The sequence below is a fragment of the Bubalus bubalis genome, chromosome 16, assembly GCF_019923935.1.
Source record: "Bubalus bubalis isolate 160015118507 breed Murrah chromosome 16, NDDB_SH_1, whole genome shotgun sequence".
Taxonomy (NCBI): domain Eukaryota; kingdom Metazoa; phylum Chordata; class Mammalia; order Artiodactyla; family Bovidae; genus Bubalus; species Bubalus bubalis.
This window is the reverse complement of record NC_059172.1, coordinates 79,416,211-79,560,389: the sequence shown is the minus strand read 5'-3', so window position 1 is coordinate 79,560,389 and position 144,179 is coordinate 79,416,211. Positions and strand designations below refer to the sequence as shown.

The following is a 144,179-nucleotide window of genomic DNA, read 5'->3' as shown; positions in this document are numbered from 1 at the left end:
AAGCCTCTTGATGAAAGTGAAAGAAGAGAGTAAAAAAGTTGGCATAAAACTCAAAATTCAGAAAACTAAGATCATGGCATCTGGTCCCATCACTTCATGGCAAATAGATGGGGAAACAGTGGAAACAATGTCAGACTTTATTTTGGGGGGCTCCAAAATCACTGCAGATGGTGACTGTAGCCATAAAATTAAAAGACGCTTACTGCTTGGAAGGAAAGTTATGACCAACCTAGATAGCATATTGAAAAGCAGAGACATTACTTTGCCAACAAAGGTCCGTCTAGTCAAGGCTATGGTTTTTCCAGTGGTCATGTATGGATGTGAGAGCTGGACTGTGAAGAAAACTGAGCACCAAAGAATTGATGCTTTTGAACTTTGGTGTTGGAGAAGACTCTTGAGAGTCCCTTGGACTGCAAGGAGGTCCAACCAGTCCATCCTAAAGGAGATCAGCCCTGGGTGTTCATTGGAAGGACTGATGTTAAAGCTGAAACTCCAATACTTTGGCCACCTTATGCGAAGAGTTGACTCATTGGAAAAGACTCTGATGCTGGGAGGGATTGGGGGCAGGAGGAAAAGGGGATGCCAGAGGATGAGATGGCTGGATGACATCACCAACTCGATGGACATGAGTTTGAGTAAACTCCAGGAGTTGGTGATGGACAGGGAGGCCTGGCGTGCTGTGATTCATGGGGTCACAAAGAGTTGGACACGACTGAGTGACTGAACTGAACTGAACTGATATATATGTGTGTATGTGCACATATACACAAGGTTGAGTTTCCCAGAAAATCACTGTGGCCCTGCTTTTAGTAAATTGTTAGAAATAATCAATATGAATAAAGGACCAATTAAATAAATTACTATACATCGTTACAACTGAATACAATGCAACCACTAAAAAGACTAAAATATAACATACCATTGATATTAAAAGATATCTAAGGACTTTATCAAAATTAAAAACCTTTGCCCTATGAAAGGCTCTCTGAAGATGACAAAGAAACAAGCCACATTCAGAATACCCTGGACCCCACAGCCAGCCATATAAAGAACTAGCCCCTATCCACCATCAGGCACAAAATCAGGGCCCTGCAGCCAGAGACCTCAAGAAATGGCTCGAGCCACCAGCTTGGTGGCACCAGATTTCAGACAACTTGCACCCCTCAGCAAACCACCCCAGGATCCAGCTGTACTTGCCAGTGGGCCAATACCAGCTTTGGAACACCCTAAAGCCCACAGCCAGCAATGTCAGGAACCAGCCCCACCTACCAGCAGGCCAACACTAGAACTGAGATACCTGACCCTGCAACCACCCACCCCAAAACCCAGCCCTACCCACCAGCGGGCCATCACCAGCCTGAGACCCCAGGTTTCTACAGTCAGCTGCCTCATGGTGAGGCCCCACCCACCACCAGCCAGCAGCCTCCTCAGGCCAAGGGCCAATGGTGCCTACCAGACTTAACATAGTAGTCAGCCCTCTACAACAGAAAGATTCAGAGTTCACATAGGGGGCACCCTTAGAACATACAGTTCTGGTGACCAGAGAGGAGTGCATTTCTGGGATGCATAGGATGTCTCATACCAAAGGCCACTTCTCCAAGACTGAGAAATCTAACCAATCTACCAAATACACAGAAATAAGATTAGCAAATCAGGCAAAATGAAGCAACAGAGGAACATGTTCCAAATGGAAGAACAAGATAAAATCCCAGGAGAAGAACTAAATGAAGTGGAGATAAGTGACCTATCCAATAAAGAGATCAAAGTAATGACCATAGAGATGACCAAAGAACTTGAGAGAAGAATAAATGAACAGAACAGAGAAGTTAGAAGAAGAACCAGAGATGCAGAATACAATAAATGAGATAAAAATTATACTAGACAGAATAAATAGATTAGATTATACAGAATAATGAGCTAGAATCACTGAGTACAGCTAGAATCACTAGAATACAGAATCACTGAGCTAGAAGACAGAGTAATGGAAATCACTGATATTAAACAGAAAAGTGAAAAAATAAGAGAAATGAGGACCATTTAAAAGACCTCTGAGACAATAAAGAGTAACTTTTTAAATACTAGAATTTGCATTATAGGGGTCCCAGAAGGAAAGAGTGAGAAAGAGGCATAGAATATTTGAAGACATAGTTTAAGACATTGAAGACAAGGTACACTATATTTTAAATGCCAAAAATTAAAGAGAAATTATTAAAAGCAGCAAGGGAAAAGCAATAAGTTATGAAAAAGGAAACTTTCATAAGGCTAAGAGCTGACTTTTCTGAAGAAATCCTGAGGCCAGAAAAAAGTGGCACAATATATTTAATGTGATGAAAGAAAAAACCTACAACCAGGAGTATTCTATTCAGCAAGGATTTCATTCAGATTTGATGGAAGAGATCAAAGATTTACAGACAAGCAACAGCTTAAAGGGTTCCACTCCACCAAACTAGCTTGACAAGAAATGTTAAACAAACTTATCTAAGTGAAAAAGAAAAGGCCACTACTAGAAACATTAAAATTACAAAATAAAAAGCTCATTGATATAGGCAACTATATAGTAAAAATGGTAAATCAGCCATGTACAAAGTTAGTCGGAATGTTAAAGACAAAAGTAGTAAAATTAGCTACATCCACGATAAATAGCTAAAAGATATACACAAAAAACCATGTAAACTATGATGTCAATAAAGTAATTGGGGTGAAGGGAGGCAAAAATGTCAAAATGTGTTCGAAACTAAAGATCAGGAACTTAAAATAATCATTCATAACCAAAATCTATAATAGGTACACATATACACACACAAAAAGGAATCTAAACACAACACTAAAGATAGTCATCAAATAACAAAGGAAGAAAACAAAAACAGAATGACCAAAAAGAACTAGAAAACAACTGCCAATTAACAAAATGGAAATAAGAATATACATCTTAATAATTACTTTAAATTTAAATGGAAAAGCACTCCATAACAAACATAGCATGGTTGGATGGATATAAAAAAAAGACTCATACATATGATGCCTACAGTAGACTCACTTCAGACCTAAAGATTCACACAGATTAAAAGAGGATGGGTTAAGATATCTTTTGCAAATTGAAATAAAAAGAAAGCTAGGGTAGCAAGACATATCCAACAAAATACACTTTAAAATAAAAACTGCAATAAGAGACAAAGAAAAACACTACAAATTGATCAAAGGATTAATCTAAGAAGAAGCTATAACAATTTAAAATATATATGCACCAAACAAAGGAGTTCCAAAATACATAAAGTAAATATTATCAGACACAAAAGGAGAAATCGACAGTAACACAATAGTAGTCGAAGACTAACACCCCACTTACATCATTGGAAAGTTCATCCAGACAGAAAATCAATAAGGAATCACTGGCCTGAGGGACACATTAGACCAAATGAACTTAACAGATACATAAAGGACATTCCATCCAAGAACAGCAGAATACATATTCTTTTCAAGTGCACCTGGAATATTCTCCAGGATAATCAGATGCTAGGCCACTCAACAAGTCTGAATAAATTTTAAAAACCTGAAGTCATATTAAGGATCTTTTCCAATCACAATGCTATGAGACTAGAAACCAACTACTTGGGGGTGGGGGGGGGGGGGTGGGGGGAAACCTGCAAAATACAGAAGCACTTGGAGACTAAACTTATGGTTCACTGCTGAAATCAAAGAACAAATTTTAAAAATACCTGAAGGCAATTGAAAAAAAAAAGCACAACTTTACAAACTCTATGGGATAGAGAAAAAGAAGTTCTAAGAGGGAAGTTTATAGCAATACAAGCCTACCTCATGAAACAAGAAAAATCTCAAATAAACAAAAATCTAAACATAATCTTGTGCCTAAAGCAACTAGAGAAGAACAAACAAAACCCAAAGTTAGTAGAAGGAAAGAAATCATAAAGCCCAGAGCAGAAATAAATGAAATAGTGACTAAGCTATAATAGAAAAGACCAATGAAACTAAGACCTGGTTTTCAAATAAAAGAAAGATAAAAATTGGTAACATTTATCCAGACACAAGAAATGAAGACAAGATCCTCTTGGAATCAAAATTAGCAATGAAAAGGAAGAAATTACAACCAACACCACAGAAATAAGAAGAATCACAAACAATTACTAAGAATAACTATATGCCAATAAAATGGACAAACTAGAAGAAATGGACAAATTCCTAGCGATGTATAATATCCCAAGATTGAACCAGGAAGAAATGGAAAATATAAACAGACCAGTTGCTGCTGCTAAGTCGCTTCAGTCATGTCCGACTCTGTGCGACCCCATAGGTGGCAGCCCACCAGGCTCCCCCGTCCCTGGGATTCTCCAGGCAAGAACACTGGAGTGGGTTGCCATTTCCTTCTCCAATGCATGAAAGTGAAGGGTGAAAGTGAAGTCGCTCAGTCGTGTCCGACTTTTAGCGACCCCATGGACTGCAGCCTACCAGGCTCCTGCATCCATGGGATTTTCCAGGCAAGAGTACTGGAGTGGGGTGCCATTGCCTGCTCCAGGAGATCTTCCCGACCCAAGGATTGAAGCCGGGTCTCCCATACTGTAGGCAGACACTTTGCTGTCTGAGCCACCAGGGAAGTCTTGGTTCTTGGTAGGACACAAAGGGGAATATATACCCAATGCAAGAAAATTTATTGAAGATAAGGAAAGAAAGAACAGAAAGAACACCTCAGGATAGAGGTTGGTCAGGCCAAGTGATGCAGTAGCCCAGGAGGGCTGGGGTACAGAGTTTTTAAGGCAAAGTCATTTGCATAATCCAGGGGTTGTTGACTGGCAGTCTTCATTGACAGTTGCAGGTTATATAAGAAGGTGCTCTACCATGCATATCCTTCCCATAATTCAGTCTGTTATAATTAGATGCATGTATTCATGGAATATTTATAAACAGTTAATGAGCCCAATGGGCTTCCCTTGTGCCTCAGCTGGTAAAGAATCCACCTGCACTGTGGGAGACCTGGGTTTGATCCCTGAGTTGGGAAGATCCCCTGGAGAAGGGAAAAGCTATCCACTCCAGTATTCTGGCCTGGAGTATTTAAAAGAAGAGAGATTACTTTGCCAACAAAGGTCCGTCTAATCAAAGCCATGGTTTTTTGAGTAGTTATGTATGGATGTGAGAGTTGGACCATAAAGAAAGCTGAGCGCCGAAGAACTGATGCTTTTGAACTGTGGTGTTGGAGAAGAGTCCCTTGGACTACAAGGAGATCAAACCAGTCCATCCTAAAGGAGATCAGTCCTGAATATTCATTGGAAGGACTGATGCTGAAGCTGAAATTCCAATGCTTTGGCCACCTGATGCAAAGAACTGACTCATTGGAAAAGACCCTGATGCTGGGAAAGATTGAGAGCAGGAGAAGAGGGCGACAGAGGATGAGATGGTTAGATGGCATCATTGACTCAATGGGCATGAGTTTGAGCAAGCTCCGGGAGTTGGTGATGGACAGGGAGGCTGCAGTCCATGGGATCTCAGAGTCGACACGACTGAGCAACTGAACTGAACTGAATGTGTCCGGTGGCACCAAAGGTTATCTGAGTGCCTGATGGTGTGAGATGTGTGCATGTGCTAGAGCAGGGAAGTCCCACCAGTGGGCCAATGGGGAAGGTTTCTAGCCCCCTGACTATTTTGGAGTACTGAGGGGCATATTTGGAGTGGGCCTGGTGAATTGTTTGGTGGGATTAGGCAACCATTGGATGTTTAGCTGAAGGGGCTGCCTCTCATTGCTTTTGGCTGCCTTCCTGTCTAACAAAACCACAGTGATACATCACTGCATCTATTAGGACAGCTAAAATGAAAAACAGTGACAATACCAAATGTTGGCAATATGGAGAAAATGACCTCTTATATATTGCTAGTGGGAATGAAAAATGCACACTTGGGAAATTAATATGGCAGTATTTTTAAACAGAACGTATATTTATACAATGCAGCCATTTCACTTCCAAGCATTTGTATCAGAGAATGAAACCTAGATTCACAAGAAACCAATAAACAATTGTTATAGCAGTTTTAAGTATTTTTTAATTGAAGTATAACTGACATAGTTTCAGGCATATAATATAATGATTTGGTATTTGCATATACTGCAAAATGATCACCACACTAAGTCTGATAAAAACCTGTCACCATAGATGGTTACAATTTTCTTATTGTGATGAGAACTTTTAAGATTTACTCTCTTAGCAACTCTAAAATATGTACTACTATAGTATTATTACCTATAGTTACCATCTGCGCATTATACCCCTAGGACTTACTTATTTTACAACTGCGAGTTTGTACATTTTGACCCTCTTCATTCATTTCATTCACTCCCTACTCCCTTGAGTCTGGTAACTATCCAACTGTTCTCTGTTAGTCAGCTGTATCTATGAGCTCAGTTTTTTTATTGTTGTTTTAGATTCTACATGAGTACTACAGCAGCTTTATTTGTAATAGGCAGAAACAGAAACAAACAAAATGTATCCTCAATAGGTGAATGGCTAAACAAACTGTAGTACACCGATGTTAGGGGAAGCATACCAACTGAAACCGCCCACCCTAGCCAGGCACCATAGTAACCATTTGCATGAGTTGTTTTATGACAGGGGGTCCTCGTAAGGAACACGGAACTAATAAGCCAACACCAACAGGGAGAGTTCAGGAAAGTTCAAAAAGTGACACCACGTGTCCAACCACCTCCCAGAATCCTTCTCGCCGGCAGCCATCTTGTCTGAACAAGGCGTGCACCACCAGGAAGGACTCTGAGTCAGAATGATAGGCTAAAAGCAACCCGGAAACTAATCCCATCACCATAAAACCAGACTTCCAGAGCAGTTCTCCTGGGTTCCCTTAGCCTACTGCTCTCCACCTGGGTGCCGCTTCCCAATAAAATCTCTTGCTTTGCCAGCACCTGTGTCTTCTCGAACAATTCATTTCCAAGTGTTAGACAAGAGCCCACTTTCAGGCCCTGGAAGGGGTCCCCCTTCCTGCAGTACGTATATTGTGAAAATAAAAAGAATTCATTAACTCAGCAATTGGAATGAACTACTACTACACACAAGAATTTGGATAGATTCAGAAAGACTTTATGCTAACTGAATTCTTCCTTTCATATGTACCTCCGCTATATTGGGACAATTCTGTTTCCTTGTTTACTTTGCTTCTTGCATTCCCCCAGCTCCTCAGCAATCACTGTGGCAAGTGGCAGCGTCCTATGGATCGAAGTTTTGGGAGCCCTCATTCACATCTGGAGAACGAAAACCGCTGATGGCTGTGACATTTCTTACTAGTATGGCAGGACATATTTTCATTTCACATTTTAAAATGCTTTTAAGCCCATCAAATATACGATAGCACATCTCTAAATTACTCAGTGATCAACAACCCAGATGCTTGATGCGCCAGGCAGGTAAGATGTTTATTAGGCCATGCGTGGTATTTAGGAAACGGCTGAGACTGTGACAAACTGGAAAGAACTCCAAGACAAAGCGCTCAAATGCAAATATTTATATAACTCAGCCTGGGCCAGACAAAAAACAGCAACGTCCTACCAGCAGTCACAAGCAACCCATCCTCGTCTGTCTGCTGTGGCATCCTGTTTCACTGCAGACGAGTCTGATTACTAGAAACGTCTTTATGCTGAGCTGATATTTATCTGTGGCGATTTCTCCCTGTGAGCTCTAGTTCTGAGCATTTCCTTCACATGAGAAGTGTGGACCTGATTTCAGAGTACATTAACTGGACTTGTTGGCATGCAGTTAAGAACTAGTTCCTTTATTAAGTGCCCAGAGCTGCCTACATGTAGGCAGTGTTTGTCCTTACACTGCTGCTGCTGCTGCTGCTGCTGAGTCACTTCAGTCGTGTCCGACTCTGTGCGACCCCATAGATGGCAGCCCACCAGGCTCCCCCGTCCCTGGGATTCTCCAGGCAAGAACACTGGAGTGGGTTGCCATTTCCTTCTCCAATGCATGAAAGTGAAAAGTGCAAGTGAAGTTGCTCAGTCGTGTCCGACCCTCAGCAACCCCATGGACTGCAGCCTACCAGGCTCCTCTGTCCATGGGATTTCCCAGGCAAGAGTACTGGAGTGGGGTGCCATTGCCTTCTCCGTGTCCTCACACAAACCAGGGTAAATGCAAACTCTGTCATTTAACAGATCTAAGACATTGAAAATGTGATTCAATCTTTAGATATCTTCCTATTCAAAATGAGAATAATAATAATAATAATGGCCAATTTGCAGAGTTACTGTGAGAATCAAAGACGGAAACATTAAAATGCCAAGTAGATGTCAAGGAAAATGCTTCTGTCAGAAAATGATTGTGACAGAGGACACGCTGGGGCTTATTGTTCAACTTTCTTGGATTTTGTGAGTGGAAAATATGCAAATTTTCAGAATAATTTCATAGCAAAGGATCCAAGGTTGAGCTTCCTCTGTTCCCAATCTACCAGGCTCGTTTCCTCATTTTGCCACTAGATGGCAACTCCTCCCCAGAGCATTTGAGCTCCAAGGACGTAAAATCTCCAGTTTCTCAGAGGCTTTCTTTGATGTTACAAATCAGGCCTAGAGCTGCACCAAGTAACAGGGAGGCCTTGTGAAGAGAATTTGTTTTACTCAATAATTAAGAAATCCAGGGCCCTTTCCTGAAATTGAACCGGGGAAGCGGTGATGGTCCAGAAGAGCAACGTGTGACTCCCTCACTCCCTCAGCCAGCCTGGGTTTGCTCCTGCCGCACACAAGGCCTTTGCACTTGCTGGCCCACCCTCCTGGACCCTCTCCCTGCTGCATTTGGACAGGATGCTCCTTTATGCCTTTACTTACTAGCTCACAGGCCCCTTACCATAAGTCCCAGGAGTGCTGGGGCTGTGTCCTGTTCCCTAGACCATCCCCAACCTCAATAACTGTGCCTACTACATAATAATAAACATTCGCTCAATAAATATTTGTCAAACGAGAGTTAAAGAGTACCCAAGTTCTCAAACGTTGCTTTTCCACTAGCTGAAACAACACTCTTTCTCTTTTCCTTACGAAAGCAAATCCAGGTGCCAGAAAATGAGAGAGACACTCCAAACAGCCCGGAACTGGGTGTGGCAATGGTCCCCACCCCCCACCGATGGAAATCACATCTCATCTCCGACCTATACCTTGAGTCTCCAGTGACGACAGTAAGGCTAATAACCTAACCTGAGATACTGGGGAAAAGTCAGGAATGATGCTTTTCTTTCCTTATCAGTAAACATGGCTTCTAATATAATAGTCATTTGGAGAAAAAGCTGTTGCCAAAATCCCAGATTCCTTTGTTTGGTACGTGCCTCAAACTCAAACTAATTCATCCTCTCCTTCCACAGCCTGTCCCTGATGATGGCGTCAGAGCTGCAGGACTTCGGTCATTTCTCTCCTTGGAACCCACAGGTGGTCGTCACCCTCTAATGATCCTGCCTAAACCTAGGCAAAATGGCTGTCTGGGGAGGCCTTACAAATAGCTGTGAAAAGAAGAGAAGCGAAAAGCAAAGGAGAAAAGGAAAGATATAAACATCTGAATGCAGAGTTCCAAAGAATAGCAAGAAGAGATAAGAAAGCCTTCCTCAGAGATCAATGCAAAGAAATAGAGGAAAACAACAGAATGGAAAAGACTAGGGATCTTTTCAAGAAAATCAGAGATACCAAAGGAACATTTCATGCAAAGATGGGCTCGATAAAGGACAGAAATGGTATGGACCTAACAGAAGCAGAAGATATTAAGAAGAGATGGCAAAAAATACACAGAAGAACTGTACAAAAAAGATCTTCACGACCCAGATAATCATGATGGTGTGATCACTGACCTGGAGCCAGACATCCTGGAATGTGAAGTCAAGTGGGCCTTAGAAAGCATCACTACGAACAAAGCTAGTGGAGGTGATTGATAGAACGCCAGTTGAGCTATTCCAAATCCTGAAAGATGATGCTGTGAAAGTGCTGCACTCAATATGCCAGCAAAGTTGGAAAACTCAGCAGTGGCCACAGGACTGGAAAAGGTCAGTTTTCACTCCAATCCCAAAGAAAGGCAATGCCAAAGAATGCTCAAACTACTGCACAATTGCACTCATCTCACATGCTAGTAAAGTAATGCTCAAAATTCTCCAAGCCAGGCTTCAGCAATATGTGAACTGTGAACTCCCTGATGTTCAAGCTGGTTTTAGAAAAGGCAGAGGAACCAGAGATCAAATTGCCAACATCCGCTGGATCATGGAAAAAGCAAGAGAGTTCCAGAAAAGCATCTATTTCTACTTTCTTGACTATGCCAAAGCCTTTGACTGTGTGGATCACAATCAACTGTGGAAAATTCTGAAAGAGATGGGAATACCAGACCACCTGATCTGCCTCTTGAGAAATCTGTATGCAGGTCAGGAAGCAACAGTTAGAACTGGACATGGAACAACAGACTGGTTCCAAATTGGAAAAGGAGTTCGTCAAGGCTGTATATTGTCACCCTGTTTATTTAACTTATATGCAGAGTACATCATGAGAAACGCTGGACTGGAACAAACACAAGCTGGAATCAAGATTGCCAGGAGAAATATCAATAACCTCAGATATGCAGATGATACCACTCTTATGGCAGAAAGTGAAGAGGAACTAAAAAGTCTCTTGATGAAAGTGAAAGTGGAGAGTGAAAAAGTTGGCTTAAAGCTCAACATTTAGAAAACGAAGATCATGGCATCCAGTCCCATCACTTCATGGGAAATAGATGCAGAAACAGTAGAAACAGTGTCAGACTTTATTTTTCTGGGCTCCAAAATCACTGCAGATGGTGACTGCAGCCATGAAATTAAAAGATGCTTACTCCTTGGAAGGAAAGTTATGACCAACCTAGATAGCACATTCAAAAGCACAGACATTACTTTGCCAACACAGGTTCATCTAGTCAAGGCTATGGTTTTTCCTGTGGTCACGTATGAATGTGAGAGTTGGACTGTGAGGAAGGCTGAGCGCCGAAGATTTGATGCTTTTGAACTGTGGTGTTGGAGAAGACTCTTGAGAGTCCCTTGGACTGCAAGCAGATCCAACCAGTCCATTCTGAAGGAGATCAGCCCTGGGATTTCTTTGGAAGGAATGATGCTAAAGCTGAAACTCCACTACTTTGGCCACCTCATGCGAAGAGTTGACTCATTGGAAAAGACTCTGATGCTGGGAGGGATTGGGGGCAGGAGGAGAAGGGGACGACAGAGGATGAGATGGCTGGATGGCATCACTGACTCGATGGAACTGAGTGAACTCCGGGAGTTGGTGATGGACAGGGAGGCCTGGCGTGCTGCGATTCATGGGGTCACAAAGAGTCGGACACAACTGAGCGACTGATCTGATCTGAAACCTAGCCTCGATGTCCCCTTCTCCATCCTTCCCTGGGCTGTCACAAAAGACTATTTGATAAAATGCATAGCATGGACTATGACCCGCTCAAAACCCTCGATGGACGCTTTTCGTTTCATCTCGTTTGTGAAACCTTTTCTCTCCCTGCCTCTCTGAGTAGAAATGAACCTCTGTTCCATGAGTCTCCACTAGTCTCATGTAGATTTCTCTCAAAGCATCTATCCCTCTTTATTGCAGTGAATTTTTATCTGCTGCTTTTCACTAGAATAACATAAAGGCTGGACCATAATTTACTCTTTTTTTGCTGTTTTTTATGCCCAGCACCTAAAAGTATATCTGGAGCATTTTGATGCCCACAATTGTTCCCCATTACCTACCAAATAAATTCCAACCTCATGTCCTATATCATTCAAGGCGAACAGCACGTCCCTTGGTGACTTCCCCACATGTCCCAGCCACTCCCAGGCAGGCTGAACACCTGTGTCCATGCTAGCACCTATCAGTGCCCCAGAGAGAGGCCTCTGAATGATAAACTTGAGTGTATGATGGTAGATCTTAACATCTGGTGGGATCTAGAGCCCAGAATGTGTGCTAAGTCGCTTAAGTCATGTCCAACTCTTTGTGACCCTGTGGACCATAGCCCACCAGGCAACTCTGTCCTTGGGATCTCCAGGCAAGAATACTGGAGTGGGCTGCCATGCCATCCTCCAGGGGACCTTCCCAACCCAGACTGCTTTGGTTCAAATCTCCCTTTCACAATTTACTGACTATGTGACTTGTAAAAGTATTCCATTACCTCTGTGGGCCTCTCTTCATTGGCAAAAAGGTGCTAATGTTAGTATGTTTCCCATAAGGCTTTTTTTTTTTTTTTTTTGAAGTGGGGTTTTTTGAGGATTTGATTAATATATGTGTGGAGAAGGGATAGGCTACCCACTCCAGTATTCTTGGGCTTCCTTTGTGGGGGATCCACCTGCAATGCAGGGGTTGCAGAGTCAGACACTACTGAGTGGCTTTCACTCTCAGTTTAATATATGTGAAGCTCTGGAACAATCTTGATACATAGTAAGCATACAATTCAGAGAAGGCAATGGCACCCCACTCCAGTACTCTTGCCTGGAAAATCCCATGGACGGAGGAGCCTGGTAGGCTGCAGTCCATGGGGTCGCTAAGAGTTGGACACAACTGAGCGACTTCACTTTCACTTTTCACTTTCATGCATTGGAGAAGGAAATGGCAACCCACTCCAGTGTCTTGCCCGGAGAATCCCAGGGATGGGGAAGCCTGGTGGGCTGCCGTCTATGGGGTCACACAGAGTTGGACACGACTGAAGTGACTTAGCAGCAGTAGCAGCAAACATACAATTAATTCTAATTATTATTAAGTGCCTGCTATATGTACACCATGGGCTTCCCTGATGACTCAGTGGCAAAGACTGCCTGCAATTCAGGAGTCGCATGAGATGTGGGTTAGATCCCTGGGTCAGGAAGACCTCCTAGAGGAGGGCCCAGCAACCCACTGCGATATCCTTGCCTGGTGAATCCTGTGGACAGAGGACCTTGGAGGGCTACAGTCCACAGGGTCGCAGAGTAGGACACAATTGAGCAATTGAGCATGCATGCGTATATAAACTATGGTGCTAGAAACTTGACCTATATTACATCCAAACCTTACAACACCAGAAGGAGGCAAATTTTCCTCCTTCAACTGGTAAGAGGTCTACGGCCCATAGAGGTTAAATATCTTTGTCAATTCACATGGTCAGGAAGTGCTGGGACAAGGATTTGAACCCAAAATTGTCTCTTTCCTCTAAGAGGAGAGTGAAAAAGTTGGCTTAAAGCTCAACATTTAGAAAATGAAGATCATGGCATCCAGTCCCATCACTTCATGGGAAGTAGATGGGGAAACAGTGGAAACAGTGTCAGACTTTATTTTGGGGGGCTCCAAAATCACTGCAGATGGTGACTACAGCCATGAAATTAAAAGACACTTACTCCTTGGAAGGAAAGTTATGACCAACCTAGATAGCATATTCAAAAGCAGAGACATTACTTTGCCAACACAGGTTCATCTAGTCAAGGCTATGGTTTTTCCTGTGGTCATGTATGGATGTGAGAGTTGGACTGTGAAGAAAACTGGGGGCCAAAGAATTCATGCTTTTGAATTGTGGTGTTGGAGAAGACTCTTGAGAGTCCCTTGGACTGCAAGGAGATCCAACCGGTCCATTCTGAAGGAGATCAGCCCTGGGATTTCTTTGGAAGGAATGATGCTAAAGCTGAAACTCCAGTACTTTGGCCACCTCATGCGAAGAGTTGACTCATTGGAAAAGACTCTGATGCTGGGAGGGTTTGGGGGCAGAAGGAGAAGGGGACGACAGAGGATGAGATGGCTGGATGGCATCACTGACTCGATGGATGTGAGTCTGAGTGAACTCTGGGAAGTTGGTGATGGACAGGGAGGTCTGGTGTGCTGCGATTCATGGGGTCGCAAAGAGTCGGACATGACTGAGCGACTGAACTGAACTGAACTGAACTGTTTCTAAACCCTTTCAGTCAGCTGCATACCACTTATGAGACTTTTGGCATATGTGAACTATTGTTTGCTATGTATTCTTTAATTTGGCTCTTTTTCCTATGAATAGAGTGTAAATGTAAACTTCATTTCACTTTCACACATAAGATTGATGTGTTCACCAATCATCCTAATTCACATTAAAATAAATACTAAATTATTAAATGTTTATCCATCTTTCACTGAAAAATATAAAATATTTCACACTCCTTGGCCAACACAGTACTGGGCCATGCTGCTTAACCTGTTTGATCTATATGCCTTTTAGTGTTTGCTTTGGCAGCACATATACTAAAACTGGAACAATATTTGAGTTTTACAAGAATGAAGTAGTTGATCTTCTGTATTACAATGTGCATATATTTAACAATACTGCACTCTACACTTAAAAGTTTAAGAAGGCAGATTTCATGTTGCGAGTTTTTTGCCACAAGTGAGAGTGAGAAAGCAAAAAAAAAAAAAAAAAAAAAAATTATGAATAAAAATAAGAGAGAGAGAGCCAGAAATGCATAGTTAAAGTAATACAGGACCTCAATTTTAGACTTCATTCTACTGCTTGATTAGCTTTGATATGTTCGGCAATTCAGTCAATAGTTACTTTCTCTTATCTCTTACATACGGATAATGCCACATACTACAGATCTTTAAGATACTATAGGAAAAATTAAATTAGCAACTTTTGGGGTAATATTGTGAGAAATGTACCCCATAAATCAATATTTTAATTATTCCTTTTGCATAATAATAATAACTTGTATTCACACCAGAATCAAATTATAATAAGACAGGACCATAATGATATGCTCTTGTCAATAATCCAGTAGAAATTGTTATTAGATTTCAAACCAATCAACCCTTTCAAGGGAAACTGTGCTTCTCATAAAAATAGAATTTCCTTGACTAAGTTTCTCCAGGAGGCAAAGTTTTCTCTTTATTTGGGGCATATAAATACAGTGAAGATGCAGTTCAAAATTTTTTATTCTGGCAACAAAAGATTGAAAATAACTTGTGTTCAGACCAGAGAAACTGAAAAGTTCAGCATCCACTTGCCAATTACAAAGTCCTATATGCTGAAAATTTTGAACGTGTTCTCAAGTCTCATCTTGGTCCTGCGCACAAGATGAGACACAAATTAACCTGGATTTTACACACAATCAATGCACTTTCTATACACAAATACAAACAGCTCAATACTGCAGGTGATATTTTCCCATAAATTCAAGTATTTATTTGCATCCATGGAGTCCCTTAGCTAGAGGAAGTTCTGGTGCCATTTTTACTTTACTGCATGTTGCTTTTCACTTTGCTTAAACATAATCAGGGAAGTTCATAATACACTTAACACACAAATACTGTTGGTTTTACAATTTCTGTCAACATAGGTGAAAAGCACATCAGAATTTTATTTTATTAAAAAAGAATTACTTAACTTCTAAATAAAAAAGATCTTGAGGCTATTTATTCTTGGTAGGAGTAAACTTGAATTTATATGCCAATTTTGAGGAACTGGCAATGGCTATCTGGAATGCTGTGTTGTACACAAAGAGAAAACACGCCATAACACTCTCTAACTGCCAAGGGCCCAGGTGGCAGGGGTGAGGCGACTGGTCACCTACTTGCCATTTTTCATCCAGTTCAATCTTAAACTGTCCAGACATTATTCCCCATCAGTTCTCTTTCTCCCACCACCATTCCCTTATTGAATAAGCAGTAGAGCCAAGTTTTCCCAGAGACAGTAGTAAGTAAGGGAAGAAGGAAAAGTCTGGCAACTTTCCTGACCCCAGAGTGATGATGATGCCTTAGGGGACCCAGAGCCACCAGGAAGGAGCTGAAAGGCTGAGAGATGATGTGCTAGATGGGGCGTTTCAGCAAGGAAGGCAAAGAAAGAAACTCAAGGCACGGAACCAGCCAGACACAAGAGGATCCTGGCAGGTAAACACTGTTTGACGTGATGACTGTGTATTAAACCTGAAATCAGCATGTAGCCCCTGTCAGCGAGCCAGCAGGATGCCTCTAAGTGCTTACTCGGGCTCTTGCATGTGTATATTTTCCTGCTGTAACACATACTTAAGGCAGATGCTGGGTTGTGGTGAGGGATCTCATTTATGGTTATTTACTTGAGCCAAGCTGTGATGCTCGTGTGGACAAGTCTCTACTTATTTTGTCCCTTTTGAAGGATTAAAAAAAAAAAAAATCCTCCTACTGATTCTCCTACTATAATTCTTCCTGTTTGTTTGTTGTTTTTTTTTCTGGTTCTTAGGAAAGAAGGAAAGTTTGCAGAGGGGTGATGCTTACTCCAAAACCCTCAAAAGAAGAGCCAGAGGTCCTTCCTTTGCTAGCAAGACTAGAACTCTTTTTCAGAAAATGTTAAAGGACCACTGTGCCTTAGAATTAATTAGCAGGCCTGAGGTGCTATCCTCAGAAAGCTGTGCTTGCAAGGTTGGCCTTTGGATGGCTTTCAGAAACATGATTTGGAAGGGTTCCCACCATTAACAGATTGAGTGGCTTACTGTGCCTAAACTGCTTGTGCAAACAATGTGGTTTATGCGGAACACCTGCTTTCCTTGTGGAAGTCTGGAATTTGGATTCATGCCTGGCAGAGGCTAGAAGAGGGGCCATGTCAACTGCACCCAATAAAAGCCCTGGGCAGTGAGTCTCTAGTGAGCTTCCCTCGTTGAAACAATTCACACATCTCATCACAACTCATTGCTAGGAGATTTAAGAATGTCCTATGTGATTCCATGGGGAAAGAACACTTGCAAACTTGCACCTGGCTTCCCCTAGACTTAGTCCTTCAGCTTTTGCCTTTGCTGACTTTTCTCTGTACCCCTTCACTACAGTAAATCATAGCCACGAATATGACTGTATCCTGAGTCCTGTCCATTCTCCTACAAACTATGCCACAGATTTTATTTTCTTGGGCTCCAAAATCACTTCAGATGGTGACTGCAGTCCTGAAATTAAAAGGCGCTTTCTCCTTGAGAGAAAAGGTATGACAAACCTAGACAGTATATTAAAAAGCAGAGACATCCCTTTGCCAACAAAGGTCTGTCTAGTCAAAGCTATGGTTTTTCCAGTAGTCATGTATGGATGTGAGAGTTGGACTACAAAGAAGGCTGAGCACTGAAGAATTGACGCTTTTGAACTGTGGTATTGGAGAAGACTCTTGAGAGTCCCTTGAACAGCAAGGAGATCGAGCCAGTTGATCCTAAAGGAAATCAACCCTGAATATTCATTGGAAGGACAGATGCTGAAGATGAAGCTCCAGTACTTTGACCACCTGATGGGCAGAGCTGATTCATTGGAAAAGATCTTTATGGTGGAAAAGATTGAAGGTGGGAGGAGAAGGGGACGACAGAGGATGAGATGGTTGGATAGCATCACCAACTCAATGGACATGAGTTTTGAGCAAACTCTAGGAAACAGAAGGACAAGGAAACGTGGTGTGCTGCAGTCCATGGGGTCACGAGGAGTCAGACATTACTTAGCCACTGAACAACAAGGATGAACGTGGGGAATTCTTCAATACAACCACTTTTGCTTTACCATACTCTAGGGATATAAGAAGTGGGATCTGAAACTTAAATATAAGGTGTGAACTCCATAATCATCAACTAGAGAATCAATCTATGTCTTGGACATGTGGGGAAACATGATGAACTTTCTGTGGCAATTGCAGAAGGGATATTTTTCCCTTGAAAAGTATCATTTAATTTGTAACCTGATCCTGTATGGAAGAAAAGAAAGTTGCTGTGTAAGTAAAAGCTAGTTAACAGGAATGATCTTCCTTGCAGTAGATCTCAAAACTAGAAATCTAAGATTCCTCCTTAATTTTTTTAGGCCCTGCCCACTTTTTTAGAGGTATTTAGGAGTTGGTGATAGACAGGGGGGCCTGGCGCACTGCAGTCCATGGGGTCGCAGAGTCGGACACGACTGAGCGACTAAACTGAACTGAACTGAGAAGACCTTAAATGTAAGGACCTCAGAGCTCATCACCCCTTCTTCTACGAGAACAGAAATCCTCTTTAGAACATTCCTCTCAGTTACTGCTTGAGCATTTCCCTTACACTTAATGGCTTCTCTAGTCTTTCCTCCAAAGTGCCCTAAGGAAATTCTTTTTGGCAAAGAAGTAGTTACAGATGTAGTGCAAATCAGATTCACATATATACATATCTCTAAGCATGCTTGTTTTCATTTAAAACATCATCTGAATTTTGCTTTCTATTTCATTGTGTGCCTGTGTTTGCTTAACATAAAAATAGTATGGATTTAGGCATAACCCGGCACATGCATGTTTCTGCAGAGATTTTATCACCTTTCTAAAAGGCACAGTCTGAAATAAAATAAATTTTATGTAATATTTTCCTAATTTAAAAATACATAAATGCACAAAGGAAAAAAGACAACAGTCATATATAAACTCCTTCTGGCTTCCCTGGTGGCTCAGAGGTTAAAGCGTCTGCCTGCAATGCAGGAGACCTGGGTTCGATCCCTGGGTTGGGAAGATCCCTGGACAAGGAAATGGCAACCCACTCCAGTATTCTTGCCTGGTGAATCCCATGGACGGAGGAGCCTTGTGGGCTACAGTCCACGGGGTCGCAAAGAGTCAGACATGACTGAGCAACTTCATTTCACTTCTGTCCTCAAGATAACTACTAATATTTAAGTGCATGTGTCAGAAAGAAAATTTTTTTCAAGGAAAAAACGAGCAACTATAATATATCGTGATAGATTCTACTTACACAAAGTAATAAGAAAGAAAGAAAAAAGAAATTAGGTATTAAAATTTCAATAGAAGGTAGTGACTACAAATCTAATTTTGACTAGAAGATCTAGTAGTGAGAGAGACAGAAAATTAGATATAATAACCGTGTTTCCATTTTAAAACATACCTTTCCAGCAAGGATCTAAATGCTTTAGATCCAATATGGCAAAGACAGAGGCCAGAAACTTGAAGAAAGGCTGTCTACACATTTATTTACCTTGATTCGTTGCTAATGTAAGGTTAGGCATCTGTGTACCCTTTAGTTATATTCACTCAGGTGCTGTCAGCAGAATCGTTGCACAGGTTCAGAGCAGTGTTGAGAATGTACTTTCCAGTTATATAGACACATCTTTCTAAGAGGTCGAGATCTTGGTCTCCTAAGAAAAGTGACTGTGTTTGCAAGACAACTCTGTGTTTGGCCAAATAACCTAGCAATGTTTCAAGGGCCTAAAACAAATGAATGTTTCATATGTGTGCACATGTATATGCACACACACACTTGCACACACATATGCACACCGGGGAAGACAGAGGGAGAAGTATAGGGAGGGGCAACACTTCTGTTGAACAACAGCAACATTCCTTCAGGCATCTGGCTAAAAAGACTGGATTTGCTCCAGTGTTTGGAAACTTGATGTAGCTACAGTGTTTGAAAGAAACTGAGAACTTGCCCTGTAAAAACGTGTCCAAGTTCCACTTCTGGTTCTGCTATTTACCAGTTGGTGGTATGGTGTGTGTGTACCGTCTCTTCAGTTGTGTCCTACTCTTTGCAACCCCATGGACTACAGCCCGCCAGGCTCCCACTGTCCATGGAATTTCCCAGGCAAGAATACTGGAGTGGGTTGCCATGCCCTCCTCCAGGGGATCTTCTCAACCCAGGGATCGAACCTGGGTCTCTTACGTCTCCTGCATTGGCAGGCAGTTTCTTTACCACTGGGCCACCTGGGAAGCCAATTGGTGGGTATTGGTGATACAGTAGTGAGCACAACTGCCTTTCAATTGGGCTCCTGCAAGCCACTTCTCATCTCTGAGCCTGTTTTCCCATCAATAAAATGAGAATCACAGTATCCACCTAGAAGGATTCAAGTTAGTATAATTTAGACTGTCTGTAATAAATACTTAATACATGAGAGCTCAGATGGTAGTTATTGCTGATAAAATAAAACAATTTACATGAAAGCACTTTGTAATCTATACTGCTATTGAGAGTAGGAGGAAGCAAAACCTTACTGGAATGCTAATATTTAGAACTAAGGATTACAATTATTAAGGGCCTCATTGACTAAGGAAAGCAAATAGCTTTCACCTGGAGGGACAGCTGTACTCAATGCTGCTGCTGCTGCTGCTGCTGCTAAGTCGCTTCAGTCGTGTCCGACTCTGTGCGACCCCATAGACGGCAGCCCACCAGGCTCCCCCGTCCCTGGGATTCTCCAGGCAAGAACACTGGAGTGGGTTGCCATTTCCTTCTCCAAGGCATGAAAGTGAAAAGTGAAAGTGAAGTCGCTCAGTTGTGTCCGACTCTTAGCAACCCCATGGACTGCAGCCTACCAGGCCCCTCCATCCATGGGATTTTCCAGGCAAGAGTACTGGAGTGGGGTGCCATTGCCTTCTCCGCTCTATTCAATGAGTATCTGCTGAAAGAAGTGCTGCCTTGTGGAAAAAAAAAAATCCAGAAGCCATATCCAGACTCAGAGTTTTTGAGAAATTAGTTATGTCTTCCATGAATACAGGAAGGAGAATGAATATCAACACTCATGCCTGGCATTGCAGTCTTAGGTCATGGAAAGAAGTCTGACCTCAAGCTCACCTCCAGCACTTATGGAAAAGCTCCTGCTTGCATCCTGTCTCCAATCTGCAGCTGCTCCCTTAAGACAAAGATTTCATGAACAGAAAACATCAGTCATAAACATCAGACTCGTATGGTGTACACAGGGGTGAGACCCACGATATCCCGAACTTTGCAAGTTCATCCAAATACATAATCTCAAATTACTGAGTAACAGCAAAAAAGACCAGGAAATCTTCCCAACCACAATCCAAAGAAAAAATTGGACATTGGTTTCCACCAACATGAAGTAGTTATAGTGCTACTTTTCAGGTTTTATGAGGAATAAATTAGATGAATATGTTAAATGCCTAGAATAGGATCTAGAACATGACAATCCTTCAATATTATTTAGCTGTTATGATGATAAACATGATTTATTATCTGTTGTTTCAACAATTTATGATGATTTGATTTAGGTCATACCTAGATGGTCTGGGGGCTTCCCTGGTGGCTCAGAGGGTAAAGCGTCTGCCTACAGTGTGGGAGACCCAGGTTTGATCCCTGGGTTGGGAAGATCCCCTGGAGAAGGAAATGGCAACCCACTCCAGTACTATTGCCTGGAAAATCCCATGGACTGAGAAGCCTGGTAGGCTACAGCCCACGGGGTCACAAAAAGTCGGACACGACTGAGCGACTTCACTTTCACTTTAGATGGTCTAATGTTTTCCCCTACTTTCTTAAATTTAAGCCTTAATTTTGCAATAAAGAGTTCATAATCTGAACCACAGTCAGCTCTTGGTCTTGTTTTTGCTAACCATATAGAGCTCCTCCATCTTTGGCTGCAAAGAATATAATCAATCTGATTTCAGTATTGACCATCTGGTGATGTCCATGTGTAGAGTTGTCTCTTGTGCTGTTGGAAGAGGGTGTTTGATCAGTGTGTTGTCTTTGCAAAACTCTGTTAGCCTTTGCTCTGCTTCATTATGTAGTCCAAGGCAAAACTTGCCTGTTAATCCAGGTATCTCTCTTTTCTTAATTTTTTAAAAATGTATTTGTTTTTTAATTGAAGGATAAATGCTTTGCAGAATTGTTTTGGTTTCTGCCAAACATCAACGTGAATCAACCACAGGTAAACATATGTTCCCTCCCTCTTGAACCTCCCTCCCTCCAGGTATCGCTTGACTTCTATTTTTGCGTTCCAGTCCCTTATGATAATGTAAAAGGTATCTTAATTGGTGTTAGTTCTAGAAGGTCTTGTAGGTCTTCATAGAACAATTCGACTTCAGCTTCTTCGGCATTAGTGGCTAGGGCATAGACTTGATTTACTGTGATGTTGAATGGTTTGCCTTGGAAACAAACAAAGATCATTCTGTCATTTTTGAGACTGTGCCCAAGTACTGCATTTCAGACTCTTGTTTTGACAAATAGATTCAAGGGATTATTTTTGGTAGACAGAGTTCCTGAAGAACTATGAATGGAGGTTCACAACATTGTATAGGAGGTAGTGACCAAAACTATCCCAAAGAAAAAGAAATGCAAGAAGGCAAAATGGTTGCCTGAGGGGGCCTTAAAAATAGCTGAGAAAAGAAAAGAAGCAGAAAGCCAAGGAGAAAAGGAAAGATATACCCAAATGAATGCAGAGTTTCAAAGAAAAGCAAGGAGGTATAAGAAAGCCTTCTTAAGTGAACAATGCAAAGAAATAGAGGAAAACAATAGAATGGGAAAGACTAGCGAGCTCTTCAAGAAAATTAGAGATACCAGGGGAACATTTCATGCAAAGATGGGCACAATTAAAGGACAGAAATGGTATGGACCTAACAGAAGAAGAAGATACTAAGAAGAGGTAGCAAAAATACACAGAAGACCTGTACAAAAAAGGTCTTAATGACCCAGATGACAACAATGGTGTGGTCACTCACCTAGAACCAGACATCCTGGAGTGCAAGTGGGCCTTAGGAAGCATCACTGTGAGCAAAGCTAATGGAGGTGATGAAATCCCAGCTGAGCTATTTCAAATCCTAAAAGATGATGCTGTTAAAGTGTTGCACTCAATATGCCAGCAAATCTGGAAAACTCAGCAGTGGCCACAGGACTGGAAAAGGTCAGTTTCCATTCCAGTCCCAAAGAAAGGCAATGACAAAGAATGTTCAGACTACTGCACAATCCCACTTATTTCACATGCTAGCAAGGTAATGCCTAAAATCCTTAAAGCTAGACTTCAGCAGTATATGAAGCAAGAACTTACAGATGTACAAGCTGGATTTGGAAAAGGCAGAGGAACCAGAAATCAAATTGCCAACATCTGTTGGATCATAGAAAAAGCAAGGGAATTGCAGAAAAGCATCTACTTCTGCTTCACTGACTATGCTAAAACCTTTGACTGTGTGGATCACAATATACTGTGGAAAATTCTTAAAGAGATGGGAATACCAGACCACCTGACCTGCCTCTTCTGTTCAGGTCATAGAAACCTGTAAGCAGGTCAAGAAGCAACAGTTAGAACTGGACATGGAACAACGGACTGGTTGAAAATTGGGAAACATCAAGGTTGTATATTGTCACCCTGCTTATTTAACTTATATACAGAGTACATCATGCAAAATGCCAGGCTGAATGACTCACAAGCCGGAATCAAGATTGCCAGGAGAAATATAAACAACCTCAGCTATGCAGATGATCCCATTCTAATGGCAGAAAGCGAAGAGGAATTAACGAGCCTCTTGATGAGGGTGAAAGAGGAGAGAGAAAAAGCTGGCTTGAAACTCAACATTTCAGAAAACTAGGATCATGGCATTCAGTTCCATCTCTCTCTCTCTCTCTTTAGCCAATAAGTCATGTCTGACTCTTGCAACCCCGGGGACTGCAGCCTGCCAGTCTCCTCTGTCCATGGGATTCTCCAGGCAAGAATACTTGAGTAGGTTGCCATTTCCTTCTGCAGGGGATCTTCCCAACCCAGGAATCAAACCCGGGTCTCCTGCTTGCAGGCAAATTCTTTACCAACTGAGCTATGAGGGAAGCCCAATGGCAAATAGATGGGGGGAAAGTGAAAGCAGTGACAAATTTTTCTCTTCTTGGGCTCCAAAATCACTGCACGTGGCAACTGCAGCCATGAAAGTAGACGATGCTTGCTTCTTGGAAGAAAAGCTATGACAAACCTAAACAATGTATTAAAAAGCAGAGACATCACTTTGTCAACAAAGGTCCATATAGTCAAAGTTATGGTTTTTCCAGTAGCCATGTACAGATGTTAGAGTTGGACCATAAAGAAGACTGAGAGCTGAAGAATCAATGCTTTTGAACTGTGGTGTTGGAGAACTCTTGAGAGTTCCTTGGACCGCAAGGACATCAAACCAGTCAGTCCTAAAGGAAAAAAACCCTGAATATTTTTTGGAATGACTGTTGCTTAAGCTGAACCTCCAATATTTTGGCCACCTGATGCCAAGAGCCAACTCATTGGATGAGATCCTGATGCTGAGTAAGATTGAAGGCAAAAAGAGAAGAGGGTGGCAGAGGATGAGTAGGTTAGATACCATCATCAGCTCAGTAGGCATGAATCTGAGCAAACTCAGGGATATAGTGAAGGACAAAGGAGCCTGGCATTCTACAGTCCATGGGCACGCAAAGAGTCAGACATGACTTAGCAACTGAAGAACAACAAGAACAACAAATGGAGTTTTACACGAAATGTGTTCATTATAAATTATGGGCTATATTCAGCAGGCCTACAACCAGAACTAATTTAGAGAAATAAAGAAACTGCTGCAGATCTTGCCTGTGATAAGCATGAAACAGGGACTCCATAGAAAGTGAGGTCGCTCAGTTGTGTCTGACTCTTTGCGACCCCGTGAACTGTAGCCTGCTAGGCTCCTCTGTCCATGGGATTCTGCAGGCAAGAACACTGGAGTGGGTTGCCATTTCCTTTTCCAGGGGATCTTCCCAACACAGGGATCGAACCCAGGTCTCAGACACTGCAGGCAGATTCTTTACCATCTGAGCCACCATGGGCTCTCTGGTACTCCACGTTGGTTCTCAAATTGAAGCAGATTTAGAGTCAGGCCTGAGTTCACATCCTGAAGCTACTTAGTGGCTGTGGCAAGTTGCTTAATTTCTCATTTGTTTGCCTATGTGTAAAATGGGCAACAGTAATGCCCCTATTTTACAGTTGTTGTGAAGGTGAACCTAAGTGAGATTGTGAACTTTTAATCTGAATACCTACATATATACAGCCCACTAATATCAGTGTACAAATTTTTTAAACCCAGGATTTCAGGAGAACCTCAGCCCCTCCCTCAAAATTCTTGTGAAATTTTTTTCTTTCTGGTTCTCTCAACTCTTGGATTTCCCCTTTCCCCTTTGTAATTAAAAAGTATTTCATTTAAAAAGTACTTTGAGACCATCCAAATATCTCATCGTTAAACTATTTTTAATTTACATGTTAATGAATTAACTGAGAACTATTTTATTCAATTATATTATACTTCTATAATTATTTATTTTGATACTCAAAGTGCTCCAGATTTGGTCAACAGGACCCCTTAAAGCTAGTTATTCCATCTTTTTGTCAGTCTCTGTTATTCTTTAAACAATTTCTTACTTTTTAGCCAAACAAGATATTTCCAGCTTATTTTGTACTTTTCCTTCCCCACACCAGAAATCAATCATTTCTCCAAGAAGCCCTGGTCCCTTTGAGGAGAGATTGGTGTTTAGAAACCAAGATCTGGGTGCTAGTTGTGTGTAATACTATGGGGGTGCCACAGCTCCAGGACTCCTTAAATAAAGCAAAATGTGATGTATATACAATCTGGATAAAGCAAAATGTGATGTATATACAATCAAATGCATGGATATATCAGCCCACATATGTGTATGTATATACACAACTAACCTATTTCTCTATCTATATACATTGAAAACCATAAGTTCACACTAATGTCTCCAGTCCCAATCTAACATCTAGTTTTTTCTGTTTCCTTACTTATAATGCTATCTTCTGACGTTGAAAAACCTAGCTCCCATTATCCTTACAATATTTACTGAATTAACAGATCCTCCTGTATGTAACAAACCTCCTTGTATATAACAGACAAACCTAGGCCTCAGGCATATGCCCTTTCACACCTCTCAGGCCCCAACACCCCTCATGGGGTTGCCATCACCCACACACCTGCATGGACACCCTTCTCATCTCCTCACGCTCAGGTATGTTGTGCTGGGCTCCCCCACTGACAGACACCTCCTCATCCCATTTGGGCTTTACATCCTGTTCTGGACCATCATTATTTCCTTAATTTCACCCAATGGCTTCTGGATTAAATTGTTTGAAAAGGAAACTGTGGAAAATTCTGAAAGAGATGGGAATACCAAACCACCTGATCTGCCTCTTGAGAAATTTGTATGCAGGTCAGGAAGCAACAGTTAGAACTGGACATGGAACAACAGACTGGTTCCAAATAGGAAAAGGAGTTCGTCAAGGCTGTATATTGTCACCCTGTTTATTTAACTTATATGCAGAGTACATCATGAGAAATGCTGGGCTGGAAGAAACACAAGCTGGAATCAAGATTGCCTGGAGAAATATCAATAACCTCAGATATGCAGATGACACCACCCTTATGGCAGAAAGTGAAGAGGAACTAAAAAGCCTCTTGATGAAAGTGAAAGTGGAAAGTGAAAAAGTTGGCTTAAAGCTCAACATTCAGAAAACGAAGATCCTGGCATCCTGTCCCACCACTTCATGGGAAATAGATGGGGAAACAGTGGAAACAGTGTCAGACTTTATTTTGGGGGGCTGCAAAATCACTGCAGATGGTGACTGCAGCCATGAAGTTAAAAGACGCTTACTCCTTGTAAGAAAAGTTATGACCAACCTAGATAGCATATTCAAAAGCAGAGACATTACTTTGCTAACGAAGGTTCGTCTAGTCAAGGCTATGGTTTTTCCAGTGGTCATGTATGGATGTGAGAGTTGGACTGTGAAGAAGGCTGAGAGCCGAAGAATTGATGCTTTTGAACTGTGATGTTGGAGAAGACTCTTGAGATTCCCTTGGACTGCAAGGAGATCCAACCAGTCCATTCTGAAGGAGATCAGCCCTGGGATTTCTTTGGAAGGAATGATGCTAAAGCTGAAACTCCAGTACTTTGGTCACCTCATGAGAAGAGTTGACTCATTGGAAAACACTCTGATGCTGGGAGGGATTGGAGGCAGGAGGAGAAGGGGACGACAGAGGATGAGATGGCTGGATGGCATCACTGACTGGGTGGACGTGGGTCTGGGTGAACTCCAGGACTTGGTGATGGACAGGGAGGTCTGGCGTGCTGCGATTCATGGGGTCTCACAAAGAGTCAGACACGACTGAGTGAATGATCTGATCTGATCTGAAAGAGGAAAAATGAGGAATTTAATCTTTGTGATCATGTTTTGATAAGAAACATGAGCAAGTAGATACTAAAAAATCAAAATTTTTGCTAAAAGGTGGACAAGATGTTTAGATATTACATCTCCAACTGCCAATGAGATGGCCTATGTAAGTGGTTGTTGTTGCTGTTTAGTCACTAAGTTGTGTCCAACTCTTTGTGACCCCATGAACTGTACCAGGCTCCTTTGTCCATGGGATTCCCCAGCAGGAATACTGGAGTGGGTTGCCATTTCCTTCTCCAATGGATCTTCCCAACCCAGGAATCAAACTCACATCTCCTGCATTGGCAGGAAAGATTCTTTACCACTGAGCCACCAGGGAAGCCGTAGATAAGTGGACTGTAACATAAATTTTTTTATGAGCCCACTCTCAACCATCCCCCTGCTTTCTCCATCATGATTACCCTCACTCCTATACCCACGGTCACTTTCAGTGCTTCTGGCAAAGAAAGATACAAATAGGAAACTTAGGACTTCAGTATAGACAAAATCATGACTGATTTTCAGTGAATCCTCATTCTAAGATAGGCTTATAAAGATCCACCCAAAAAAAAAGGATGTGGTGACAACTCAGGCACTAATACAGGAAGTGTCGTTGGCGTTCATCACGTATTTATTACTCATTTGCTATGCTTAGTGTAAGTGGCAAGGTATCTCCTACTCTGCTCTGTGCAAGGCCTGTCAGCAAGAGAATGAATGAAGGAAGAAGAGAAGTGTTTTCAAAACTAAGTGACTTGGATCTGGAAGGTACTTTTGAGGTCACAGCCTGGTCTGCTGAATATTCACACTGGGAGCGAACACGCTGTCTCCACTTTTCAGTCAACTCCAAAATTTGGATGTCAGGGTGAGAGTCTATCCTCTACCTTCTGGGAACTCCTGTCTTTCCATAGACCCCAGATCACCCCTCTGAGGTCACACAGAACAAGTTTAAGAACCCTATAGGTACTCAAAGAGAGCTGTTGTGTGCCTCCTGTCTTTAATGTTTGCTTTCTTGACCTATTCCTTATATGATGTGTTTTGAAGGCCTCTTATCTTTTGATTCCTCTCTGTAGAGGTTCCAGTTAGGACCACTTTCAAATGCAGACTTTAGAACCTATATAGTGGTGCAGGTGTGTTCCGATCAGGGCTGAGATCAGTGAACCATCTCAGCCAGCACATCATTCCTGGCATCCAGTCCTGAAATACATGCATGACAGCAATCTGATGCCTGTAAGGTCGGTCACTCTACTTCTAGACAGTGCTATTGAAGCAAGCTGTCATCAAAGAAAACCGGGGAACTCCTGTTCCTCAGTGCCTTGTTTCAAGAGCTTACTATAGCCCCTGCTGAGTCACTTCAGTCGTGTCCGACTCTGTGCGACCCCATAGATGGCAGCCCACCAGGCTCCCCCATCCCTGGGATTCTCCAGGCAAGAACACTGGAGTGGGTTGCCATTTCCTTCTCCAACTATAGCCCCTAATCCCATGGATTACAGTTAAATCTTGTGTAATTTTAATGGCAAATATGATCGTAGTGGCAGGGTATTTCATCTCCTTTTCCAATTTTACCATATTTATATTTTTCAAATTCATCTAATTTTTCCCTCCTCAGTTGTAGCCTCCATCCTGTCTCTATTGCTATGTCCAGCTATTGGGATCAAATGGCCTCCAATTTTACATACCAAGGCAAGAGTAAGCCCTCTGAAATTACTAATATCATCTTCTTCCTTAAGACCCTTAAGTGGTTCTCCATCACTCTTAGCTTTCTTAACAGGATTCACAAGGCCTGGCATGACAGAAGCCTCTACCATGCTTTATTATCACCCATTACCCACCCAGCCTTGTGTCTAATGCTCAAGCCATGCTGAAGTTGCATGTGTTTGCCTAAACATGGCCATGTTCTTTTTCACCTTCAGGCCTTTTTACCTGCTGTTTTATTTTCCTGGAACTCTCTCCCCCTACTATTCCATCCTCTTCACCTGGCCCTCTCCTTCTCAGGCTTTAGGACACCAGATAAAGTTTCCCTGTCATGGAGACCCTTCCCTGATAGGCAGCGGTTTCCCTCCCATGCTATTGCCTTAGTACACTGCATGGGGTGTCTATCATCACATTTATCAGAAGTCTTTCTCAAGACAGCAGGCCAGGAAGCCCACAACTAAATGATCAGAGTCGGTACAATCTATGTATATTGAACTGATCAAAGAAAAATAGTCAGAAAAGCAGCATATACACTATTTGAATCCTTAGAATCCTTTGGCCCTGAAGAGTAGGAAAAAAGTAACAACTTTACTAAATCTAGAACAAAATGAGTAGAGTAGAAAACCCAGAAGTCTGATGGAAAACAAATGAAGATTTAAAAATAATAGTGCTAAAATATAGTTTGACTTGCAAATGGTGGTATTTGGCGAATCCCAGGAGCTGAGTCATCAGCAGTTTCAACCACCCATGAATGCTACAATCTGGAGTGGTCTGGCCTTTTTTAGAAACTGTAATCAGCTCTGGGTCTAAACCTAGATGATGGGTGTTGACTGGAGCAGAGGACCAAAAAAAGAGGAAACAAAGTTGTAATATCTTTCTGGAAAGGAAGCACTGTGTTGAAAGAATGATGGGATGGAGTCATTTATTTAGAAGAAGAGTACATGAAAATGTAACGAGATGAAAAATCTCAGTCACCAAAATCTCTGATAGAAATCTCTCTCGTCTTGTAGCAACTGTCTGAATTAACCATTACTAGAAGTTAGCATCTGGAGAAGGCAATGGCATCCCACTCCAGTACTCTTGCCTGGAAAATCCCATGGATGGAGGAGCCTGGTAGGCTGCAGTCCATGGGGTCGCTAAGAGTCGGACACAACTGAGCGACTTCGCTTTCACTTTGCACTTTCATGCATGGGAGAAGGAAATGGCAACCCACTCCAGTGTTCTTGCCTGGAGAATCCCAGGGACGGGGGAGCCTGATGGGCTGACGTCTATGGGGTCGCACAGAGTCGGACACGACTGAAGCGACTTAGCAGCAGCAGCAGCAGAAGTTAGCATCACCTACAGGGTGTAGATGCCTGCTCAAGAAACAGAAATTGCTTGCTAAATTTCTCTGTACAGCAGGTAAGTGAGGGATTTAAAATTCTGTTTGAAAAGAGGAGAAAGAGATCAGAGAAAGGAAAATCCCAGAAGTGGCAAGAAAAGGAAGAACTGAGAACCAATGTATTAGATGTAACAGATGTATTAGATTAACCAAAAAGGCTTGAGTAAAATATTATTTATTCAAACAAATCTTTGGGCCTTTGGGTCCTTCTTTTCCTGGTTATTTTAAAAGAAAACTATAGGGTAAGTAAATGTTTGCAGAAGTTTAAACTCGCATTTCTTTAAAAGACAGAGACTAAAGACCTTTTGAGCCCTCCGTCCTGTGATTCCATGACATTTCACAGAATCAAGAGCATGATTAAACCTGAAGAACTATAATAAAAACAATCCTTAGGTGTAATTATAATATCCAAAAGTGCCTGCTTCGTCTCTTTTGCTGCTGCTTCTTGTATTTTCAACAGTTTCAAACTGCAAATTAGCATTTTAAAAAAGATCCTGGTTTCTCAGGGAGAAAAAGGTAAATACTTCTGAATTTGGACCATGATTCTGGTTCCAAGTCAATATCTTTGTTGCTGCTATAGTTTATTTTGTACAGTGTATACTTTCTAAACTGCTCTCTGCCATTTATATTAGATAGGAAATCAAAGATGCATGAAATACTGATTTTGGCTTTTAGAGACCTCCTAATATTATATAATGTGGGAATCAGAATACAGTAAATAGCATAAATAAAAGGAGATAAGTACAGAAATGGAGTTCTATGAAAATGCTATCTAATAAAACTTAAGACACTAAAATGCAGCTGCTGCAAATCTTAGGCATTGTTCTCTGTAGTGCTAGCCTATCTCATTATCCTGAGGGAAACACGACAATGGCCACTATATCAAAGCCTGATAGAGACGAAAAGCAGAACTACAGCAGTGACGATTATGCCAAATAAAGCCAAGGAGGCTCTGAACCCAAAGTTAAAGCATAAGCCTCACAAGGGCTGCCAGCCTGGTGGTCAGATGATTGTGCATAGAAGCCAAAGTGTGGCCTCACTGTTCAAGAAATCGGAGTTGGAAGACACAGAATACCCCAGGAAGAGCCAGCCCTTAGGAAGTAGGCTCATCACCACCACCGCCGTTTCATGTGGATGGAATCAGGGTAAGGTGAACATCAAGGAGAGGGAAAGAAATGTAAAAAGGACAGCTTGCCACTTTCTCAGGCTAGTGTACAGAAGTACAGACTGACTTCGACTTGAGGATGGTGGTCTTGGGGAACAATAAATGCAAATCCATCAGGTCATTTTAGTCCTACTGCTAAGTCACGGTGTCATGCCCACCACTGCCAGCTTGACCTCTAGTCCTGGATGCCACAAGGTGGCCACTCTTACCTGCCACTGCCTGTCAATGATTCTAACCTCTGTTCCTCTCACTGAAAGACTCTAAAACCAAATAATCATTTGCAGATGAAGAAATTACACCCCTTGACTTAAAATCAGTGGTTAACATTTGAAAGGCTTTCTGAGAAAAAAATTAATGTTACTCAGTGGTGTGAAAGGGCTTCCCAGGTGGTACTAGCGGTAAAGAACTCACCTGCCAATGCAGGAGATGTAAGAGACGCAGGTTCAGTCTCTGGGTCAGGTAGATCTCCTGGAGGAGGGCATGGCAACCCTCTTCAGTTCATCCTGGAGAATCCCATGGACAGAAGGCCTAGGAGCCTGGCGGACTACAGTCCATATGGTCTCAAAGTCAGACATGACTGAAGCAACTTAGCAGGAACGAAATAATGTGAAAACACAGCTGATTTTGCTTTCCTGATTAAAACCATGCATTATAGTTAATGTGTGAAACAATATTATTGGTACCTTTCTTGTTCATTTCACTTTTTACTTACTCCTCTTTAATAAAAATTGGGAGTTGGGGAGGGGACATAGTTAATTTCAAATGACATGTATTAGAATTTTTAAAGATTCAATGCTCCAGGAAAAAAAAGAAACAGATGAAATGATTAATTACAGACAAATCCTGTACACCTAAATATATGACAATGGAACAATAAGTTTTGAGGAAAACAGAGCCAACTGCAATGACAAAATGAAAAACAGAAGCATTAACTAATATTAAATTTCCCTTGAATTTGATCTTCAAGAAGAATGAAAGGAAAGAATCATTTGAATGAGTGATGAATGTTTATGACTTCAGCTAAAGTCCAAGCCATCACTGATTTTGCAGTGGCTGTTAAAAAGAAGACCTACCTTACAATAAGCACACTTATTTTGAGTAACTGTTTTTCTCATTATAATAATAGAATAATCAGACATAAAAGTCAGAAATTTTCTTTTGAAACAGCAACTGGGAAATGAGACGTGAGAATAAAATCTAGACACTTCTCACTTGAGCAGGAAAAAAGAAAAAATGACATAGTTTAAAAAAGAAAAAATACAGCCTGATGACCCAAAAGAAATCAGCGCCTGTCTTGGGAGAAACCAGGAGCATGCTGCAGACTCAGCCCAGTGGCAGGTGGTGATAAGAATGTGCCAGAAGCTTCTTTTTGTTGCCCTGGGACTCCAGTTTCTCAAGAATGCACATTTTCAGTCAGAGCCACAATTCTGTTCTTGATGCTAGGATCAGTAGAAGAAGGTACACAGAAAACCTCAGGAAAAGCAGGAAGTTAAAACCGCAAGTACAGGCAGGGTTAAAATCTCACTTGCACCAGGTAAATTCCAAGTCTGTGGCTGGGCCCCAGCCTCTTCTGCCTTGAATCTTGCGACTCTGCACAAACCAGGACGTCGCAGACATCCCACTTTCTAAAGGGACACCTGTTTTTTCTTTTCGCCTAGTTCACTGTTGCCTATACCACCACACCCAGGAAGCTTTCCCTGACCTCTGCAAGAACCCCATAAAAATGACAACCTAAATCTGCCCTTGGCCCTGTTTTATAATTGCTCTTTTAAATGCCTGTGTCTTACACCAGCTAGTGAGCTCCCCGAGGGTAGAGCTGGGTCACGTTTACTACAATACCACTCGTGGCAGGGCTGTGGCCATATGCTTTGTGGATGAGTAACTGGGATAGTCATAAATCTTGATCGGCTCTTCTTTCAAAGTTTGTTGGCAAAAACTTCCTAAGCAGTGCTCTAGGGCCTTTGTGGGGGTGACGGGCAGGGAAGAGGTGGAGGTGGGGAGGCAGGGCACAGTGAGCCATGGGTCCTTGACAAAGAGGTAATTTTTACTTTTTAATTGTGGAGTAGTTGGGCAGGGTAGGGTAGATAAGTTTAGGATATGTTTAGAAGATTGGGAAAAAGAAAAGTATGAGAGAAAAGAAAACCAGAGGGTACTCTTATAACCATTTATTAAGCTGCACACATTTGCATAGCTGTTCTAAGCATGCTTGAAGGGATTCAGGTCAAAAGGGAGTGATATTAAGAGGCTTTGAAGATAAATTATATCTTAGGATTATAATAATTATGTTAAATTATAATTGGATTTTATGTATATATGACATAATATATAATAATAGCAAACATTTATTCATCACTTTCTACATTTCAGGTATTATATGAAGCCTTTATACACACTGTCACATCTAATTCACATAACTCAGTGAAATAAGTTTTAATATCCTCATTCCTTAATTGAAGAAACTAAACCTTAGAAAGGACTTCCCTGGTGGCTCAGATGGTAAGGAGTCTGCTTGCAATGTGGGAGACCCATTCCTGGGTTGGTAAGATCCCCTGGAGAAGGCAATGGCAACCCAGTCCAGTATTCTTGCCTCGAAAATCCCTTGGACGGAGGAGCCTGGCAGGCTGTAGTCCATGGGGTCGCAAAGAGTCAGACACAACTGAGCTTTATCATCTTCAAACCTTAGAAAGTAAACTACCTTGAGGAAGATCATACAACTATAAGTGCCTACTTATCTTGCATATATGTAAGTTATTAAAGAAATCAGTAACTTAATTAATTACAATTTAGCATCATTGTGCATAAACAGACTTGTCCAAATGGTTTGTTGTTGTTTAGTGGCCAAGTCGTGTCTGACTCTTTTGCGATCCCATGGACTGTAGCCCTCCAGGCTCCTCCGTCCATGGGATTTCAAAGGCAAGAATACTGGAGTGAGTTGCTAGTTCCTTCTCTAGGGGATCTTCCTGACCCAGGGATTGAATTGCCACTGTGCTTGACAGGCAGATTCTTTACCACTGAGCCACTTGGAAAGCAAAGTTTCAGGACTATTGCTACCAAAACATCACCTATGTCTCAAGTGGACCAATAATTTCTTTCCAAAATGGAATGTTGTCCTTGTTTAGATTCTGGTTAATAATTAGTGTATTGTGTCCTTTGGATTTGCCCCAGATTATTAGAGAAAGATTTATAAACCAACATTAAGGTTTTATTTAACCATCATTCTGGTCTTGAGAAAACATTTATTGACATAAATACTTCAGGATTATAGGATGGAGGGATCAGTATTTCTGCCTTCATTAAAATAAAATTACTTGAGAAGCTTGATATATGCAATATACATTTTTAATTACTGGGAACACTGAACAGGAAACTGTGGTTGTTTTATTGTGTGCTCATGAATTACTGTGATTACGTGGTTTAAGACAACTAGCCTCTATTTATATACACTTCCTTTAAATCACTGCTACCCACATTGCACTTTATTCACAATTTTTCCTTATCTAAAAATGTAAATCTTTATGTTTAGTGACTTCCTTATTCTAGAATCCTCACTGAAGATTTTGAAATGAACACATTTTCAGAATTTTAGTATGTAAAATCTGTTTTTCTTCTTAGAAACATTAAACCTAATCAAAGACTAAAATCAAATGATTTTAAGTCATTATTATCAAATTTATTGTAAATTCAGTTCACAGTGTAAGTTTTATTGAGCTCTGTTTTCCCTCACAGAAATCATGGCTGGTGGTTCTAGAGCCCTGGAAGAAATGCACCTCCCTAAGCCCACCTCCGTCCACACACGATGACACTCAGGGTTAATGGAATCCAAACCATGTACAGCGTCGTGCTTGTGGATGTCGTGGGTGCTGTGCAGCATGTCGAGATCCTCCTCTGAACTAAAGGGCCCCCCAGCCCTTGGCAGCACTGCAGCAGACAGCCCTCAGTTCTTAGCCCTTTGCTGCATTGCTTCAACTGGAGGGGTTTTGCCTCTTCCAAGGCAGCGCTCAGTCACTCAGTTATGTCCGACTCTTTGCGACCCTATGGACCATAGCCCGCCAAGCTCCTCTGCCCATGGGATTTTCCAGGCAAGAATACTGGAGTGGGTTGCCATTTCCTCCTCCCTTCCGAGGCAGACCACATCCTTATTACATGTATGGGTTATAAGGCAAGTCAATCACAGTCTAACTCAGGACAACTCTGAAGGACCCTGTCAGCTCCTAACACCATTCGGGATGCTGACACCATCCTTAAACTATTTCACAGCTGAGATTCTCCATCTGCTTAATCCTGCTTCCTCCCCTCCCCTCCCCTCCCCTCCCCTCTTCTCCCCTCCCCTCTCCTTTCCTCCCCTTCCCTTCTCTCTTCTCCCCTCTCCTCCCCTCCCCTTCCCTCCCTTACCCTTCCCTTCCCATTCTTTCAGTTCCTTTCCCATCCTTTCCACAACTGGCAGTGCTGAGAGCACTTCCCAATAACTTCCTTTGCTCTTGTGTCCACTGCAGAGTGTGCTACCAGGAGAACCCAATCTGTGACCACGGGCAAATTTTTGCTTTGTTATATGTATCACAAAAATATTTGGCAAAACTAATACAATTATGTAAAGTTTAAAAATAAAATTAAAAAAAATTTATGTGTTACATATGTCAATTACATATCATTATTTTTAAACTTTTCCTGAAGTCTAAAGAAAATACTATGTAGTACTATTCTAGAACATCCAAAATTCATTCTAATCCTATTTTTTATCAAATAATTTTGTTAATTCATTCAAGAAAATCTTAATTTGTTCAACAAATATAGTTTGTTAATTTTTTTAACATCTTATATCCAATAACCATATTTACTGGATATCAAGTTTCTTGCCTTAAGGAGCTCAAAGCATCATTAAAGGAGAGACATACAACTCCCTCAACAGCATGAGAAACATTTAACAGATAAACAGATGATCTTTGAGCTGAGTCTAAAGAGACAGGCAATTCAGCATTCAAGCCCTCTGAGGCAAGGGAGAGGGAAACACACACAAAGAGAACAGAGCCAGCTCTGGCTTGTGCTCTAGCAACTTGGAATCAGGCCCTCCCCTCAGTAGGGTGGGAGCAGCCACTAAGCAGAGGGGGATGTCCCCATCACACCCAGCTCCGGCTCTAGCCACATCCCTACCAAGGGGTCAGCTGCCAGCACAGCCTGAGGAAAGACATGATTTGTCTCCAAGGCAAACCCAACTCTCCCACCCAAGGCACTGGGCACACAGTCTGCACAGGGATGTTCCCACGAAGATCACCCCTGTAAGACCACAATAGGCAACTGTTTCTCCTAAAGTAAGAGGGGCAGAGAAAGTAAAGCAAAATGAAAAGAGAGAGAAACTGCTCTCAACTGAAAGAGCAAGAGAAGACCCCTGAAAAACCACATAATGAAAGAGAAATAAGCAACTTACCAGATAAAGAATTCAAAGCATCAATAATAAAAATGTTAACTGAACTAGGGAAAAGAACTGATGCACACACTTTAACAAGGACATAGAAAATGCAAAAAAAAAAAAAAAGAATCTGAAATGAAGACTTCCACATTGTACAGCAGAAACCAACACAACATTGTAAAACAAATATCCTCCAATTAAAAATAAATTTAAAAAAAAGAAATGAAGAATTCAATACTCAAAATAAAAACACACTAGAAGGACTGAATAGCAGACTAAGTGATACAGAAAAATGCATAGGTAATCTGGATATTAGCTAACTTCCCTGGTAGCTCGGAGGTTAAAGTATCTGCCTGCAATGCGGGAGACCAGGGTTCGATCCCTGGGTTGGGAAGATCCTCTGGAGAAGGAAATGACAACTCACTCCAGTACTCTTGCCTGGAAAATTCTGTGGACGGAGGAGCATGGTAGGCTACAGTCCATGGGGTCGCAAAGAGTCGGACACGACTGAGCGAGTTCACTTCACTTAATCTGGATATAGTATAATGGGAATCACCCAATCAGAACAGCAAAAAGAAATACAAATTTTATTAAATAAAAACAATTTAATAGATGTCTGGAATAACATTAAACATATATACATTAATATTATAGGGGTCCCAGAAAAAGAGAGAGAAAAAGGCATCAAAAATGTATCTGATGGAATTATGGCTGAAAGCATCCAAAGTCTGAAGAAAAAAACATATCCATGTACAGGAAGCACGAGGGATCCTGAATAAGATGAACCCAAACAGACCCAACCAAGACAAATCATAAATAAGATGGCAAAAGATAAAAATAGAGAATTCTAAAGGCAGCAAGAGAAAAACAAAGAGTCACATACAAGGGAATCCCTATCAGCTGATTTATTTATAGAAAACTTGTAGGCCAGAAGGGACTGGCATGATATATTCAAAATGCTGAAAGGGAAAAACCTGCAACCTAGGGTGCCTCAGTTCATAATGAATCTGTCTACAATGTAGGAGATGCAAGTTCGATCCTTGGGTCAGGAAGATACCCTGGAGGAGGAAATGGCAACGCACTCCAGTATTCTTGTCTGGGAAATCAAATGGACAGAGGAACCTTGCGGGCTATAGTCCATGGGGTTGCAAAGAGTCAGACATGACTGAGCATAGTACTAACACCTTACCTTATTTTAGGATACTCTACCTAGTTCAATACTAAATCTGCCTTTTAAAGGAAATGTTCAAGGATCTTCTCTAAGTGGAAAAGAAGTAATAATCTTTTACTTATTAGAATGGGAAAATTCTACTAGGAAAGACAAATATATAGTTAAGGACTGAAAATTAACCTCTTAAATAAGCCAGTACATAGGTTAAAAGACAAAAAAAAAAAAGTAAAAGCAAATGTAATTACAAAAAACAGTTAAGGGATAAGCATGAAGATGTAGACTATAACATCAAAACCCAAAATATGGACGGAGTAAGAAATATAGATCTTTTAGAATGTGTTTGCACTTAAATGACTACCAGTTCAAAACAAGTAGATACAGTTGTACGTCAAGATAAATGAACCCCATGGTAACCACAAATTAAAAAAAAAAATCTAAAAGAGATACCAAAAAAAACCCTAAAAAGAAAGAAACACAGCATACTACTAAAGAAAATGCACAAACCATAAGAGAAGAAACAAACAAAAAAAGAACAGAGAAGCAATACAAAAACAACCAGAAAACAAGTAATAAAATGACAACAAATGCAAATCTACCAGTAATTACTTTAAATAACAGTTTGATAAATGCTCCCAAAAAAGGACATAGAGTGGCTGATTAGATTTTAAAAAAAGAAAAAAAAACAAGAGCCACCCATATTCTATCTATAAGAGACTCGATTCAGAGCTAAATACAGACTGAAAGTGAAAGGATTGAAAAAGGCATTTCATAAAAACAGAAATTGCAAGAAAGCAGGGGTAGCTATACTCATAATCAAGTAAAATAGATTTTAAAAGAAAGGCTATATAACAAAACATCACTATAATGGGATCAATATAAGAAGATATGCTTGTTAACATATATGCACCCAATAATAATAATAATGCTAATTATTAGAGAAATGCAAATGAAAACAACAATGAAATACCACCTCACACCTGTCAGAGGGGCTATGCATCAAAATTTCTACAAATAACAAATGCCAGTGAGGATGTAGAGAAAAGGAAATCTTTGTACATTGTTGATGGGAATGTACATTCAGTTCAGTTCAGTTCAGTGGCTCAGTTGTGTCCAACTCTTTGTGACCCCATGAATCGCAGCACGCCAGGCCTCCCTGTCCATCACCAACTCCCAGAGTTCACTCAAACTCACGTCCATCGAGTCGGTGATGCCATCCAGCCATCTCATCCTCTGTCGTCCCCTTCTCCTCCTGCCCCCAATCCCTCCCAGCATCAGAGTCTTTTCCAATGAGTCAACTCTTCGCATGAGGTGGCCAAAGCACTGGAGTTTCAGCTTTAGCATCAGTCCTTCCAAAGAACACCCAGGACTGATCTCCTTTAGAATGGACTGGTTGGATCTCCTTGCAGTCCAAGGGACTCTCAAGAGTCTTCTCCAACACCACAGTTCAAAAGCATCAATTCTTCGGCACTCAGCTTTCTTCATGATCTGACTTTCACATCCATACATGACCACTGGAAAAACCATAGCCTTGAGTAGACAGACCTTTGTTGGCAAAGCAGTGTCTCTGCTTTTGAATATGCTATCTAGGTTGGTCATAACTTTCCTTCCAAGGAGTAAGCGTCTTAATTTTGTGGCTGCAGTCACCATCTGCAGTGATATTGATGCAGCCACTATGGAAAACAATATGGAGATTCCTCAAAAAACCAAAAATAGAACTACCACGTGACCCAGCATTTCCATTTCTGGCTATATATCCAGAATAAATGAAAACACTAATTTGAAAAGATCCAGGAGCCCAAATGTTCACAGTAACACTATTTATAATACCCCAAATGTGAAAGCAATCCTAGTCTCCATTTATTTAAAGGCCTAGATAAGGAAAAGAAGGGCTTCCCTGCTGGTTGAGGGGGTAAAGAGTCTGCCTGCAATGCAGGAGACCAGGGTTCGATCTCCAGGTTGGGAGGATCCCCTAGAGAATGAAATGGCAACCCACACCAATATTCTTACCTGGAAAACCCCATGGACAGAGGAGCCAGGCAGGTTACAGTCCACGGAGTTGTAAGGAGTTGGATAAGACTGAGTGATTAACACACTTGAAGGAAAAGAAAGTAGACTAAGGAGATGAGAGAGGAGCCCAAGGACATGGGTATAAGCTGGTATAATGTGGCTAAGAGGTTAGGGTGGGGGTACATGAACTGAGTTTGATAATGCTAGATCTCTCTATTCAAATACTCATAACTTTTTTATTTTGATTACCTAGCTTGACAAAATTTTTTAGATATTCATGAATTCAGAGAACAAATTTATAAATTTATTATTTAACATTCCTAATTTAGGATGACTTGTTCCATGTATGTTTAAATTTTATTGCATTTCTGACCATTGTAATTATTTTCTGGGAATTTAAGAGGTCATATTACTCTCCTTCCTTAATCAAGACTAGACCAAAGCTAAAGCCTAATATTCAGCCTGGTAATTTGGCACCTTTCAAATCTATAATCTTGGAAGACTTATTCAATGCCTAGTTAAAAGAGATCAGGGAAAAAATCTTTTCTATTAACAAAAATCATGTGTGTGTTAGTCGCTCAGTCATGTTCGACTCTTTGCGACTCCATGGACTGTAGCTCGACAGGGTCTTCTGTCCATGGGATTTTCTGGGCAAGAATACTGGAGTGGGTTGCATTCCCTTCTCCAAACAAAGATCATATCTTCTGTATATAAAATGAGATTTATCACAGGCACTTAATGGATCATAAACTTTTAACTTATTTGGACTTATCTTTTATTTCGATTTTTCCCTTAAATATTTAGGCAATTTTGCGTGGGTATGGTTTTACAGATTGTTTATAATAATTTTTTTCTGGCTTGAGTGTTCTCAAGATCACTAGCATTTACTCTTCTCCTCATGTATATGTGCATGAAAATTATTGCCTGCCGTATAGTAAACAAGGGATGTTGCAGCTATCAAGGCATCACATCATAACCATCCCGAGGGATCTCAGGGTGGAGGCAGGATGCCCCATCTAGCAGTCCGCTGCTGCAGCTACCCCTCACCCCCAACCCTACCCCCCCGGGGTTGCATCCTGAGGAGACACAGGGTGAGAAGCACAAGATGCTGGTCCTAGATCGCTGAGGCGCATATCAAAGGGATTTTTTCCAAAAGCTCAGATTATGTATACACAGAAGCACTAAATTCCTTAACTTGAGATATCTGGGTTTCCTTAATTAGGAATACTCTTGGGACTTCCCTGGTGGTCCAGTGGTTAAGAACCTGTCTGCCAATGCAGGGGACACGGGTTTGATCTCTGGTCTGGGAACTAAGATCCCACATGCCGAGAGGCAACCAAGCCACAACTACTACGCTCAAGTACCGCAAGTACTGAAGCCTGCACGTCTAGAGCCTGCGTGCGAGCCACAGCTACTGAGCCCAAGTGCTCGAGAGCCCATGCTCCAAAACAAGAGAGCCAGCACCGTGAGAAGCCTGCACATCGCAACCAGAGAGCACACACACACCACTCACCCCAGCCAGGGAGAGCCCCACTCCCCACAGCCAGGGAGAGCCCCCACTCCCCACAGCCAGGGAGAGCCCCCACTCCCCACAGCCAGGGAGAGCCCCCACTCCCCACAGCCAGGGAGAGCCCCCACTCCCCACTGCCAGGGAGAGCCCCCACTCCCCACTGCCAGGGAGAGCCCCCATTCCCCACAGCCAGGGAGAGCCCCCACTCCTCACAGCCAGGGAGAGCCCCCACTCACCCCAGCCAGGGAGAGCCCCCACTCACCCCAACCAGGGAGAGCCCCCATTCCCCACATCCAGGGAGAGCCCCCATTCCCCACATCCAGGGAGAGCCCCCACTCCCCACAGCCAGGGAGAGCCCCCACTCACCCCAGCCAGGGAGAGCCCCCACTCACCCCAACCAGGGAGAGCCCCCACTCACCCCAACCAGGGAGAGCCCCCATTCCCCACATCCAGGGAGAGCCCCCACTCCCCACAGCCAGGGAGAGCCCCCACTCACCCCAACCAGGGAGAGCCCCCATTCCCCACAGCCAGGGAGAGCCCCCACTCCCCACAGCCAGGGAGAGCCCCCACTCCCCACAGCCAGGGAGAGCCCCCACTCACCCCAACCAGGGAGAGCCCCCACTCCCCACAGCCAGGGAGAGCCCCCACTCCCCACAGCCAGGGAGAGCCCCCACTCACCCCAGCCAGGGAGAGCCCCCACTCACCCCAACCAGGGAGAGCCCCCACTCACGCCAACCAGGGAGAGCCCCCATTCCCCACATCCAGGGAGAGCCCCCACTCCCCACAGCCAGGGAGAGCCCCCACTCCCCACAGCCAGGGAGAGCCCCCACTCACCCCAACCAGGGAGAGCCCCCATTCCCCACATCCAGGGAGAGCCCCCACTCCCCACAGCCAGGGAGAGCCCCCACTCACCCCAACCAGGGAGAGCCCCCATTCCCCACAGCCAGGGAGAGCCCCCACTCCCCACAGCCAGGGAGAGCCCCCATTCCCCACAGCCAGGGAGAGCCCCCACTCACCCCAACCAGGGAGAGCCCCCACTCCCCACAGCCAGGGAGAGCCCCCACTCCCCACAGCCAGGGAGAGCCCCCACTCACCCCAGCCAGGGAGAGCCCCCACTCACCCCAACCAGGGAGAGCCCCCACTCACCCCAACCAGGGAGAGCCCCCATTCCCCACATCCAGGGAGAGCCCCCACTCCCCACAGCCAGGGAGAGCCCCCACTCCCCACAGCCAGGGAGAGCCCCCACTCACCCCAACCAGGGAGAGCCCCCACTCCCCACAGCCAGGGAGAGCCCCCACTCCCCACAGCCAGGGAGAGCCCCCACTCCCCACAGCCAGGGAGAGCCCCCACTCACCCCAACCAGGGAGAGCCCCCACTCCCCACAGCCAGGGAGAGCCCCCACTCCCCACAGCCAGGGAGAGCCCCCACTCACCCCAACCAGGGAGAGCCCCCACTCCCCACAGCCAGGGAGAGCCCCCACTCCCCACAGCCAGGGAGAGCCCCCACTCCCCACAGCCAGGGAGAGCCCCCACTCACCCCAGCCAGGGAGAGCCCCCACTCACCCCAGCCAGGGAGAGCCCCCACTCCCCACAGCCAGGGAGAGCCCCCACTCACCCCAGCCAGGGAGAGCCCCCACTCCCCACAGCCAGGGAGAGCCCCCACTCACCCCAACCAGGGAGAGCCCCCACTCCCCACAGCCAGGGAGAGCCCCCACTCACCCCAGCCAGGGAGAGCCCCCACTCACCCCAGCCAGGGAGAGCCCCCACTCCCCACAGCCAGGGAGAGCCACTGCGTAGCGACAAAGGCCTGGGGCACTGCAGAGAACACCCAGCCCAGCCAAAAATAAACAAACAAACAAACAAAAAACAATAATCTTTTGATGCTCTGACTACATAGTTTCTGTTGTAAAAACCTCTATATATCTGGAGTCCCCTGCATTGCTGCCTCTTGTAGCAGTCTCCCCGAGTTATATATCTGAGATGCTGTGTCCCAGGCTTAAGTCCTTAGTTTTGTCCACCAGATAAAATGTTACTCTCAACCATTAAGCTGTGCATTTTTTTAAGTTGACAGATATAGCAATTTAAATTCCCTTTCACACTCTTTCACTAGCTCCTCGGAAAAACACTTCGAAGGAGTTCCTACTACATGGGCCTGAGTCCTATTTTTCTGCATCTAAGCCTGAATGATTTAGATGATCATTTTTTAAATGTTTATTTAATTTTTTTTTTTTTTTTTTTTTCATTTTGAAGCAGCTTTAAGCTTACAGAAAAGTCGCAAGAAGAGTATCAAGGACGCTCACCCAGAGACATCATCCGAGGCCTGCTTTATGCTGGTCACGTCCTTTACAGCAGAGGATCCCAAAGGTCATCACTCTAGGTTCCTTCCACCTGGAACAGCTCCTCAGTCTCTCCTTGCCTGTTGTCAACTGCAAAGAAAATCACATGACACATCCAACCCAGAACTCTTGAGTTCCCTTGCTCCCAAATTCACCCCCCCTAGTCTTTATCTCATTAAAAGGAAAAAAAAAAAAAATGATGTCCCTGAGTCCTAACATTTAATCCTCAGAGCATTTCTAGCAGGGATGTATAATTAATACCATTTCTATTTTCCAGATGAGAAAAGTGAGGCACAGGGTCTGAGCACAAGCTGCAGACCCCGTCAGTAACCTTCTCACAGCCCCTTAGCTAAGGTCAGAGGCTGAGTGCTGTGTGTGTTAGTGTGTGACTCTTTGCAACTCCATGGACAGTAGCCCGCCAGGCTCCTCTGTCCATGGGATTCTCCAGGCAAGAACACTGGAGTGGGTTGCCATTTCCTTCTCCAGGAGATCTTCCCGACCCAGGGATCAAATGCAGGTCTCCCGCATTGTAGGCAGACGCTTTACCATCTGAGCCACCAGGGAAGTGTCAGAACTTATCTACAGCCAATTCCTATCTCTTTATGGGGACATTTACTGTCTGGATGCTCCTGAAAAGGAATGTCCCAAGAGTAACTTCAACCAGTGAAGACAGGAATTACTAGATAAATATCCCAGTTTCCTCCCACTTCCTGGGGAGTTCTGAAGTACGCTCCACATAGGATCTCAGGGGTCCTCAGTGGGGCTGAACCTTCTGTGGGTACACAGTGGTAACTTTCCTGTTATTATACCCTTTATTGGCTTCCTTCCCATCCCTGGGAAATGACACAGGATGCCCCTCTTGGCACTTCTGAGGATCACTGCACCTAAGTCATTCTTTCAGTGTCTACTTCTGCAGGAGACCTTAATTCCCCAAAGTCACACAGATACTTAGTGATGGAGTTAGGATTGAAACCCAGACAGACTGTCTCAAACTAATGTTCAAAATTGCCATGCCTCACTGCATTCCCTCACCACTTGCTCAGACGTAACAAGATTCATTCTGGATTCTTGTCTGATCCATACCAGATCCATGCCATCAACAAGCCCCAGAAGCTCTCTCTGGGTATATCCCAGATCTGACATGTTCTTCCCACCAGTGCCCAGGACAGGAAGCATATATCAGAGTCTCCTAGCAAGCCGGTTAGAACACCGCTTGCTGGGCCCCTAGCTCAAAGTTTCTGATTCAGTAGGCCTTGAGGGGGCCAGGAATTTAGAAACCGCGCAGTGATGCTGACGTGGCTGGTCCAGGGACCAACTTGGAGAACCCTTCTCTAACCACCACCACTTTTTGCCCGGACACCAGGCTCCCAGCTGGTCTCCCTGCTCGGACTCACATGTCTCCAGAGCGGTCAGTCACCCCTATAGACGAGCTGGCTGCACGGTGAGGCATCTGCTCAACCCACCCTCCAGGCCTCCCCTTCCCATGGAGAGCCAGATGTGGGACCCAAGTTTGCCGCGCTCGCCCTGCAGCCGCCCTGCCCCTTCCGCCACACAGCCCTCACCCCCTCTGCTCTGGCCTCCGACTCTTCCTGGCTCTACCTGAGCCGACCTTTCCCTCTACCTGAAATGTTCCTCCCCCTCCACGCAGAAGAGATTCACTCCCTCCTTACATTTAAATCTCTGCTTAAATGTCTCCTTCTCACTTCTGCATTCCCTGCATCCAGAACAGTACCTGAGACATGTAGAGGATACTCAAAAAAACATTTTTGAACACATATTGAAGAGGGGGGCTTCCCTGGTGGCTGAGAGGGTAAAGCGTCTGCCTGCAATGCAGGAGATCCAGGTTTGACCCCTGGGTTGGGAAGATCCCCTGGAGAAGGAAATGGCAACCCACTCCAGAATTCTTGCCTGGAAAATCCCATGGGTGGAGGAGCCTGGTGGGCTACAGTCCACAGGATTGCAAAGAGTCTGACATGACTGAGCGACTTCCCTTCCTTCCTCCCTTTCTCCCTTCCTTTCTTCCTTCCTTCCTTCTTTCTTTCAGAGGGGATGGTGGGAGATATGTGTGGTAGATCCCTCAAAGTGATTGAATTTATTTTACATGCAGATAAAACTCTAAAGGAAAATGAAAATGGAGATTTCAAAAGAAACTTCTGGGCCATCTATCAACTTCCAGAAATTGCTGATTCCTCCACTGAAATAGATCTGTAATTTAGAGAATTGACTGCTAAAAAGATTGGGCATGTGGTATGTGGTCTCATGGAACTTTTGACATCCCACCCCTCACACAGGCCACAGTAAACACACTGAATATCCAACCTCAAACGCTGATATTAGTGGTCCTTGCATTACAGGCTCAGGATTTTACAGAATAAACAGAACGCTAACCATACTGATATGTGTGTCTCCACGGTACTTGATCTAAGATAAACACAGCTGCTGGCACTCCGCCTGGGCCTCCTACAACCCGCCCCTCAGTGACCCCTTCCTGCCGTCCTTGGTCCCCTCCAGTCTGTGCTGTGCACTTCAGAACAGTCTTTTCTAGAAATGCAAACCCTGTCATGTCATTCCCGGGGCAGAAATGCTCCCGTGGCTTCCCATCAAAAACCCTTAATGTCTAGATGCCTTAGCCTGGCACACAGGGCTCCATGACGTTGCCCAGTCCACCCCTCTCTGTGCCCTTTAAATAAACCGAGCAAGCTCTCCAAAGCTGTCCAAAGATCCAAAGCTCTCCAGGCTCTGCTGTAGCGGCCCCAGGTGGTGCTGGGCATTCTGTTCACCTTCTGCCTTCTGGGTTTTGCCCACACGTGGCAGATCTGTGCCCTGCACAGATCAGTCCTGCCTTTGGACCTCAGCATGGGGCAGAGCTCGCTCTCCGGGCTTGCTTCGTGGCTCCCCCAGCAAACGACACCTGGCCTGCCTGGCTGATGCAGTCATCAGAACTGCGGGTGAGAGGCATCCTCCAGCATACAGGTCTCTGCTACCTTTTCCGCTGTGTCTCCTGATGCTGCCCCCAGACAGACTCGTGCACAGAAACGCCTCCAGTCTCCTGAAGGAAATATGCCTTTTGATATCTCCTCGCCCCCAATTCCTTCCCCTCGGAATTTCCCCTTCCCGCTTCCCTGGCTCAGTCCTCACCTCGCCAATCGTGCGGGTGGACTCAGCTGAAGCTCCACTCTGCAGGGAGCCCACTCTGACCCCCTCCTCCCATCCCACCTCCATTCTCAGGAGCCCTCTTCCACCCTCATCCGGACGCTAGATACCTCTATTTCCAATTAATTATGCTGCAGGACTCTTTGAGTTTACCTCTGATTCGCTCCCTGGAGACCCAGAGACCCTTGTGGGTAGGAACAGGTTTTATTTACCTTTTGTACCTCAGCCCTAAGCCTAGTACCAGCACATAGATAAGATGCAAGAGCTTTAGAGTGGGGAAACAAATGAAGAATGGGCAAATAAATGAATAAGTAAAATATGCTATTGAGTTCATCATATAGGTTTTCTCAAATACAAACGGAAGGAATACATGGATGTAGTCTTAGATGGTTCACTGGTTCTTTTTTTGTGGCATCCAAACGTCATACTTGTTTCAAGCATAGTTGATGTTTGTTTTAAGTATAGACATACAATACAGTGATTCACAATTTGTAAATGTTTAGTTAATATAATATACTGGCTACATTCCCTGCGATGGACACTACTTCCTTGTCGCCTATTTTTTCTTTGTAGATTTATCTGCTTTTGCTCTTTGGCTGCTGTGGGTGTTTGGCTGCACGCGGGCTTTCTCTAGCTGCAGAGCGCAGCCCTCTCACTGCCGCGGGGCACGGGCTCTAGCTGTGCCAGCGTCCTAGGTGTTCAGTAGTTGTCTTCAGGGTTAGTTGCTCTGGTCATGTGGGATCTTCCCAGACCAGGGATCAAACAGTGTTCCTTGCACTGCAAAGCCATTTTCCTTCTTTTCGTTTCACTCATTTATTTTAATTGGAGGCTAATTACTTTACCATACTGTGCTGATTTTTGCCAAACATCAACATGAATCAGCCACAGGTGTACATGTGTCCCCCATCCCGAACCTCCCCCGCCACCTCCCTCCCCATCCCATCCCTCTGGGTCATCCCAGTTGCACCAGCCCTGAGCGCCCTGTCTCATGCATCGAACCTGGACTGGCGATCTATTTCACATATGATAATATACATGTTTCAATGCCATTCTCTCAGATCATCCCACCCTCACCTTCTCCCACAGAGTCCAAAAGACTTGTATACATCTGTGTCTCTTTTGCTGTCTCGCATATAGGGTCCTTGTTACCATTTTTCTAAATTCCATATATATGCGTTAGTATACTGTATTGGTGTTTTTCTTTCTGACTTACTTCACTCTGTGTAATAGGCATTTTTCTTTAACCACTGGACCACCAGGGAAGCCCCTTGTAGCTTATTTTATACCTAATGGCTTGTACCTCTTAGTCTCCTCCCCCAAATGGCCCCTCCCTCTCCTCTCTCCTCACTGATGACCATTAGCTTGCTCTGTATATCTGAAATTTTCACTATGGTCGAATTAGAAGAAGATTTACAAACACAGTTATGTATAAGACCTTCCACCTTAACACTACTGTGCCATTTCTCCAGGTATCCTCTTTTGCCTTTATGTATATATATATATATATTTTGGGAGAAGGCAGTGGCAACCCACTCCAGTACTCTTGCCTGGAAAATCCCATGGACAGAGGAGCCTGGTAGCCTGCAATCCATGGGGTCTCGAAGAGTCGGACATGACTGAGAGACTTCACTTTCACTTTTCACTTTCATGCATTGGAGAAGGAAATGGCAACCCACTCCAGTGTTCTGCCTGGAGAATCCCAGGGACAGGGGAGCTGGTGGGCTGCCATCTATGGGGTCGCACAGAGTCGGACACGACTGAAGCGACTTAGCAGCAGCAGCAGCAGCATATATATTTTTTTTAGCAGACTGAAACAAATTTGCCCAATTTTGTGATTTCCTTTTTTGGTTGAAATTGTTCCTTTAATATTTAATGCATTGCTCTTTCCTTTCTAATGACTAAATTATACAATCTTGAGTTGCCATCACTTACATAACCACGTCCCTATTTTTAGACATTTAGGTTGTTTCCAAGTTTTTGCTGTTATCACTAAGAATAAAATAAACACTTTGGATTTTATTCTTTTAAATTATATTCTCAATGAGAATTCTGAGGATTACACAAAATGTTCAAAAAAGTATGAACCCTTATATGGTTCTTGATACATAGTGATTTTAGGATTATATCAGTTTGCACCATTTTTACAAGTCAGACATTCAAAGTGGAGTATGTTTGTTTGAGAAGTATGAAAGAAAGACTATGGTAATGCTGGTGGCTGATTTGCTAGGAGCCTGTCTCCTGTGCAAGGCATTCTCCCAGACTGCACCTAAACCCCTCAGAAGTCCAGAGATCCAATCATTTGTCAGAGCTGAATTCACTAGAGATTGAGATGCAGAAACCAGAAATGTAGAAATCACACCTGAGAGTGCTCCGGAGCTGTCTGGCAGCTGGAGTCAGCCAGGTGGTCCTCTCCTAGCTTGAGCCCAGCATCCCGAGGACACTGCCTGGCCCATGCACCCATGTGTGTATGCTTCCTGTAACCCACAAGAGCACAGGTATTGAGCTCTGACGAATTTGGATTAAAATCATGGAGCCATCAGTTAGCATCTATAGATACTCCAACTAACTATTTACCCTCCCTAACTAAGCCCGAAGTGTCTTCATCGGAAAAATGGAGTGTTCTACACTTTTGGGGGAAGTGTACGAAGGGTGCTTGGCTCAAAGTGTGGTGTCTAACAAGGTTTTAAGAACACCTTGGGGTAATGTTACACACGTTTGTTTGATTCACCATATGGGTTAAGTAGAATTTATCCCTCTGAGGACAATCATATTTCTTATTCCTAGCTTTAATCATTCAATCATTCATTCATGCATGCAATCATTTATTCAACTATGTATTGAATACCTATTTTGTGCCAGACACTGTTTTATGTACTAAAGATATTGTTGCAGAGAAAATATAGAGTCCTTATCCTTATGGAGCTTACATTCTAGTAGTGAGTGTCAGACAAAACATACTTAAACAACATATAGCATATCAATATGTACATTTAATGATGTGATGCTTTGTTTTTTCCCACAACTGTTATTTTAATCAATGGTCAATTCAATATCCAATGGTATCTTAGAAGTTAGAAAATGCCATATGTTCATTTGTTTATTAATTAATCACAGTATTTCTGGGGAATTTTTGCAAATCATAGCAAAAAGCAATTCTGAAACCTCCTATTTCAGAATTGTACTGAATACTAAGCTTCCATAAGCTATTTTAATCCTCTCAACATCCATCTGAGATAGATATTACCCCGCTCCCTGATTTTATAATGCAGGAGATAGTTTAAGAGGGTTCACAGATTGTAATAGACATTTTCTGGGTTTGGTTATGATTTGTTCTTTGACTGCCCAGAACCAATTTTCTCTCTGGGGGATATTGCCATTATACATAATATATATATATATATATATATAATCAGTGATCTCTGTGGAAGGTGTCCTGCCTCTTAGTGTAGAGACGTGCATGTTGACCCTGAATGTCAAGGTAAGGACACTGACCCAACCTAAGCAACAGAATCTCTCATTAAAGACTTTGAATGCTGTGGGAGAGAAAAAAAGACAATCAGAAACCAGAGCCCAGCAGCATGGCTTTGACTGTCAGCTGGGCCTGTGCCCAGCTATAAGGTGCCCAGGTCCCAGCCACAGAGCACTCCTTGGCTTTGGTTTCTGCTGCCCTTATTTCTGCTGGTTCTCCCAGTCTGATGTGCCAGCCTCTCAGATGCCTGATATCCTTTAAAAACTGAATTATCCAAACAGATTTTCATAGCTTGAAACTTAATAACACTAACTAATAATACATTTAGAAAGCGAGCAAGTCAATATTTAATTTTAAGTCTGTCTAAAAACAGAACCCCTTAAGTAAGTCAACTGGGCAAGCAGTAATTTATTCAACAATTATTCATCATATGCACAGCAGGCACCATCTCAGCAACCTAAATGCTGAGGATTTACTAAAACCCCTATGGAATCGAGGGCTTCCCAGGTGGTGCTAGTGGTAAAGAACCTGCCTGTCAATACAGGAGAGTTAAGTGATGTGGGTTCGATCCCTGGGTTGGAAAGATCCCTTAGCATGGGAAATTACAACCCACTCCAGTATTCTTGCCTGGAGAGAGAAGGCAAGAATCCCATGGACAGAGAAACCTGGTGGGCTATAGTCCATGGGGTCACAAAGAGTCAGACATGAGTGATCACACCATGGAATTGAATTCAGCGAGAGTCTAAAAAAGAGCAATTATTTGCAGTGAACTTGATTCTATAATTTGAAATACTTAGCCCCTTATATTAGTGGTATATGGAAACCTAAGTTCTGTATAAACTTTCTACAACGTCTGCAGGATCCCCAAAACATCAACCCAAACATCAGTATACATGAAACAGGTTGTCAGCCTCCAATCTGCATATTATTTTTATCACCCAATTTTTCTACAGATACTGTGCTTTCCACATTTCTTTGTGATATGGTCTCTCATTTCATTACCTTTTAGTCATTGACTTGCTTTGATATGACCTTTTTAGGTTGGAATGATTTGGATTTAACTTAGACTTGACACAAAAATGGTAGAAAGCAAATTTTTTCTCCCCTGTGAAGAGAGAAAATACCTATAAATTATCAGCTTTTGTACTTAACAATCAAAGGGTCATACCTGAGAGTATTGAGATTTATTAAGCTCATGCAAATGAAAACTGGATGCTGGAATCTTCTAGAAATATCTAGATCATACCTTGCATTAGTTGCTCAGTTGTGTCTGACTCTTTGTGAGCCCAGGGGCTTTGGCCCACCAGGCTCCTCTGTCCATGGAATTCTCCAGGCAAAAATACTGGAGTGGATAGCCATTCCCTTCTCCAGGGCATCTTCCCAACCCAGAAATCGAACCCAGGTCTCCTGCATTGCAGGCAGATTCTTTACCATCTGAGCCACCAGGGATGCCCAGATCATACCTTATAAGCAGTTATTTTCCTCAATTTGTATCCAAAAATGGAATTTTGTAAACTCTTTGAAGTTCTGGAAATGAGAGCATTTTCTCTCAATTGGTCCAGAATTTCCTGCTGCCATCCCTCCACTTCCTGTCTGCATTGGACCATCATGATAAACTGGAACAGTAGTATGGGGAGAAAACAGGGGAACAAGATGATCAAATGGAGGGAAGTTTCAAGGACTCATTCATTCTTTGTTCTTCAACTGTGGCAGCTGTTATGAAGTTATAGTAGTAAGTAGTACTGTAGAAGATAGGAGAACATATAGATGGAAATTTTGAATGATTATTGTAATGTCTTTCCCTTTCCTCAGACCAAAAAGTGGCAATGAGTATATGTGTGTGTGTTCATTTATTCATTTGTAAAACAACCTTAAGTGAGACTTGTATCATTCATTCTTCAAGGAACAGTATAATTTAGTTAGTTGAACTAGCCTACTAGATCTGTGATTTTCTTTTTTCTTCTGAGGATCATGTTTTGTGTATCTCACAGCATATGACAGACATAACGTTCATATGTATAACAAATTCTCATCGAGCACCCGGGATTATTCACCAGACCCCCATACATGGCTTGTAACTCCACTATTTTCTCTTCATGTAGGAAAATATATCACCATGCAACAGAGCAAGAGAGAGAGAGAGAGATCACCTAGGAATAACCTTGAATCTAATCATACTTATTCTGATATCTAAGTAAGACATTCACATATTTTTATCTATCACCTAACAAATATTAGTGTTCAATTATTTGCAACAGACTTCACAAATGACTTTAAATACAAGAAATGCCACACTGTTGCAGATGACAAGGGTGATACTGTATACGGTCTGTGACAAGGATGTTTTTGGCATTTTGTATATATTGTTCATTTCATCCCATATTTCATAATCCTGTTTGCTCAATTACTCCAATGGTTTTCCAAGCATGCATCAGAATAACCTGCACAGCTTGTTAAAACATATCTCCTACATGTGTACCCCAATGTTCATCACAGCACTGTTTATAATAGCCAGGACATGGAAGCAACCTAGATGTCCATCAGCAGATGAATGGATAAGAAAGCTGTGGTACATATACACAATGGAGTATTACTCAGCCATTAAAAAGAATACATTTGAATCAGTTCTAATGAGGTGGATGAAACTGGGGCCTATTATACAGAGTGAAGTAAGCCAGAAAGAAAAACACCAATACAATATACTAACGCATATATATGGAATTTAAAAAGATGGTAATGACAACCCTGTATGCGAGACAGCAAAAGAGACACAGATGTATAGAACAGTCTTATGGACTCTGTGGGAGAGGGAGTGGGAGGATGATTTGGGAGAATGGCATTGAAACATGTATAATATCATATAAGAAATGAATCACCAGTCCAGGTTCGATGCAAGATACAGGAAGCTTGGGGCTGGTGCACTGGGATGACCCATAGGGATGGTATGGGGAGGAAGGTGGGAGGGGGATTCAGGATTGGGAACACATGTACACCCATGGCAGATGCATGTTGATGTATAGCAAAACTAATACAATATTGTAAAGTAAAAAATAATAATAATAAATAAATAATTAAAAAAAATTTTTTAAATAAAACATATCTCCTGGGCCCCCGTCCCAGAGTTTCTGATTCAGTAATTCTGGGTGGGGCCTGAGAATTTACATTTCCAACAAGTGTCCTAGTAATAGTTATGCTACTGGTCTAGGAACTACATTTTGAGATTCATTGATTGAGTCATTCATATATCCATCAGTCAAACCAGGCAATCCTAAAGGAAATCCACCCTGAATAGTCACTGGGAGGGCTCATGCTGAAGTTGAAGCTCCAATACTGTGGCCACCTGATGTGAAGAGCTGACTCCTTGGAGAAGACCCTGATGCTAGGAAAGACTGAAGGCAGGAGGAAAAGGGAGTGGCAGAGGATGAGATGGTTGGATGCCATCATTGACTCAATGGATATGAGTATGAGCAAGTTCCAGGAGATGGTGAAGGACAGGGGACCTGGCATGCTGCTGTCCAGGGCATCACAAAGAGTCAGGTACAACTGGGCAACTGAATAACAGCACATATATTCAAAAAACATTAATTAAAAGCCTACCTGGTGCCTGGTATCAAAGTAAAAAGATAAATTGAACATTATTTTGTAAGAGCCGATGTCTACTGAGCACTCTGTTTTGTTAAGACCTAATTTACTCCTTTATAACAATTCTTCAAAGTAGGCACATTTTCCCCCATTTTTTCAGGAAAAGTTGCATAGCTGCAAAAGATTAAGTAACCTGCTCAAAGTCATATGGACAAGTGTCAGAACTAGCATTTGAACCCAGGTCTACTGGATGCAAGTGGTGCCCACAGACATCACGTGCCTGCTCTGCTACCGCGGTACCGTGACGAGCTTGCACACAGCATTAGTTAGTCTTTTGCAGATTAAAACAAACTGATGTTCAGAGGCTACATAACTTGTCCAAAATCACACAGCTAGAAATTTAATCTCTATTTGATGCCAAGAGAGGTTACATAACTTGTCCAAAATCACACAGCTAGAAATTTAATCTCTATTTGATGCCAAAGTGATTTTGCACCATTTCTGCATGCTATCTTTAAGTCACGATCCACCTAAATCAGAGCCAGGAACAACAGTATGACTCTAGTTAACCAGAGTGCACAGAGAATGCGGAATATAATATTTCAGTTAACAAAGAACATCTCTCTTGCGCTAACTTATTCAAAAGCTTTCTAACAATTACCAGTGTACCTTGCAACCTAAGTCAGCACAGAATAATGTACTGTTTCCTTGATGACTCAGGATCTTACGTGTCCCAGCACCATCGTTATAAGCAGCACTCGTTTCTGAGAAATGTCCAAGTGAATGCAGAAGAAGGTGATAGGGGTGAGCGTGTGGGGAGCCCGGAATCACTGAGGACAAATTAAAGTATATTCTATTCCTTCACCTTTCCTGCAAGTAGAATGGACAAGGCCCCAAACTGAGACTTATCAAAGGTTTCACTTGAGATGGGTTCAGATTAATCATGTTTACTCCAATTCGTGGAATTATTAATAGCTGACAAAATGCATTCAAAGTGATTGTTTTTCCTCCTTTTGCCACTTGATAAATGGCAAAGAATGAAGCTTTCCCTGACTCCTGTGTCCTACTGTGTTACCCCGTCATCAGGGGAGAAAGGAGCTGTATAATTACCTTTTGAGACATGAATCATCCTTACTCTGAGGGCCCAGACCTGTTTGACTCTATAAAAGCAGCTCAAGGTTGAAGTGCAAACATGCACTGTCTCGCATCCCCCAGGGTTGCTATAATTACCGATCCACCGAGAGGAGATGAAGGTGCTCCCTGCATCTGGCCTTGCTGTCCTCCTCGTCACCGCTCTGAAGTTTTCCACCGCAGCCCCCTCCCTACTTGCAGCCTCCCCCAGGACCTCAAGGAACAACTACCGCCTTGCACAGGTTGGTGAATCTTTGCACAATTCCCTCTTCCCCCTCCTGCCCCAGAAAATCTAAAGGGGATAATAATAATAAAATCAGGAATATCTGTTGTGGTTTTGAAATCATCTTCTAAGTCCACTGAAGCCTGATGGATACGATTCCCTGTTCAGCTAAGACTGGTGTGTAGTACACGCTGAGTGTCTGTGTTGCAAGATTGCATAAATAAATGAATGAATATCTATCCAGATATTTTGCTGCACACAGAATTTGAGGGGGCTTGCAAAAATACAGGCATTACAGAAAGACAAAAGAAGTGTTTGAGGAACAATGTAGAAGGAAAACTAAGAAAAATAAAAAACAAAGTGTAAGATTTGCACAGTAGCTGCTGCTGCTGCTGCTACTAAGTCGCTTCAGTCGTGTCTGACTCTGTGCGACCCCATAGATGGCAGCCCACCAGGCTCCCCTGTCCCTGGGATTCTCCAGGCAAGAACACTGGAGTGGGTTGCCATTTCCTTCTCCAATGCATGAAAGTGAAAAATGAAAGTGAAGTCGCTCAGTCATGTCCGACTCTTAGCGATCCCATGGACTGCAGCCCACCAGGCTCCTCTGTCCATGGGATTTTCCAGGCAAGAGTACTGGAGTGGGGTGCCATCACCTTCTCCATTGCACAGTAGAGGTGGGTTGCAAATTTAGTGCTAAGATTCCTAACAGTCACAACAGAAAGATTTCCTGTGTTCATTTTTCAGAAAAAATGGCTTTTATACTCAGGGCAAATTTGATCAAAATTTGAAGTGAACCGAATTTTTCCTGGATGCCAACCCACTTCTCATGCCAAGGTCTTTCCTCTCTAAAGCATATTCCCAAAGTCCCTTATTTACTTACATTTTCTGTATCTTTCTCTTTCAAAATCTCTCCCAACTGACTGTTGGCAAGGATCAAATACAAATAATTCATTCAGCATACCAGAAGTCCTTCAAAGACTAAGAGTGACTCAAAGTGATTCAATGTATATTTGCTTCCAAGCATTTTTTGGGTGTTTTTTTTGGGGGGGTGGGGGTGGTGGGAGGGATTTTTTTGCTTTTGTTTTTTTACATTTAAAACAAAGATGTTAAACTTTAGCCTAAAGAAATAAACCTTCAATGGAGGAATTTCCAACGTTCATGAAAGGTGTGTAGTGAGACGTTTTTGCACCAAGGCCTCTGTTTTGTATATCTGTCACACAGACATCATACTTGTGATTGCAGCCCTGCTGGGGACTGCTTTCCTACCTGCCAGGCTACACCCGTGGGCTGCTTCTTCTGTACACACCGCGTGTCCCTACTGATGGCTCATGCCACTCTTGCTTTCTAACTGATCAGTCCCCCTGCCACACTGGTCGTTCAACGTTTTGAATATCAGCCCTCCATATAAACAGCACAGTGGATGCCGAGTACAGACCTGTCGAGTTGAACGTTCTTTGACTTGAAACCACTTTCAGACGAACTAAATTCTAAATAACATATCTCAGAATATTAACTGGGTCTATTTCCAATCGTATTTCGCCACCAGCCTTTGCCTCCCTTCTCCTGACATGTAATTGTCGCTTACCCAGTTTCATGCCACTGGACCTCCAGAAGGAGTGTCATACTGAGGTTAGAACTGATCTGGTGGCTGAAAAATCATGGTTTTGTCCAGATTCAGATAAGCTATGGTCATCGGGCCCAAACCAGCCAGCCTTGTTTGTTTACAAATCATCTTCTGCATTTGTACTGCAATGGTGGAAATCACGTGATGAAACAGAAAATATTAATTATCGGACCTTTCAGAAGTTAACTGACCCCATAGTGGTCTATGCAGGAATAAGGCCAGCCAGCCTTGAAAGAAATCTGTCCTTGCTAAGAGTATTAGGAAAGAATTAGGTGTTCTTGGAATGTTAGGGGTCTCTAGTGACCCCCTGGGGCTTCTCTGGTGACTTAGATGGTAAAGAATCTGCCTGCAGTGTGGAAGACCTGGGTTTGATCCCTGGATGGGGAAGATTCCCCAGAGAAGGGAATGGCAACCCACTCCAGTATTCTTTCCTGGGAAATCCCATGGACAGAGGAACCTGGAGGGCTACAATCCACGGGGTTGCAGAGTCAGACACGACCGAGTAACTAACACTGTCACTTTCAGAGTGACCCCTTATCCTTTCTCTCCAAAGCAAGTCAGCCCCCTTCAGTTTCCCTTACGACATACTTTGAAAGACCTTCAACCAAGGATCAAGGAAACTTGTTGACACCTGGCAAACAGGCCTTCTCCTGCCTGCAGTGGCCCTAGGCGTCAGCTCCAGGAAGGAAAGGGTATCACTCTTCAGCAGGCTGGTATGATCTAGGCAAACCTCCTAAGTGCATCCCAATGACTAGAAAGAATTACTGTCCCACCTTATAGCTTAAAGAAATAGCTAACAACTCAGGCAACAATACAACAAATGAAATGACATGAAAATAGACTTATTTCATAAAACAGCTTAAGTTTATTCATTTAGCAATTTTTTATTGAATGGCTTCCCTGATAGCTCAGTTGGTGAAAGAATCCGCCTGCAATGCAGGAGACCCCGGTTCGATTCCTGGGTCGGGAAGATCTGCTGGAGAAGGGATAAGCTACCCATTCCAGTTTTATTGGGCTTCCCTGGTGGCTTAGCTGGTAAAGAATCCCCCTGCAATGCAGGAGACCTGGGTTTGATCCCTGGGTCGGGAAGATCCCCTGGAGGAGGGAAATGCTACCCACTCCAGTATTCTGGCCTGGAGAATTCCATGGACTGTATAGTCCATGGGGTCACAAAGAGTCGGATACAACTGAGCAACTTTCACTTTCACCCTTTCACTTACTATATGCTATGTGCCAGGGTATGTCCTAAGCACTGGAGAAACATCAGTGAACAAAACAAATAAAGTTCCTGTTCTTCCAGCATTGACATGGGCATGACGGAGAAGTGGGAAGAGCTGGGAGGAGACAAGCCAGGCAATCAATAAGAGTCCATGTGATATTAAAAAATAAATTTACCAGGATGATAGAGAGTTACTAGGGCCCTGGAGGGGGAGGGGGGCATTCTCACCTGAGTAGTCCAGGAAGGCTTCTCTGAGGAAGGGATATTTGCAATGAACCTGAACTCTGTAAAGAACTATGTGGACCTGAACTTCTCGGTCGTATGAAGATCTGGAGACAGAGCTGTCCAGGCAGAGGAAAGAGCAAGTGCGGCAGCCGGGGCAGCAGGCCAAATGGCAGGAGGACACCGCTGAGTCCGGAGTCAGGCCAGCACACACCGGGGCCTGGGCCCCCACCCTGCTCGCTTCTCTCTCGATAGCTCACCAAGAGCGGGCAAACGGTTCCCTGTGCCTGGGAAGTCCAGGCAGGAAATGTTTCCAAGTGCTAGTCACTTCTTCCTCCATCCAGGAACACAGTAGTCTATTCTTGCAAAGATAAACAGGTTTTTAATTGATTTATTTCATGCCCACTTGTATCTTTTCAATTCTCATTGGCTAATTGTCACAAAGGCTTGGAAAATGATGAAATAATTAGTCTCATCATCCAGAGTTTTAGCCCATTGTTTGTTTGTTTTTAAATAGTAATATCAATACGACATTTAATACAGGCTGTTAAGTTGTCCTTAAAATAATAGAAGCTTTCATTATCACATTATTATGAACTTATGGAGAAAGCAATGGCAACGCACTCCAGTATTCTTGCCTAGAGAATCCCTTGGACAGAGGAGCCTGGTGGGCTGCTGTCCATGGGGTCGCACAGAGTCAGACATGACTGAAGCGACTTAGCAGCAGAGCAGCAAGCAGCATTATGAACTTAAAAGCTGAAGAAAATAAAAAAACTTCCAAATACAAATTGTTAAATTCAGGTGCCTTTACTACTCTTTTACTTTCTGTGCATAAAGATATTTTTAAATTGCCATTATACTCAAATTTTGGTTCCTTCTTTTTTTTATTATTAAATCATAATAAAATTTTGATGTTTATATATTCATAAACATCATGTTTAAAAGTGACAAATATTTCAGAAAATAAGTGAGCTATAATTTGTTCCATTTATATAGTTGGATACATGGAATATTTCCATATGAATAAGATTTCTGTGAACATCTTTGTACATCAGCTTAATTTAAAGGATTATTTTTTCAGGATAGATTTCCAGAAGTGGAATTAATGAGTAAAAGGATATGAACATGTTAAAGTCTTTCGATACATGTCAAAGCATTTTCACACTGAGCATCTCATTGGATCCTCACCTTGGTGTGGGAAGGCTAGACACTGAACCCATCTCATAGATGAGAAAACTGACACCAAAAGAAATTACAGGAATTGCCCACAATTTTTAGAACCTAGGATTTATCACACAGCTGAAAATTCACGCAGTTGCATTTCTGTGACTTTGCCAAAACAGAAAGAAATGTTGGAGACATCGTATCTTGATGTCTTCATCAAGAAGAACTTGATGAACTTGAACTTCACCTTCTCTTGAGGAGCACTTAAATCTGAGCTTTAAGCTCCTTCCTCCTGGGAGGGACACTCGGAAGGCACACTTAGTAAGAGCTGGGCGGGATAAGAGCTTCTGGGCCTGTTCTCCAGGCCTCTGCTATTCTAATTTCTGGAAAGAGGATCACCCAAACACCAGTGGCAGGCTCCTGTGGTTTTACCAGTGGGGATGAGGAGGTGGAGGCATGTAGGACAGTTCTGGGGAAGCCTCAAATCCTTGGCCCAGATAATCCCACAACCAAGAGCTGAGCCAACAGCACGCAAGTGTTAGAACAGAACACACAGATCTAAGCATGCACCTTTGTGCCTAACTGAACATTTTGACTCTGGAAAGCATGCTAAAACCTCTTTGGTAACCTCGTCGGTAATTTTAGCAATAAAGTGCACAGAAAACATTGGCCTCTCTGTACCTCGGAACACCTGATAATTCTTCAAAGAAGCATATTTGCTATATTTTGCCTAAAGGATAGGACCTCAAATTGTAACTGAACATCCACCCTGTGTCTGGAACCGGGTCAGGCCACGGCCGTAGCTGTGAAGGCATCATCACGCCCAGCAGGGAGGACCGTGAGACCCCCGGGCGGGAGTGATGAGAAGGCCGTGGACTGTGTGCACGGCGGCCAGTGCTTCCTCGTGTAGGAGCCGCGCGTCCTGCGGGAGCACCCAGCGCGGAGCAACTCACCCGCTCACCGCAGCAACCAGTCCTCCTGCTCTAAGGAGAAATCGTTTCTGATTCTACCTTTACTTCATTGAAGATGGTTTGCATCCTATTTACTATCACTGGCCTTAAACTTCTTGAGCTGCAGGTCTAGCCTCTTGTGCGCATTTTGAAGAAGAACCATTTTATTGTAAAAATTTTATTGCTATATGTTCATAGCAAACATATATATATAACATATATGATTTTAAAAGTATTATTCTAATTCCATCACCAACATATCAGAACTGTTAATCCCTTAGTCTATATTTTTCGAATTACTTTCTATGAGTCAGGGCTTGGACTAGGACAAAGGACTGCTGAAGGTTAGATCCTATCTTTATTTAAAATTTTAATATTTTTTCCACCATGAATTTTTTTTGTCTTTTTAAGTTTTTTTCCAAAAATATTGCATGTGATATTATTTTTCTGGATCACTGTTTTTGGCAGCCCCCACGCACTTCCTCACCTCATCCTAGTTTATCACTGTATGTCTGTGTGTATTCATATGCACACATTTCTATTTACAAACTTGGCTTGTACTGTAATAATAATAGTGATAAATCTCTTTTCACTTAATGCATATTAAGCATCTTCTTCAGTTCAGTTTAGTCGCTCAGTCATGTCTGACTCTCTGCAACCCCATGGACTGCAGCACGCCAGGCCTCCCTGTCCATCACCACCTCCCATAGTCTACTCAAACCCATGTCCAGTGAGCTGGTGATGCCATCCAACCATCTCATCCTCTGTCGTCCCCTTCTGCTTTCAATCTTTCCCAGCATCAAGGTCTTTTCAAATGAATCAGTTCTTCGCAGCTGGTGGCCAAAGCATCTTCTTATGGGACCATATTTTGTGAAATGAAAATCAGAGTTTAGAGTGTAACTGTAACACATACTCTAACAGGAAACAAAATATTTGAAATTTAAACAGCCTCAGAATATATGGAGCACAGAGCTCCACACAGAGGTCACCTCTAAAGAGTGTAATTCAGACTCACCATGAGCCTTGTATGACTACAGCATCTGCTTGAGCAAACAGAATAGCTCAGAGAATCAACGTCATCTTGCCAAAAAATTAGAAAAAAAAGAAACATAAATGTGTATATCAGATAGCTTAATGAGACATGGAAATGAAAGCAAATAGTCACACCTCTGTTTCAGGGCACCTCTCCTGGGTTCCAGGGCTCCCTCACCCTTTTTCTCCTCTTGGGTTCTCATCTCACTGAGATTTTACCAAGAACAACCACCAGGGAAGTGAGGTCTGCTCACAAGCAGGCCAAGGACTAAGGGCTGGTTGAGCCCACAGGAAGGACACAGTAAGGACATAGAGCACCTTGTCTAAACAAGTGAGTCTTACTCCTTTTCACTTTTTGCTTAACAATTACAGCTTATGTTGACACCAGAAATCTTTGGGATATAGGAAAGGATAAAGACAAATTGTCACCCATAATTTTATAACTCAGAGAGAAACAAGATTAATATTCAGATATATTTCCTTCCATTATTTATGGTACTTATGTTCACTATATTAAATTATATGTGCTAATTACCAATGCATTGATTAGTGTGTTAACTTTAAATGTTAATATACATGCTAACATTATTATTGATATATTAACATACAGATGTAATAAACATGAACAAAATACATATAACATTATATGATTTGGTTTATGTATGAAATTGTGATTATAATCTGTATAAAGTTTTCACTTCTGCTTTTCTCAGGGTATTGCCATTATATTGAATCATTATACATGCCACTAAATATTTTTCAAAAACATGATATTAGCAGAGGCCTAGTATTATTTCATATCAATATATAATAATGTATCTAACACATTCCCTATTGTTAGATATTAAGATCACTTCCAATATTTTATTATTTATACATAAATATATTTAACAGAAATGAATAATACACATAGTTTATATAGAACATAATAAAACACATGGTTTCTGAATAAAGTTCATATGATATACAAATAATATTATTTATATAGAACAAACACCTTAAAACATATAAACATTTATGTTTAATAAAATACCGATATAAATCTCTAGCTGCTTTCTGTTTTCCTGAAACAAGTTGAGTGGATGAAATTCCTAGGACAACAGCAGGCACTAAACCTGCATTTGCATGACTATGTTATTCACTTCACCCGAGAAGTCATACAGAGTGTTTTGAGTGATATATTAGGGGTTTTAAGCCTTTAAACACAAATGAAAACATTATATTTATGACTAATTTTCTAATATTTGCTTCAAGGGACAAAGAGTCAGTCCTAGAAAACCTGCCCCTTGAAAAACACCCCACATATCCAACACACCTGAATTATTTAAAAGGCTCAGCCAGGAAAACAGATTGACACCTACTGATTCACGTAAAAGGAGAGACCACACTATGAGGCCTCACAGAGCTAAGAACTCACTGATCTTACGTGGTGTAGAATGAAAAGGCAACGCTGATAGTTGCTTACAGAGAAATAGGATAGTCTTTATTTTGCAAATTGGTAAAGACTTCAATACAAATAAATGGGCTGTGGGGGAAATGTTCACATTATTTTCTTTCTAATTTTTTTTCCCTCTTAAAATAGCAGTTCATTGTAGAAAAAGCATAAAATGCATTCAAATAAAAACATCTAAAATCCCACCTCCCAAAGATAATTGTTGTTAATAACTTGGAGTTTTCTATCTAAGCTTTATCTATGCAAATATATCTAATTTTTTTTTTCAAAAGTGGCAAATACTGTGCAGACTGTCTTTAGCATAACGAGAATACTGTCCTGTCTTACCTGAGCATGAGTGTTGCTCAGAGCTTGTGCTGTAGACGTCAGCCTGCCTCTCCGTTTCAGGCGTACCTTGACAAGTATTACACAAAGAAAGGAGGGCCCCAGATTGGGGAGATGGTTGCAAGAGGAGGCAATTCCACGGTTAAAAAGATTAAGGAGCTGCAGGAGTTCTTCGGCCTCCGAGTCACCGGGAAGTTAGACCGAGCTACCATGGACGTGATCAAGAGGCCTCGCTGTGGAGTTCCCGACGTGGCCAACTATCGCCTCTTCCCAGGTGAACCCAAATGGAAAAAAAATACTTTGACATACAGGTAATGAGATCGAGTCTTTCCAAATTCAGAGAGAAATAGCCTCCCTCTCCTTCTTTTCTTTTAAAAGTATCTTCCTTCTGATGTGTATAAAAATCATGACTCGTCCCAATCATAAGAGAGAATGAGAACTTTTTTGGTCTACTCCTTAGACACGAGAATTCAAGAGAAAACATGCCTTCGAGATTGTCATAATGAGTGGCCACTTTAGGTATAACAATTTTACCAGTTTAGAGACAGCACGTTTTTCCATAAAGAAAATGAATCTTGCCTAACATTAATAACCTGATGGTACCAACCAGTTTTCTTAAAACAATCTTCTAAATTAGAAGTAAAGCTCTCCTAATAAATTAATTTTTATTAATTCCCAAAATAATTTATTGGCAATTTGTTAAATGTCTGCCATAGGCATTCCATTCTGGAGGTAAAAGGTAAGTACATCATTTTCCCTCGCCTTTTGGGGAGAAATACATGCAAATAGCCGCAGCTCCGGGTGAGAGATGTGAAATCACAAGTCTAAGCAGAGAGCTGCGACAGCATGTGGAGGAGCTAGCAGGTCACCCAGCGATGGCCCGTGACATCCGCGCCTGACCCCCCAGCCCGCCCCGCCCCGGCCATCTTCCCGTTTCTTCCTGCCAGAGGGGGAACAAGGATTCTGCATCAGCCAAGGGGACTCACCCAGCCAGAACCGACCCCGCACCGTGCTTGGGAGTCTCAGGCCTGAACTCCAACCCCGCAGCCCGCATCCATTTGCGGGGCCAATGCTGGCTTCCTTCCCACTCAGTCCACCTCTGATAGACCGACCGTGGCGCTTCCTAATTATTATAGTGCATTTTACTGTTATCTATGTTCTGTTGGGGAGGTGAGTTACAGGTCTTATCTGTGTGGTGGAAATGACCTGCTGCGGCTTATCTAGTCCCAACATCTAGTCCCACCAGGTTCGCTGGTGGCAGGCTGGTAGCTGAAGTTAGCCGTAGTGAAGAGTGTTTCTAACACGGTGATCAGCAAACCCGGCGCGGGGAGGGGGCTGACTACAGAGCCAGCTGTTACACTGTCCCAGCACTGCGGTGACTCCTTGTGTCCGCTGAGGGCCCAACCCAAGCAGAGATCGGGATTCCTCTGTTAGTTGCTATGAGCCTTTGAGTCCATAAGGTGGCACTCTGAATACAGCTATTAGTCTCTGCCTCAGTGTAAGAATGCCTCAAAGATCTTTCTTGGGGGAAAAAAAAAAAAAAAACACCTAAAAGAAACTGAGCACCCACGAGATTACAAGGTAAGAAAGGAAATTTTTATATAAACTCATGAAATCTTTCCCATCATTTCCTAAACTGTGTCACAGGAAGTTTTCCTAAACTGTGTAAACTTTCCTAAACATTTCCTAAACTGTAAACATTTCCTAAACATTTCGTAGCACACCGTCTATGATTACGTTCATGCTAAATCACTTCAGTCGTGTCCGACTTCTTGCAACCCCATGGACTATAGCCCACCAGGTTCCTCTATCCATGGGATTGTCTAGGCAAGAATAGCGGTTTCCACGCCCTTCTCCCGGGGATCTTCTCGACCCAGGGATCAAACCCACTTCTCTTTTGTCTCCTGCATTGGCTGGCAGGTTCTTTACCACTAGCGCCACCTGGGAAGCCATAGTCTGTGATTACACACAGCAAAGACAAGCTAACTTGGGATTTGAAGTATAGTATTCTTGTGGTAATATTCTCTGGGCAGTCCCCAAAACCCCTCAACACACCCACACTGACCATCCACTTCCTCCTGAACAACTCGCCTTCTCCTCCCCTCCCCTTCTCCAAAAAAAAAAAGGAACTAGAGACTACCTTAGCTCTGTGAAGCTACTGGATCTCAGAATAACTTCTTTTAACATAGCCCAGAGGACTGAAAGGATTTCCCTGTAGCTCAAACGGTAAAGAATGTGCCTGCGATGCAGGAGACCAGGGTTCGATCCCTGGGTCAGGAAGAGCCTTTGGAGGAAGGGAACGGCAATCCACTCCAGTAGTCTTGCCTGGAGATTTCCATGGACAGAGAAGCCTGCTGGGCTATAGTTTGTCGGGTCACAGAGACTTGGACAGGATTGAGCGACTAACACACACACAGAGGACTGAAAAGGCTTCCCAGGTAGTGGCAGTGGTAAAGAACCCTCCTGCCAAAGCAGGTAGACGTAAGAGATGGGGGATCAATCCCTAAGTTGAGAAGATCCCCTGGAGGAGGGCATGGCAACCCACCCCAGTATTCTTGCCTGGAGAATCCCATGGACAGAGGAGCCTGGTGGGCTACAGTCCATAGGGTCCCACAGAGTAGGACAGACTGAAGCAACTTAGCACACAGAGGACTGAAAAAGATAAAATATAGCCTAGTGCTTATGTGCATAAACTTTGGAGCCATAAACAACTGGGCTCAGTTCCTGACTACTCATGAAACACAGAGTGATACTATTACCTCTGAAGGTAGCTGTGAGGGTTAGCGGGCATACCACACTGAAAAGTGCCTGGAACTGGGTCCAGCCCTTAGCGTGTGTTCCCAGAACGTCAGCTGTCATCACTGCGGCTGTATCAATCTCTAGACCCTCTGGGCAAGGACCTCTATCCACGTGCTCTTCCTTTCTGGTCCACCCCTTCTCCATGCCTGTTTTCTCCAGCCCAGCACACACAGGCCGCTATGTGGGGATGGATAACTTATCTACAATATGAGAGAATTGGCGGATGCTAATTATACAGAGCCAACGACAAATCACAGATTCATATTATGCTGTGGGAGTGGCAAATTCAGAAAACACTAACTGGTCCCTTTAAGAGTCCTGGTTCCCCCTCTGGACACTCTAGCTCCCTCCTCTTGGACCCAGTTCCTGGAGTGAGAGATCTTATTCCTTCCCTCTCAGTTGCTGGGTTTGGCTATTTCCCTTCCTCTCTGTGGGACATGGTCCCTTCCTTTGGGGCCTCCGGGACAACCACTGAGACTGCACCACCTGCATCAGAATAGCCTGAAACACTTGTTAAAATGCAGATTTCTTGATCACGCTTGTGTGTTTAACAAGCTTTCTGAGTTGTTATCACAGGTCCTAAACTTTGAGAACAACTGAGTAGGCCCTAAAAAACACTAGCTTTTATTCATTAGTTCATCCATTGAGCAAGTGTTTGCTAAGCACATATTATGTGCAAGGGCCAGGGCTAGGACCTGGAGAAGGTAGAGTATGTGTCTGGCTCTCAAGGTGGGTGTTTACAGAATTCGCTTCTAACTCTATTCACTTCTAACTCGCCCCCACTATTCAACCTGAGCCCAAGTTCCCGCAGGTTTCAATTCCTTTCTTCCGCCCTTCCTTTATGGCAGCTTAGAATCCCCAGCCCTTGGGTTCCAGAATGGCACATCCTAGAAAAACACCAACTGTCTCTACCCACTGTATCCAAAACGCTCTATACTTTTATGCCTCCCAATGTCATTGTCAGAGAGGACTTGATGAAAGAAAGACTTGAGCCTTTTTCAGCCCAAGTGACCGTCCTTGTGACAAGCTAGCACTTCCTCTTTTAAGATGTGCATTATTTTAAGACAAAACATTCCCCCATGGCCCTGGGGAAAACCTGCTTGTCTTTGAGTAAGAATTTGCAAAACCTCAAAACTCTTTGTCTTTATTTTTTACAATTGAAAAATTTTGGTCTCTTTAGGGGAAAAAGATTCCTTCTCAATTAAAACCGCTTTAGAAAAAAATGGACTTCTAGCTACTCATAAAGTTACACAGGTATTATTCTTTCCAATTAGTGATATATAATAACAACAAAAGTCAAACTGTTTCAGCATCAGAAATCTCAAATTTTTCATTTCACCCCCTTCATTTTTCTTAAGTTAGCATGTTTCAGTAATGTAATAAAGATGAAAGCAAAATAAGAATTATTATTTTAGAGAAAAATCTCTAAATTGTAGATTTATGGTCACTATTTTTATCACTATTTTTATTTTCAATATGAACTAGACATAACTTTCACTTTCTTCACTTAGGAGCACTTGTTAAAAGGAAAATGTGTTGCTTCTGTATTGACAGAATATCCAAATACACCCCTTCCATGACTCCTGCAGAAGTGGACAGAGCCATGGAGATGGCCCTGCGGGCCTGGAGCAGCGCCGTCCCTCTGAACTTTGTCAGAGTCAATGCGGGCGAAGCAGACATTATGATCTCTTTTGAAACTGGAGGTACTGTGGTGCTTCCTGGATTTTGTCTATTACTCCAGAGGAAAAATATTTCAGTACTTTTCCTCATACAATGTTTAATCCATGTGACCAGCATGCTCCTTCTCAGAGCTGTGAAGGGCAGAGGCCGAGGTAATGGCAAAGCCACGACCTTTATTTAGTCAGAAAACAGAGCCAGGGGAGTTCTCCACATGACTGAGCTACAGAATGGACTTGGCATAACCCATTTTTGCTGTGGCATTGCCCCGTCAGGGACAAGTTCTGTCAGGTTTAGCTTCTCTATAGCTGGGAGGCCCTCTGACCTCACCCCAGCCCCATGATGATGTCCATCACTCCCCTTCATATTAGCCGAGGATCTGCCCCTCTGAATCCTCTCTAAGGGTCAGCCCCACAGAGCTCCTGCAGCTTTCCCGGGCAGCGGCGGTTAGGAGGGCGGCTGTCGCTGCTGTCTAGCCGTCGATGCTGTCTAGCCCACGCTTCAGACGCCTGTTGGTGGAGTTGCCGGGCCTGCCACCAGCCTGCAACACTCTGTCCCTCACTCGCCCCTGTTTCAGAGAAACGGGTCTAGTAGTAAATGAAGGAAAGGCCATTTAAGTCCTTTCCCTCTCAGCTTTCTCAGAGTCAAGGTGAGTATCCCCGCCTCTTTCCCTCCACAGATAACCTTTCTAAGTGTCCTCTTTAAAGTCTTTATCCTAATTTTAATCTGATATCACTGGGGAGAGACATGTGATGTCACTGGGGAGAGACATGCATAGGAACTGGGAGAGAGGATCAAGCAAGTCCTGAGCTGGAGCCCTTCAGAGGTGGCCCTGGGGTGACTGGCCCATGGTGGGTCTCGCCCCTCCCACAGGGTCAAGGCCTCCCCCAGGGAAGCAGCAGGGTGGTGTGGCTTGGGGCAGCTTTGGGGGTGATGGAGTTAACATCTGGCTCTCTCTTGATCTTTCAAGCTGGCTCTGTTCCCTAAAACAAGTGGACTGGGCACTCTGCTGCCATTTAAGCAGGACCTCAGGGCATGTACTGACTAAACAACACTGCCTTGAAACTTGTGGAGAAGGCAATGGCACCCTACTCCAGTACTCTTGCCTGGAAAATCCCATGGACGGAGGAGCCTGGTAGGCTGCAGTCCATGGGGTCGCTAAGAGTCGGACACGACTGAGCAACTTCACTTTTACTTTTCACTTTTATGCATTGGAGAAGGAAATGGCAACCCACTCCAGTGTTCTTGCCTGGAGAATCCCAGGGACGGGGGAACCTGGTGGGCTGCCGTCTATGGGGTCGCACTGAGTTGGACACGACTGAAGTGACTTAGCAGCAGTAGCAGCCCTGAAACTTGGGGAATGGCACACCAGAACTTTGTTTTGTTGGTTTTAAATAAAACAAGGTATTCTCACCAAAATCCTGAAAATCTGTGAAATGTATTCTATAATATCCCTCATTTTATTCTTCCTTCTTTTCTATTATTTTGTAATGAACTTTTAAGTAAATATAGATACTAAAACAAAAGCCTACTAAGCTTTAAAAGCTGCAATTTTATAAATACTTCTGTTGCTTTCAGGAGTTTTATGCATGAAAGTATAATAAAATTACAGAGAAATTTTCTTTCTTGTTTTGACATGTCCTTAAAATATATTGGGCTATACAAACAGAAAGCACACACTTGTCCAATTTACTATCATTGTCTTAGCCAGATTGTATTTTTGTTTTGTTTCTTGTTAGCAATTTTTTTTACATATACTTGATATACAATGTTGTGTTAGTTTTAGTTGTACAGCAAAGTAATTCATATATATATATATATGTTCTTTTTCAGATTTTTTCCCCTTATAGGTTATTATACTATACTATACTCAAAAATGTTGAGTATAGTTCCCTGTGCCATATAGTAGTTCATTGTCAGTCACCTATTTTATACATAGAAATGTGTATATGTTAATCCCAAACTCCTAATTTGTCCCTCCCTCACTGCCACCCCCTAAATAATACATTGAAATCACTCTGCCAAGACGTTCACAGTCCAGTGAGTGGGTAAGATGGTGGCTGAATAACCATCTGCCTTTCTCCTTTTGTAATCTGCAGCATGGTCATAGTCTATAGTAGGCCGTGTGCCAATTAATAGACAGTGCAACAAATACAATAACAAAAAGAACATTTTTTTTAATTTTTAGTGCTTACTATCTTTAAAATACAAAATATTGCTTTTATTATTTTAATAGATCACTCATTGGTATGTGAGATTCCTCTTATAAAAAATGAATATTGAAAAGTAAATCTATTTGTATGAGAAATACCAATGCTATTCAAAAAGTTATCCATTCCCTGTGATATTATGTACCCCTCAAAATTTGCTAGAAGGACTAAATCCTGTTGGCATTTTGCCCCATATGTCTAGATCACGGGGATTCCTATCCATTTGATGGGCCTCGAGGGACTCTAGCCCATGCATTTGCACCTGGAGAAGGCCTGGGAGGAGATACACATTTCGACAATGCTGAGAAGTGGACTATGGGAACGAATGGTATATATGCACAATTCACCATAACCTGGAAAATATTGTACCTTCTTCTGGGCCTCCATCATGAAACCTTGAGGTTCAACGTCCCAAGCCACCCTTTAACTAGGGGGGCTGGCTAGGAAAAACAAGTAAGCCAAAAATCCAAAAGGGAACACCATAAGGGAAAAGATCCACCCTCAATTGTGCTGTAGATTTGTCTGATCTCTAGTTCACAGGGTGTAATCGCGAGAAACAGCAATCCCCTACTCAACACACAGCAGTATTTTTCTTCAGCTGCATAGTATTTTTTGTTTCTTACTTGTACTTGGAAATAGGCTATGTTCAGAAATGACCTAAGAAGAATTAGTACTTTACTGAGAAGTACAATGGGGATGGGTTAAAATTTCTAGAATATCTGCATGTCATCTGGAAATCTCCATTGTGAAACATGGGTGGATAAAAGAGAGCAGACAAGGAGCCAGTAAAGCATGCATGGACTAAATTTAGGTATTACAGCCACTGTTAGTGCTAAAGCCCTTCTTTACGGCACCATTGACCATGAACAAAATAAATTGATTTACATTTCCATCGTCCCCTACCCCAATCCCCTCCTCACCAAGGAGGGAAGAACTAGGCTAAAGTCAGCAAAGCTAAGGGCTAGAACACCCCACCAACATTATAATAACCCAGGTCTGAAAAGAAAATGAATAAACTATTATTTGGCATAAATTCTCCTGTGAAGACAGGAAATAGTGAAAATAAAACTCTGTGTTGATGCTGTCTTTTCCTCTCTCATATCATCTAGGTTTCAATTTATTCACCGTTGCTGCTCATGAGTTTGGCCATGCACTGGGCCTGGCCCATTCCACAGACCCGTCAGCACTGATGTACCCAACTTATAAGTATCAGAATCCCTATGGGTTCCGTCTCCCCAAGGACGATGTGAAGGGGATCCAGGCACTGTACGGTACAATCGCTACACTTTTTTGACTACAGACTCTGAAAGTGACAGGCATTTGGTTTCACAGCAAAGTGTTCTCTGCCAGCCATTAACCTGCATAGGTGAAGATTAAGCTAGAAACCGCAGCCCCAACTATCCCCTCTTAGGAAGAACTTATTTACCATATATGAGTATTGCTTTCTTTTGTAAGATGAATATTTAAATTTTACGTCTTTCCTCCAGAGCATATTGGTCCCTCGATGGCCATAGAAAATACAATCATTTGTGTGTATTTTGAGTGTTGATCAGGGGTTAGATATTGGAAGAGGGTGGATTTTTTTATAGTTCATATATATAGTGTTTATCCATCTGCAAATAAGTGACCTTATCTCGGGACTTCCCTGGTGGCTCAGACAGTAAAGAATCTGCCTGCAGTGCAGGAAATCCAGGTTTGATCCCTGGATCAGGAAGATCCTCTGGAGAAGGGAATGGACCTTATCTTCCTAAAACTAGTAATGATGATGGTAATAACTGTACCATTTAGTCATATAGCCGACCTGCAGTTTACAAATCATGGTCATCAGTATGTGATGACCTCATCGCTAGCCTGAGGGATGTAAAATGTTTTCTGCATTTTATAGTTGAGAAAGCTGAGGCTCAAAGACAGTAACTATCCCAAAATATCCAAAATTATCTGAAATGTTAGTGTTCTTTTAAAGATGATAAAGGATTATTAAGAACTCTATATCCCATTTTCCTGAACAGAAAGACAAGTCCATTCATCCATGAGAAGAAATCTTGAAACATCACTAGACCTTGACATTTTGTCTGTTTGATGGGTAAAAAGCTGGAGAATCTAGGAAGCTGCCTTTCCCATAAGCCTCAGAACCTGCTCATTCAGCGTTTACTTACAGGCACTCCTGCTCTTCCGCTCAGCCTAGAGAAGGGCCTGTAGATACCCTCCCTGCGGCTATCAGGGAATGCGTGCTCAGTCACTAAGTCATGTCCGACTCTTTGTGACCCCATGGACTGCGGCTTCTGTCCACGGAATTCTCCAGATGAGAATACCGGAGTGGGTAGTCATGCCATTCTCCTGTGGCCCCCAAGAGGAACCCACTCCAGATCTGTGCCTACCCTTTATGGGTCTTTGTGCCCTGGAGCACCACCACCATTCTGACAGCCACTGTTCCTCAGCCAGGAGAGGAAGTTTATATTTTGACAAGGCCATTTTTCTACAAGTGAACAAAATACAGAAACATGGTTTTATATCGCCGAGAGGTACAAGCCTCACCTACTGCTGACCACCTTACCACCCTGAGCTTCAGCAGAGTGCTTGGAGGATTAAGAAATGTTCAAAAAATGGCAGCGTATTTCTGATCTGACCAGTTTCCACTTTCTGATCTTTTCCCAAAGCCTCACCCCAACCTCTGATCTCCATCCTATTGCTGACCCTTCTCCACCCAGGTCTTACCCACGTCACCCCCTGGTCTCACTCCTTCCCTGATCCCCAGCTATGGTAACAAGACTTGATTCAGCACAGGGACCTGCCGGGAGCAGTGGCTCAGGCAGCCCCAGCTCACTCCTCTGTAGTTGGCAGACAGTCCTTAGGAACAGAACAGGAGATGAAAACTCAACAGCATTTCCCAAGGGCCGGGTCCTATGTTCCAAGAGGATCTACCAGAAGATGCCTTTAAATGGTAAACACCTCCATGGTACCTCAGGGCCCCAAGAATTTGCTCAGCCTCTCCTGGACACCTAAGAAAAAGCTTATGCACAGGGCAGGATACCCAGAAGCTGTTCAAAAATAAGAAAACACACAAGAAAGATATAATCTTATTGAGAGCAAGAGTACTTAATAACCAAAAAAAAAAAAAAAAAAAAACCACAGAGGAAATTTTCAAAATAGATTCCTAATTTGAAACACCCATAGCTATCAAATATATTTTCATAATAGTAAAATAATAGCTGCAATTTTTTTGGAACTTTTATTATGTGTCAAGCACTCCACTAAAAGTGCTTTTCAGGCATTATTTAATTCTCACAGAAACCTTCTGAGGTAGGTACCTTTATTACCTTCCCCCATTTTACTGTGAAGAAACGGAGGCTTAGAGAGGTTGAATTATTCATCTGTATCACATGAGTCTTCCCTCATAGCTCAGTCGGTAAGGAATCTGCCTACAATGCAGGTGACCTGGGTTCAATTCCTGGGTCGGGAAGATCCTATGGAGAAGGAAATGGCAACCCACTCCAGTACTCTTGCCTGGAAAATCCCATGGACCGAGGAGCCTAGTGGGCTACAGTCCATGAGGTCGCAAAGAGTCGGACACGACTTAGCGACTGAACCACCATCATAGGAGTCAGAAACTAATGAAGCCAGGATTCAAACCCAGGTCCTCATGTCATCGACAGCCACGCTGTTTGTGACCTTGTAATATGCAGTGGAAGTGGGTCCCTGGAGCAGAAGAGTACAGACTGCATTCCTGGTACCATTTTGACCAAGTCACTTTGAATCCTAGGACCTCGGAGAGCATTCCCAGGGAAGCCCACCGCACCCCACGGGCCCCCTCATAATCCATCCATCCCTGACCTCTGTGACTCCAACTTATCCTTTGATGCTGTGACGATGCTGGGGAAGGAGCTCCTGCTCTTCAGGGACCGGTAAGCCTGACACGTGCCCCCAGCTCTCACCAGGCCTCAGCCACGTGTGCAGGCACATGTTGTCAGAGACGACCTTGTCGCTGCCATGGGTGATGATCGTGCAGAAGTGCTGTCCTGTTTGACGATCGGATGGGAGGCAGGAGTCTTTGGGGAGACACAGAATTGCCAAAGCTACTGTTTGGGGGGTACCTACAATGCTCTTGCCATTGGGCTGTTTTCTATATAAGTCCAGTATTTCTTCTAATCCTTTTCACTGTGAAGCAGAGTTAGAATCCAAAATTAACAGATGAAGACAGAAGCTCAAGAGAACACAAAACTTTACAAGGTAACACAGTTGTATTAAGTGACTGAGTTATGACATCAGCCCAGATTTATCTGATTTCTACTTTATTCACCTCTGTATCCCTACTGAGAGTCCATAGTATATTCTCAATAAATATTTGTTAAAGAGGGTTGGGTAGATGGAAAGATAGACAGATAGGTTGTTGCATGGATGGATGGATTCATGGATGGATATTCAGGTGCATAGGTAGATGGGTGGAGAGTTCTGAACTTAGTATTCTTCCTAAACCCCTGTTTCTCAAGGCCTCTTGACTTTTCAACTATCAGTTGTCAAAAAGCACAGAAAGAGAGGGAATATTGGTGACTTCTTGTTATACCACAGCTATAGCTATTAAAAGAATACCCTGATGTTTGAGTTTCTATTATTGTCGTTTTAGGAATGCTTCTTTTGGGCTTATTGATAAGTTTCAGTAGTTCTGTGAGTTATAAAAAACAATGAGATGGCACTCCTATTTGACTTTTATGGCATAGGAGACTGAGTAATTTATGATACTGGAGATGCTGGATTTTTAGTGAAGATACTATAGGAATAGCTGCAGATATAGCTATGATGAGTGGTGGTTGGTGGTTGATCTTTATTTTTTAGTAATTTTGTTGTTATGGAGATTACTCATGGAAATTAAGTAGACGTAAGTTTAACATTAGTGTAATAAGGGAAAAGGAGAAAATTAAAACTTTTTGTTTTGAAAGTAATGTGGAGGTTTTTATTTGAAGATAAGAAGTAGGTTTTGATAATACATTTTTCTAGCCAAAATAAGTGTAATAATAATGATGCTGAGTTTTGGCTTACTGAAAGGTGGATGGATGGTGACAGGCAGTGAGTGATAACTAGAAAAATCTGAAGAGGTTGGAAAATTCATGCAGATGCTTCCCTGGAGACTCAGTTGGTAAAGAAACCTACAATGCAGTAGATCTGGGTTTGATCCCTGGGTCGGGAAGATCCCCAGGAGAAGAAACTGGCAACCCACTCCAATATTCTTGCCTGGAGAATCCCATGGACAAAGAAGCCCGGTGGGCTACTGTCTGGGGGGTCTCAAAGAGTCATATATGCTTGAGTGACTAACACACAAAGGGGAATTAAATTTTAGGTTTTGTGTTATAAATTTAAATTCAAGTACTAGAATAAAACCTGAGAGAGTTACAGCAAAGCTGCTCATTTTAGGTGGTAGGGCAGAGTTATATGTCAATAGTTGTTGAAGTAATCTTGATGGAAGTAAAAATTCTAGTGAAAATGCTTCTGATTAAAAGATGCTTAATAGAATCAATTAGGAGAGGATTATTTTCATTTGTTAAAATTAGAGTCAGAAAATGAGATTCTTCTAGACACATGAAGAAAAATAATTTGAATACTTTGGGCAGCTGCTAAGAAAGTGGCAATGAGTCTTATTAATCGGGTGCAGGCATTAGTATATGATGTGTTAGCAATTTTGATAATTCAATCTTTGGAGAAAAATCCTTTAAGGGAAGGCTTATCTATGAGCTGTAGGCTTCTGATAGTAAGTGAAGTTGAAATAAACAGTAAAGCTTTAAATAAGCTGCCCATTTGAAAGGTGTCTTGTTTATAGTTATGAAGAATAGACCCAGAGCATATAAATAATATGGATTTTTAAAATGCAGGTGTGCAGACATGAATGAATGCTAAGTGTGGTTGACTAATACCAATAGTAACTATTACTAGGCCTAAATGGCTTGAAGTAGAGAAGAGAGCAATCTGCTTCACGAGAATAGTTGTTGTGGGTAGTACCACCTGGACAGATGTCAGTGTTTTGGTAGTTTTATTATTTTCTATCACTGATAAAAACAAAGTAATAACAGCTCCAACCATGGTGCTTGAGTGAGGCTGAGGGAAGTGGTGGGCAAGGCCAAGCTGGAGGGACTCACCAGCCACAGCTGGGAGCCCCGTGAGTAGGAGTAGACAGTGACTAAGGTTAAGCATGAAGACTTGTTGGAAAGCTCATGAATTAAAGTTGCATTGTTCCTATTTCCCTCCCACTGTGCTGTCTATGGGAACATGGCTACCAGTTACTCTGTAATTACTTCTCTCCTTGGACAAAAAGAAACCTCCCAACTCTCACTTCCACTCCTCTATTTACTGGGGACAGAATTCAACCACATCAGAATAGGCAGAGGTAGCTTAGGCATAAGCATGTGTGACATTACTTATTCTTTTTCTTCATTGGAAAAGAGTGTGTGTTGAACTCACGTAGGGTGCTAACCCCATCAGTACCTGGGCCTGTAAAGACAGATCAACAGTCCCCTGGCCGTTGCACACCTCACGCTTAGATGAGGGAAAGAAGCATCCAAACAGCACTGCCATCTCGCTGTGTGCTGTGGGTGTATTTAGACAGACAGAGAAAAGGCTCTGGTGTCTCTTTCTATAAAAGCACACTAATTCCATCAGCCCCGCCCTCATGACCTTATCAAGCCCTAGTCACCTCCCACTGGTCCCATTACACTGGGGGTTACGATGAATGATTGTGTGACATCAGACGTTCAGCCCATAACACAGAGTAATCATATTGTTAAACATGTTATTGAATATCCTTCCAGACTTTTTCTATATGGGAGGGAGACAGGGATATCCACAAAAGTAAGACTTTGTAATGTGCTAGATGTGCTGATTTGCAAACTTTTTCACTCAATTATCTCTCATTTTTTCCATGTCAATGAACTTTAATTTTCATCTTTATTTAATATATGTGTATATTTTCCCAGTGTATAGATCTATCCTTACTTATTTAACCAGTCCCAAACAAATGAACATCTGGATTGTTTCGAATTTTTAAAAAGTTAGAAACAGCTGAACTAAATCTTCAACAATAGATGGGCTTTTTCAAAGCAAGTGAGAGGAAAACCCAGAAATCTAGGCTTTAGCCTTAGGCTAATTTGGTTTGAATTCTGGTTATGCTTCCTACTGATCAGGTGACACTGGGCAAGTCATGTGCCAAACTTGGGAGCACTCAATAAAAGGCAGTTACTATATTTAGGAGGGGGAATCAAAAATATATACAATGGATTAAGGCTTGGAAACAATCAGAGGTATTTTTAATTGTTACCTGTTTTGATTGATTCTTTTTTCTTAAGACTTGCTGATTATTTACTTTGTTTTTATTATTACCAAAAAGTAAACCAAAGTGGAATCAGTAGGCATTGACCCAGGAGCGATAGGCAAGGTGCGGAGCCGGAGAGCCTCAGACACCGTGCAAGGTGACGTCGGCTCCATCTGACTCCGTGCTGTCCTGATGAGGGATATAGCGCTTGTGCCCCAGCGCAGCGAGTAGCTGCTTCTTTTGGTATTATCAATGGTTGTGATAGAGGCAAAGGAGACAGTGAAGTCAAAGACAGCCCTTTCACACAATTATATTTTCTTTAAAAACTAAAGGAAACACTTTTTAAACTTCTATTTATCAAACTATGAGCATTCAACAATTGCTAACAACTAATTGGAGATAATATATCCTTTGATGAAATACCATATGTAAATGGAATGTAAATATTGAGGGTGGTAAGAGAATAGAAAGAGAAGTATAGATATAAGGGACATTTATAAAGGGGTAAGCAGGGAAGAAATTAGGGGAAGAAAGGTGGCTCATTAACTTATGTCTGCTCAGCCATCACCTTCTCATCTTCTTCCACTCAGGATCTGAGGAGCTATTGTAGTAAGGGCAGGTAATTCCAAAGAACTAGGAAGAGCTAGAAAGAGGACGAGGAGCCAGTAATGCTACCCTTTCAGCACTGGAGCTGCCACTAACCTGCCATGGGACCTTGAACCTCTCTTCCTCCTTTGCAAAAGCAGATGTTGCCTGATATTTGTTGTGACTTCAATGTGTTCAGTACTTGGTGCTAAGCATTTTGTTATCAACTCCTTACAGCAGCCCTGTAAGGTATGAATTATTATTACTCCCTTTTTCTTAGACATAGAAAAGATGAACAACTTGTTCATGCTCACAAGGCTCGTCATGTTTGAAGCTGGGGCCCACACCCACAGTCCTGTGCCGGAGGCTGTGCTCCTAACTGCCCTGCCCTGCTGCCTCGTGGGTGCCGCGCAGAGCTGGACTCGCATGGCGCTGATCCCCTACCGGCCGTCACCAGAAGTCCCCAAGGGCTTGCTAAGCCTGGACAAAGAACAAAGAATTCTTTCAGCCACAGCCAGCATGGCAACCTGGGGGTTATACGAAAGCGTTCCCAACCTGTTCTCTCCCTCCCGCCAGCCTGGAATTCCCCATCACTAACAATAATCTGTTGATGAGACATTTCAGGACATGCATGTAATAACCGCACAGTTTGTTTCCAAAGCATGATGGAATGCAGTGCCTTTTAAAGTCACTGTGAGACTGCTGCATATTCTCCACAGTGTATAAATGGATCTGGGTCCATTCAAATGTTCTGTTTGAAGAGAAACTTCAGCTACACACACACACACACATATATTTAATTTACATAGATTTAGTCTTTATAATAAATGACAAAATATTATCTCAGATTTCCTTGAAATGACTGGAACAGCAGTCATACCCAAATGATATTTGTATGCCTTCTATTATTCTGGGTTTTATATGATACAATTTTAATGATAAGATCAAGAATATGTCTATCAGCTTCAGATTTCAGAAGAATAATAGCATTTCACATGTAGAATAGCCGTAAAGGTTGATCGTGTCCAAATCCTTCATTTTGGAGACAAGAAAGTCAGGCCTGGGACTCTCAGCCCAGAAGACCCTGTTCTGAAACCCAGGCTTGCTGACACCCAGCACAGAGTCTATCACTCACGTAGAAAGCTTCATAGCTGTGCAGTGGAACTGTGAAGAGAATGTTGAATTTTGAGTTGAATTCATGAATCAATGCCTTCTGACTGGAATGCATCTGCGTGAGTAAGAAAAGCTGCTATGTCCCTGGGCCCTGGGCCTGCAGGTTGGGTGAAGAGCCACAAGGAGAAGGAGGTTCTTGAGTAGCCAGGTCCCCAGAAATGTCTGCTAGGCTTCTCCACATGCTGTTTTGTTCTCAAAATAGGGTTCTTTATTTTAAAACATCTGTAAATCCCTGACTGATTGACTAATTGTCACATTCTTAAAGATGTTTTGTATCATATATAGTAATGGAAAGAAAAATAGGTTTCAGGGTCATGCATGTAGGGATTGAAGAGAAGGACGAATGTAAGAGGTATCTTGATTTGATGAGAACAATGGAAAAAGAGAGTCGATGGTAGCAGCATCTCTCACTTAGATAAGAAAATCAAAAAGATTTAGACATATCAAGAAAAATTCAATTTTAGATAAACTCTTATAATATTATTAATTATAAAATCTGACATTTTATGATCCTTTAGGACGTGCTATGTTATCCTAAGCATTTTACAGACATCTGCTCCTTCAATCCATGCTCTTTGTCCCAGCTAGAGTTTTAACCTAGGTTTACTTGACATCAGAGACAGAATCATTACAATGGAGCCCCAGATAAGTCAGGGGAAAGAGGATTGTCTTTTTTTTTTTTTTAAATGATCAGTAGTGTACAATGCTGTTGGGGTCACCAGGTTGAAAACTGAAGAACAGGACTGACTATCTGGGATGATGAAGGAATATAGTTTTAGCAGCACAATTGGGGCTTCCCTGGTGGCTCAGTGGTAAAGAACCCGCCTGCTAATGCAGGAGATGCGGGTTCAATCTCTGCCTGGGAAGGATCCCGTGGAGAAGGAAATGGCAACCCACTCCATTATTTTGGCTTGAGGAAATCCCATGGACAGAGAAACCTGGAAGGCTACAGTCCATAGGGTTGAAAAGAGTCAGACACGACCTAGAGACTGAACAACAACGAGGAATGAACCCAGATTCTGCAGAACGAAAAGGCAAAGGGTAATGGTGGGCTTCCTAGGTGGCACTTGTGGTAAAGAACCCCCCTGCCAGTGCAAGAGGCAGAAGAGATGAGGGTTTGATCCCTGGGTCACGAAGACTCCCTGGAGGAGGGCCTGGCAACCCACTCCAGTATTCTTGCCTGGAAAATCCCACGGTCAGAGGAGCCTGGAGGGCTACAGTCCCTAGGGTCGCAAAGAGTTGGACACAGCTGAAGCGACAGCATACATGCACAGAGAGTGATGGTATAGATCATTCATTTTCAAATCATTCATTTGAAAATCTTGTTAATAACAAGGAGTTAAGTCAATAACTGGAAGAGGCAGCAGAGTCCAATGAGGATTTTTCAGTCTGAGAAATACCAGGGAATATTTGAAGGCATAAAAAGGAGCCATTGAGGAGAAAGAAATGCAAAGCTCTATCAGAAGGAGAGACAATATAATCAGTACCCTCTCCTATTATTAATAGATGAGTCCATTGGAACCTAGCATTTTCCAGATTTTCATGGGCTCGAGGAAAGCGTGCACAACAACTAAAGAGGAAGTCTTCCTCCTTCAGTCTCCCTGAGGATATTTCTTTTCTGGCTATAAGGTTGCATCACTGAAAGTCAACACATGGCATTGCATTTACTTAGATTGATTCTCTGTTATGTATTATGAATTCAAAGAGGCAGAAGGTGTACAAAGATTGCTGATTCACTGTTGTTTCTTCTGAAACCCCTCCTTCTGACTAAGGACGAGGTTCTTTACATCTTCATAGGTTGTGGCTTAAAATATAGATCTCCATAGGCTCCACAGATGGATATATACACTTAATTTAAGGACACTATGAATAGTTTTCACTGTTTTAACCACTGTCTACATGTAGGATTTTAATTTTATAAGCTCTGTTTTTCTTGGTTTCAGGGAGATGTTTAATGTATGTCTGATTCTTGGCCTCTTAACCCTCCTGATATAAACAGCCCTGGTTAGCGAGCTCCCCACAAATGAATGCCTTCTTGACCAATGATGTGATTGTTTGTATTTCAAAGTTTCCACAGACAAAATTTTATATTAATGAGAAAAGTTTAGAAGAAAATTTAGTTCTATTCATAAACTCTAAGTATTACATAATTAATAAATTTGTAGGGTGAAAACATCTTTTTAAAGTATTTACAAATAAGTGTAAGATTATTTATGCACTTTCATATGCATTGTCTCAATTGATCCTTTGAAATGTTAGCAGTTATTATTTTTTTCATTCTTATTTGACAAGAAGAAATTTAGCCTCAGAAAAATTAAGTGACTCATAAAAGGTCTGCTGCTACTGCTACTGCTGCTGCTAAGTCGCTTCAGTCGTGTCCGACTCTGTGCGACCCCATAGACAGCAGCCCAGCAGGTTCCCCCATCCCTGGGATTCTCCAGGCAAGAACACTGGAGTAGGTCGCCATTTCCTTCTCCAATGCATAAAAGTGAAAGGTGAAAGTGAAGTCGCTCAGTCATGTCCGACCCTCAGCGACCCCATGGACTGCACCCTTCCAGGCTCCTCCATCCGTGGGCTTTTCCAGGCAAGAGTACTGGAGTGGGGTGCCATTGCCTTCTCCATACAAGGTCACACATCCAATAATAAAATAAGGTCTCAAGCACCCATTGCTTCTTTCACTGCACCACAGTGCCCATTCTCAGGGAAGAGACGCATCAATTCAACCCAGCATCAAAAGACTGAAAGAAAAAAGACACCCCCTCCTCCTGAAACTAGGGCACAGAGTGACAGAGAATAGAAGAGTCAAGGAAAGTCAGGGGTGAAAATGAAAGGGCCCATCAGCTCTTGCTGGATTACAGTCAGCAAAGAGGTGACCGTGTCTCCTAAAAAGGAAAGACCGAGAGGATCAGTCAAGCAGGTGGAGAATGAAGGCAGAGGGGTCCAACAACAACAACAAAAGGATAAAAAGCTTAACAGACTTGAATCAAGCCCCAGATGTGCCAGGACTTGCTGATCCCGAGAATACATAGATGAATAATACACGACCCTGCCACAAGGAGCTCACAGGACTGGCAGCAAGCACCAGGAATGTTACCAGTGACTTCTGCTCAAACCTGATGACTTAGATGCTGTTCTTTAGTAAAGAGAATATGAAAACTGATGATTAAATAAGTTCTACACAACCGTGACATCTATCTATCTAGTCAAATATTTATTGAGCCTAACTATGTTCCAGATACAGCTTTGGTTCCTGGCTAAACAATGCAGTTAAATATCTATCAGCAAGTCTTTAATATCAATAAACTCCATTGTTTTGCCCTCCTTACCTAAGATCAGATTACAGACTATTAATATCTGTTTATTTCACTACATTTTCAAAATATCCTGCAATTGTTCTTTTTTTTTTTTAATTGAAGTATAGTGGGTTTCCCTGGTGGCTCAGTAGGAAAGAATCTACCTGAAATGCAGGTGAAGCAGGAGACATGGGTTCTTTCCCTGAATTGAGAAGATACCCTGGACCAGGAAATGGCAACGCAATATTCTTGCCAGGAAAATTGCATAGACAGAGGAGCCTGGTGGGCTGCAGTCCATAGCGTTGTAAAGAGTCAGGCACAAGTGAACACACATGGTTGGTTTACAGTTGAGTTAGTTTAAGGAATACAGCAGCATGATTCAGTTATACATGCATATATTTTTTCGGATTCTTTTCTCTTATAGATTATTATAAAATATTGAGTATAGTTCCCTGCGCTATGCAGTAGGTCCTTGTTGGTTATCTATTTTATATAGAGTAGTGTGTATATGTTAATCAAAAACTCTTATTTTATCCTTCTCTCCCTTTCCCCTTGGTAACCATAAATTTGTTTGCTATATCGATGAGTCTAATTCTTTTTGTATGTAAGTTCACTTGTATCAGTCTTTTAAGATTCCACATATAAGCTATATCATATGATATTTGTCTTTGTCTGGCTTACTTCACTTAGTATGATAATCTCTAGGTTCATCCATGTAGCTACAAATGGCATTATTTCATTTGTTTTATGGATGAGTAATATTCCATTATATACATATATATGTATGTATATATATGTATATATATATTCCATCTTTCATACCCATTCATCTGTTGATGGATACTTAAGTTGCTTCCATGTCTTGGCTTTTGTAAATAGTGCCACTGTGAATATCAAAGTGCATGTATTATTTCAAATTGGTTTTCCCCAGATATACACCCAGGAGTGGAATTGCAGGATTATATATAGCTCTATTTTTAGTTTTTTAAGGAACCTCCTTATTGTTCTCCATAGGGACTATACCAGTATACATTCCCAGCAACAGTATAAGATGGTTCCCTTTTTCCCATACCCTCTCTATTGTTTAGACTTTTTGATGCTGACCATTCTGACTGGTGTGAAGTGATACCTCATTGTAGTTTTGATTTACATTTCTCTAATATCATTAATGATGGTGAGCATTTTTGTTTGCCTTATGGCCATCTGTACATCTTCTTTGGAGAAATGTCTGCTTAGATCCTTTGCCCATTTTTTGGTTGGATTGTTTGCCTTTGCAAATATTTTCTCCCATTCTGTAGGTTGTCTTTTTATTTTTTTTATGATTTTCTTTGATGTGCAAAAGGTTTTATGTTTAATTAGATCCTGTATGTTTACTTTTTTATTTCTATGACTATAGGAGATGGATTCAAAAAGGTATTGCTGTAATTTATGTCAAAGAGTACTCTAGATATGTTTTCCTCTACAAATTTTATAGTATCTAGTCTTACAGTTAGGCCTTTAATCCATTTTTAGCTTATTTTTGTGTGTGATATTAGAGAGTATTCTAATTTCATTCTTTTACATGTTGTTGTCCAGTTTTCCCAGCACCACTTATTGAAGAAACTGTGTTTTCTCCACTGTATATTCTTGCCACATTTGTCATAGATTAATTGACCATAGGTGCATGGGTTTATTTCTGGTCTTTTTGTGTGGTATCTTTTTCTGATTTTGGTATCAAGATGATGGTTGCCTCATAAAATGAATTTGGGAATGTTCTTTCCTCTGAAATTTTTTGGAGGAGTTTCAGAAGGTAAGTGTTAACTCTTCTCTAAATGTGCAGTAGAATTTGCCTGTGAAGTCATTTGGTGCTGGGCTTTGGTTTGTTGGGAGCTTTTAAATCACAGATTCAATTTCAGTATTTGTAATTCATCTATTCATTTTTTTTTTCTTTCTGGTTTAGCTTTATGAGATTTATAAGCTTTATAAGATTTCTTTCTAAGAATTTGTCCATTTCTTCTAGGTTGTCCATTTTATCAGCATATAATTGCTTGTAGTAGTCTTTTATGGTCTTTAATATTTCCATGGTATGGGTTGTAACTTCTCCTTTTTCATATCTAATTTTATTAATTTGGGCCCTCTTCCTTTTTCTCATGATGAGTCTGGATAAAAATTTATAAATTGTGTTTATTTTGTCAAAGAACTAGCTTTTAGTTTTATTGATCTTTTCTATGTTTTCTTTGTCTCCATTTCATTTATTCAATATTTCTGCTCTGATCTTTATGATTTCTCCTCTACTGCAAACTTTGGGTTTTGTTTGTTCTTCTTTCTCTAGTTGCTTTAGGTATAAGGTTAAGTTGTTTATTTGAGATTTTTCTTGTTTTCTGAGGTAAGCTTTTGTCACTATAAACTTCTCTCTTAGAATTGCTTTTGCTGCAACCCACAGGGTTTGGATCATTGCGTTTTCACTTTCTTTTGTCTCTAGGTATTTTGTTTTATTTCCTCTTTAATTTCTTCAGTGATCCATTGGTTGTTTATTGTAGCATATTGTTTAGCCTTGATGTGTTTGTGCTTTTTTGCAAAAATCTTTTAGTTGATTTCTAATCTCATAGTATTGTGAATGGAAAAAGTGCTTTATATCAGTGGTCCCCAACCTTTTTGGCCCCAGGGACTGGTTTTGTGGAAGACAGTTTTTCCATGGACAGGGCAGGTGTGGGGGGGGGGGGGACATGGTTCAGGTGGTAATGTGAATGATGGAAAGCAATGGGGAATGGCAGATGAAGCTTCACTCACTTGTCTGCCACTCACTTTCTGCTGTGTGGTCCAGTTTCTAACAGGCCACAGACCAGTACTGGTCCTCAGCCTGGGGGTTGGGGACCCCTGCTTTATATGATTCAATCTTTGTAAGTTTACTGAAGCTTGCTTTGTGGCCTAGCATGTGATCTATTCTTGAGAATGCTCCATGTGCACTTAAAAGAATGAATATTCCACTGCTTTCAGATGGAATGTTCTATAAATATCAATTAAGTTAATCTGGTTTAATTCATCATTTAAGCCTTGCATTTCCTTATTGATTTCTGCCTGGATGATCTGTCCATTTAAGTAAGTAGGGTGTTGAAGTCCCCCGCTATTATTGTGTTACTGTCAATATCCCCTTGTATGTCTCCTTGTATATCTGTTAACAGGTGCTCTCATGTTGTTTTTGTTGTTTTTTAGTCACTAAGTCATGTCTAACTCTTTTGTGACCCCCTGTAGCCTGTAGCCCACCAGTCTCCTCTCTCCATGGGATTTTCCAGGCAAGAACACTGGAGTAGATTAACATTTCCCTCTCCAGGGGTTCTTCCTGACCCAGGAATTGACCTGCATCTCCTGCTTGGCAGGTGGATTCTTTGCTCTGAGCCCCCTGGGAAGTGTATGTTGGGTGCATGTGTGCATGTGTCCTAAGTCGCTTCAGTCAAGTCTGACTCTTTGCAACCCTATGTACTGTAACCCACCAGGCTCTTCTTTCCATGGGTTCTCCAGGGAAGAATACTGGAGAGGGTTGCCACACCCTCCTCCAGGGTCTCTTCCCAACCCAGGGATCAAACCCACATCTCTTAAATCTCTTGTATTGGCGAGTGAGTTCTTTACCACTAGTGCTACATCTACAATTGCCTTATCTTCTTCTTGGATTGATCCCTTGATCATTATGTAGTGTCTTCTTTGTCTCCTGTAACAATCTATCATTTTTTAATTAATTTTTATTGGAGTATAGTTGCTTTACGATGTTGTGTTAGTTTCTACCACACAGCAAAGTGAATCAGTTATACATATACATATATCCCCTCTTTTCTGGGTTTCCCTCCCATTTAGGTCACCACAGAGCACTGAGCTATACTGTAGGTTCTCATTAGTTATCTATTTTATACATAGTAGTGTATATATGTCAATCCCAATCTCCCAATTTATCCGACCCCTCATTCCTCCCTTAGTATCCATACATTTGTTCTCTACATCTGTGTTTCTATTTCCACTATGCAAATAAGATTATATATACCATTTTTATTGATTCCACATATATGCATTATATACTATATTTGTTTTTTTCTTTCTAATTTATTTCACTCTGTATGAAAGCCTCTAGATCCATCCACATCTCTACAAATGACCCAATTTCATTCCTTTTTATGGTTAAGTAGTATTCTACTGTATATATGCACCACATCTTCTTTATCCATTCCTCTGTTGATGGACATTCAGGTTGCGTCCATGTCCTGGCTACTACAAGCAGTGCTGCAGTGAACACTGAGGTGCATGTGTCTTTTTGAAACTTGACTTTTTGAGGGTTTATTCCCAGTAGTGGGATTGCTGGGTCATATGGTAGTTCTATTTTTACTTATTTAAGGAGCCTCCATACTGTTCTCCATAGTTGCTTTATCAATTTATATTCTGACCATCAGTGCAAGAGGGTTCCAAGAGTCTTTATCCTAGTCTATTTTGTCTTGGGTTTCCTTGGTGACTCAGTGGTAAAGAATCTGCCTGCCAATGCAGGAGACATGTGTTTGATCCCTTGGTCAGCACTATCCCCTGGAGAAGGAAATGGAAACCCATTCCAGTATTCTTGCCTGGAAAATCCACTGGACAGAGGAACCTGGAAGGTTACAGTCCTTGGGGTTGTAAGAGTTGGACTTGACTTAGTGACTAAACAACAACAACAACATTTTGTCTTACATGAATACTACTACTCCAGCTTTCTTCTGATTTCCATTTGCATGGAATATCTTTTTCCATCCCCCTCAGTTCTTTTCTAACAGTTTTATAGATTTGCTTTTTTTGCCTTATACTTTAAATTTATTTACAGGTATATTAGGAGATTAATTGTTATACCTTTTTTTGGCCAATTTTAATTATTATTGTAATCTATAGCTCTAAGTTTGTAAATCCTCTGGATATGTGTCTTATCACTTTATTACCCACAAGATATAATTTTTCTTCATTAATATGAAATTTTTCATGAGTACAGATTCTTTTGGAATTTGTGATACTTTACATAAGTATCACATATAGGTAGTGTTTATCACTACCTCATGTATACATTCTAATATGTCACAATGGTGTTTAAGCCAAGGTTTCTTGACTTTGGCACTACTGATATTTTAAGCCAGACAAGTCTATGCCATGATGGACTATCCTACGCATTGTAAAAGGTAAACTAAAATGATATCCCTGGTTTTCACTAGACTCCAAAAGCATTACCCACTCCTAGTTGTGACAACCAAAATTGTCACCACTCATTAAAAAATGTCTTCCATGGCACAAAATTATTCTTGGTTTAGAATGACTACTTCACATCAATTTAATCCTCCCAATACCCACAATATCCTAAGTTAAGTAAGGAATATAAGATTCTACCACCTGCGAACAGTTCCAAAAGTACATTTTTGGTTTGCCTAAACTCTTAACCATTGCACTTTACTACCTCTCACATTGAGTCATCTGGGACATCAATAAGATGTAACTTCAAATGAAAGATTGGGTTTAATTTGTCTAGAGCCATTTGATTTTTAAATGAGAATTTAAAAACTCCCACATGATTTTTAAATGAGAAATGAAAGAAAATACAGCCCAGCTCTAGAGTACCCAAAAAGAGAAAGCAGCTGGAAGTTAACCTCATCAGTGATGTAATTCAGAAGGAGCCTGATTATTAGACAATGTGTCTGCTCCTCCTCCTTCCCACTTTCCTCATCCTCATTATTTTAATTGCCTGAAAGGCGCATTCTGTTCCTTAGAGAGAATCTAGCACACAGTGACTTGAGCGGAGTCAGCATTTTGGAATTACATATTGAGTTGAATTAATTGGAAAATGCTTTTTGGGTTCTTCATGAGTTCCCAGTGAATCCATTGTTTGGCCTCCTTATCAAAGATGAAATTATGAGCTTTTGACTTAATCTGTTTTTCTATATTTATTACCTGATTCTTCTGGATACCCAAACAAGTGTTCACTTTGTGATGGTGAAGAGAAGGAAGTGGGGGAAAGCAGTCCTTCTGGCCTCCAGAAAAAGCCAGATCTCATTGGGTAAGCGGTCAAGTTATAAACAGAGGAAAACCAGAGGTCACAAAGCTGAGAAGGAGCAAGTAGAGAAATTAGGGGGTATGATGAAAATCAAGGCAGCTGGAGTTTAATTGACTCTGTCTGGCCTTAGCCGCTCACTGACATTAGAGTCTCCCAGCCTTTCTGGGTCTCAGTTTTCTATCTTTTACTTCATACAATGTAAATATATAATTTCCTTGAAAAATAAAGATTGGTATACAATAGACTAATTCAGACAACCTGAGAATATACTGAGCTACACGCAATGGAATGATGGTGGTGGTTTAGTTGCTAAGTCGTGTTGAACTCTTGAGACCTGATGGACTTTAGGCTGCTAGGTTCCTCTGTCCATAGGATTTCCCAGGCAAGAATACTGGAGTGGAGTGAGTTGCCATTTGCTTCTCCTGGGGATCTTCCTGATCCAGGGATTGAACCCATGGTTCTTGCATTGCAGGCAGATTCTTTACCTCTGAGCCACCAGGGGCTTCCCGCACCTAACAAGTTTTTGGCCTAATTCTTACATATAACTTTAATAATACTGCTAGCTATGTTACTTGCACTTTGCCTATTTTATGAGATTGTTGTTTCCTGCATTACCAAATGTGTAACTGAACCTCCAACAAAATAATAATAACTAGGCGACTTGGAAAAGTTGATCAAATACATAGTTCTGGATGCAATCGGTAATTGTAATTACTCTAGATATGGAAGGATACAAACAAGAGGAAATTTTTCCTGGACTGTAAGAGACTGGGTAAGACAGGTTGGTCCAGCCCTTTGGTTACTGTTGATAGTAACAGTACGCTAGTAACAGCAAAATCTTCACCAGACCTAAGAATGAGTTCCTTGCTCCATGGGATGAAATGGTCATGAAATGCCTCCTAAAGTATGGTCAAATTTGTAACCATGAGGGGGCTCTGTCAACTACAAATTGCCACCTACCTCTACAAGAATTAAATCATGAGCTGGGGCAACTGCTGATTTTCAACATCCCCCAGAAAATGTTCAAGGTGGAGAGCAAAAATGAGGCACTCTGTGCTCAGGGAAAAGCTGGCAGAATGGGTTTTCAGATAGATATTTTTAGGAGCTGATTTTATGAGCCTAATTTTTGCACCTCTTCATATCTAGAAAAGCACTAAAATCCTTCACAGTGACACCTGTTACTTGTGACTAGCAGAAAGCTTCACCAGACTAGCAGAAACCTTCTGGAAAAATATGTGCTTGATTATATATATTCCTTCTTCACCAAAACCAAATATATATACTGACCACCCCCACCCTGCATCTTTGGAGCAATTTCTCAGAGCCATCTGAGGGGCCATCTCCCAGCCTACAGTCCTCATTTTGCCCCCAACAAAACTTAACTAACACAACAACAACCACAAAAATACCTACAGTCTAGATAAGGCTGTGATGTATAGGGCTTGGGGAGAGGAAGTGTACCCTCAATAGACTCCTGCCACACTGAGTTTTATGTATGGTAGGTGCCCAAGTAATTATTTTTAAAATGGACAATATCCAGCCAAGTGGCACTTTACAGTTTATGATGCACTTTCAGATGCTTTATCTCAGTTGATCCTCTTAATGATCTCATGAGATAGGCCAGGTATTATTATTTTCATTTAAGAGATTATGAAACAAGCTTGGAGATAATGGCAACATTGGAGGTGCAAAGACAGCTTGCTGCTGCTAAGTCATTTCAGTCGTGTCCGACTCTGTGTGACCCCATAGACAGCAGCCCACCAGGCTCCCCCGTCCCTGGGATTCTCCAGGCAAGAACACTGGAGTGGGTTGCCATTTCCTTCTCCAATGTATGAAAGTAAAGAGTGAAAGTGAAGTCACTCAGTCATGTCCGACCCTTAGCGACCCCATGGACTGCAGCCTACCAGGCTCCTTCGCCCATGGGATTTTCCAGGCAAGAGTACTGGAGTGGGGTGCCATTGCCTTCTCTGATGATGCTGCTTAAGAATATGAAAAAAAATATTTCTGTCTCTCAATACAGCTGTCCTTTGGCTTTCATTATCAGCTCACCCAGATAGCTTCAGCAGACCCCTGTACGCAGCATCCCTCTTATGGGGTACATACTATGCTCCAGAACATCATGAACTTAACTCTTCATTGCACAAATTTCCCTGAATTATAATGTCTAATTGGGCTTCCCTGGTGGCTCAGATGGTAAAGAATCTGCCTACAATGCAGAAGACCTGGGTTCGATCCCTGGGTTGGGAAGATCCCCTGGAGGAGGGCATGGCAACCCATTCCAGTATTCTTGCCTGGAGAATCCCACGGACAGAGAAGCCTGGCGGGGCTACAGTCTATGGGGTCTCAAAGAGTCCGACACGACTGAAGCAACTAAGCATGCACAGTGTCTAACTATTTATCTGCCTCTGCTACTAGATGATAGCTTCTTGAGGGCAGAGCCTGAATCTTGTTCAGTGTTTCATCCCAAGGTCTAACTCAGTGCCTGCTGAGAGGTTCTTATAAATATTTGTTAAATTAACTAAAGCTCAACAGAATGTTTGAGGAGTACCTAAATTTACCACATGGAAATTTAAAAACCAAAACTTTCCCTTGAGTTCCCAGTCCATAAATACTTTTATGTATTGATTCTAGCTTCTATTGAGTCAGTAAACTATTCATATTTTATAAGAATGATTTTAAACTCCAAAATTCAAAATAGACCACATTTACATTGAAATTTTCAGACCAGTACTCTCATGTATACTCCCACAATTTTATGTAAATAATATTGGGAAAATGGATGGTTAAGCTGCTAAATCTTAAGTTAATGTATAGGTACCAGATTTTTGTGAACTAGCCATTCAGTTCAGTTCAGTTCAGTTCATTTCAGTCGCTCAGTCATGTCCGACTCTTTGCGACCCCATGAATCACAGCACGCCAGGCCTCCCTGTCCATCACCAACTCCCAGAGTTCACTCAAACTAACATCCATTGAGTCAGTGATGCCATCCAGCCATCTCATCCTCTGTCATCCCCTTCTCCTTCTGCCTCCAATCCCTCCCAGCATCAGAGTCTTTTCCAATGAATCAACTCTTCACATGAGGTGGCCAAAGTACTGGAGTTTCAGCTTTAGCATCAGTCCTTCCAATGAACACCCAGGACTGATCTCCTTTAGAATGGACTGGCTGGATCTCCTTGCAGTCCAAGGGACTCTCAAGAGTCTTCTCCAACACCACAGTTCAAAAGCATCAATTCTTCGGTGCTCAGCTTTCTTCACAGACCAACTCTCACATCCATACATGACCACTGGAAAAACCATAGCCTTGACTAGACGGACCTCTGTTGGCAAAGTAATGTCTCTGCTTTTGAATATGCTATCTAGGTTGATCATAACTTTCCTTCCAAGGAGTAAGCGTCTTTTAATTTCATGGCTGCAGTCACCATCTGCAGTGATTTTGGAATCCCAAAAAATAAAGTCTGACACTGTTTCCACTGTTTCCCCATCAATTTCCCATTAACTGATGGAACCAGATGCAGCCATTATGTCCTAAGATATAAACACTTTCAATAGATAAGTAAATAGGCAACACAATTTATAATTGTTAATGTTTTTGCTGTTGTTACTGGAAGTAATTAGCATCTCCAAACCACAAAAATTTGGCTCATTTATATAATACTTATAAAATACACCTGAATGGCTAACTTTATGAGATTTTAATTTTCAAAAGATCTGATTCATGTTGATGTTTGGCAGAAACCAACAAAATTCTGTAAAGCAGTTATCCTTCAATTAAAAAATAAATTAAAAAAAATTTTTAAGGCACAAACACACACACAATAAAAAAAAAATCAGAAGAGGAAAGGGAAACTTGTAGCAAATGATACTTGGAATAGGAAGATGCACAGCTTAAGTGTATACATCATTGATGTCAATCCCTGCTATTTCCTTCCATGCTTTGAACATCCTTAAATAAATGAAGGAAAAAGAATTACAGAGATGCTAAAAGAATGAAAAGGAAAAAGAAACAGATGACTAAAACCAATATATATATATATATATATATATATATATATATATATATATTCTACTTAAAAACAAGACAGGGACAAGAGGCATTTAGAAATGGCCTCTAAAGTATGGCTTGCCGTATATTTCAGTCCAAGCTCAATTGAAGATCTAAGTCAACCCTAATCTTGTTCCTTTTCTGTTGCCAAATAGGATTTTCTGGCGTCGGCAGGTTCACTTGATGTCAGGGATCCGGCCCAGCACCATCACCAGCTCCTTCCCCCAGCTTATGTCCAATGTGGATGCAGCTTATGAAGTGGCTGAGAGGGGCACAGCCTACTTCTTTAAAGGTAAGCTGAAGATCCCGCAAAGAAAGAAGTGGCCGGGTACAGGACACGGTGTGTCTGGAGCACCCAGAACTATCAGTGTTTATTAGTGATCGCGGAGCAGTTTCAGCCTTTCCTGCTCCTCAGATTGGGGGTGAAACATCCCTCTACTCTGTTGTGAGAGGGACAGCAGTAAGGGTGACGATCAAACCCTTCCCAGAGCCGAAGGTGCCGTCCGGTGAGGCTCGGTGAAAAGCGAGCGTCCGGAAGGTGGAAACCTGCTGCCTGCCCCGCCCCTCCCCACCCGCCAGACCTCTGCTCTGAGTGACATGGTATTCTCTACTGAGAGCCTCTCATTCACAGAAGTCAGCGTGGAAACCTCAGGAAAGCAATACAAGCATCTGGGAGCAGAGAGACGCCTGGACTCTTGTCTCCAGCCCTTTAGTGCCTTAGGGAACTTATCTAATTGCTCTGCATCTTCGTTTCTTCCTGTGCAAAATAGTTATAGTAACAACAACCTTGAAGATGTGACTGTGGCTAGCCAATGGAAATTGTCCAGCAAACGTTAACTATCAGTTTAGATTGTATTTTCTTGATGCCGAGGGCTGAGAATAGAAGATTAGTGCCAGTTTAAGCAAGAATCAGCATTTGTGGTTCACTTGCCCCTTCTTTCTCACACATATATAAGACTGAAATGAGATTATACAAATGAAAAGTATCTTGAAAAAAAATGAATGTGTTGCATTTAAGACAGAGTTGTATCAGTATTATTGCCTTCATAATGCATGACTAGGGATTTCTGCCTCCAGGGCAAGTTTTAAGTCTTTTACTGAACTGAATAGAGACTTGTATCTCCTCCTGGGTTTTATCCATGGCAAATATCCCATAAACTAGCCCCATTTGTAATCCTGCATAGAAATCCTAAAGAGTGAAGGGTACCACTAAATAGTACAGAGTTTTTGTAAGCTTTAATTTCTGGCTCCAGGACCTCACTATTGGATAACAAGAGGATTCCAAATGCAAGGTCCTCCTCGGACTATTTATGACTTTGGGTTCCCAAGATATGTGCAGCGAATAGATGCCGCGGTCTATCTCAAGGATGCACAGAAGACCCTTTTCTTTGTGGGAGATGAATACTACAGGTATGGCTTTTCTCTTTGTGATTGTCCAGCTGTATTCAATGAGAAGGAAAATCCTTTTGCTAAAAAGAACGCAAGGCAAATTTACAAAAGGCCCGTTGACTCTTTTCAGTCACTAGGGTGTCATTTGCTGATGGTTGACACTGTCTTCAAGAGACAGAACCATCCAAATAAGTGAAAGTAAAGTGAAGTGAAGTGAAGTCGCTCAGTCGTGTCTGACTCTTTGAGACCCCAAAGATCTATATAGCCCACCGGGATCCTCCATCCATGGAATTTTCCAGGCAAGAGTACTGGAGTGGGTTGCCATTTCCTTCTCCAGGGGATCTTCCCAACCCAGGGATTGAACCCGGGTCTCCCGCATTGCAGGCAAACACTTTACCGTCTGAGCCACCATGAAAGTACCAAAATAATAAGTGAAACATTCAGTCAATAATCCCATTGTTTAGTGTCTAACACTTGAAACATCCTAATCTTTCAAAGCACTCATTAACTGGATGCCCAGTGGCCTAAAAGAGTGGAGTTACCATTCCCAATACATAACTACCCACTGGGAATGCTTTGAAAGAAGAACTGATTCCCTCTTATGTGAGTATATCTTATTGATACATGAATATCACTGCATTCCAGAATGCTCTGAGATTTTGTACAAAATGAATGTGGTGACGACTGTGGGGCTCTTTGAAGGAAATTTTTGCTGAAAGGCTTATTGCTATCTTCTTTAACCTAGAGCATGAAAATTCTTCTTATCCAAAGATCATGTGTAATTTCCAAGCCTGTCTTACAAGAGGTCACTATGAGCAGATCAAATCACTGTGCACAGGGTCACATCTCATCTCTCCTGCCTCATCTCACCTCTCCTGCCTCATCTCACTGCCGTAACTGGCTCACGTTGAAACTGGGAACAACTTTGTCAAGCTCTGCTGCTACACCTTCTCTAGTCACAGTTCTCACTTTAGCATTCCTTGTCTTTCTGAACTTTGAGAAGCAAAAACAGATTTTAAATAGGTGCTATACTAAACTCTTTCCTTCCAAGCAGTAAGCATCTTTTAATTTCATGGCTGCAGTCACCATCTGCAGTGATTTTGGAGCCCCAAAAAATAAAGTCTGACACTGTTCCCACTGTTTCCCCATCTATTTCCCATGAAGTGATGGGACCAGATGCCATGATCTTCATTTTCTGAATGTTGAGCTTTAAGCCAACTTTTTCACTCTCCTCTTTCACTTTCATCAAGAGGCTTTTTAGTTCCTCTTCACTTTCTGCCATAAGGCTGGTGTCATCTGCATATTTGAGGTTATTAATACTTTTCCCGGCAATCTTGATTCCAGCTTGTGCTTCTTCCAGCCCAGCGCTTCTCATGATGGACTCTGCATATAAGTTAAATAAGCAGGGTGACGATATACAGCGTTAACGTACTCCTTTTCCTATTGGAACCAGGCTGTTGTTCCATGTCCAGTTCTAACTGTTGCTTCCTGACCTGCATATAGGTTTCTCAAGAGGCAGGTCAGGTGGTCTGGTATTCCCATCTCTTGAAGAATTTTCCACAGTTTTTTGTGATCCACACAGTCAAAGGCTTTGGCATAGTCAATAAAGCAGAAATAGATGATTTTCTGGAACTTTATTGCTTTTTTGATGATCCAGCAGATGTTGGCAATTTGATCTCTGGTTCCTCTGCCTTTTCTAAAACCAGCTTGAACATCTGGAAGTTCATGGTTCACGTATTGCTGAAGCCTGGCTTGGAGAATTGTGAGCATTACTTTACTAGTGTGTGAGATGAGTGCAATTATGCGGTAGTGTGAGCATTCTTTGGCATTGCCTTTCTTTGGGATTGGAATGAAAACTGACCTTTTCCAGTCCTGTGACCACTGCTGAGTTTTCCAAATTTGCTGGCATATTGAGTGCAGCACTTTCACAGCATCATCTTTTAGGATTTGAAATAGCTCAACTGGAATTCCATCACCTCCACTAGCTTTGTTCATAGTGATGCTTTCTAAGGCCCACTTGACTTCACATTCCACCCTAGATAGCATATTCAAAAGCAGAGACATTACTTTGCCAACAAAGGTCTGTCTAGTCAAGGCTATGGTTTTTCCAGTGGTCATGTATGGATGTGAGAGTTGGACTGTGAAGAAAGCTGACTGCTGAAGAATTGATGCTTTTGAATTTTGGTGTTGGAGAAGACTCTTGAGAGTCCCTTGGACTGCAAGGAGATCCAACCAGTCTATCCTAAAGGAAATCAGTCCTGGGTGTTCATCGGAAGGACTGATGCTAAAGGTGAAACTCCAATACTTTGGCCACCTCATGCAAAGAGTTGACTCATTGGAAAAGACCCTGATTCTGGGAGGGATCGGGGGCAGAAGGAGAAGGGGACAACAGAGGATGAGATGGCTAGATGGCATCACCAACTCGATGGATGTGAGTTTGGGTAAACTCTGAGAGTTGGTGATGGACAGGGAGGCCTGGCGTGCTGTGATTCATGGGGTCACAAAGAGTCAGACACGACTGAGCGACTGAACTGAACTGAACTGATGCTAAACTCTATGTTAGTACCTTGTTGGCAGTGGAAAACAGCTCAGCTTTTGTCCAAGGGTTTCATTTTATTTTATAGTACCTATTTTTAATAACCATATCTGTGGCATATAATAAATTTATAAATAAATATCTGTCATCTTCCTCTACTTCTTCAGTTTAGAGCTGAGAATGTAATCTAATAGAAGTACAGATATACTTCAGGAAATTTTATTTCATAAAAATGAATGTCAAACGTGGGCCCTCCTGACTCTTCTGAGTCACTGAGAGCCTTGGAAGCATTGCACAAAGTGTCTTGTGTTGTTTTGAGTTGACATTTCCAGTCTAATGTTTAAGCCACTAAGCCAGCTAATTTTCTTTCAGAACTTCCTGTATACAATAGGAATAGTTGTTCACTTATTAAGTCCCTAGTAGCTGCTGGGCGTGTTCTCCAAAGTTTTTCTTCAAGATAAGGTGGCTGTCATTACCATGCTGACCTACAGGGAGATATATATTGAGAAACTCAACTCCCATTTTAGGTCTTCAGAGAATGGCAACCAGAGATGGAGTGTACAAGCTGACATGTAAGAGTGTGAGTTGTGATTACCCATTTAACTTATCAAAGTCTGTTCACAGCTTGATTTTCCCTGGGGGGATTTATCCACTCTCATAATTTCTATTATCCATTCATTGCCTAGAACTTTGGTTCTAGTCTTTGGACTAATCTACCACCCACTAGAACCCAAAGTCAAACACATACTTCCAACCAAGCAGGACTGAGGCTTAGCAGCTAACATGAGCAGCTTGGTGAAAGGTTTTTAATTCTCTGTAAATTAAGGAATGGGAAGGAGAGGATTTCTGATATTAATGATGGCTAATAACACCCGAGGAAATAATATTGAAACTTTACATTGAACCTCTGTGAGGATCTATTAAGGAAAAGTCTTTGGCAATCTAGATAAAGCAAATTCATTTGAAGTTGGCCTAGGACATTAATGCAAATATTAAAGAGCTCATTTTGCCAGAAAGGAAAAGAAACCACAGTTGCCACTTTTGATATTAACCTCCTTGGGTTACTGAGGGTATTAAGTGATATAATGGATGTAGCTACCTAATACACTGCCTGACATATTGCAGGTGCTCAAAAAGAGTAACTGTTTAGTAGTAAATAAAAGGAACTTACTTGGCTGTTGTTGTTCAGTCCCTCGGTCATGTCCAACTCTTTGCAACCCCATGGACTGCAGCACACTACACTTCCCTGTCCATCACCAACTCCCGGAACTACTCAAACTCACATCTGTCGAGTCGGTGATGCCATCCAACCATCTCATGCTATGTCATTCCCTTCTCCTCCTGCCTTCAATCTTTCCCAGCATCAGGGTCTTTTCAAATGAGTCAGCTCTTCGCATCAGGTGGCCAAATTATTGGAGCTTCTCCTTCAGCATCAGTCCTTCCCATGAATATTCAGGACTGATTTCCTTTAGGATGGACTGGTTGGATCTCCTCACAGTCCAAGGGACTCTCAAGAGTCCACAGTTCTCCAACACCACAGTTCAAAAGCATCAATTCTTCTGCACTCAGCTTTCTTTATAGTCTTAGTCCAATTCTCACATCCATACATGACCAACTGGAAAAACTCTCACATCCATATTGAGAGTCCAACTCTCTCATCCATACATGACTACTGGAAAAACCATAGCTTTGACTAGACAGACCTTTTCTGGCAAAGTAGTGCCTCTGCTTCTTAATATGCTGTCTAGGTTGGTCATAACTTTTCTTCCAAGGAGCAAGTGTCTTTTAATTTCATGGCTGCAGTCACCATCTGCAATGATTTTTGGAGCCCAAGAAAATAAAGTATGTCACTGTTTCCATTGTTTCCCCATCTATTTGCCACGAAATGATAGGACCAGATGCAATGATCTTTGTTTTTTGAAAGCTGAGTTTTAAGCCAGCTTTTTCACTCTCCTCTTTCACCTTCATCAAAGGCTCTTTAGTTCTTCTTCGCTTTCTGCCATAAGGGTGGTTTCATCTGCATATCTGAGATTATTGATATTTCTCCCTGCAATCTTGATTCCAGCTTGTGCTTCATCCAGCCGAGCATTTCTCATGATGTACTCTGCATATAAGTTCAATAAGCAGGGCGACAATATGCAGCTTTGACATACACCCTTCTCAATTTGGAACCAGTCTGTTTTTCCATGTCCAGTTCTAACTATTGCTTCTTGACCTGCATACTGGTTTCTCAGGAGACAGGTCAGGTGGTCTGGTATTCCCATCTCCTTAAGAATTTTCCACAGATTATTGTGACCCACACCATCAAAGGCTTTAGCATAGTCAATGAAGCAGAAGTAGATGTTTTTCTGGAAGTCTCTTGCTTTTTTGATGATCCAACAGATGCTGGCAATTTGATCTCTGATTCCTCTGCCTTTTCTAAATCCAGCTTGAACATCTGGAAATTCTTGGTTCATGTACTGTTGAAGCCTGGCTTGGAGAATTTTGAGTATTATTTTGCTAGCCTGTGAGATGAGTGCAATTTTGTGGTAGTTTGAATATTTTTGGCATTGTCTTTCTTTGGGATTGGAATGAAAACTGACCTTTTCCAGTCCTGGAAATTTCCAAATTTGCTGGCATATTGAGTGCAGCACTTTAACAGCATCATCTTTTAGGATATGAAATAGCTCATTTGGAATTCCATCACCTCCACTAGCTTTGTTCATAGTGCTGCTTCCTAAGGCCCACTTGACTTCACATTCCAGGATGTCTGGCCCTAGGTGAGTGATCACACCATCATGGTTATCTGGATCATTACGATCTTTTTTGTACAGTTTTTCTGTGTATTCTTGCCACCTCTTAATATCTTCTGCTTCTGTTAGGTCCATACAGTTTCTGTGCTTTTTTGTGTGCCCATCTTTGCCTGAAATATTCCCTTAGTATCTCTAATCTTCCTGAATAGATCTCTAGTCTTTCCCATTCTATTGTGTTCCTCTATTTCTTTGCAATGATCACTGAGGAAGGTTCTCTTATCTCTCCTTGCTGTTCTTTGGAACTCCATTCAGATGGATATATCTTTCCTTTTCTCCTTTGCCTTCAGCTTCTTTTCTCAGCTATTTGTAAGGCCTCCTCAGACAACCATTTTGCCTTTTTGCATTTCTTTTTCTTGGGGTTGGCCTTGATCACTGCCTCCTGTACAATGTCACGAACCTCCATCCATCATCCTTCAAGCATTCTGTCTATCAGATCTAATCCCTTGAATCTATTTGTCACTTCCACTGTATAACTGTAAAGTGATTTGATTTAGGTCATACCTGAATGGTCTAATGGTTTTCCCTTCTTTTTTCAATTTTAGTCTGAATTTGGCAATAAGGAGTTCATGATCTGAGCCACAGTCAGCTCCTGGTCCTGTTTTTGCTGACTCTATAGAGGTTCTCCATCTTCAGCTGCAAAGAATATAATCAATCTGATTTTGGTATTGACCATCTGGTGATGTCCTTGTGTAGAGTCATCTCTTGTGTTGTTGGAAGGGGTGTTTGCTATGGCCAGTGTGTTCTCTTGGCAGAATTCTGTTAGCTTTTGCCATGCTTCATTTTAGACTGCAAGGCCAAACTTGCCTGTTACTCCAGGTATATCTTGACTTGATACTTTTGCATTCCAGTCCCCTGTGATGAAAAGGACATCTTTTTTCAGTTCTAGAAGGTCTTCATAAAACCATTCAACTTCAGCTTCTTCAGCGTTACTGGTTGGGGCATAGACTTGGATTACTGTGATATTGAATGGTTTGTCTTGGAAACACACACAGATCATTCTGTCATTTTTGAGATTGCATCCAAGTACTGCATTTCAGATTCTTTTGTTGACTATGAGGGCTACTACATTTCTTCTAAGGGTCTTGCCCACAGTAGATACAATGGTCACCTGAATTAAATTCACCCATTCCAGTCCATTTTAGGTCACTGATTCCTAAAATGTTGATGTTCACTCTTGCCATCTCCTGTTTGAGCTTATATGGTAATTAACAAATAATTTTTTTAAATGTTGTGATAATTAACAAGTGATTGCTTAAACCTAAATATTCTTATAAATAGCAATCCAGTCAAAGAGTTCATCAAAGGGAATTTTCTTTTTAAACACTCAAGTGCCTTGACATTGCACTGAAATCTCTGCTTCTGGCAAGGCAGATACGGTACTTTCAGCAATGAGAGTCTTCTATTTTACACTCTCTAACACACACACTGTTTTTCACAATAAGGAATATGACAAATAACCTTGACCTCCAGCTCAGAAGTTCAGGAAAAGCTAATGTATGATTTTTATTAATAACTGCCCCCCTGTGTTTGACACGTTTTCCTCAATAGGGCCTCATGTGTATGCCATCTTACAGTCTATAAAGCCCTATATCAGATAGAAATTATGTTCAGCGGCTAGAGAGACCCAGTAATAATTGTGGCTTAAACACCACAAGGGTTTTTTTTTTTTCTCATATATGTGAGATGTCTGAAGTTTTATGGATTTAGAGCTGGTAAGATGTGTCCATGGCCATTAGGGTCCCAAGTTCCTTCTGACATTTTGCCCAAGTATTAACAGGTAGCTTCCACTCTTATGATTGCCACAGGATTCCAGATGGCCAGTGGTGCCTCAGTCATTACATCCTATGCTAAATAGGAAGACGTTAGACTGGAAAGAAAGAGAAAGGGGGCAATGAAGTTCTATAGGTAAAGCACATGGACACATCTAAAAATACCAAAGCCTCAAGTTACACACCAATAATTTTACTATATAGATACCCCTGGACAGTGTGTTAGGATTTACTCTCCATGGTCATCCCTCAGGGTCTTCTTTGGTCCTCATACTAGTTCAGTCTGTGGTAAAATACTGTGCCAATGGAAGAAAAGGCTCTAGATATGCTTGTTGTCAGGGAAATTCTCCATGAACCCCTAGGGCTGGGACCCGTTTTAGTGAATGAAGTGCCATTAAAAAAACTACTGAATAGCTTCCTGCACTGAGGATTGAGTGTTGGGTTGGGCCAAGTTGATTCAGGCTCTAAGAGTAAGGGGACTTCCCTGGGGGCTAAGGGTAAAGAATCTGCCTGAAATGCATGAGAACACCTGTAATGCAGGAGACTGCCTGCAGTGTAGAAGACTGGGGTTCAGTCCCTGGGTTGGGAAGATCCCCTGGAGAAGGAAATGGCAACCCATTCTAGTATTCTTGCCTGGAGAATCCCATGGGCAGAGGAGCCTTGTGGGCTACAATTCTTGAAGTTGCGAGAGTGGGACACAACTTAGTGACTAAACCACCACCACCACCTAAGAGTGAGAACCCTCGTATCAGTGTAATAGTAATTTACAGAGGAGCAGACCATAGAACTATAAAGTGAAACCTACATGGGGTTCTGCCAGGCTGATGCCAGCACATGCTGCCCCACCAAATGACACATCGGGTAAACTTTACTAACAAGGGCTACTTCCCCATTCATCTGTTTGCTTTTATTCCTTCCTTTCCTATTTCTGCTGCTGCTGCTAAGTCACTTCAGTCGTGTCTGACTCTGTGCAATCACATAGACGGCAGTCCACCAGGCTCCCCCATCCCTGGGATTTTCCAAGCAAGAGTACTGGAGTGGGTTGCCATTGCCTTCTCCATTCCTATTTCTAGACAGCCTCAGTTATCCATCCAGTTTCTTTCTTTACATTACTTCTACCACCTCTGGATAATTTCTCCCTGTAAGTATTCTCCCTGCTTACTAGCACCAGAGCAGTGATTACACCAAGGAGCTCCTGAGGACTCTGGGAGAAGGGGGGTGCCATCAACTCCACCATGCTTTGAGATGGTCAGTTCAGTTCACTCAGTTGTGTCCAATTCTATGCAACCCCATAAACCTCAGCATGCCAGGCCTCCCTGTCCATCACCAACTCCCGGAGTTTACCAAACCCATGTTCATTGAGTCGATGATGCCATCAAACCATCTCATCCTCTGTCGTCCCCTTCTCTTCCTGCCCTCAATCTTTCCCAGCATCACCGTCTTTTCAAATGAGTCAGCTCTTCCCATCAGGTGGCCAAAGTATTGGAGTTTCAGCTTCAACATCAGTCCTTCCAGTGAACACCCAGGACTGATCTCCTTTAGGATGGACTGGTTGGATCTCCTTGCCATCCAAGGGACTCTCAAGAGTCTTCTCCAACACCACAGTTCAAAAGTATCAATTCTTTGGTGCTCAGCTTTCTTTATAGTACAACTCTCACATCCATACATGACTACTGGAAAAACCATAGCCTTGACTAGATGGACCTTTGTTGACAAAGTAATGTCTCTGCTTTTGAATATGCTATCTAGGTCGATCATAACTTTCATTCCAAGGAGTAAGCGTCTTTTAATTTCATGGCTGCAGTCACCATCTGCAGTGCTTTTGAAGCCCCCCAAAAATAAAGTCTGACACTGTTTCCACTGTTTCCCCATCTATTTCCCATGAAGTGATGGGACTGGTATGCCATGATCTTCGTTTTCTGAATGTTGAGCTTTAAGCCAACTTTTTCACTCTCCTCTTTCACTTTCATCAAGAGGCTTTTTAGTTCCTCTTCACTTTCTGCCATAAGGGTGGTGTCATCTGCATATCTGAGGTTATTGATATTTCTCCCAGCAATCCTGATTCCAGCTTGTGCTTCTTCCAGCCCAGCATTTCTCATGATCTACTCTTCATGTAAGTTAAATAAGCAGGGTGACAATATACAGCTTGACATACTGCTTTTCCTATTTGGAACCAGTCTGTTGTTCCATGTCCAGTTCTAACTGTTGCTTACTGACCTGCATACAGGTTTCTCAGGAGGCAGGTCAGGTGGTCTGGTGTTCCCATCTCCTTCAGAATTTTCCAGAAAATTTGGCAAAACCAAAAGGAAATGGCCAATTCTAGCAAAATTTTCCAGAAAGAATTTTTAGAGGAAGCAATGACTGAGCTTCATTTTGAGAGTTGAGTAGGAGTTTCCCAGACAGGATGGGCAGGGTATCTTCCAGGCAGAGAGAGCAGTTGAAGCAAAGGCACCGATGCATGAAAACAGCCTGTGTATAGGAGGAAAACCTCAAGTAGTTCAGTATGATTATCGTGATCCACATAGTCAAAGGCTTTGGCATAGTCAATAAAGCAGAAATAGATGTTTTTCTGGAACTCTCTTGCTTTTTCGATGATCCAGCGGATGTTGGCAATTTGATCTCTGGTTCCTCTGCCTTTTCTAAAACCAGCTTGAACATCTGGAAGTTCACGATTCACATATTGCTGAAGCCTGTCTTGGAGAACTGTGAGCATTACTTTACTAGCGTGTGAGATGAGTGCAATTGTGCGGTAGTTTAAGCATTCTTTGGCATTGCCTCTCTTTGGGATTGGAATGAAAACTGACCTTTTCCAGTCCTGTGGCCACTGCTGAGTTTTCCAAATTTGCTGGCATATTGAGTACAGCACTTTCTCAGCATCATCTTTTAGGACTTGAAATAGCTCAACTGGAATTCCATCACCTCCACTAGCTTTGTTCATAGTGATGCTTCCTAAGGCCCACTTGACTTCACATTCTAGGAGATCTGACTCTAGGTAAGTGTGAGTGATCACACCATCATGATTATCTGGGTCATGAAGAACTTTTTTGTACAGTTCTTCTGTGTATTCTTGCCACCTCTTCTTAATATCTTCTGCTTCTGTCGGTGGTTTCTAAAATTTGTGTAAAATGACTTACAAATGTTTAGGTACAAGCCCTTTTCCACTCCTAAATCATTCTTTCTAACAGGTAGACTAGAGGCATGATTGACACTCAGTCATGTCTGACTCTTTGCGACCCCTTGGACTATACAGTCCATGGAATTCTCTAGGCCAGAATACTGGAGTGGGTAGCCTTTCCCTTCTCCAGGGAATCTTCCCAACCCAGGAATTGAACCCAGGCAGATTCTTTACCAGCTGAGCCACAAGGGAACCCCAAGAATACTGGCATGTGTAGCCTGTCCCTTCTCCAGAGGATCTTCCCGACCCAGGAATCCAACCAGGGTCTCCTGCATTGCAGGTGGATTCTTTACCAACTGAGCTATCAGGGAAGCCCAAAGTAGGATACAGTCTTCCAGATTCTTTCCTTCCTGGATCCCTCAAGAATGCTGAAATTGGATCTGTTTATTTAAAGATTTTATAGTTAATCAAAATAAGGAAATAAATAATAGTAACAAAAATAAGAAAGATGGGTAGATTTCAAAATCTTGTTTTTTAATCTTTTTTTTTTTAATGTATTACCAAACTACTGCATTCATGCCCGTATTGGTCATGATTACATGTCAAGCTGTGTACTAAGACCTTGACACTCATGACAAGGCACAAAGTTTGCTGTTTAAGAGTGTAGACAGGAATAGACAGTGTTCATCTCAGCTCTGGCATGTTGGATCATCTTTCTGTTGGATTATTTCTGGATGCAGAAATAGTATCTACTTCATTGAGTTGTGGAAATCAATGAGAAAAATGTTAAATTCCTGTCTTATTGTAAGGACTCAATTCATATTGGGTGTTATTAATGCCCTCAGCAAGTTGTACAGTTGAAAGTAAATGTATAGATAACTAATTAAAAGCAACCCAGATGCCACAAGTGGCCTCATGGAAGACTGCACAGGGTTCAGTGGGGCAAAACCAAAAGGAAATGGCCAATTCTAGCAAAATTGTCCAGAAAGAGTTTTTAGAGGAAGCAATGACTGAGCTTCATTTTGAGAGTTGAGTAGGAGTTTCCCAAACAGGATGGGCAGGGTATCTTCCAGGCAGAGAGAGCAGTTGAAGCAAAGGCACCGATGCATGAAAACAGCCTGTGTATAGGAGGAAAACCTCAAGTAGTTCAGTATGATCAGAACATGGGCTGGGATGAGAGATGTGGCCCAAGGATGGAGATCAGGAAGGGCCTGTGCCATTCTAGGAGATCAGTGCTAATTTAGAGAAAATAGGGATATCTATAAAGGTCTTAAACAGGGAAGTAAGTCATTAAGGTTTTTGTTATATCACTCTGGAAGCAGTGCAGCTGTATTAGAGCGGGAACAAGACTGAAAAGCAGTCAAACCAGTTAAGCCAGAAAGTAATGGGAAACATCTTCAGAGTGCTTAAGGAAAAAATGCTCAACCAAGAATCCTATATTCTGCAAAGCTATCTTTAAAAGATGAAGGCAAAATGAAGACATTCCCAAATAAACAAAAACAGAAAATTTATCACTATCATCTTCCTTACAAAAAGTAGTAAAGAAAATTCTTCAAGCAAGTAAACCCAGACAGTAATTTGAAAACTTGAAAACACATTAAAAAAAAGAACGCCAGTAAGTGCAATTATGAAATTATAATAGGTAGTATAAATGTATGTTTGCTCTAATTTTTAAATTAACTGTATAAAATCATACATATATATATGTATAATTATATTGTTGGGCCTATAACATATAGAAAGATTTGTTTCTTTCTGAAGAAAGCAGAGCATGGTAAGTTAAAATATGTATATGGTATGCTTTATAGCAACTACTAAGAAAACAACTCTATTAAGTGAAGTGAAAAAATAGAAATTTAAATGGTGCATTGGAAATTTGTAACTAATGCAAAAGAAAGCATAAGGAGGGAAAAAGAACTAAAAAAGATGTGGGGTATATAGAAAACAGAAGTATATAAATCCAGTTATATCAGTAATATTAAATGTGAATAGATTAAGCAATTTAATCAAATTACAAAGGCTGTCATACTCGATTAAAAAGCAAGATGCCACTGTGTACTCAAAGATACAAATGGACTGAAAGTTAAAAGGATGGGGGGAAAAAAAAAAAAAATATATATATATATATATAGATATCATGCTAACCATGGCCATAAGAAAGCCAGGGTAGCTATGATATCAGGCAACAAGAAGTATCAAAACAATACTTTTAAAATAAAAGTATTACTAGGAATAGACAGGGACAATTTATAGTGAAAGACAGATTACTCTACCAAAACTAAAAGAACCTAACAGTAGGGCCTCAAAATGCATGAAGTAAAGAAACTGACAAAAATGAAGAGAGAAAACAACATGTGAAATAATCATAGTTGGAGACTTCAATTCTTCACTTTCAATAATGGACAGAACAACTGGAAAACAAGATCAGTTAGGAAAGGAAGATTTGAACAGCACTATAAGAAGCCACCTAGACCTAATAGATATCTATGGAACACTTCATTCAGTCAAAGAAGGCTACAGATTCTACTTAAGTACATGTGGAACATTGTCCAGGATAGATAAAAAGTTAGGCCACAAGAGAAGCCTCAATAAATTTAAAATCATTGAAATCATACAAAATATCTCTTCTGATTACAATGGAATTGAGCTAGAAACAAATACCTGGAAGAAAACTGGAAAATTTACAAATAAATAGAAATTATATATCACACTTTTCAACAACCAATGGGATGAAGAAGATATCACAAGAGAAATTAGAAAAGACTTAACGATGAATGAATATTAAAGCACAACCTATGTTGACGCAGTTAAAGCAGTGCTCAAAGGGAAACTTCTAGCTGTAAATATCCATATTAAAAGAAAAAAGAAAAAATTCAAATCAATAACCTAACTCTCCACTTAAGACACTGGAAAAAAGAGCAAATTAATTCTAACAAGCAAGAAAAAGGAAATAATAAAGATAACAGTGAAAATGAAGTAGAGAATAAACAATTTGAGAAAATCAGCAAAGCTAAATGTGTTTCTTTGAAAAGGTAAAAAAAAAATTTATAAACTTCTCACTAAATTAACCTTGTACAAAAGAGAAAACCAAAATTACTAAAATCAGAAATGAAAGAGTGAACACAACTTTACAGAAATAAAATGGACTATAAAAGAATAAACAATTGTGTGCCAATAAATTAGAAAGTTTAGATGAATAGACAAATTCCTAGAAAAATACAAAGTGATAAAAAAAAAAAGTGAGTCACGAAGAAATAGACATTCTGAATAGACCTATAACAAATGAGGAGGTTTAATTCATAGTATAAAAATTATCCACAAATAAAAACACAGGCCTACATGTTTCCTGGTGAATTCTATCAAAACATTTAAAGAAAATTATTGCCCATTTTTAACAAACTCCTCCAGAAAGTAGAAAAGAAAGGAATACTTCCCAACTAATTGTATGAGGCCAGTATTGCCCTTATATGAAAACCAGAATAAAACTTCAGACCTATATCTATTATGAATATGGACGCAAAAATCCTCCAAAAATACTACCAATCCAAATCCAAAAACATATAAAAAAGAATTATACACCATGACCAGCTGGGAATTTTTCCCCAAGAATGCAAGATTGGTTTAACATCTGTTCTTCTATAATAACATCTATAATTGATTAATTATATCAATTAATATAATACACTATATCAATAGAGTTAAAAATTAAAAACCATAAGATTACCTTAATAGATGTAGAAAAATCATTTGACAAAATCAAACGCTGTTGCATTATAAAAAAAACATTCAACAAACAAGGAATAGAGAGAAACTTTTTCACTCTGATAGAAGGCATCTATGAATACCCACAGCTGATATCATTCTCAGTGTTGAAAGATCGGATGCTTTCCCTCTAAAATCAGGAACAAGACAAAAATTTTTATTCTTACCACTTCTATTCGACATTTTACTGGAGGCTTTAGTCGGGGCAATTAAGCAAGAATGAATGATATTTAAAAAAGAATGATAACAGAAGATGGGAAAGAAAGTAAAACTATTTGTATTTCTATGTCATATAATCTTTTACATAGAAAAGCCTAAGGAACCTCAAAAGAAAAAAAACTGTTAGAACTAATAAATGAGTCCACAAATTTGTAGATACATTCAATATGAAAAAATCTAATGTATTTCTAGATACTTCAATGAACAATGCAAAAATGAATTAAGAAAGTAATTCCATAGCATCAAGAAGAAAAATACACTTAGAAATAAATTTTAACAGAATAAATGGGAAACTTGTCATCTGAAAACTACAAAACACTGTCAGAAGAAATTAAACAAGATCTAAGTGAAAAGATATCTTATGTTCATGGCTCAGAGCCCTAATGGCAGTGCTCCCCCAACAGATCTATAGACTCCACACAGTCCCTACCAGAATACCACTGATTTCTTCTTGGAAATTGAGAAGCTGATCTTAAAATCTATTTGGAAAATCAAAAAACCCAGAATAGCCAAAATACTTTGAAAAAGAGAAACAAAGCTGGATAATTCAGACTTCCTAATCTCAAAATTTACCAGAAAGCAGCATTAATCAAGACAATGTGAAACTAATAATGAAAACAGACATATAGATAAATGGAATAAAATTGACAGTCCATGTATCTATGTTCAGTTGCTTTTTGACAAGGATGCTAAGGCCATTCAATAGGGAAAGAATAAAATTAAGAAATAAAGCAAAATTAAAAGAATGAACAGAAGTTCCAGTTTGTACTTATGTAGTTTGACATGCTGGTAAGATCAAAGAATGGAAATGTCTGGAAGGGAGTTGGACATACAGGTCTTGAATTTAGAGAATTCAGGCTGGATATAAATTTGCATTTCATCAATCAGGTACTAATTGAGATCATCAGTACTTTTCAACATTATTACTAATTCTTTGTTCCAGAATTTTCTCATAGCCACTTTCCTCATGGGAATGCACCTCATCTAGGCTGGTGCATAGCCGGTTCTTACTCTTCTCCCTTCTCTTCATTCCTGACCATTTACCCCCCTACCCTCTCTAGTTTAGACCACAAAGATCCCTTCCTCCATGAGAACCATGTGATTCCTGGCTAGAAGTGGCTTAACTTCAAAGGGGATTTCACTAGAAATTCCACTAGATTTCACTAGAAAGGTCTCCTTGAAGAAACTTCCTGAAACATGTACCGTAAATACATGTGTGCATGCTAAGTTGCTTCAGTCGTGTCCAACTCTTTGCAAGCCTATGGACTGTAGCCCACCAGGCTCCTCTGTCTGTGAAATTCTCCAGGCAAGAATACTGGAGTGGGTTGCCATGCCCTCCTCCAGGGGATCTTCCCGATCCAGGGATGGAACCCAAGTCTCTTATGTCTCCTGCATTGTTAGGTGAGTTCTTTACCACTAGCACCAGCTGGGAAGACAGTATCTTACATACTTAACAGTAAATTCCTGCATCTGCCATCCTTTCTCACATTTTCTTTAAGCATTGTTTACCATACTGAACTCCCGATTCAGTAGTTCAAAGAAGACAGAATGCTGTTAAATTTTGCGGTTGACACAAGTTAGAAATCATCACAATGAAAACGCTAGAAATTTCTAACAAATCTAAGTTCTCGGTCAAAAGTTAAACAATTCGCAGGTACTTTACCAAAATACTCCCTAAATCCTTAGATTACAAACACGGAGAGTAAGATAATATATATGAAAAAGCATATCAGATATCTACAGCCCTACAATATTGCAGTTAAACAATATTGCTAGTAAAGTTTAACTGTCAGTAATGATTCGTTTAATTTCTGTATTCATTGATCAGTGTTAAATGAAACAAATACTCTCAAAGGAAATAAACATAGTTACTGGGCAATCGTTTTTAGCTGGTATTTGGTGAGAAAATGTGTGCAATGCTTTTACCAGGTATCTACTATACAGGTGGTGCTAGTGGTAAAGAATCCACCTGCCAAAGCAGGCAGATGTAAAAGACGTGGAATCAATCCCTGGATTGGGAAGATTCCCTGGAGGAGGAAACGGCAACCCACCCCAGTATTCTTGCCTGGAGAATCCCATGGACAGAGGAGCCTGGCAGGCTACAGTCTATAGGGTCGCACAGAGGTGGACACAACTGAAACAACTTAGCACACACACAGTATATAGTATATTTACAATAAATACTTTCTTAGTATTCAAATATTGATGGTTTATTATGTGTTAGAACTCAAACTATTTTCTTTTTTTTCCTCTCATTTTCCCATCTGCCTCCTCAACCATCTTGAGAAGTAGGTATTGTTATCTTCATTTCACAGTTAAAAACATTGCATCTAAGAGATCAAGTGATTAAGTCAAGGCCACACAGTTAAAAGTAGTCCATCCAAGGCTATATTTTATGCCCTCTGAGTCCAGATCCAGAAGTCCTTTCCATCTACCATGTGTAGTAACTTTTCATTCTCTTCACCATCTATTTATTTACTGTCAATTAAAATAACCATACCCATAATTCTCATCCTGTCATATAATTTTATTTTCTTTAATCCTCAGTAAAATCCTCAGTATACTGTTAACAGTAGACCTTCTAACCTCATTTTTGCTGAGGTCTATGGACTACCTCCAATATTTTCTAGTCCTCCTTTCTTTTTTTCCTGAACTTTGCCTACTACTGCAAAATGTTATCCCAATGAAGTGTGTTTAAAAAATTAGGTAAACACTAAACTCTTTGATGACTCAGGATCGCAGACAAAATCACACATTCACTCAACTTCATACTAGCCAGCCAGTTAGTGGCTCCTGGGACCAAGTGAAGTGAAAGTCACTCAGTCCTGTCCAACTCTTTGTGACTCCATGGATTATACAGTCCATGAAATTCTCCAGGCCAGAATACTGGAGTGGGTAGCTGTTCCCTCCTCCAGGGGATCTTCCCAACCCAGGGATCGAACCCAGGTCTCCCACATTGCAGGCAGATTCTTTACTGGCTGAGCCACAAGGGAAGCCCTCTTGGGGCCAAAATAAATATCAGATAACTTGGGCCAGCCCTTGATTTCTACATGTGCCAGGCACGTTTCTGTGTGCATATGTGCCTGTGTGTGTATGTGTGTGTGTGTGTGTGATTTCTCTCATCCTCATGGCCACTATATTCCAGATAAAGAAACCAGGGCTCAGAACACTTTCTCCTGATCACAGAGCCAGCACATAACAGAATCAGAACTCAAACCCTGACTGTGCCATCGACTGTGCTCTCTGCTCTATAACAGAAACCCTCGAAGTGAAAGTGAAAGTCACTCGGTTGTGTCTGACTCTTTGCAATGCCATGGACTATACGGTCCATGGAATTCTCCAGGCCAGAATACTGGAGTGGGTAGCCGTTCCCTCCTCCAGGGGATCTTCCCAACCCAGGGATCAAACCCAGGTCTCCTGCATTGCAGGCAGATTCGTTACCACTTGAGCCACAAGGGAAGCCCAAGAACACTAGAGTGGGTAGCCTATCCTTTCTCCAGGGAATCTTCCCAACCCAGGAATCCACCTGGGGTCTCCTCCCTTGCAGGCGGATTCCTTACCAACTGAGCTACCAGGGAAGTGAAATCCTCAGATTCCTGTCCAAAAACCAAGGCATAGATCATCACAAAGTTTTCATTAGTCCACAGAAAAATAAAAATAGCACAATAAAGACATAGGAGGATGTGATCTGGGTCAGTATTATTGGCAAGAACCATCTTTTCTTCTGAGGTTATGTTCTTTCTGCCTTTTTTAGTATTAAAGTTTCTTTTTTTATGAAATGATGATGAAAATAGGTGATAATTATTATTTTGATGGTTAATGGTAATGTTCTTATTTGGTAAAATGAGAAGTAGTTTAACCCTATGTTAACTGCATAAGACCATCTACACAGTGTCTATGTAAGAGGTCCAGATGAAATATATATGTTATCAGTTAATCTTAAAATGTGGGCTTCCCTAATTGCTCTGGCCCTGGATGGTAAAGAACCCACCTGCATTTCAGAGTTCAATCCTTGAGTCAGGAAGATCCCCTGGAGAAGGAAATGGTTACCCACTCCAACATCCGAGGACCACATGATTTATGTGTCAGACTGATACTTTGACATAGATTTTATTGATACTCTTTAAAAAGATACTCTTTGAAAAGCAGTTATAGGGTAAGGGGCAAGAGGGCAGAGACACAGTTGGCAGAAAGGGAGAGGAACTATTAAATACCTAAGTAGTAGAAGGGATAAAAAAAAGAAAAGTGATTTCACAGGTTTGCCAAAATTTTTGCCTATGTTTTTATAAATGTAATTGAAAATTAAAATTCTCAGCTGGACATTGCTTGTCCAAAATTTCTGCTGAAATTATATTTACATATAATATTATTAACTCCATTATCTTCTGAACAGATAGATATATAAGATTTTAGATGTCACCCCTGCCCTTAGCAAACTAAGCACACACATTAAAAGAAAGAAAAACCACTTTTTCAAATCTACTGGATTTTTCTATTTTTTTGTTGTTGGATTAATAGTCATCATTTTCTTGAAAACTTATTCCATACTATTTAAATGGTTTTTCTATTCTCAAGAAAAGATCTTCACTCTCTCCTTTCATACTTTCCAGATTTCTCAGTATGAGCAGATATCAATTTGTAATAGGTTTCCCTACAGATATTCTTTGGCCAGTCATTTGTTTGGAACTGAGAACACATTTTGCTGTAAAATGATGTAAATGGTGATGAAGTTCTTAAAATCACTCATAAATGTTTAATGTACACAAAGGTAAGGCATAGCTCTAATTATAATAGCTCACCCTCTAATCCTTTATTCAGGACAGACGAAAGAGGAGGAGGATATGAAAGGCATTTTGCTATTTTTCCCTGAGCTTAGGGATCGACATTAAACAAAGAATTCAAAATGTCATATTACCTGGTATCCCCCACCACATCTCTCTCTATGTCTACAGACATGCCAACACCTTTCGGTCACTTTGTTCTTCCTTTTTCATCCCTCGCCCCAAATATTTTAAGCATTAGAATTACCCTCCTCATTACCTCCAGTCATAGCATCCGTTTCCTCAATTCAACTGTTTCAGGGAAGTGAGAGAAGAGAACCTAGTAAGCACTGGTTAATATGTAAACAGCCACACTCCCACTTTAAACCAGGGACTCTAGATTTCAAACACTGGAACAAAGCGAACAAGAGAAATCCAAGCCCTGGCGAGGCAATATGCCCAGCTGTCCTTTTCCTCCACTCGTGCCCTCACTACAGTCCTGACACCTTGCAGCACTCCTCCTGATAGCGTAGACATGCCCTGTCCCCACTCCTTACTGGCACTTCTGACGACAAACCGTGGCAATGGTTTCCATCTTTATTTGTATAACTCACATAGCTCGGGTTCCCCTCGGCCCCCTGGAAGGGTCTAATGACTGTCCTGGAAAGGGAGTTTGGACTTCCAGGAGTTAACTTCCACTTCTCTCCTCAACACCCAGCAAAGCATCTCAACCACAAGTCAGTTTCAACCTGAATACTTCCTTCCTGGGGTTTGATCCGCTCAGTATCATGAGCACTGTTCCCTGCCTGTGTAGTCATAGCCATGTGAGGGGCACATTTCAGGAGAAGGCGGTTGTTTTTCTGCTGCTGCAGGAAACTCCCAGTGGCCCAGGCACTGGGAGAAACTGTTTGACCTTCTGATGGGAAATGAGTAGGGTGTCCACCTAGGGAATGTCCCCACTGGGAGCTCCATGCTGATGAAGAAGGGACTTTTCTCACACTTTAAATGAAGTCTTCTTGAAGGGAAGAGAGCCTGCTCTGCCTACATGAGCTCATCCAAGTCATACTGGTTCATATGAGTCACAATCTCTTTACAAGGGATAATTTAGAGTTACTAAAGAGATGTATTAATCAGTCTTCAGAGTTATCATTGCATGGTAGTTGTGAATTCAGAAAAACAAACCTAATCTACTTTTTGATTAGTTGTATAATCTTTCTAGGAAACAATTAGAATGTTTTAAAAGCAGAATATCTGTTATTCCAGACTTTCTCACTTCTTGTCTTTATCTACTGATCATTCACACATTTGTTTCTTTGTTTATCCGTTCATCGTGCGTCATTTGTTCAATCCCTTCTCTACGGAGCACAAAGCTCCTTCCTGGCACTTCTGATGACAAACCATGACAATGGTTAATGAAAGCCTCCGTGAAGGGCTTTCAACTGTTTGGTGAGCCAGGAAATTCACACATGGAGGGTAAGAGAGAAATTACAATAGTAAAAAAAGCACTAAAAATAAGTGTAGATTTTCCATGGAAAAGCAGTAATTTTTGATTATAGAAATATGATCTTATAATTCTAAACAATATAACTAAGTCTAACCAACATATCTGGCAATTTGCTAAAGAAAATGTTTAGAGCAAATGACTCCCAAACTAGTGGCCACAGAATCTCGGCAACCTGGGAAAGTAATGGCAGAATGTATGTGAGAGAGAGAGAAACAGAGAGAGAGAAACACACAGCAAACAGAGAGGCAGAGGAGATCTGAAGTAAATCACAAGTCAACCCTGGCTAAATACACCCGACTAGCACGATGTCCTCTACATTCAATGAATACCTCATGTTTATATTATTTATGAAATAATATTTCTTACAGTTACGATGAAAGAAAAAGGAAAATGGAAAAAGACTATCCAAAGAGTACTGAAGAAGAATTTTCAGGAGTCAATGGCCAAATAGATGCAGCCGTAGAATTAAATGGTGAGTGTTTCCATGGAACACTTTCTTTGTAGAAATTGTAACAATTTCTGGGCTTTGCTTTAACATAACTGAAAATGGATTTCCGAGTGGGAGTCCTTGGTTCTTGTTTTTGGGGGCCCTGAGTCCCTTATAAATTTAACCAGATTAACCACCAGAAAAAGTATAAAAAGTCTGCCATTATGGGTCTCTCTTTACAAATGGAAATTTTTAAAAGTATAGCTTCAGTCCATTAGCCAGTTACATCATAAAGGCCATCCAGTCAAAATTACCTTTTTCATCTTTAAAATGTACATATTCTCAACCTTCCCATTGAGAATAAATGCCTTTCCCCATTCTATCACCCAACTTCTGAAATTTGACACATAGCTGTGAAAGTTGAATTGAACTGGGTTGAAGAAGTTTAACTGAATCTTTGAATCAGTCCGTCAACACGTTCTTCTTGAGTGTTTAGCACAGAGCTGGACACTGTTGAGAAATGCAAAGGCAACTTCAGATATGGTCTCTGCCCTCATGGAATGGTTACTCTCTTTGGGAAATGCCCCTCCATCCAATGCAGATGAAATTACTAGAAATCAAGTATAATTTAGTACTGAATTGTTGTGGTCGTCTTCCCAATAATTGCAAGAGGTGATCTGAGAAAGAAAAGATCAAAACAGGCATCAGTTGGTATAAATTTTGTGATGGGACTTTGGCTGGGTTTTAAAGAACGGCTAGATTTTTGACTCGGGAAAGAAAAAGTCGGGGGTGGATTTCCCGGATGAGAGCAGCCTGAGGAGAAGCACAGAGCGCCCCCGGCGTGGCAGAAAGAATGATGAGAGATGACTAGCAAGTTAGGGGTGTCAGATTCCAGGGCCCAGAGAGAGCTGTGCTGAGGGTTAGCCAACTGCCCCCTGGCACATTTCCTGTTTCTCTTTGGTGCCCCCTCGAAAAAGTTACAACTGCAAGGCCATCCCATTTATAAATTTTCAAGTCCTTTTCAGTGACCATAATTTCATCTTTGTCTCTTTTAGGCTACATTTACTTCTTTTCGGGACCCAAAGCATACAAATATGATACAGAGAAGGAAGATGTGGTTAGTGTGCTGAAATCTAGTTCCTGGATTGGTTGCTAAATAGCAAAGTCTAGTCTTTCCTAAAGAATGAAGATGATTGAGAGCTGGATCTGAGGACTGGATCTTAAGGACTAAATCGGAACTCAGGTTACATATTCTTCCCATGGCCTTCACTTCTAAGGGTAATTTCGAATTCATTGAAAATAATTATGCTTTAAATAGTTTCTCAGTTTTGGATTCAGAATTTTAAACCAAATGGGAAATTATTATACAGTCAGCTTCACACAAAATCAGAATCAACATAGTGCAACTCTTCAGTTGGATACACATCATTTTTTTTCCTCACTAATACACTGAGGCAAATTGATCAGTTTGTGGATTTTCTGACGTGTATTATAATTCTTTTAATAGGAAATAGCATTACCACACAAATTACATTAATTCTATACAAGCCTTTTTGGTCTTAACATTTGTTATGATGAATATAAATGTATCCGTCTTTAACCATATCACAGACTACACACTGTATAAGTTTTGTTTCTCATTGTTTGTGTGTTTGTTTGTTTGTTTAACTCTATGTGTGCTCACTGGTCTTTGAAGTAGGTTATAATGGGCAAATCTACTCACATGGATTCTCATACTAGGTAAGAGATGGGCGTTTTGCAACAACAAGATAATTTTTAACAAAAGCCAATAAAAATGTTGTATAAGATCAATCCAGTATTTCTCTTTAGTTAATGGTTACTAGCTTCTATCACACTTTGATAACAAATTCTGTGTACTCTATAGAAAACTCAAACCTTGAGATAGTATCATGAATAATCAGACTCAGAAGAAATAATAGTAATTCACTCTTTTTCCTCCTTCCTGAAAGTAAAATGCCCTCAATGAAACTGTCTTTAACCCTTCTAAGAGGGCCTCTTCTGACTAGCTTTTCATTTGGGGAAGTTTGTCTTTTGCTTTAGTTTTTCTTATTTCAAGCTAAATTTTTTTTTTTCTACCTAGTCATTAGTACAGATAAAATAAATACAGCTGTCATTCTTATTTTTTTATCTTACATTTTAGTAGTTCTACTTTGAAACATTGATAAATTAAATTGAAGATGATTCAAAGAAATGGAAAGATATCCCATATTCTTAGATTGGAAGGATTAATATTAAAATGGCCTTACTACCCAACACAAACTATAGATTTAATGCAATCCCTGTCAAATTACCCATGACATTTTTCACAAAACTAGAACAAATAATCTTAAAATTTATACAGAACCACGAAAGACCCAGAATTGCCAAAGCAATCCTGAGGAAAAAGAATAAAGCTAGAGGCATAACCCTCCCAGACTTCAGAAAATACTACAAAGCCACAGTAATCAAAACAGCAGGGTACTGGCACAAAGACAGAGGTATGAATCAATGGAACAGAATAGAAAGTCTAGAATAAACCCACATACCTACAGTCAATTAGTCTTTGTGGAGATAAGAATATACAATGGAGAAAAGAAAGTCTCTTCAGCAAGTAGTGTTGGGAAAGCTGGACAACTACATATAAATCAATGATGTTAGAACACTTCCTCACACCCTACAGGATTCCCTAACAGCTCAGTTGGTAAAGAATCCACCTGCAATGCGGGAGACCCCAGTTGGATTCCTGGGTTGGGAAGATCCCCTGGAGAAGGGATAGGCTACCTACTCCAGTATTCTTGGGCTTCCCTTGTGGCTCAGCTGGTAAAGAATCCACCTGCAATGTGGGAGACCTGGGTTCAATCCCTGGGTTGGGAAGATCCCCTGGAGAAGGGAAAGGCTACCCACTCCAGTGTTTTGGCCTGGAGAATTCCAAGGGGGTCACAAAGAGTAGGACATGACTGGGCAAATTTCACTTTCACTTTCACACCCTACACAAAAGTAAACTCAAAATGGCTTAAAGACTTAATTAAATATAAGATATGACACCATAAAACTTCTAGAAGAGAAAACATAGGCAAAATATTCTCTTACATAATTCATAGCAACATTTTCTTAGTTCAGTCTCTCAAAGAAATAGAAATAAAAGCAAAAATTAATGAATGGGACCTAATAAAACTGTAAGCTTTTGCACAGCAAAGGAAGCTGTAACAAACAAAAGGACAACCGGCAGACTGGGAGAAGATATGCAGTGAGACCTGACAAGGGCTTAATTTGCAAAATATACAAACAGCTCATACGACTCAATAACAAAGAAACAGAACCAAATCAAAAAATGAACAGAAGACTTAAATAGACATGTCTCCAAAGAAGACATACAGATTGCCAATAAAATTGCTCAACTTCTCTAATTAACAGAGAAATGCAGATCAAAACTACAATAAGCTATCACTTCATGCAGGTCAGAATGACCATCATTAAAAGGCTATAAACAATAAATGCTGAAGAAAGTGTGGAGAAGAGAGAACATTCCTACATTGTTGGTGGGAATGTAAGTTGGTGCAGCCACTAGGAAAAACAGCATAGAGGTTCCTCAAAAAACTAAAAATAGACTTGCCATGTGATCTAGCAATCCCACTCCTGGGCATATATCTGGAGAAAACTCAGTTTAAAAATAAAATTAAATTAAAAAATAAAAATAAAAAGACATATGCAATCCAACGTTTATGGTAGCACTATTCACAATAGCCAACATATGGAAGCAGCCTAAATGTCCACCAGCAGATGAATGGATAATGGAGATACAAACATACAATGGAATACCACTCGGCTATAAACGAATTAAATAACGCCATTTGCAGCAATGTGGATGGACCTAGAGATTATTTCACTAAGTGAAATAAGTCAGAAGGAGAAAGACAAATACCGCACGATATCACTTATATGTGGAATCTAAAATATGATACAAATGAATTTATTTATAAAACAGAAACAGACTCACAGACACACAAAACAGGCTTATGGTTACCAACGGCGAAAGGCAGGGGAAGGATAAATTAGGAGTTTGGGATTAGCAGCTACGAACAAATATTTATAAAATAGATAAACAGCAAGGCCCTACTATATAGTATAGGGAATTATATCCAATATCCTGTAATAAACCATAATGAAAACAGATATGAAAAATAATATGTAATACATACATGTATAAAACTGAACCACTTTGTTATACATCAGAATTTAATACAACATTGTAAATCAACCATACTTCATTTTTTTTTAAATGTGACTCAGGGAACTCAAACAGGGGCTCTGTAACAAGCTGAAGGGTGGGATGGGGAGGGAGGTGGGAGGGAGGTTCGGGAGGGAGGGGACATGGGTGTACCTATGCTGATTCTTGTTGATGTATGGCAGAGAACCGCAAAATTTTGTGAAGCAATTATCCTTCAATTAAAAAAATGTTTTTAAAAAGTAGTTCTAAAATTAGATGATAAAATATAGTTAGCATATTTCATAGACTGCAAGGAACAGCTACAGTATTCAATAGATACTAGTTATAATTTTACTATTATTTATTAAATTTGTTTCATATGCTCACTAAAAAGACTTAATAGTAAGAAGGGATGGGACAGTTACTCAAGGGTACTCTAAACTTTCCATTTGGTTTCCATTACTGAAAGTGGCTATTAACAGCCAACCAGACTATTGACGACAAAATCTGGTATCCCTGATTTCCAATGTCAACTGACTCTACAGAGTAAAAAAAAAGTCACTTTTGCAAAAATGGTCAGCTGAGGAAAACTTAATATCAATAGGCAAGAAGGGAAAACAGTCTGGCATCTCCTCAAAACACAGAACACAGAGATACCACATAACCCAGCAATTGCACTCCTAGGTGGTGGTGGTGTTTGGCTGCTAAGTTGTGTCTGACTCTTTTGCAACCCCATGGACTGAAGACCACCAGGCTCCAAGTAGGTATATACCTATGAGAAGTGAAAATATATGTCCACACAAAAATGTGCACATAAAGATTCACAGCAGCATTATTCATAATAGCCAAAAAGTGGAAATGCAGGCATCAAATGATGAATGGACTTTTTAAATCTGGAAAATTCACATATTGGAGTATTATTTGACAATTAAAAAAACACTAATACATATTACAATATGAATGAAATTTGAAAACAGTACGCTAAGTGAAAAAGTCACACACATAAGGCATTGATATGCACAGAAGGCAGAGAATATTGCATGATTCTATATGTATGAGATGTTCAGAGATGCAGGAAACAAATCTCTGCTTGTCAGAAGCTGGAGACAGCGGGTGTGGATGTGACTGCTAACACGTATGACCTGCTACAGGTGATGGTTGCACAAATCTGTGAATATACTGAAAGCCATTAAATTGTACACCTTAAGTGAATGGATTGTATGGTATGTGAATTATTTCTCAATAAACCTGTTATATTTTTTGAAATAATAAGCGAGGAGATCAAGGTAGTGTGATGATGTGTGCAGGCTGTGCCTGCTGACCAGCTGTGGCCGGGAACCCACAGCAGCAAAGCTTTGGCCTGAAGGCATGTGGTGCTGAGCACACCCCGCGAGGTGTCTTGCAGCCACGGCTAGCCCTGCATGTGTCCGATGTAGACACTTCACCAAACAAATGAATGTGTGTGCTCTGAGGCCTGCCTGCCTGAATTCAAACCCCAGATCTGTCATCTTTAGCCTTGTGATATTGTTCAAGTTCCCTAATTTCTATCTTAGTTTCCTCCTTTGTAAAATTACAGTAAGAATAATTCTTACCTCACTGGGATATTTAGAGGCTTAAATATATGAATCAAAATATGTGGAACTCTAGACAACCCATATAAGGGCTCTAAAACTCTCGCTTTTGAAACAATTAGAATGAATTTTGTTTTGAGATATTTTACAGAATTTATAATTATCCCTTGAGATAGCTGAGCAATAGTACTACAAAGATTGATAACCAGTGACCTGAAATTTTTTATTCCCAAATTCCAAATTGAATTAATAATCAAATAATATACTGACTGGGGTTAACCCGCATCCACCAAAAGGAATTCTTACAAATCCTTAACCCTTTTTGAGTAAGGGAAATGTATGCATTTTGTAAATATATAGTCTCTCTAAAGCACAGGAAAAAGTGATTTTGTTTGTGTCAGAACTCAATCAGAGTATTTACATACTCATCTGAAAGAGGACTTTTGTGCAGAAGTAGTTTATAACATATACTGCTCACTTGTTTTCAAGATCAGTCAGTTCAGTTGCTCAGTCATGTCCAACTCTTTGTGACCCAATGGACTGCAGCAGTCCAGGCCTCCCTGTCCATCAGCAACTCCCAAAGCTTGTTCAAACTCATGTCCATTGAGTCAGTGATGCCATCCCACCATCTCATCCGCTGTCATCCCCTTCTCCCACCTTCAATCTTTCCAAGCATCAGGGTCTTTTCAAATGAGTCAGCTCTTCCCATCAAGTGGCCAAAGTATTGGAGTTTCAGCTTCAGCATCAGCCCTTCTAATGAATATTCAGGACTGATCTCCTTAGGGGTGGAGTGGTTGGATCTCCTTGCAGTCCAAGGGACTCCCAAGAGTCTTCTCCAACACCACAGTTCAAAAGCATCAATTCATCGGTGCTCAGCTTTCTTTGGAGAAGGCAATGGCACCCCACTCCAGTACTCTTGCCTGGAAAATCCCATGGATGGAGGAGCCTGGAGGGCTGAAGTCCAGGGGGTCGCTGAGGGTTGGACACGACTGAGCGACTTCACTTTCACTTTTCACTTTCATGCATTGGAGAAGGAAATGGCAACCCACTCCAGTGTTCTTGCCTGGAGAATCCCAGGGACAGGGGAGCCTGGTGGGCTGCTGTCTATGGGGTCTCACAGAGTCGGACACGACTGAAGCGACTTAGCAGCAGCAACAGCAGCTTTCTTAATAGTCCAAATTTCATATCCATACATGACTAGTGGAAAAACCACAGCTTAGACTAGATGATCCTTTGTTTGCAAAGTAATGTCTCTGCTTTTTAATATGCTGTCTAAATTTGTCATAACTTTTCTTCCAAGGAGCAAACATCTTTTAATTTCATGGCTGCACTCACCATCTGCAGTGATTTTGGAGCCCAGAAAAATAAAGTCTGTCACTGTTTTCATTGCTTCCCCATCTATTTGCCATTAAGTGATGGGATCAGATGCCATGATCTTGGTATTTTGAATGTTGAGTTTTAAGCCAACCTTTTCACTCTCCTCTTTCACTTTCATCAAGAGGCTCTTTAGCTCTTCTTCGCCTTCTGCCTTAACAGTGGTGGCCATGGGCATACCTGAGGTTATTGATATTTCTTCTGGCAAGCTTGATTCCAGCTTGTGCTTCATCCAGCCCAGTGTTTCTCATAGTGTCCTCTGCATATAAGTTAAATTAGCAGGGTGATAATACACAGCCTTGATGTACCCCTTTCCCTATTTGGAACCAGTCTGTTGTTCCATGTCTGGTTCTAACTGTTGCTTCTTGACCTGCATCAGATTTCTCAGGAAGCAGGTAAGGGGGTCTGGTATCTCCATCTCTTTCAGAGTTTTCCACAGTTTATTGTGATCCATACAGTCAAATTCTTTAGTGTAGTCAATGAAGTAGAAGTAGATGTTTCTGGAATACAGTGTTTTCAGGATAACAGTGCAAAAATATTTGGTTAAATAACAGTTTTGACCAAAGTGTGAACCAACTGCTTCTTTTGAAATCAAGATGAAGCAGAACAGAATTCGATTTCTGATGACCTCTGTGTATTGTCCTATTAATCTCTTTATAATGATTTGTGGGTGGCCTTGGAAGCACCAGAAAGGCGGCTAAAGGACAAGTGGATCACCTGGGTGGGGAGCCTCCCTAACAGATCAGCATTAAATTTTCTGTGGCTGGAACCAAGCTCTTTTCCAGTTAGCCTGGTGTGAAATGGTGGAGTCAACTTCCCTAGGTCCTCTGTTCTTTTTCAAATGTTTATTCAGAAGCATCTTGGACTTCTATTTCACGTGATAGATGACAGATGAACTACAGTTTTTAATCTGGAATTGTGTGTGATATGTTTAAAATGTGTCACAGGATTTTTAAGAGCTTTCATTTATATGTCACCCACATTTCCTCTTCATTCCTGCTTTTAGTCATTCCTTCTATTGAAGTTTTTATGTGAATATTTGTAGCTCAAATTTCCCAGTGAGTCGAAATGCCTAATGCTTGTCAACGGGTTTGAGTTTTAGATTCTCTTTAGAGTCAAAGCTATGGTTTTTCCAGTAGTCACGTGCAGATGTGAGAGTTGGACCATAAAGAAAGCTGAGCACCAAAGAATTGATGCTTTTGAATTCTGGTGCTGGAGAAGACTCTTGAGAATCCCTTGGACTGCAAGGAGATCAAACCAGTCAATCCTAAAAGAAATCAACGCAGAATATTCATTGGAAGGACTGATGCTGAAACGGAAGCTCCAATACTTTGGCCACCTGATGTGAAGAGCTGACTCATTGGAAAAGACTCTGATGCTGGGAAATATTGAAGGCATAAGGAGAAGGAGGTGGCAGAGGATGAGGTTGGTTAGATAGCATCACCAACTCAATGGACTTGCGTTTGAGCTTGCTCCAGGAGATGGTGGACAAAGGAGCCTGACATGCTGCAGTCCATGGGGTCACAGGGTCAGACACAATTTAGTGACTGAGTAACAACAACAAAATGGATCATAGAAAGGTCTGGGCCAAAAGGTTCTCTGTGTCTCTGTCCTACAGGCCTGACTAGGCCTAAACAGTATCTTCTGATTATCTTCCATCTGGTGAACTTGTCTTTGGTCTCATTCTCATCCCCAAGTAGCTTGTCAAGATGGTAAGGCTAAAGGGCACCCTATTATGCTAAAAACGGCATAATTTCTGCCTTGCTGTCACAGCTTAGAATCTTGGGATTGAAATAAAGCAGAATTGGAAGCATGCTGGTAAGTAAGGAAGAGTAAGAAATTAGTCAGTGACTTTGAGGTGCTTCTAAAGGATCTATCCTCATTTATAACCTCTTCTCCATTAATCTTAATCCAATATACTTTCCTTCATTCAAGATATCCTTTTAAATGGTTGGGAATAAAATTAAATCTTTGTTACACAATGCAGTATATTGTTTCTACAAGTAGAGGGAGAGATCAGAAAAAGATAAAAGGATGAAAAAACAGTTTCAAAAGACCAGTTAAGAAATGTAACATTTAAATCCATTTTAGATCATCTGCAGTGGTGGGAGAAAATCAAGTCTATGTAAATAGCTAGTAATTTGTTTATTCTTGGAAAATTCCGGGCCTGTAATACAAAGTAAATAATGTGAACTCTTGAGGTTGGGTGTTCACAGCTGCCTCAGTAGGGGATGGGACGTCAAAAGTCCTCTTAAATCACATTATACATGAATCATTTGCAACTCAATCCTCATTGAGTGCAACATATTATTCCATTAAACTTTAGGCATATTTCCATATATGAATTGGCAATTTCTGGAAGTTAATACTTTTTCAACAGTTTATTTTGAAAGACTTTCAGTTCAGTTCAGTCACTCAGTCATGTCCGACTCTGCAACCCCATGAATCGCAGCACGCCAGGCCTCCCTGTCCATCACCAACTCCCAGAGTTCACTGAGACTCATGTCCATTGAGTCAGTGATGCCATCCAGCCATCTCATCCTCTGTCTTCCCCTTCTCCTCCTGCCCTCAATCTTTCCCAGCATCAGGGTCTTTTCAAATGAGTCAGCTCTTTGCATCAGGTGGCCAAAGTACTGCAGTTTCAGTTTCAGCATCAGTCCTTCCAATGAATATTCAGGACTGATCTCCTTTAGGGTACAGTGCTTGGATCTCCTTGCAGTCCAAGGGACTCTCAAGAGTCTTCTCCAACACCACAGTTCAAAAGCATCAATTCTTCAGCGCTCAGCTTTCTTCACAGTCCAACTCTCACATCCATATATGACTACAGGAAAAACCATAGCCTTGACTAGCCAGACCTTTGCTGGCAAAGTAATGTCTCTGCTTTTGAATATGCTGTCTAGGTTGGACATAACTTTTCTTCCAAGGAGTAAGCATCTTTTAATTTCATGGCTGCAGTCACCATCTGCAGTGATTTTGCAGCCCAAAAAAATAAAGGCTGACACTGTTTCCCCATCTATTTCCCATGAAGTGATGGGACTGGATGCCATGATCTTCGTTTTCTGAATGTTGAGCTTTAAGTCAACTTTTTCACTCTCCTCTTTCAGTTTCATCAAGAGGCTTTGGAGTTCCTCTTCACTTTCTGCCATAAGGATCGTGTCATACTTCATCTCCACAAATAATTCAGTGTTTTTTGAAGGCTCTAGCTATCCCACCATCACCCTCAGGATTCATTCTTAATTCATTAAAAAATAAGTGTTTGCTTTTTATGAACACCAATCTAGGCTCAGCTGCTTTCAAGTGTAAACTTCTGCCCTCGAGGAGCTTACATTCTAATGGGAGAGACAGTCAATATTCAAATGGATCAATAAATCTCAATACAATGAAAGACATTGAAAATAATTTAGAAGATATGTAAAGCAGGAGAGAGGGAAAAGGGTGTTGGAGTGACATTTTATAAAAGCAAGTGTGGAGAAAGGATACACTGAGTCAGGAATGTTCATGCAACGATGTGAGTGAGGGAAGGAAGGAGACGTGGGTGTCTCTAGGTTTCAGGTAGAGGAAGCAGCAAGGTGAGGCCTTGAGCTAGGAAAGGGTCAGGCGTATTTGAGGCACAGCAGGAAGGCCAGGGTGGCTGCAGGTGGTGGGAGAAGTAGAAAAGGCGAGGTCAGAGAGGAAGCCAGCCACACTCTGCAGAGCCTGTGGGCCATCTAAGGAGATGGGCTGCACGCTGACGAGAAGGGTGTGAGCGGGCACATGACGATCCCAGGTTTCTAAGGGTCCATCTGGCTGCCGGCTGGTGGTAGGCCTGTAGAAGCATACGAGTGGACGAGGGACGCCATATGCATATGGTGGGACATACATGTGTAGAGGCGTTGATGGACATCAGACAGTGGCATTTCCCAGGGGGGAGATGACGATGGTGCTGACCAAGGAAAGAGCCATGAAGACGCTAAGGATGGTCAGATGCAAGGAAGGTTTCTACACAGAGCCAATAGGATGCTCAGGAAATACATACCATAAACACAGAGTGATACCACTTCATACCCACTAAGATGGCTCTAATCAAAAACAATAACAAGTACTGATGAGGATGTACAGAAAATGGAACCCTCAACACAGGTTTGTTGTAAAGTGGTGCCTGCAGCCACCAGGAGCTTGGAGAAATAGGGAATAGAATGAATGCTAATGAGAATGGGGTTCTTTTGGAGATGAAAATGTTCTGAAATCAGGTGGTTATGACCAATGCACAACTTTGTGAATATACCCAAAACCACTTAACTGTATGCTTTTAAAGAGTGCACTTCATGGTCTGTGAATTCATACTGCCACAAAGCTGTTACTTAAAAAAAAAAAAAAAAAAAAAAAAGCCAATAGGATTTGCCCCCACAGTGCATGTGGCTTTAAGAAAAAGAAGGAGGTCAGGAATGACTCCAAGATTTGGGGGCTGAGCAAATGGGAGAATGGTGGTAAAATGAGGGAGATTAGAGGAAGAACAGGTTTATGATGGCTGGAAATCAGGAGTGCAATTTTGACTTTGCTGGGTTTGAGTTACCTATCAATACATCCAAGGGGATGTGTTCCAAGGGAAGATGTCCAATTAGGTAGTAGATATAAGAGCTTGAGTTCAAGAAAGAATTTGGAGCTAGATATCTGGGAATCACAGATAACCCTTACTTTGCAGTTTACAACCTGCTGAGGCCCTTTCCCCCACAGACTACCACAAAACCTGGGTAAAATGAATTATAAAAGAATAAAGAGGCAGATAAAAATGATTCGAAGTTTTTAATCAGGATCTAGTGCTCAGTCTACTAATCCATTCTTCTTACCCTCTTCAAGAACATGGTTTAATTTTTAACAAGAGTTTTTTATGTTTTGAGGCTTTTTTTCCTTGATAGTTACATTTCTTGGAGCAAAAATGAAACCCTAAATCATAAAAGAAAATACAAAATCTTACAGGTTGCTCTTCTGGAAGAAAGTTGTTGGTATCCTGGGAATTTATTTAAAGCAATCTATTTTAAACACTTAAAAAGTTTTAAGAGTTTTCAAAAATCCATTTTGTTCTTATAGTGAAAGAACTTATATTTGTAATGTTCCCAAGCCTTACAGAGAAGGTGACTAGCCAGGTCTCTACCACATTTTTCTGTCTTTGCCTGAAAACCGAAGTCACTACATCTTTACCTCAATATCCAAGTCAACCTTTAAGACAACCATTAGGCCTGGAAACTCAGCCCAGCCATCAGTGGAGCTCTCCAGTGGGCCAGGATTCCAAGGGCTAGGATGAATCCCAGAGATGCACACCCTCACCCCTGCCTCAGAGTTTGTTCCCAGCACACAAATTCCTAACCTGCTTTCAACCCCAGATCACCTGGATGGTGTCTCAGAATTATATTCAGCACCAAAGTCTTAAAGCATCATTTCACACCTAATCTGCTTTAATCCTGAGAGATATTATTACTTCCACAGTCACACAGATAAGGCTAGAAGTGTGCGTGAATGTGTACAGAGAGTAAAATCAATGCTAACTAAATTGCCAAAGGAGGAAAACCAGCCAAACATGCTATAGAAACCCAAAGTGGGGCGGGGAGGGGGGGAGGTGCGGGGGGGAATGGCAAGAGGGAAGGGAAAAGAAACAGAAATCCAATTTTTTTTTTTAAATGTGGCAAGAGAGAAGGAAAAAGAAAGCGTATCTTGAATTTTCCTTCTTACAAGTGAACTTGAAGTCTGATTCTGAAGTCTGATTCAGTAATACTTCCCTTTCTTTGGGATTGGAATGAAAACTGACCTTTTCCAGTCCTGTGGCCACTGCCGAGCTTTCCAAATTTGCTGACATATTGAGTGTGGCACTTTCACAGCATCATCTTTCAGGATTTGAAATAGCTCAACTGGAATTCCATCACCTCCACTAGCTTTGTTCGTAGTGATGCTTTCTAAGGCCCACTTGACTTCACATTCCAGGATGTCTGGCTCCAGGTGAGTGATCACACCATCGTGATTATCTGGGTTGTGAAGATCTTTTTTGTATAGTTCTGTATATTCTTGGCACCTCTTCTTAATATCTTCTGCTTCTGTTAAGTCCATACCATTTCTGTCCTTTATCGAGCCCATCTTTGCATGAAATGTTCCCTTGGTATCTCTAATTTTCTTGAAGAAATCTCTAATCTTTCCCATTCTGTTGTTTTCCTCTATTTCTTTGCATTGATCGCTGAGGAAGGCTTTCTTATCTCTCCTTGCTATTCTTTGGAACTCTGCATTCAGATGCTTATATCTTTCCTTTTCTCCTTTGCTTTTCACTTCTCTTCTTTTCACAGCTATTTGTAAGGCCTCCTCAGATAGCCATTTTGCTTTTTTGCATTTCTTTTCCATGGGGATGGTCTTGATCCCTGTCTCCTGTACAGTATCACGAACCTCCATCCGTAGTTCATCCTCTGTCTATCAGGTCTAGTCCTTTAGTAAAGTAATGCTCAAAATTCTCCAAGCCAGGCTTCAGCAATACGTGAACCATGAACTTCCAGATGTTCAAGCTGGTTTTAGAAAAGGCAGAGGAACCAGAGATCAAATTGCCAACATCTGCTGGATCATCGAAAAAGCAAGAGAGTTCCAGAAAAACATCTATTTATGCTTTATTGACTATGCCAAAGCCTTTGACTGTGTGGATCACAATAAACTGTGGAAAATTCTGAAAGAGATGGGAATCCCAGACCACCTGACCTGCCTCTTGAGAAACCTGTATGCAGGTCAGGAAGCAACAGTGAGAACTGGACGTGGAACAACAGACTGGTTCCAAATAGGAAAAGGAGTACGTCAAGGCTGTATATTGTCACCCTGCTTATTTAATTTATATGCAGAGTACATCATGAGAAACGCTGGGCTGGAAGAAGCACAAGCTGAAATCAAGACTCCCGGGAGAAATATCAATAACCTCAGATATGCAGATGATACCACCTTTATGGCAGAAAGTGAAGAGGAACTAAAAAGCCTCTTGATGAAAGTGAAAGTGGAAAGTGAAAAAGTTGGCTTAAAGCTCAACATTCAGAAAACGAAGATCATGGCATCCAGTCCCACCACTTCATGGGAAATAGATGGGGAAACAGTGGAAACAGTGTCAGACTTTAATTTTTGGAGCTCCAAAATCACTGCAGATGGTGACTGCAGCCATGAAATTAAAAGATGCTTACTCCTTGGAAGAAAAGTTATGACCAACCTAGATAGCATATTCAAAAGCAGAGACATTACTTTGCCAACAAAGGTTCGTCTAGTCAAGGCTATGGTTTTTCCAGTGGTCATGTATGGATGTGAGAGTTGGACTGTGAAGAAGGCTGAGCGCCAAAGAATTGATGCTTTTGAACTGTGGTGTTGGAGAAGACTCTTGAGAGTCCCTTGGACTGCAAGGAGATCCAACCAGTCCATTCTGAAGGAGATCAGCCCTTGGATTTCTTTGGAAGGAATGATGCTAAAGCTGAAACTCCAGTACTTTGGCTACTTCATGAGAAGAGTTGACTCATTGGAAAAGACCCTGATGCTGGGAGGGATCGGGGGCAGGAGGAGAAGGGGACCACAGAGGATGAGATGGTTGGATGGTATCACCGACTCGATGGACATGAATTTGAGTAAACTCCAGGAGTTGGTGATGGACAGAGAGGCCTGGCGTGCTGCGATTCATGGGGTCACAAAGAGTCGGACACAACTGAGCAACTGAACTGAACTGAACTGAATACTTCCCTGGTGGCTCAGACAGGAAAGAATCTGCCTGAAATGGGGGAGACTGGGTTTGATCCCTGGGTTGGGAAGATCCCCTGGAGGAGAACACTGCAATTCATTCCAGTACTCTTGCCTGGAGAATCCCACGGACAGAGGAGCCTGGCTGGCTACAGTCATGGGGTGGCAAAGGGTCAGACATGGCTGAGCATAACAGCAGCAATACTCTAAAGTGGTTAAGCTTAACTATCAGGATTCCCACTTTCCTTGAACACAACACCATAACCAATCTCTCTCTCAGTACCTCCCCGCAGTATCTCTGTCTCTTTTCCCAGATTCCAGATCAAATTTAGTTTGAAAGCCTGAAACCTAGATACGTTATGTGCATGTGAATGGAAGTTTCACTACAGTAGAAGCAGGCTTCAAACTACTACAGAAAGTAAAGGCTTTTCCGGAAAGCACATCACATGAAAAACTCTAGCAACATGATTCTAGAGTCTTGCAATACTTCTCTCTGTCCTCAGCACATCACCCCAAGGCTCTGTCTTTATTGCTATGGAAAGAGGGTGGGGAATGATTTGTGAATCACTTTTTTCATTAACTCAGGATGTTTATTTATTCACTTATAAGAAAAAGAGACACCCTTCTATAAATCACTGTAGTACTTATACCTGAACAAACATCTCAAGCAGCAAAATACAAAGAAACTACAATGGACTAAAAATAACTGTGTGCATGCCCACTTGGGGCAAGTTATGAACAGTAAGATTCAAAAAGGCCAAACCCTAACTGCCATTTCTGAGGTGCTAAGAGCAAAAGTGAAGTACTTAAGCATGATCCCTGCTCACAGCACCACCAAGGGGGTGGGCAGACCACCTAAGCCTCCCCTCTGGCCCGACCGTGGATCTGCCCTTACCCTCACCCTACTTGAGGGACCAGCTTGCCCCCACTCAGAGAGGGAGCAAGGGAACCCGTTACTTGTTTTCACTCCTGCATGCTGAGTCCTAATAAATCCTTGTCTGAATTTCTCATCAATTTCTATTGACTAAAGAGTGCAAGAACCCAGGTCGGTAACACCATGTATATCATGAATTATTGGTCTCAGATGAGTTCACCTAGCAATCTCTGGAGATATCTCCTATTACTACCAACACGGATGGCAAAGCCAGTACACCTTTATTTCCCTTTCCAGATCCCATGGGCCACTCATGCCTGGACTCCACTCCATCCAAAACAGAGCTCCTGATGGGAAAGCTGCTGCCAGCTTCCCTGATTTCTCCCAGCAGTGTTTTGTAGTTGTGAGTGTTCTGGTGTTGCATGTATTCTATTAAATTTATATATAAATATTTCATCCTGCTGCAAATGGCATTCTTTTTTATTCCAGTTTCCAATTATTCTTTCTGAGTATATAGAAATACAGCTGATTTTGGTGTATGAATTTTGGATTCTGTGACACTGCTTAATTTATTTATTACAACTTTCAAGAGGTCTATGCTGCTGCACATTGTGAGAAAAAGAAGACATAAGAATGGGAAGACTATTACTGCCTTTTAAATATATTATGCATTTATTTTTTAAAAATTATATAAGTGCTTATTTACCTCTGAAAAAATCAGAACAGTCCTTCTTTAAGACATTATAATCTAATTTATTAATACCCTGCCATAGCAATACCTTCCAGAAGTTGCAAAACATTTTCCATTTTCACAATTATAGGATAGAACCTGTTTCAGTTACAGACACTAACACAGAGAGATGCATAAGCACATAGAGAGCTTATGGCTTCAGTCTCACACTTCAGCTGAGTCAAGAATAAAACAGAAAAAAAAAAAATCGAACTCGTCTAGATCTTACAGCATTATCCTCCTTCCCAATGGCCTCAAAATTCTGAATAAATGTGAGCTCACAAATAGATAAACAGAAAAACAAACAAAAAAGACCAATCAGTTTCTCTGCTGTTTCTCACCAAACTGAGAATTCGTATCCGTTATCTAGAAAGATCATCAAATGGTTGTGCTATAAAAGCAAATTTCCCAAAACCAAAATTGATGCAACCAACTGACAATACGCTCTTCAGTTCAGTTCAGTTCAGTCCCTCAGTCACGTCCGACTCCTTGTGACCCCACGGGCTGCAGCACAGCAGCCTTCCCTGTCCATCAGCAAATACCGGAGCCTGATCAAACTCATGTCCATCGAGTCAGTGATGCCATCCAACCATCTCATCTCATCCTCTGTCATCCCCTTCTCCTCCCACCTTCAATCTTTCCCAGCATCAGAGACTTTTCCAATGAGCCCATTCTTCACATCAGGTGGCCAAAGTGTTGGGGTTTCAGCTTCAACAGCAATCCTTCCAATGAATATTCAGGACTGATTTCCTTTAGGATTGACTGGTTTGATCTCTTTGCAATCCAAGGAACTCCCAAGAGTCTTCTCCAACATCATAGTTCAAAAGCATCAGTTCTTTGGTGCACAGCTTTCTTTATGGTCCAACTCTCACATCCATACGTGACTACTGGAAAACGTATAGCTTTGAATAGATGGACCTTTGCTGGCAAAGTAATGTCTCTGCTTATGCTGTCTAGGTTGGTCATAGCTTTTCTTCTAAGGAGCAGGCATCTCTTAATTTCATGGCTGCAGTCACCATGTGCAGTGATTTTGGAGCCCAAGAAAATAAAGTCTGTCACTGTTTCCATTGTTTCCCCATCTATTTGCCATGAAGTGATGAGACCAGATGCCATGATCGTAGTTTTCTGAATGCTGAGTTTTAAGCCAGCTTTTTCACTCTCCTCTCTCACTTTCATCAAGAGGCTGTTTAGTTCCTCTTTGCTTTCTGTCATAACGGTGGTGTCATCTGCATATCTGAGGTTATTAATATTTCTCCTGGCAATCTTGATTCCAGCTTGTGCTTCATCCAGCCCAGCATTTCTCATGATGTCCTCTGCATATAAGTTAAATAAGCAGGGTGACAATATAAAGACTTAATGGAATCCTTTTCCGGTTTGGAACCAGTCTGTTGTTCCACGTCCAGTTCTAATTGTTGTTTCTTGACCTGCATACAGATTTCTCAGGAGGCAGGTAAGGGAGTCTGGTATTTCCATCTCTTTAAGAATTTTCCATAGTTTGTTGTGATCCACACAGCCAAAGGCTTTAGCATAGTCAATTCTTTCCAGAATTCTCTTGCTTTTTCTATGATTCAATGGATGTTGACAATTTTATCTCTGGTTCCTCTGCCTTTTCTAAATCCAGCTTGAATGCCTGGAAGTTCTTGGTTCATGTACTGTTGAAGCCTGGCTTGGAGAATTTTGAGTATTACTTTGCTAGTGTGTGAAATGAGTGTAATTGTATGGTAGTTTGAATATTCTTTGGCATTGACTTTCTTTGAGATTGAAATGAAAACTGACTTTTTCCAGACCTGTGGCCACTGCTGAGCTTTCCAAATTTGCTGGCATATTGAGTGCAGCACTTTCACAGCATCAGCTTTTAGGATGTGAAATAGCTCAGATGGAATTCCATCACCTCCACTAGCTTTGTTCTTAGTGCTGCTTCCTAAGGCCCACTTGACTTTGGACTCCAGGATATCTGGCTCTTGGCGAGTAATCACACCAAGGTGGTTATCTGGGTCATTGAGATCCTTTCTGTACAGTTCTTCTATGTATACTTGCCACCTCTCCTTAATATCTTCTACTTCTGTTAGCCCCATACCATTTCTGCCCTTTATTGTGCCCATCTCTGCATGAAATGTTCCCTCGGTATCTCTAATTTTCTTGAAGAGATCTCTAATCTTTCTCATTCTGTTGTTTTCCTCTATTACTTTGCACTGATAACTTAGGAAGGCTTTATTATCTCTCTTTGCTATTCTTTGGAACTCTGCATTCAGATAGATATCTTTCCTTTTCTCCTTTGCCTTTCACTTCTCTTCTTTTTTCAGCTATTTGTAAGGCCTCCCCAGACAACCATTTTGCCTCTTTGCATTTCTTTTTCGTGGGGATGAATTTGATCACCACCTCCTATACAGTGTCACAAACCTCTGTCCATAGCTCTTCAGGCACTCTGTCTATCTGATCTAATCCCTTAAATATATTTGTCACTTCCACTGTATTTTAAGGGATTTGATTTAGGTCATACCTGAATGGTCTAGTGGTTTTCCCTACTTTCTTCAATTTAAGTCTGAATTTGGCAATAAGGAGTTCATGATCTGAGCCACAGTCAGCTCCCAGTCTTGATTTTGCTGACTCTATAGAGCTTCTCCATCTTCAGCTGCAGAGTATAATCAATCTGATTTTGGTATTGACCATCTGGTGATGTCAATGTGTAGAGTCTTCTCTTGTGTTGTTGGAAGAGGGTGTTTGCTATGACCAGTGCATTCTCTTGGCAAAACTCTAACAGCCTTTGCCCTGCTTTGTTTGTACTCCAAGGCCAAATTTGCCTGTTACTTCAGGTTTCTCTTGACTTCCTACTTTTGCATTCCAGTCCCCTATAATGAAAAGGACATCCTTTTTTGGTGTTAGTTCTAGAAGGTCTTGTAGGTCTTCATAGAACCGTTCAACTTCAGCTTCTTCAGCGTTACTGGTTGGGGCATAGACTTGGGTTACTGTGATACTGAATGGTTTGCCTTGGAAATGCACAGAGATCATTCTGTCGTTTTTGAGATTACATCCAAGTACTGCATTTTGGACTCTTTTGTTGACTATGATGGCTATTCCATTTCTTCTAAGGGATTCTTGCCCACAGTAGTAGATCTAATGGTCATCTGAATTAAATTCACTCATTCTGGTCCATTTTAGTTCACTGATTCTAAAATGTCAACATTCACTCTTGCCATCTCCTGTTTGCCCACTTCCAATTTGCCTTGATTCATGGACCTAACACTCCAGGTTCCTATGCAATATTGTTCTTTACAGCCTAGGATTTTACTTCCATCTCTGGACAAATCCACAGCTGGGTGTTGTTTTGCTTTTTCTCAGCCTCTTCATTCTTTCAGGCACTATTTCTCCAGTCTTCTCCAGTAGCATATTGGGCACCTACCAAACTGGGGAGTTTATCTTGCAGTGTCCTATCATTTTGCCTTTTCATACTGTCCATGGAGTTCTCAAGGCAAGAATACTGAAGGGTTTGTCATTCTCTTCTGCAATGGACCACATTTTGTCAGAACTCTCCACCATGACCCGTGTGTCTTGGGTGGCCCTACATGGCATGCCTCATAGTTCCATTGATTTAGATAAAGCTATGATCCATGTCATCAATTTGATTAGTTTTCTGTGATTATGGTTTTTAATTCCATCTGCCCTCTGATGATAAGGATAAGAGGCTGTGGAAGCTTCCTGATGAGAAGGACTGGCTGTGGGGGAATCTGGGTCTTGCTCTCATTGGCAGGGCCATGCTCAGTAAATCTTTAATCCAATTTTCCGCTGATGGGTGAGGCTGTGTTCCCTCCCAGTAGTTTGGCCTGAGGCCAAATTCCTTCGAAAGGACTCATGCCAGAACACCCTGCAGCTCCCAGGACTGTTGTGTTCAGTGCCCCTGACCCCACTGCAGGCCGCTGTCAAACCAGGCTTCCATGGGAAACTTCTGGACACTCACAGGCAAGTCTGGCTCAGTCTCTTGTGGGGTCACTGCTCCTTTCTCCGTGGTCCTGGTGCGCGCAAGCTACCAGGATACCAGTCAATGTGTTATTGACTATGAGCAAATCAGAAAGGAAAATAAAACAGAAAATCAGTCAAGAGAGAAGAAAAACTACAGAAACAGGGTAACTAGAGCTTAAGTTCTACTGTTACTGGAATTCACCCTGGATTCCAAGAAGAGATGTGTCCAGGTTAAATAACCATTAGTGAACATTTCCAGAAGTGCGGTTTACTTGATACTAATACTTTGCTGACTAATACTTGATACTAATACTTTACTGACACAATGTGGTCCACTGAAGAAGGGAATGGCAAACCACTTCAGTATTCTTGCCTTGAGAACCCCATGAACAGCATGAAAAGGCAAAATGATACGATACTGAAAGAGGAACTCCCCGGGTCAGTAGGTGCCCAATATGCTACCAGAGATCAGTGGATAAATAATCCCAGAAAGAATGAAAGGATGGAGCCAAAGCAAAAACAACACCCAGTTGTGGATGTGACTGATAGTGATAGAAGCAAAGTCCGATGCTATAAAAAGCAATATTGCATAGGAACCTGGAATGTCAGGTCCATGAATCAAGGTAAATTGGAAGTGGTCAAACAGGAGATTGCAAGAGTGAACGTCGACATTCTAGGAATCAGCGAACTAAAATAGACTGGAATGGGTGCATTTAACTCAGATGACCATTATATCTACTACTGCAGGCAGGAATCCCTTAGAAGAAATGGAATAGCCATGATGGTCAACAAAAGAGTCTGAAATGCAGTACTTGGATGCAATCTCAAAAATGACAGAATGATCTCTGTTCGTTTCTAAGGCAAACCATTCAATATCACAGTAATCCAAGTCTATGCCCCAACCAGTAACGCTGAAGCAGCTGAAGTTGAACGGTTCTATGAAGACCTACAAGACCTTTTAGAACTAAAACCCAAAAAAGATGTCCTTTTCATTACAGGGGACTGGAATGCAAAAGTAGGAAGTCAAGAAACACCTGGAGTAACAGGCAAATTTGGCCTTGGAATACGGAATGAAGCATGGAAAAGACTAATAGAGTTTTGCCAAGAGAATGCACTGGTCATAGCAAACACCCTCTTCCAACAATACGAGAGAAGACTCTACACATGGACATCACCAGATGGTCAACATCAAAATCAGATTGATTATATTCTTTGCAGCCAAAGATGGAGAAGCTCTATAGAGTCAGCAAAAACAAGACTGGGAGCTGACTGTGGCTCAGATCATGAAATCCTTATTGCCAAATTCAGGCTTAAATTGAAGAAAGTAGGGAAAACCACTAGACTATTCACGTATGACCTAAATCAAATCCCTTACGATTATACAGTGGAAGTGAGAAATAGATTTAAGGGACTAGATCTGATAGACAGAGTCTGTGATGAACTATGGAATGAGGTTCGTGACATTGTACAGGAGACAGGGATTAAGATCATCCCCATGGAAAAGAAATGCAAAAAAGCAAAATGGCTGTCTGGGGAGGCCTTACAAATAGCTGTGAAAGGAAGAGAAGCGAAAAGCAAAGGAGAAAAGGAAAAATATAAACATCTGAATGCAGAGTTCCAAAGAATAGCAAGAAGGGATAAGAAAGCCTTCCTCAGCGATCAATGCAAAGAAATAGAGGGAAACAACAGAATGGGAAAGACTAGAGATCTCTTCAAGAAAATTAGAGATACCAAGGGAACCTTTCATGCAAAGATGGGCTCAATAAAGGACAGAAATGGTATGGACCTAACAGAAGCAGAAGATATTAAGAAGAGGTGGCAAGAATACACAGAAGAACTGTACAAAAAAGATCTTCACAACCAAGATAATCATGATGGTGTGATCACTCACCTAGAGCCAGACATCCTGGAATGTGAAGTCAAGTGGGCCTTAGAAAGCATCACTATGAACAAAGCTAGTGGAGGTAATGGAATTCCAGTTGAGCTATTTCAAATCCTGAAAGATGATGCTGTGAAAGTGCTGCACTCAATATGCCAGCAAATTTGGAAAGCTCGGCAGTGGCCACAGGACTGGAAAAGGTCAGTTTTCATTCCAATCCCAAAGAAAGGCAATGCCAAAGAATGCTTAAACTACCGCACAATTGCACTCATCTCACACACTCATAAAGTAATGCTCACAGTTCTCCAAGCCAGGCTTCAGCAATACGTGAACCATGAACTTCCAGATGTTCAAGCTGGTTTTAGAAAAGGCAGAGGAACCAGAGATCAAATTGCCAACATCTGCTGGATCATCGAAAAAGCAAAAGAGTTCCAGAAAAACATCTATTTCTGCTTTATTGACTATGCCAAAGCCCTTGCTGTGTGGATCACAATAAACTGTGGAAAATTCTGAAAGAGATAGGAATCCCAGACCACCTGACCTGCCTCTTGAGAAACCTATATGCAGGTCAGGAAGCAACAGTTAGAACTAGACATGGAACAACAGACTGGTTCCAAATAGGAAAAGGAATACGTCAAAGCTTTATATTGTCACCCTGCTTATTTGACTTATATGCAGAGTACATCATTAGATACGCTGGGCTGGAAGAAGCACAGGCTGGAATCAAGATTGCCGGGAGAAATATCAATAACCTCAGATACACAGATGACACCACCCTTATGGCAGAAAGTGAAGAGGAACTCAAAAGCCTCTTGATGAAAGTGAAAGTGAAGAGTGTAAAAGTTGGCTTAAAACTCAACATTCAGAAAACGAAGATCATGGCATCCGGTCCCACCACTTCATGGGAAATAGATGGGGAAACAGTGGAAACAGTGTCAGACTTTAATTTTTGGAGCTCCAAAATCACTGCAGATGGTGACTGCAGCCATGAAATTAAAAGATGCTTACTCCTTGGAAGGAAAGTTATGACCAACCTAGATAGCATATTCAAAAGCAGAGACATTACTTTGCCAACTAAGATCCGTCTAGTCAAGGCTATGGTTTTTCCAGTGGTCATGTATGGTTGTGAGAGTTGGACTGTGAAGAAAGCTGAGCACTGAAGAAGTTATGCTTTGGTCTGTGGTATTGGAGAAGACTCTTGAGAGTCCCTTGGACTGCAAGGAGATCCAACAAGTCCATTCTGAAGGAGATCAGCCCTGGGATTTCTTTGGAAGGAATGGTGCTAAAGCTGAAACTCCAGGACTTTGGCCACCTCATGCGAAGAGTTGACTCATTGGAAAAGACCCTGATGCTGGGAGGGATTGGGGGCAGGAGGAGAAGCAGACGACAGGACGAGATGGCTGAATGGCATCACCAACTCAATGGACATGAGTTTTAGTGAACTCCGGGAATTGGTGATGGACAGGGAGGCCTGGCGTGCTACGATTCAAGGAGTTGCAAAGAGTCGGACACGACTGAGCGACTAAACTGAACTGAATACTTTGCCAAGAGAGCCCATTCAGGTTTCTCAGTGGAAATTCCAAAAATGCTAAGCTATAATTTTCTAAAATGATGACTCTCAAACATAAAATAAACATATATCAAAGAATTTGTTTATTCAATTAATTAATGGGTGTACGAGTCAGAGATTTTGGAAAATATATATGTGCAATTAGGTACACTGAAATATTTTTGCTAATAAATGCAAAACTGATTAAAATTCTATAGGTCAATAAGATATAAATTTTACATTTCAAAGTTTTATCTCTATGAGACAATATGCCATCGACATTTTCATATATTATGAATTGATCAGTCTAGTGATAAGTGATAAGTCTAGTAATCATCTGTTACCATTCTTCTTCTTCTTCTTCTTGTTGAGTCACTAAGTCATATCGGACTCTTTTGCAATCCCAGGGACTGTAGCCCGCCAGGCTCTTCTGTCCATGGGATCTCCCAGGCAAGAATAATGGAGTGTATTGCCATTTCCTTCTCCAGGAGGTCTTCCTGACCCAGGGATCAAACCTGAGTCTCCTGAGTCAGCCAGCGGATACTTTATCCCTGAATCACCTGGGAGGCCTTGTCACCATTCAAAGTTATTAAAATATTATCAGATATTGCACTGTACGTTATATCCCCATGACACTTGTGTGTGCGTGTGTGCACCTGCATGCTGTTTTATCCAACTCTTTGCAAACCTAGAGACTATAGCTCACCAGGCTCCTCCGTGTAGGAAATTTTCCAAGCAAGAATACTGGAGTGGGTTTCCGTTTCCTACTCCAGGTGATCCTTCTGACCCAGGGATCAAAACTGCATCTCTTGCATATCCTGCATTAGCAGGCACCACTGGGAAGCCCAGTTATTTTATAACTGGAAGATTTGTACCTCTTAATCCCCTTCACCTATTTGGTTCAACCCCTACTTCACCGGTTTTTGTTCTGTTTCTATGAGACTGTTTTTGTTTTGTTTGTTCATTTGTTTTTAGAGTGTTTGCATCTCTATGGGTGAGACTGTTTGCATTACTGTGGACTAGAAAAACTTAGATTGCTATCCGTTTTCTACAACTTAGTTTCTATCTCTACAGAATTATAGAATATACTTGTCAATCAGACCAGACAGTGAAATAGTAAAATATAATCAAATAATCCCTGGATGATCAGCTAGACAGCACTCATGACCACTCTGCTGAAAGAGCATTCAATGCTCTCTTTTTTCTCCATTTCTAAGTCTCATAATTTTTCTTGAAATTTGCAATAAGTAACCAAAATTAGTTTCTAATATCAATTTATTCAGTGCTATATAATTAATTCTTTTATATAATTAATTCTTTGTTCAGTTTTCATGCACTTTTTGAGTCTGCTTTCATATACCATCTGGACAAGAAAGACTGCACAGGTACATTATAAGCATTCAATTAGGGTTAGCTATAATTTGAAAGTTAATTCTAATATTAGTTCTTAATATGGTGTAATTCTGAGCTTACTTTTTTCTTTTTGAATTTTTGTAAATAAAGTCAATATAAATAAAGTTAAAACTAAATAAAAGATACTCATCTAAGTCAGAACAGTGCTCTCTCCTTCCATTTTGCTAGACACTATTCTTCAGAAAGTTGGTTACTGGATAGAGCTACTGAGAGATGGAATATTTGAGAAAGGACACTTCCTGGAGCGGGACTTTTGAAGACGTGATGTGGCCTCTGGAAGTTCACTGAGCACCCAGAGGAGTGTTTGGCATCTGCTCCTTCAGAGCTGGGAAAATGCAAGCGGGTTCAGAGCCTCTAGGCAAGAACTAGCAGTTATCCCTTTGTCTGTATTTACCCAAAAGCCGCCTTCCAAGCCACACCTGACAGGTAATTGGTGATATGTCTATTACTGAAGCAGTATGATGTCAAAATAATTGGCTGAGTAAGAATTTTTCCACCCAGTATTTTGGGGCACAACCAACTTTATCAAAAGCATAAGAAGCCCTTGAGTTTTTACCCTCGAAGTTTCAGGTTTTTGCAAATACAGAATGTCTGAGGACATGGGTTAATTATTTTGCTAAAGGACAAACTGGTTGCAGTTCCCTGGTCTGGATGCTGTACATGAGAGAGGCATTTGAGCAGTAGACCCTGCAGCCACTGGGCCTCTGCATTAAAACAGGACTTACCATCAATTTCTTCACCAGCGTCAAGGTTCTACTGGGTTTTTTAACCTCTTATCATACGTTCTAAACTCCAGGGAGCAGGAAAATACAAACACATAACAACATTTTCCTTACCATCAAAGAACATTTATTTTCATTAGATCGATAAGGTGGGGTTAATATGATGGCCACCAACACCTGAGATAATAGGGCTAGAAGCTAAAGTTCTCTAAGGAAATCCCAAAAAGTCAAGGGGCCTGTGAGTACTTATGGAGAAGTGAGGTTTTTGAATCCCATCCTGAAAAAAATAATGAATTGGGGCAGATGGGAAAGGAAGGGAGGAGATTCCAGAAAAAGGGGAAGTTAGGATAGGAAGATCGTACCTGTTAAATGAACTAATTTAGCATGTGTACAGTATTGAGGAGAGAAAAAACATGCCTTTGATGGCAGAATTAGATTGAGTAAAAAGCAAAATTTATCATAGGAGGAAAGAGGAAAATAGCGTGGAGAGACTTCATATTATGCCAGACATATTTACATCATTATCCCATATAATTTAAAAAAATAAAAATCTTTTTGAGGCTTCCCTGGTGATACAGTGGTTAAGAATTGCCAGCCAACGCAGGGGACATGGGTTCAATCCCTGGCTCAGGAAGATTCCACGTGCCCCAGAGCAGCTAAGCCCGTGCCTGCACCCACTGGAGCCTGTGCACGTAGAGCCGGTGCTCTGCAACAACAGAACCGCCATGAGGAGTAGCCACCGCCGCGAGAAGCCTGAGCGCCAAAACAAGGAGCAGCCCCGCTCTCCGCGACCAGAGAAAACCGGGGGGGAGCCACAAAGACCCGGTGCCACTAGATACAAATAAGTCAATCAGTCTGTTTTGAAAAAAATAAATCTTTATGAAGAAAAGATCACTATTGGCCCCATTTTACAGATGACTATACAAATGAGACTCAAGGAGTAAAGTAACTTTCCCAGTTGGGATTCACACCCAAGTGTTCTGACTCTCAACTCTTCTGACAATAGTCAGTACTTTTTCTAATTACACCTCATGGGGAACCAAGACTTGAGCTAGTCCCCAAAGCAGGTAAGTATTTGAAATACTAGTTATTAAACTACTGAGAGGCAGAAACCCATTGCCCAGCATCTGGAGTGAAAAAATAAAGTGAAAGTGTCAGTTGCTCAGTCATGTTCATTCTTTCAGCCCCATGGACTGTAACCTACCAGGCTCCTCTGTCCACAGAGTTCTCCAGGCAAGAATACTGGAGTGGGTAGCCATTCCCATCTCCAGGGGATCTTCATGACCCACGATTGAACCCAGGTTTCCAGCATTGCAGGCAGATTCTTTATCATCTGAGCCACCAGGAAAGCCCAGCAAGTATTCATTAGATGAGTGAATAAATTCATAAATATTTAAGCAGAGAAAACATTCTGGGAAAAGAAATGGTTTTAATGGATAATAAGAAGAAATTATTTAACTTTTATAAGAATTATGAGAAATTCAGCTGTTATACTGGGCTTAGGTTAAGATCCTAAAGGTCAAGCTGAAGAACTATATTTTACTCAGTAAAAAATGCAAGTTGCAAAACTGAATTTTTTTAATGGAGCTACTCCTCCTTAGTATAGTGGTGAATATCCCTGCTTGTCACACAGGAGACCAGGGTTTGATTCCCTGACGGGGAGCAGTACTGAGCATTTGGGCTTTCCAGGTGGAGCTAATGGTTAAGGCCCCACTTTCCAATGCAGGAGCCGCAGGAGATGCAGGTTCCATCCCTGGGTTGGGAAGATCCCCTGGAGGAGGGCCTTGCAACCCACTCCCATATTCTTGCCTGGAGAATCCCATGGACCGAGGAGCCTGACAGGCTACAGTGCATAGAGTCGCAAAGAGTCAGACACAAATGAAGTGACTCAGCAGCAGCAGAGAGAAAAGGGGGTATTTTTAATAATGGGTATTAGTTCACAACTTCAAGAGTTCCCTTGGGTGAAATTTGAAACTGGCTCCCACATGTGTAAAGCAAGGAGAGACTGGAGAAAGCAGATCACTCCAGATGGGTAGGTGGCAGGTATGATAAGCGAGGGAGCCAACATACAAGACTTGTCTTGGGCGACCTCAAGGGGAGTAAATCTCTGCCCCGCCCCCAGAGTCTTGTTTATACAGAGGTCTTAACCAGGTTCAGTCACCATCAGACATGATCTCAACAGCACACACTCTCTTAAGCTGCGCCCTGAAAATGACTCCTGCTGTGGGAAGGGTGGGCAAAACATGCCTTCCGGGGCAGCGGGGAGGGAAAAGCCTCTGGTTGCCCAGGTCCAGCCAGGAGGTTGTGGGGACAGAGCACACTGGCCAAAATGGACTGTTCAGACACTCTCGTCCCACGTTTTGTAAATAATGACTGTGTAACAGCTGAGACCATTTTTTAAATTAATTAATTTATTTATTTTAATTGGAGTCTAATAACAATATTATAGTGGTTTTTGCCATACATTGACATGAATCAGCCATGGGTGTACCTGTGTCCCCCCATCCTGAACCCCCCTCCCACCTCCCTCCCCATCCCATCCCTCAAGGTCATCCCAGTGCACCAGCCCCGAGTACCCGGTCTCATGAGTGGAACCTGGACTGGTGATCTGTTTCATATATGGTAATATACATGTTTCAATGCTATTCTCTCAAATCATCCCACCCTCACCTTCTCCCACAGAGTCCAAAAGACTGTTCTATACATCTATGTCTCTTTTGCCATCTCACATATAGGGTCATCATTACCGTCTTTCTAAATTTCATATATATGCGTTAGTATACTGTATTGGTGTTTTTCTTTCTGACCTGCTTCACTCTGTATAATAGGCTCCAGTTTCCTCCACTTCATCAGAACTGATTCAAATGCATTCTTTTTAATGGCTGAGTAATAGTCCATTGTGTATATGTACCACAGCTTTCTTATCCATTCGTCTGCCGAGGGACATCTAGGTTGCTTTCATGTCTTGACCCTTGTAAACAGTACAGCTGAGATCACGTACAGCACTGCGCATGCGCCTCACAAAGCGCTGGCATAGTCTCGGGTTGTGTGCGGTGCGCATATGTGAGCTCCACTCAGAAGGCGGTGGCAATTACTGCTGCGTCACGGCTGTGTCCATGGGGTCAACCTGCAGAGGGGAGAATATAGCATGTCTGCTGCTACGGCTGCTGCGTCAGACAGTCGAGAAGAAACGCATCTGCAGATCCGACCGCTGCCCGAGTTTGCTTCCAGCCTCTTAGCTTGCACCTTGCCTTACCCTGGGTTCAGCAAACAGTGCAGACAGTGTGAACAGCAAGACAACTGGTGTCATGAACACAATCAGTGATACAGTTGACGTAGTTGGCAGGATGCACAGCAATCCAAGGGTCAGCGGGCAGTCCTGTCCTCACAGGGCCTCCTCCAACAGTGGTTTAAACAAAGTTGCCATTACATTGACTGAGAGGAACAATTCTTTATGCACCTTATATCAACATCACAGACTTTTATGTCTATAGAAGAAGGACAAGGAGGAAAAGAAAAAAAAGGAGGAGGAGGAAGAGGAGAAAAAGGACGATGGGAAAAGGAGAAGGGTGGGAGAAAAAGAGGAAGAGAAGCAGCAGCATGAGACGAGCCACTTGCTTCTCTTTGGAAGACGTTATTACAGACATACTCGACGGACATAAAATCACTCTGAGAAATTGCTTATAAAAATGTATAAATGCTTACTGTCAGGTTCTATAGAAGTTCTGCAGGTATGTCTTCACAG

General features: G+C 41.6%; 1 protein-coding gene across 1 annotated transcript; it reads left to right on the top strand.

The window, feature by feature from the left end:
* Positions 1-54,973: 54,973 nt before the first annotated feature.
* Positions 54,974-116,190, top strand: MMP20 (matrix metallopeptidase 20). Its single transcript, XM_025267018.3, has 10 exons — positions 54,974-55,099; positions 63,132-63,379; positions 67,422-67,570; positions 69,957-70,082; positions 70,864-71,025; positions 73,515-73,656; positions 92,325-92,461; positions 93,423-93,579; positions 114,384-114,487; positions 115,498-116,190. The coding sequence occupies exons 1-10, from the start codon at positions 54,974-54,976 to the stop codon at positions 115,596-115,598; spliced, it is 1,452 nt and encodes a 483-aa protein (XP_025122803.2). The 3' UTR covers positions 115,599-116,190.
* The last annotated feature ends 27,989 nt before the right edge of the window (positions 116,191-144,179 follow it).

What these genes read in the sequence shown, in the direction of transcription:
- MMP20 (XM_025267018.3), top strand. Translation starts at nt 54,974, where the DNA reads ATGAAGGTGCTCCCTGCATCTGGCCTTGCTGTCCTCCTCGTCACCGCT. An exon ending in GTGGACTATGGGAACGAATG is followed by an intron (nt 70,083 to 70,863) that starts GTATATATGCAC and finishes CATATCATCTAG; the next exon opens with GTTTCAATTTATTCACCGTT. An exon ending in CACAGCCTACTTCTTTAAAG is followed by an intron (nt 92,462 to 93,422) that starts GTAAGCTGAAGA and finishes TTCTGGCTCCAG; the next exon opens with GACCTCACTATTGGATAACA.